Source organism: Athene noctua, chromosome 24, assembly GCF_965140245.1.
Source record: "Athene noctua chromosome 24, bAthNoc1.hap1.1, whole genome shotgun sequence".
NCBI lineage: Eukaryota > Metazoa > Chordata > Aves > Strigiformes > Strigidae > Athene > Athene noctua.
In genome coordinates, this window is record NC_134060.1 from 5,516,545 (window position 1) to 5,656,927 (window position 140,383).

The 140,383-nt window shown below is 52.5% G+C and overlaps 1 protein-coding gene and 1 long non-coding RNA gene across 4 annotated transcripts; both read left to right on the forward strand.

Annotated features, from left to right (window-relative positions):
• The first annotated feature begins 521 nt into the window (after positions 1–521).
• Positions 522–75,135, forward strand: PTPRU (protein tyrosine phosphatase receptor type U). 3 transcript variants are annotated; one of them, XM_074926385.1, is made up of 32 exons: positions 522–676; positions 18,289–18,417; positions 26,008–26,279; positions 26,383–26,464; positions 27,146–27,261; positions 27,465–27,639; positions 28,224–28,517; positions 31,604–31,912; positions 35,622–35,731; positions 36,399–36,600; positions 37,941–38,043; positions 38,174–38,447; positions 40,105–40,141; positions 40,637–40,775; positions 43,208–43,237; positions 44,665–44,822; positions 46,958–47,148; positions 48,342–48,414; positions 49,387–49,463; positions 50,215–50,232; positions 51,095–51,131; positions 51,445–51,542; positions 51,635–51,751; positions 52,434–52,588; positions 54,009–54,144; positions 54,240–54,389; positions 54,528–54,701; positions 56,815–56,955; positions 65,180–65,305; positions 67,576–67,733; positions 68,836–68,971; positions 71,537–75,135. In XM_074926385.1, the coding sequence occupies exons 1-32, from the start codon at positions 604–606 to the stop codon at positions 71,597–71,599; spliced, it is 4,353 nt and encodes a 1,450-aa protein (XP_074782486.1). In that variant the 5' UTR covers positions 522–603; the 3' UTR covers positions 71,600–75,135. The 3 variants fall into 3 exon arrangements, with proteins under 3 accessions (XP_074782486.1, XP_074782487.1, XP_074782488.1); XM_074926386.1 differs by lacking the exon at positions 50,215–50,232; XM_074926387.1 differs by lacking the exons at positions 43,208–43,237; positions 50,215–50,232.
• Positions 75,136–112,785: 37,650 nt separating this feature from the next.
• Positions 112,786–114,827, forward strand: LOC141969932 (uncharacterized). Its single transcript, XR_012635117.1, has 3 exons — positions 112,786–112,975; positions 113,703–113,770; positions 114,618–114,827. It is a non-coding gene; the product is annotated as an uncharacterized LOC141969932 (long non-coding RNA).
• The last annotated feature ends 25,556 nt before the right edge of the window (positions 114,828–140,383 follow it).

Here is a 140,383-nt window from a genome sequence, read left to right on the forward strand (position 1 = left end):
CCCCCTCAGCTGGGCACCGGCCCCACACCCCGCACCCCGGCAACCAGGGACCCCCCCAAAGCCTCGCACCCCCTTGCCCCCACGGAGACCTCCCCGCACCACAGGACACCCCCCCCGCGCCGCTGTACACCGGGGGACCCTCCTGAGACAGGGGACACCCCACAACCGGGCCGCCGCCGCCCGACGCACCCGGGGTCCCCCCTTACACACTCCCCCCCCCTCCCCGTTCACCCGGCGCCAACTCCGCACCCGCGCCCCCCCAAGCAGCCGCCGCTCCCGGACACCCCGCGGTATCGGGACTCCCCCCCCCTCCGGTGGCGGCGGGGCGGGGGCGGGGCTCGCTCTGCGCGTGCGCGCGGCGGCCGGCAGGGGGCGCCCTCGGCCTGCCCGCGGCGGCGGCGGCGGGGCCCGCGCGGCGGTGACGTCACGGGCGGGGGGAGCCGCCGCCGCCGCGCGGGCGCCGCTATTTGAGGCGCGGGGCGGGCGCGCGTGCCCCGCTGCGCCGCCGCGCAGGATCCGCGGGCCCGCAGGCGGCGGCGGCGGCGGGTGGTGGCGGCCACAGCCCCTCCGCCCCGCCGCCCCCCCCACCCCCCTTCCCGCACCATGCGAAGCGCCCGGGCGCTGCTGCTAGCCCTCGCCCTGCGGGTCTGCGCGCTGGACACCGAGACTCCCGCCGGTAGGAGCGGAGCGGGGTACGGGGCGGGGGGGGGGTGTGTGCGGGTCCTGTTTGCTCCGTGGGCGCTTCCCGGCGCTGGGACACGGAGGCGGCTCCGCCAGTCCCGTCCCGCCGCCCGGGCTTCCTCGGGGCGAGCGAGTTCGGGACGGCGGTGGCCGGGGCTCGCCGGAGGGGCTCGGCTGCGCTTTCCGCCCCGCGTCTGCACGGTCGGGGCGGAGGAGTCCACCGGCCTCCGCTGGCTCGCCGGTACCGGCGCCACGTCCATTCCTCGTCCGTCCTCCCCACCGGTGTACCTCGCGAAGGAAAACTTCACCCCGGTGGCAGCGGAGGTTCCCTTGCGAGGGGAGCCCTGCCGGGGGTTCGGGGCTGCGGCGAGCAGCCGCCGGGGCCGGTACGGCGGGCACCGCCGTCGGGAGCGCGGCTGGGGCGGGAGCCGCGGAAGCCCCGGGCGAGCGGCGACGGGATCCGTTAGTTGTTCGCCGGCGCCGCTCGGCCCGGGGGGTCCCGGGGGCTTTGGGGACCCCGCGGGAGGAACAGGTGGCGGCCGAGGCCGCTCTCCGGTTGCAGCCTCTTTATGTCGCGGGGCTATAATTAGAGTTTTACCAACGCGCCATCGATTTTTAAAAATTAATTTATTTTTTAAACTTATATTTAAATTTTTTTTTTCTCCTTTCCTCTGAGCGCTTTAGCGTTGAGATCTGCTCCCCCCGGGGAAGGAGCATGGCCGGACCCTGCGAGCCGGGGCTGGCGGCAGGAACGAGGGGGACACACACCCCCCCCAGCCCCTTCCCAGCCCCTTTGGGTGGCAGGATGGGGGCTGGGGCTTGGGTGCTTCTGGGTGGTGGAATTTGCAGTTTCCGAGGTGCTGTCGGGGGCTGTGGGTGCTTTTTGTAGGGAAAACTGAGGCACGGGGGAGAAGGGAGCTGGTGCCGTGCTCCAAGGGGGCCCCAGTGCTGCAGCCTCCGGCTCTTGCGCGATGCTCTGTGCATTAAGGTCTATTTTTGCTCGTTTTAAAAAATTTTTTTACCGTTAAAATGAAACGGCTCACCTGCCTGCAGTCCCCACGTTGGTGCATTGATTTGGTTGTTGGGGTTTTTTTTGGGTAGTGGCCTTTCTCCAAAAATTATGAATAGTGGCACCCATCAGCAGAAAACAAAATCAGGCTGACCCGTGCGGAGGGGGGATGATGGATGGGAGAAATACAAAGCAGCCGAGGCTCTTCACAGCTCACGTGAGGTGGAGGAGATGGGGAGGGAAAGGGCTTATATTTTGTTGGGGCAGCTGGAGGGGCGAGAGGTGTCTGCTGGGGTGGGGGGAGATGCTGGTCTGGGCACGGAGCAGCCCCGTGCTTCAGGGCACAGCAAGGAGGCAATAGGGAAACTGAGGCACGCAGCTGGTGAGGGGCTTAGAGTCAGAGGAAGGGGCTTCTTCACCCCACCCCCCCCGGCTGTCAGAGGGGGGGTCCTGAGCTGTGCTGCTCCCCAGTTCTGGGCTGTGTGTCTGTGGCTGTCACAGCTGCAGCCCGCGAGGGGCTGGGGGGACAGTAGTGGGGGCCCAGCGCTGCTGGGGGGGCTTAGTGGGGGGACTCCCCCTCCCAAGCAAACCCCTTCCCCAATGTGGGTTTCCTTCCCGGCAAGACAGCATTTGCAAAGAGCAGGATTGAGCCTGTTCGGGTGTAAATCAGGAGCGTGTTTACTCCAGCGTTTCCCCGGGTGGATTCAGAGCGGGCTCAGCTCCATGGAGGGGCTGTGGCTGGCTGGCGGCGAGGGGTCTGCTTCCAGCCCCTACCTCTTTCCCAGGCTGTTTTTTGCATGAATCCTGGCATTCGCTCCTGCCGATGCGGTTTTGCCAGCTGCGGGGACATCACTAGGCTCGTCCCTGTGGAGCTCGGGGCTGCACGGCAGGGCTGCTAAAAAATATTTCAGCCATCTGTGTGTGTTCTGGGGTCACCAGAGACCCCAAAGCCTGTTATGGGGAGGACCAGCAGCTTGACTCTGTAGGTATTTGAAAGATAGGTGGCTTTCTTGCTGCTCCTTTGCAAGGAAGGAGCACAGTATGATCCCTCTTATGAATGGGGAAACTGAGGCACGGCGTGCCTGTGACTGCCTGACCGCGCTGAGAGAGTGGCTGAGCTGGGAGGGAAACTGGGTGCCCTGATCGCAGCCTCCCCACTGGCTTGAGGTGCTCTTTGCTCCGTCGGGGAGCGTGCAAACTTTTGGAGTTCATTAAGATTTCACAGTGACTGAGCTGTCGGTGCCCGTCTGCCTTGTGCTTGTCACGGAGGGGCCTGGGGTGGTGCCCAGAGGCGTTTGCTGACCCTCCGAACCCTGTCCCTTGTGCTCTTGTGCTGTCAGCTGGCTGTGACGGGGACCTGTGAGTTGGCACCTGTGTGATTTGCTGGTCCCACCTTTCCTCTCTGGGCTCTTTGCAATAACAGCTGGAGCCCCTCCCCTTGCTAAAACCCTCTGCCTGGGAGCGGGCCGGCGCGCAGGGCTCCAGCCTGGGCCATGGGGCAGCGGGTTTTGCAGGCTCTGCGCTTCCCTCCTCCTCCTGCCTTCCCCCTGCTCTGGAAGGGTGCAGTTCCCCTTCTCTGTATGGCACTCACGCACCCCAAAACTTCAGCAGTAAGGTACTCTCCAGGTGTACACCAGCATGTGCCCCCCCCGCTGTTTTTTGGCAGCAGGGACAGCCGGGGGGGACCCCTGTCCGCAGCCACCAGCGCTTCGCGGCACTCCTGCCATAACTATGCGGAAGCTGTTTGCACTTGGGTTTGACTGCATTAGCAGCAATTAAGCAAATAAAATATTTGGGTTTGCAGCTTTCACTGAAGAGGTTGGTGTTGCCGGGGAGCCCCAGGCTGGGGTTGGTGGCGCGAGGACTGGTTTAGGGGGAGCTGGGGTGGGGGGGGGTGGGGTGTTGGTTGTGTTGGATGAACCCCTTGTTGGGGGCCAGGCAGGAGCATTGGGATCACCCGAGGGACCTGTCACCCCCCCGGACAGCCCTCGCAGGGTGGCAGGAGGTGGCACAGGTGACCCCAATCCTGCTGTGGTTGTGTTGTCTCGGCTGAGTGAATGGGAACTGCTGAGCAGACGCTGTCCCCAGGGCTGGGATTGGGGTCGGGGAGCGGAACAAATCTGCCCGGCGTCCCCCCGGCCGTTAACCGTTAACCGCAGCATCTTCATCAGGGGGGCACGGGGGCATGCTCGGAGAAGGCGGGGGAGGGATGCTGTGTTTGTGCGTATCAGTGCAGGGTGGGTGGGGGGTTATCCCAGGGTGCTACTGTCAGCCCCCTCTGCCAGCCGCGGGGTGCTGGGGCAGGATCAGTGTTTTGTGCTCCCTGGTTGCCTGATCCTGCTCTTCCCAGCGTTTTGCCCGGGGTTTATTTCCCTCCACCTGGCTGCCGATGGGCTCTCCCATGCCAGGGCATTTTTTTCTCCACACCCCGCCTTCACCACGCACATAAAATGTGCAAGAGCATTACATTTTCCTTGTCGGATTGTTTCGGGCTTGGATTTTTTTTTCCCCCCTGCCTGTTGTGCCGTGCTGGCAAAGAGCCTCTTGCTTGCTCCTACGTGTGTGTTTTTAATGCCCGGGGAGTGCCAGGGCCTTTCCCAGAGCACCCAGACAGTGCAAACAGCCCCCAGGCTCCTGCGCCGGGATGCGCTGGAAAATCCTGTTGATGTGCCCAAGTGTGCCCAGAGCTGAAGTTTCCTGCTCCCCAGCCCTTGGCTCTCCAGTGTCCCTTCTCCACGCACTGGAGCGTGGTGGATCTCCCCCATCTGCGGGGGTGAAGCAGCGTTTAGGGATGCTCTGAGTGATGCTGATGCTCCTGGATGGACCTGTCCCTCTGGCTCCAGATCTGCAGCTCTGTGGTGGAGGGAGCAATACCTGTTTTTCACCAAGACTTTCACTTGCTTCATTTTTGCCCTTTTCTCCTTGTTCCAAAACTCCCATTTCATGATTTTCCTATGAGTGCTCGGACCTGCCCAGGCCTTGGGAACAGGGATCCTGGTGAGTCACCTCCTGGCCTGAACTGCACATTTTTCCCTTTGTTATCCAAATCCAAACCAAGACAAACCAGCCCCATTCCAGCTTCCTTGGGAGCTTTCCCAGAGCAAAGCCCAGCAGGATCAGGGTCCTTGGAGGAGCAGGGACACCCCCTGGGAGACAAAAGTAGATGCTTGTTGGTGGCTTTGACCCCTGCCCTAGCTGTGACAACCTCCCTGCTGCCTGTTGATGTTGGTTTTTCCCCTGACTGCACCTGGGATAGAGCGTTTCCATCGCAAGCAACCCATCACCCCATCCTTGCTCTGCAGAGGGGCTGAGAGCCCTAAGCACCCCATAAAAATCCTTGCTTGGCTACAACCCCCTCCAGGGATTTGCTGCTTTGCTCTTGGCGGTCATGCAAGGGTTAAGCACGAGGGACTGATGAGGCAGAGACAGGTAAATCCTGCTGCATGCTCAGAACTGGGAGGTGGCACAGGCTCTGGAGAGCCTTATCGACACAGCCTTGCCATCTGCCTGCTTAAACCTCCATAAATAAGCTTTTTAATAATCTATTATTAACATGCACTATAATTGTCTTATTAGACATGTCTGGGAACCTTTAGTTACTGCGTGATTAAATGTCAAGATTCCCAAACCTCCTCTTCTCCCTGACAGCAGCTTGGGATTTGCTTTGCAGCTTTCCTGCTCTCCCATTCCAGGCTGGAGCACCCCCCTTGGACTTGGGGAAACTGAGGCTTTCCTCTCCGGACAAGCAGAATTCCCAGCAATTAGTCCTCCAGATCTAATTGCCTCCTTGTTGGCAGCCTTAAAATAAATAAGTCCTGGAGATGGAGCTTTTTCTTTCCGCTGCAGGTGGCCTGGCAGAAGCTGCTGCTGATTTTTCTCTGTGCTGGGATGGATGTGGGTGGGTGATGGGGTGAGGGAGAGGGGGGTGCCAGCCTGTGGTGCCTCGGCCCTTCCTGGCTGGAGAGGGGGTCCTGGGGACACAGGAGCTGCTCTTAATTGCTGGGTGAAGGGCATCTCTGAGGAGGAAGAGGGCTGTGGGGCTGGTGGGTGCTGGAGGGACTTCCCTGAGTGTTCCCTGAGCTGTTTTCCTTCTTGGCCCTGGGAACGGCTTCTACACCCTCTGCCTGGATTGAAAACCAAAGTCCAGCTCTGCTCCAGCTTCTGAAAGTGAGGGCAGAGCCCCTGCCCGGCTCCTGCCTGCGGGGTCAGCCGTGTCCCCTGCTAGCACAGAGGGGCTCACAAGGGCTGCCCTCCTGGGCTGTTGTTTTTTGGTTTTGTTTAAAAAAAAAAAAAAAGTTCCTGCTTGCTGGGCTGTTGTGAGCTGCAGCTCATCCCTTGGCTGTTTTTGTACCCCTCTGGGTCCTGGCTGGTGTGTCGCACCCCGGGTTTGCAGCACCCCCCTGTGCCTGGGTGGGGGTGGGACAGATGTCCTGGGGTAGCCCATGGCTTTCCTACAGGCTTAAGGGGCTCAGGGTTTGCACCCCAATTTCTGCCTCCCAGAGAGTGAATCCGAGCATGGATCGTGGCAGCTGTGTGCTCTGTGAGCCAGGATGGGGCTGTCCCTGTCTTCTGTCCCCGTGTACCTCTGCCAGACCCCAAATCTGGGTGCTGGTGCTCTGCTCACTGCATGAGGAGGACCCCAAAGCTGCCCTGCTTGTGGGGTGGGGGTGTGGTGTGGGGGGCCCTTCCCGTGGGGTGACCAGCCATCAGGGGGTCCCAGAGCAGCTGTCACTCATGAGTGTAAGCAGTGGGAGTGCAGGAGGGTGATGCTCCTGCAGTTTGGGGTTCAGTGGGGCTGTGGGGCCCTGGTGTGACACCACCACCCCCCCCACCCCCCCATGCCTGGCAGACTCACAGCATGAAGGAGCCTCCTGACTGTCTTTGGCTATAAATTTGTTGTTTCCTGACCCTTCTGCACCCCAAAGTGCTCCAGATGTTGAGGAAATAGGAGCTGTGTGAGGGTTGGTGGGTGCTTGGCACCCCTCCTGCACCCGGTTCCCTGTCCCCCCCAAGCATCCTGCACTGGCTCTGGTGGTCCCAGCTCGGTGTTGGGGTCAGTCCTGTTGCTGATGGGGGGAGCAGGGATATGCTCTCTGCCTGCACACCCAGGGGTGGGCTCTGACTGTAGGTGGGCAGGGGGCTGGGAAGGCCCCCCCATCCCGGGTGGGGATGCAGTGGGGAGCGGCGCATTGCACCCTCACTGCAGCTGGGGGGTGTAAATGTGTTGCAGCCAGAGCAACTCTCTGAATATTTGTCATACACTGTTTTTTTTGTTGTTGCATTTTTTTTTGATTTGGCTTGAAAAGTATTGGAGAATTGCCCACAATGGAGTTGTTGTGCTGGTGCAGACCTCGCTGGCTCCCTGCGGCTGCAGCTTTCCTGGGCTGCACAGGGCTGGCAGAGGGTCTATCCCTCCCTGCTCTGGGGCTGGGCTCTGCCCCAGGGTGGCACCCACCGGGTGCTGGGGCCCCCCTTGCTCTGGGGAGCCCACCATAAGCCGGTAAACTGCTTTGATTTCCTGGACCCGCCATGTGGATCAGACCTTTATTGATGTTTAGTTAATGAGGGTTGTGGCCGGCATGCAGTGGCTGGCTGGCTTGAGATGCTCTGAGCTCTCCCAGGGCAGGATGAGGGGATGGGGACCCCGATGACCTGATGTGTCTTAATGAGGCCACTGTCCCCGCTGCTGCTGTCGGTGCCTGCAGATGACGGTGTGTGGAGAGGAGCCGTGGCAGCCCCTGGGCATTTGAGCCTGGCGTGGCGCTTCATGCCAGAGACCTTCAGCCTAATTAGCCCAGTTGAGGAGCAAGGGCTGCTCTGGTCCAGTGTGTTTCACCCTGCAGTCAGGCTGTCAGCTGCTGGATGGGACATTGGGAGGAGAATGTCACCAGAGGCGAGTGGTGGCCAGCATGGAAGAGGAGATGAAACACTTGCTGCAGCCCAGCTGCTCCCTCACTGGGGGGGCTCATCTTTGGGGTGCTGCCTGGGGGTTCTCTTGCTGTTCTGACAGAAGATGGTGAAAATGGCTTTTTCTCTAGTGGGCCAAAGTGGATGGAGCATCGTGGCCACTTGTTTAGAGGCAAAGGCAGGTGAAGGGACAGACTATGGACAAGCTGCATTTCCTTGCTTGGATGGATTTAGAGGTGTCTGTGGAGCTGCTGTAGTTTTGGGGGTGCTCTGCAGGGCTCTTCGGGGTGCAGCCCCCCTCCCTGTCCTGAGCTGCATGGCCCCTGTGCTTCAGTTCCTCCCCTTACATCTTGAACTGTGATGGTGGAGGGTCCAACAGCAGGGATTTTAAAACCTGGGTAGCAAGTCCAGTCAGATCCATCCAAGGATGGTGTCTCCCCTGAAGCCCTTGTCCTGCTGCTGGCAGCCCACCTGTGGGGACAAGGACCTGTCATGGTGCAGGGCAGCCCCACACACCCTCGAGTGCTAGGTCCCAGGTCATGCAAATCTCCTCACCCCTTGACAGTGCATCCCTGCCTGCCTGTTAGCAGAGGTAATACCTTGTGTAAATAGAAGAATAAATGTTCTTCACATAATCACTAGGTGCTGCAATTTGGCTAATTGAATTAGCAGAGGTGGATGATCCCTGGTCACCCTCCTGGCATCTCAGAGTCCCTGCTGGGATGTCTGGTTCTGTGGTTTTTGGGTGTCAAGGGGACATCTGCCTCTGCACCTGATGGAGATGGGTGCTGGAGTTTTTCCGTGTGTTTTTGGGGAAGGAGCAGCTCGGGAGTCACTTTTGAAGCCCCCCCCCCCCCCCCAGTGCCAGGTCAGGCTCTGGCGTCTCCCTGTGGGGATGTGGCACAGGTTTGGCCACTGCCCAGCTGGGTCTTTTCCCAAGGACGCTCCTATTTCTGCTTATTTTTAACTGTATTTTCAGCTGTCTGCTGAGTGATAACATCCCATTGATTTTCTGCAGCCAGCAATCAGCCTGCTTTCCTTGGATTATAGCAGAATCAACCAAAGCAGAGCATCTCTGTGTTGGGCTATTTCTTTTTTTATTAGTGGAACTTTTTTAGTATCTCACCCGGTTTCCAGTCTGGGGAGCTGCTGCTCTCTGTGCCTGACTCTGAGCAGCATTTCTCAGGGTAAGGGGCCTGTCTCTTGCCTTTCTTCCCACAGGGTGGCTGGGCTGTCCTGCTTGGGCTGGGTTTGGTGGCTGCAGCCAGTTGAGGATGGGAGCTGGGACCTTGCCGGGGCAGGATGCATGCGGGGAGGGGGTGCAAGGTGCTCCCAGGGCATTGCAAGTTGCTGTGTGCACTTTCAGCCTTGCTGCAGGGTCTTTTCTCTGACCATCCATGTCCACCAAATCTTTCAGTTATTGCTGCATAATTAGTGTAATGCCAGAGTTTCTAGTGCATAACCAGTGCATGGGCTGAGGATGCAGGGCCAGCCCTGCCATGGGGATGGGGGCAGCCCTGGGACCCAGCAGCCGGGCAGGGTGGGAGCACAGTGCCTTGGTCAAACTGTCTGCCCAGAGCCAGGGCTGCAAGCAGGGTCCTGACGGGGTCGTGCCTGGGCCCAGGGGGAGCGGTGGGACACCCTGTTGTGGGGGCATGGGGGATGCTGAGGTGGGACAGAGGTTGAATCCTGGTCTGCAGGAGCAAGAATAAAAAAACTTGGGGAAGGAAATAGCAGGAATGAGCCTTTGGGTGTCTGAAATTGTGGTGTGGTGGCAGCAGGGGGGGTTAGAGGAATGGAGTCTTGTGTGATGAGAGCTGCTGGGGGTTGGTGATTTTGGGGGGACTGAATGGGGTGCTGCAGGTGAGGCCCGTGCCCAACGTGCTTGCTGCTTAGCAGCAGTTTTCCCTTTTCTGGAGCTGGACAGAGGGTCCTGAGCCTTCCTGTGGGGGACATGCCAAAAATCCAGCCCTGGAGGGTGATACCTTTCCCTGCTGGGCTGGGGAGGGGCACCCGGGCAGGGGTTCTGGGGTGCTGCCATGAGCTGGGGAAGTGGGTCCCCGCGTGGGAGCAATCAAAGAGAAGGAAGGGAAGGAGGTGGGATGTGTGATGGGCAGAGGTACCATGCACCCTCTCAGCTGCCAGTGCCATCTGTGAACCCATCCTGTGCCCCAGCTATTGGCCATGAATTAATCTTGTGTGACCAAACTCAGGGTTTTGCTGTTGGGGATGCAGATTCAAACCCAGTGGTTCTGTGCGCTGAGTCTGCCAGGTCTCAGCAGTGCAGCAGCACCACGGTGTCCCTGCCAGGGCGCTGCTCCTGCCTGCTCCCATCAGGGCTGGAGAGGGCAGGGGGTGGGCTCCTGCCTGCATCTCAGCTGAGTTTTGATAGGACCTCTGAGAATAAAGAGAATGGGATGGACTTTGAGCAGCTTTCCAGAAAAAAGGGAAATTTGATTTTTTTTTTGACCATTTGCAAAGCAAACCCAGCTTTGCAGCTGGTGCTGCCAGTGACGGAGTGGGAGGTATTAAAAGCAATAAATAAGCTGTTGAGGAAAGGCATCTGCAGGCTTCTGCAGCTCTGGATTTACAATGTGCTGTCCCTAAGTGCCAGCTGCTTTTATACCTAATGCCTGTACCCAGGGGACCTGAGGAAATTAGCTGCCTGGTTAAGAGGTATTAACCTCTGGGAGCACTGGGTGGCACTGGGATGCTGGTGGAAACCCTCAGATGAGTTTGTCGGAGCTGCTGGTTTTTACCCTGGCCTGGGGGAGGGATGGGTGCTTGAGCTGGGACTGACCATGGGTGGCTGAGCCCAACTTGGGGACTGGTAAAAAAGCACTTGCTAATAGGAGGTTTGGGCTTGATTGGCCACGTCCTCACCTTTACCTGGCTGAAAGACACCCAGCATGCTCCTCAAAGCCATGACATGGACTCCCTGGGCATGGAGCACCTTTTAATTCCCCCCATGGGGCCTTCTGCTGGTGGCTGTAACTTCGCAGCAGATCCTGTCTGTGGCCCCTGTTTAATAGCAAAGGGTTTAGCTGAGCACGTGCCTCCACAGCGCTGGCAGCTGGGCCCGTGTGTGATTGATGTGCCCACATCAGCTGCATCACCACCTTTAAACCCCGGTGTCAATCTTCCCACGTTGCTTTTCCCAGCTCTCCCGGAGCAATGGGAGGAGGATGTCGACCTGGATTTTGCATTGCACCGAGATGTGCTCCTGCTCTGCCCCAACCTTCCTCCCTGCTCCTCTTCCTCCCATTCTGACTTTTCCTGAGGGTTGTGGAGCAGATGCTGGGCACGATGGGGACCGTGCAGCCCTGTCACCGGCTGGTTTTGCCACGCGAGGGCTCTTCGGCAACGCAAGCGGCTCCCTTCTCTGCCTTGAAAGGCCATAAATAACCCGGCTGAGCTGAGCTGCCTCCCTGCTGACACTGGCACACGCTCCATCACAGGAGGATTAGCCCACTGGCGTGCTTCGCTCCCATATCCATCACCACGGAGAGGTGCTGCTTGGAGGGCGAGAGGCTGTGGTGGGGCACACTGGGGGTTTTCCCCACCTTCATCCCCTGCAAAATGGGGTTGGTTTGGAAAACTGGGTCTTTCCTGTGATTTCTGCAGCCGGAGCTGGTGTCGGAGCTCCCTGGTGATGCTGCTGTTGTGTCCTGGGGCAGCTGCTTTTCCTGCCTGAACTTGTGCCCAGGGAATATCTCCGTGGCCTCGGGGGTTCCCCAAGAGCAGCACTTCACTGTCAGAGCTCATGGCCCTGGTCTCTCTGGGTCTGTGGGCATGTGGGGTGCATAGGCTTCAGCAGGGCCAGGGGGACCTGATGGTAATAAAGGAGCCAGGAGGAGAAAGAGGCTTTTCCCCCCTCTTTTTTCCAATTTACTTTCCGATTTTTTTGCCCCCTTTTTACCCCCCAAGGTTTCAGGTGGCTCCATAGCACAGGAGCTGTAATTGCATAGTAAGCAATCGATAATGACAGGACAGAGGTTTCCAAAGACCTGCCTTGTTTTTCTTCCTATGAAGCTGAAGAGGCAGCCCTGACTATGTTAATTAAGTGATGGTTCATTATTAAAGCACTTGTGTTGCAGGTTAGTGGCCTCCTGGCTGGGGAGCTTGAGGGTGTTTCTGTGCTGCAGGACCTCTCTGACCTGGGTATAAATAATGGAGAGATGATGCTGGTCCTTCCCTGGGGAGCAGTGCTGGCTGGATCTAGGTGCTGTGCAGGGACAGCACTTGGATGGGGTGTTAAATACACACATCTGCTCCAGTTGTGGGGCCAAAACCTCCCAGCTTGTGCCCCACAGCTTTGCTGCAAAACAGCTGGGGAGTTGCAGTGCCTGGTTGTACCCACACCAGGGTGATGCAGCACCCTGGTCCCAGCAGTGCTGCCCCCCCCCGGGAGCTGCTGTGGGGGGTGGGAGGGAAGTGGAGCTGCATTTTGCAGCTGGATGTGCCCCAAGGAAGGACTCCGACTGGCAAGGTTAGTTATTCCCCTGTTGCTTTTAAATGCGTTTTCATGATAAGGTGATGCATGGCACAGCCGGTACTTGCCCAAGCACAGGCTGCCCCGTGGCATTGCAAACCCTTCCGAGTTGTATTTTTCCCAGTTGCATTTGCTCTCCCCAGGCTTGGGGATGCCTGTAACAAATCCACATCTCCCAGTTGCCCCCTGTCCCTGGGGTCCCTTGGAGGCTCCTGAGGCCAGAGCTGGGGCTGGGCACTTGCTGTGGGAGGTTTAACACCTCCATGGTAAAAATCAGAGTCTTTAACAGGCAAAAAAAGAGATTTATGTCTTACGTAGTTGCTAGTAGACGGATATTGTTCTCCTAGTCCTGCACTTTCCAAACACTGAGGTTATCAGGCATAAGTGACTTATTATGCAAATCCTCTGTCTTAATATCTGGCTGCTCTCTCCCTGGAATTGCATTGGCTAAACCCCATGCGTTATTTGAGCTGCTAATGTTTACACATTAGCTTCTTTGGCTAATATACAAGGCTTCAAGTTGCAAATTGATGTTTCTTACAGCTGAGCAAATTCTTTTTCTATTAAATGCAATATTTAAAATGATTTGGAGAAGCAAAACAAACTACTGGTGAGAATTTTAATGGAGCTGCTTTCCATATTCTTCTAATCAGCTTTTATCGGAGCCAGGAAATCGGTAATATTTTTTTTAAATGTTTCTATTTTGCAGAAGTAGGGAACAGAGAGGAACAGGGAGGGTGTTTATTGTAATCTCCAGTGTGTGTAGTGCACAAAAACATTTGCAGGTGCCTGTTGTGTTTGTGCCCCTTTGAGTGTGCAAAGTGCAGCTAAGGGGGGGGGTTTAGCTCCCCTTTTCCTGGGCTAGAGGAGGTTTTCCCACTGCTGAGACCAAAACCCCAGGGTGTTTGTGCTTGGCTGGGGTTGTTATGGAGCTGAGGAGGTGCCCTGGATGGTGGGGGGTCTCCATCAGCATGAGGTGCTGGGATGCTGCAGCACAGGACACGCTCTTGGTTTTCTTGCCGAGCTGGATTCCTCGGTGCATCACCCCCTGAGCAGGTCCTGAACCCCTGTAGCATCATCCCCCCAGGGAGTCTGAGCTTCCCGCAGATAGAAGTGGGGTTTCCAATCCCACATCCGTTAATAACCTCGACCGGGAGCCTGCGGTATGTCATGTGCAAGATCTTGCTGGGTAAGAAGTTTATCTAATTTTAGATGAATTGCGGTAAGTATTCCCTATCCCCCGTGTCTGCTGGCGCCCGGAGGAAAGCGGCTCCTGGCGTTTCCTTCCCAGGGCATGTTCCCATAGGAGCATGCAGAGGAAATTGCCTTTAAATAGCAGCCGGGATCTGGGTGGTGGGAGGCTGGCTTGGCTCCTCGGGTGTGCTGAGGAAGGATGGCATCTTGTCAGCATCTGCTGGAGCAGGGTTCTGCATCCCAGCAAACCCCAGCTCCCTGGGCTTTCTGCCGGGCTGCTGGTGTTATGTATGGGACTTTGCCAAATCACCGGCGTGCCTCAGTTTCCCCATTTGCAGTAGTGGTATTAACTGTTTATCCTGTGTAATGAGCTTGATCCTTTGATGCTCCAGGAGCTGCTGGAAAAGGCGAGGGGTGAAAAAAATCCTGACCCCAAAAGGTCACTTGCATTAGCTTTCCTGGCTGGTGCCTGCACTGTGTGGCATGGGGTGCTGGCATGTGGCTTGGTGTGCCCCCAAGATGCTGCACCCCAGAGGCAACCACGGGGCCAAGACAATCCTGGCTAAGCCAAGGTGGGAGCAAAATGGGCTTTTTCCCATTGATTGGCTTTGCTTTGTCCTAGACCGGGAGTCCTGGATGTCCACCCCAAATTTCATTGTTCTGGGGAGCCTGTACTTGCTGAAGCTCGAGTATAAACCCTTCTTTTATAAAGCCTTTCCACTTTTTGGCAGTTATTTGTGTAGCATCCCCATCAGATGATGCCCTGAAGGATCTGGGTGGTGTCGTTGCCCCCCTGCGGGTACTGGAGTGTTCGATCCCATCAGGGATGGTACTGTGCCACCCTTCAGCACCGGAGCCTTTTCAAGGCTGCTTCGTAAAAGGAGAGAAGCCTGTGGAGCATGTCCCATGGTGCAGGAGGTTAAACAGAAAAGGTTTAAGTGTGTAATTAGCTTTGAAGTGAGAGGAGCGTAGACTAGGCAGATGAAAGAGCCGGGCAGGCTGGTGGGCTGGCGGCCACGTTCCTTGGTGGCCACGGGGATTTAATTAGGAGTCATCTGTTGTACTTGGTGGTTCGGTCTTTCTTTTCCTTCTTTGCGAATCCTTCGTTCTCCCTCTCCCCAGCTTTTCTCCTCTCCATCCCTGGGAGGGGGATGCTGGGTGGCAGCAGTACCCAGGCAATGCTGTGCAGCACTGGTACCCGTCTCCCTGGTGAATCTGTTAAGCCATGCCTTTTTATTTCTTTTTAAAAAAATTTGGTCCATCTGGTGTTTAACACCCGTATTAATACTCACCCTTCTGCTTCCCTCCTCCTGTGCATGCCCTGGTGGTACCTGGGAGGGGTGCTGGCTGGCACCAGTACCCAGGGGGGTTGTTGAGCAGCATGGATACTAGTTTCCCTGGCAAAACCCTCCAGCCACCTGTTTTTACTTTCTTTTTAAAAAATTTTGGTCCATCTGCTGTTTAACCCCCATGTTAGCACTTGCTCTTCTGCTTGGGCATGCTGTGGTGCCATGGACGTGGCAGCGGTACCCAGAGTGGGGATACAGGGTGGCAGCAGTACCCATCTCTCTGGCAAATCTCTCAAGCCACCTTTTTTTCTTCCTTTTTTCAAAATTTTGGTCCATCTGGTGTTTAATCCCCATGTTAGCGCTCATCCCTGTGGTACCACGGGGGTTTTGTGTGGGATGTTTAACAAGGTACGTGTTGTCCTTGACACGGGGTTGCCTGTCATGTTTGGGGCAGGCTCTGGGGTTGGGGGGGGGGGGGGTTAGGCGACTCTGGGGTGCTCAGGCATGGTCTTGGAAGCGTCGTGCCCCTGGGGAGCAGACCGTTACACCCCCAGCAGTATTTTTAGCCGCTCTCGTGTTGGAATCGCACCTCCTGCGCTCGCTGCCTTCATCTCACCGCCGGGAGCTGCTGTTATCCTGGCCTCGAGCCAGCACAGGGGCTGGGAACTGGGGGCTCCTTGTTTCCCCCGGTGATTTTTTTTTTTAGGGCGCATCTGGACCTGAAGTGGTCCTCTCTGGCTTCCACAGACCCTGCCCTGCTGCCATTACCCCTCGGGATGGGTATAACCATCCCCGTTGCTGCAGATGGGTATTTCATGTTGCAGTCTCCTTGCAAACATTTTGAAACCTTTGGTTTTGGAAAGCTGCTCTGGGTTTGCTCCCTCTGACTTTCCATGGCTGCTGGGGCACCCACAGCCACCCCCTTTGGAGCTGGGATGTTGACATTTAATTGCTCAGGTCTTAATTTTTATGCCCCTCTTAATCTTGTGATGGGGAGGGAGAAAGGGCTGGAGGTCAAGCTTCTCCCCAGCCCTACCCTTGGATGGGGAGAGATGGTGCCAGAAGCACCCTGTAGCTCATGAAAACCAAGGCTCTGCGAAACCCTTTTTATTTTTTCCTGTGTATACAAATCATAGACAAATTTGCTGGTGAGAAGGAGCAGCTGGTTGAGCCACCTTCATTTCACACCATGGGTGGGGGGAACGATGGGAGGGAGGTCTTGTGTGGGGAAAAGCCATAACAATAAACCTGTCCGAGGAGGGAGATGGATTGGTTTGGTCACCTGTGCCTCTGCCAGCAAAATACCTACTCGGTGTAATTGCATTTTAAGCTTCTGGAGCCTGGGCATCGTCTTGCAGGTGGCTGAGGATCTGGCCTTGGGGTGATGGAGCAGTGGGGAAACTGAGGCACAGGACCAGTTGGTACCAGTGGCTGTGCTTGGGGTGGCAGCAGGATGGGGGCGGTGGGGATGCAGCCCAGGAGGAGGAGGAGGTTACACCTCCCCGACGTTGTTAGCGGCTGGGAGTAGTTTACTGGGGGTGACGGAATTGCTTTTCCCTGGGAAATGGGGCTCTGCCAGCCTGAAACACTGTTTGTCTCTGCTCCGGTTTCTCAGATTAAAAAAAAAAAATCACTGAGAACAAATTTCTCCCTCCCAGAATATCCCATTTCAGCAGATCTTGGAAAGAAACACTTGGGCTTTCTTTTTTTTTTTTTCCTCTTAAATCACTTGGCACTTAGTTTCTGACACTGTTTTATTTTGAAATTTTCTTTCCTTCCTGGAAAATTTTGACAGATTTGTGCTTTTTCTCCTATTAGGAAGCACAGCCAAGTTTCAGACTCTTTAAAATCCGGTGTCTCGTGGCGAGAGCCGAAGGAGCCGAAGACTGGGGTCTGTGGTGCGGGGGCACATCCGCACGTGGGCTGGGCAGACGCTCTGTTTCGGGAAGGATTTTAAGAAAGCTGTGAGGTCTCAGTGCCTCCAGGCATGTGAATAGGAGAGAATTTGCTTTTAGTTTTTAAAAAAAGAAGTTTCTTATGGTTCTGAGAAGAAAAAAAAAAAACACACAACCTTGGTGATGGAGCTGGAGTGCACCCTTGTGCTTTAAAAAAATGAGTGTAAAGAGGGTAGAAGCCCCAGATATGTATTTGCCTGTGAAAAAGTTGGGAATCGTAGTGTTCTGGCCATTTAATGAGCTTTTTTCCTAGTGTTTGAACTCGTGTTTGCACAAGCGACGTGTCTGAGCATCTCCCCAGCATGGGGAAGCACAACCCATGCGGACAGCAGCGAGGCCATTAGCCGGCAAATCCCTGGGTGGCAGGGGGAATTACTGATGTAATTTGGGGATAAAATGGGAAAAAAAGCAGAAGAAATAATCCCCTGGCCGGGCTCTGCTTTCATGCTGACCCATTAGGGGATATTTGCCTTTGTTCATTCTGCTTGCTCAGGGCTTTCTTAACGTGCCTGCCCTTGTCAGCCCAGGGGCTCGTATTAATTAGCGCTGGCACCCTGGTCCTCGGTAATCTGTGGGTTTAATGGAACAATAGGTCAGTGTTAACGGAGCGCCCCAGAGCTCCGGGGTTTGGCGGGATGCAGGATGGGGCGGGTGGTGGGATGCAGGATGGGGGGCTGGATGTGGGGTGGGAGGGGTGGTGGGATGCAGGATGGGGGGCTGGATGTGGGGTGGGAGGGGTGGTGGGATGCAGGATGGGGGGCTGGATGTGGGGTGGGAGGGGTGGTGGGATGCAGGATGGGGGGCTGGATGTGGGGTGGGAGGGGTGGTGGGATGCAGGATGGGGGGCTGGATGTGGGGTGGGAGGGGTGGTGGGATGCAGGATGGGGGGCTGGATGTGGGGTGGGAGGGGTGGTGGGATGCAGGATGGGGGGCTGGATGTGGGGTGGGGGGGTGGTGGGATGCAGGATGGGGGGCTGGATGTGGGGTGGGAAGGGTGGTGGGATGCAGGATGGGGGGTGGGCTGGTGTCTGTGCTGTGTCTGTGTCACCACAGTACATGTGGGGACAAGTGGCCTCTTGGGGTTTATTCCAGTTCTCTGTGCTCAGCTGAGCACCTTGCGGACTGGTGTGTGGTGTTCACTTTTGCAAAGGATGAAAACCAACCCCTAACCCCCACCAGATAAACAAAAGTGCTCAGGAGTTCCAGCCGGCAGCTGGGGGGGGGGGGGGGGGGTGTGGGGGTGTCAGTGGTGCATTTTTAGGGGTGTGATGGCTGTGGGTTGTTGGAGGTCCTGGCTGAGACCCGCTGCTGGCGTGTCAGGCAGTACAGACCCCCAAGAGCTCAAGGTCAAACCACGTGCAAGCGGGTGGAGGGCTGAGGTCAAAGCAGGAATTTTGCAGGAGCCCCTGGGATCTTGTGAATCCTTGTGCGACAGCCACGGTCAGGTGCCTGTTTCTTGGGGGAAACCCCTCGTTTGGTGACCAGCCCTCGGGAAGCAAAGCTGGGAGCTGCATCCTGCTCCTGTGGCTGAGACCTCCCTGGGAGCTGAGACCTGCCAGCTCACTTCACTGGTGGGGAACCGAATGAGATGGGGAGGTTAGCAGCAGGCAGGGCTATACCCTTGCTCGTGGGTGCAAATGAGGGGATGCCTGGGGTCCCCCCACGTTTTGGGGGCAGCACCCCATCCTGGCAGGGCTTCTGGAGAGGGACCAGCCGCTCCGCGGGGTCTCAGCGGGGGCTGACGGGTCTTTCTCTCCGCAGCTGGCTGCACCTTCGAGGAGGACAGTGACCCGAACCAGTGCGAGTACAGCCAGGGCGAGGATGATGACTTCGGGTGGGAGCTCATCCGCAGTTATATGATGCCACACCTGACGGCTGACCTGCCTCACGGTGAGTCCCGGTCCCCAGCGGGGCCACGCTTGTCCCCTGCATCCCCGGGGACCTCTGCCCCCAGCCCACCCCTCGGTCCTGTACCTAAACCTCCTGGTTTAATTTCTGCAGCGTTTTGGTCTTGACTTGCCCTCAGTTGTGTGGGCAGGGTGCTGCTGTGCCTGCTGGCAAGGTGTGATGAGCTGTGTCGGTTCTCAGCACGGTGAGGCAGGGTGCTGTGTGACCCCGGGGAGGATGTGGCTTAGGGACAGGGGACATAGGACCCTGCTGCTGCTGGGGGGAGGTGTTTTTTTAACAGGGACATCAAATGGCTCTAGGTGCCTCTGAGTCATATGTTGCTGCCTTGGCAGGGTGTAACCCCATGCCACCCTAACCCGCCCTTGGGCAGGGGGCTGGGGAAGCCTGCAAACAGTCTAGGTGTGTATTTTTGGGGGTGGAGAGCCAAGATTTCTAGCTTTGCTCCTTCTGCATGTGACCTCTACGCTTGCTGCCCACAGCCTGGGCACCCCCAGCGCTGGCTGGGGGCTGTGTGGGGGATGTCCCCTCCACCACGGCATCTCCCTGCCTGCAGCAGCAGGATTGCAGCAGCTCGGGCAGCTTTCCAGGCTTCCCGCGGGTCTCGGCAGCATCTCTGGCAATGCCAAATTCCCCATCTGGCACTGAGTGCTGCTGCTGCCAGCCGGGATGCGCCCAGATCCCGTCATCAAGGGGCACCTCCAGAGCTTCTCTCCCTGACTGGGATCTGTAGCCACTGTCTGATCTTTCCTTGCTGGTGTGTCAGCTCGTGCTGCTTTTGCAGGCTCATGAGAAATTCCCATCTCTGTGAGATGTGGAAAAGGGGGGAGAAAAAAAAGCATTTCTGGCTCTTGTAAGTGTGGGGAAGGGCTTGTGGCTGTGAGTTGGAGGCATCTCCAGTGTCTCGGGGAACTGTGGGGAAGAAAATGCAAATGGACTTTTTAAAAAAAATCACATTGCTTTTAAACCTTTTTTTATTATTTTCTGGGTCCAGCTCCTCTATGATGGGCCAGGCTGAGGGAGCAGAGCCAGCTGGGCAGTTGTGGGGAGCTCCCCCTCTCCCATGAAGATGGTGTCAGCACCGTGTCTGGGTGGCATTTGGGGGCTTTGCTTGCTCCCAGCTCCAGACTGTGACCCCCTCGAATTATCCCTGTACCCATTTGCTCTGTGAGATGCTCTGGGCTCAGGATGCTCCTTGTTTTCAGGACTGCTGGCTCCTGCCTGGTCCCTGCCCTCCAGCTCCTCCTGCCCGGCCTGGAAGTCAGGTCCCACGTTGGAGATGGGCAGGAAGAGAGAAGAGCTGGTTTAGAGCTCAACAATAAAAATGACTTTTTGTTATTAAAACATTAACTGCTCCATAGAAAACTCTTTACTGCTCCTTCAATCTGCCTCCAGCTGTTTATCTTGTGCCTTGTTTGTGCTAGGGCTCAATTTGGCTTTTCCCCTCCACTAACCCTCCTCTTCCTTTACCTTGTTCTCTCTTCCCATTGCCTTTTAATTCCTTTCCTGTCCCTGCTGGCATGTCCTGGGCACCGAGTGAGGCCTGAACAACCCTTAGCTTGCCTGTAGGACTGCTGACATCCCCCTGGATTTTTCAAATAATTGCTTTAAACTGAACTAGCCTAATTTGTGTGTGTCCTGGGGGTGTGTGTGTGTGTGTGTTTCCAGGGCAGCAAGGAGGGAAATAGAGCTGGGGATTGAGGTGGCTCATCATGGAGGGTCTTAAACCTGTAATTAGTTGGGTTTTCTACTCTGTTTTCAGCTGCAATTTAAAATTGGCAGCAAACTGCCTGAGTTTAAAGCCTGGAGGCTTGCAGGGGGCTGAGGGGGTCCAGTGGAATGGGGCTGCTCTCTCTGCTAGAGGAAATAACTATGGATTAGCAAGAGATGGGGGCTTAAATGCAAAGAGTATAAGAAATAAACTCCAGAGTTGATGTGGAAGTGGATGCAGCCATCCCGGGTGGATGCGGTGGGGCTGAGCTGTGAGCATGGAGCATGGCAGGACCTGTCCTGATGCTGATCCACAGTGACACCGAGGGATGCTCATCCCCATAACCAGGGGCTCCCCTCATACCGGGTAGATACTGTTTACTCATGGTCTTGGGGCACCCAGTGGGTGCAGGGACCCTACTTTTGTGTAGCTTTACCCCCAGTGTGTGTGGGGAGCAGTGCACGAGGCTCCTGCAGCCTTATCACCCCTCTTGGTCTCTGCCAGCAGCTTGGTGGATGAGTATTTCACAGCACCGGCGCCTCTCCAGGGAGCACTTTCCAAAGGAGTCTCGTGGTCTTAGATTAAAATGAGTTTTTATTGGAGATCAGCCAGTTTCAAGGAGCGTAGGATTTATTGGAGCGGATGCTGGCTGCTGGCCACCCGCCTCTACCTTTCCATTCCTCTTTCTTTTTGCTTTCTTGTTTGGTTTGGGTTTTTTTTCCCCTCTCTTCCCTTCTTGATTTGTCTCTTTCACCTAAAGACGATGGATGGGTGTCTCCCATGTTGCAATCATGACTTTTTTTTTTTCAACTCTTTGTTGTTTTTTCTAACGGGAGCCAGGTAAGGCAGGCATGAGGCTGCACCATCACCGTGTCTGCACCAAAATAACTCCCTGGATGCTGTGGGTGCACTTTCCTGCTCTCACCTGAGCATCCCCTCTGTGTGCCAGGCTGATCTGTACTTGCTGATGTGTGGGGCTCTGTGATATTTAGTCTTGCAGAAGCCCTGCTCTTTGAGGCTGGGGAGAGGAGGGGCAGCATGTGCCTTACTCTGCAGCACCTGGCTTGGGGCACCCATGGGGCTCGCAGCATCCCAAAGCCCTGTGAGGAGCAGAGGACCAGGCGATAGAGTGGGCCAGTAGTCAGGGATGAGGCAGGGGAGTGGAATCAGACTGTTTGGGGTTTTTTGAGCTGGGGTGAAACACAAATTGGGATCACTTAACATCAGAATAAAACAGGGTGTTTAGGTTAAGCTCTGCATGAATTTGGATGGGGCAGGTCCAGGCAGAGCAGAGGTTGGGTCCTGGTCCTCACCCCTGCAGAGACGTTAGGGAACAAGGATGCTCTGTGGAGCTCCAGGGTCTCCCTGGGAGAGGTGCAGGCACCTTTTTTTGTTGCTGCTTGAATTTGCATGTGGGAATTCAAAGATGAGTTAGGCTGGGAGAAACTGTGGCCAAAACTCCCCGTGGAGGCTGCGTGTGCTCCTGCCCCTTTGCAGCCCCATCCTGGGGGCCAGAGCACTCGGGTTTCTCCACTCTGCACAGTTGTGCTCAAAAATACTGAAATACCATATCTGTGGGTGTTTTCTCTTGAATGGCTTTTTTCCTAGGTTTTCCTTCCAAACTCAGTGACATTAGAAAACCCTCCATGAATCGGAGTTTCTGTTCCCTGCGTGGTGCTTCCCTCTCCCTGTGCACGGAGCTGCCGTCGTGCTCCCCACGCAGCCGCATCGCCACGCTCTGTCACAGCCGTGCTGGGGGGTGACCCAGCTGCTGCCCCCACCCTGAGGAGCTCTGATGTCCCTCCATCCCCTCCAAGGAGTTGCTGCTTCAGTCGGTAGCTCCAGCACTGCTTCCTGACCAGCTCCCTCTGCATAGCCATAAAAACCTTGAAAACTTAAGCTTGATTTTTGGCTCCTGGGGGAATGATGTCTGTCCAAGGACCCTGTGGTGGTGGCAGAGAGGCCCTTGGTGATGGGGCTCCCCTGGGAGATGCCCAGTGCAGAAGTGGGGAGTGGGTGCTCAGTTCCTGTGCCAGCTCTGATACGTTGAGAAGATCCAGTGCAGGAGGAGGCACTGTTGGGCTCCATCTTCCAAAGCGATTTCTTGGAGGCAGACGCTGCAGTGCTCAGACCCGGTCCCCTGGCACCTCTTGGCTGGCGGTGCCGCCTGCTGCCTGCCATTCTGCCTGCCTTTTCCTGGCTTTTAATAGCTCTTTGATTTATTTTTTTTTTAATTTTATTTTTATCTCTGTGGTTTTGTAGGAGGAAAAACTCGACAAGGCGGGAGAGCGGGTTCTTCCCTCCTCTTTTTGCTGGGTTGTTTTGGGTTGTTCCCGGAGGGGTGCAGGCAGGATCCTTGGGAGAGGCAGCATGAGGGGGAGAGCTGCTCCTTCCCTGCGGGCGAGCAGGGCTTCAGCCTGAAGCTGGGGAGAGAACCCTTGGGAGCTTATTGCCCTCAGATTCACAGCCAAGGTTATCAGAGGTGCTGAGTTATCCTCTCGGACCGATCTGAATCCCAAAGAGTTGCTGATGATCCCACAAGTTAGGAAAATTTGGCTTGAGACCTTGCATAAGGACTTTCTGGGAGGGGTACAAGGCTTTGTGTGCACAGGCCCTCCAGGCTGGTTTTGCAGCTTAAAAACATCATCGTCAACTTTTGCTTAACAAGTTTATATGTTTTCCCCAGGGAACATTGCTGGAAACTTGTTTCTCTTTTTTCATGTGTTTGAAATATTATTTAGCACTTTTTGAGTCTTTTCTCTTTCTCCACAGAGTGCTTGGGCTTTTCTATAAAAGCCCACCTGAAAACTAAATTAAATGATATTGCTGCAGCTGAGCTGGGGGGTTGGCATAGAGAGGGGCTCCCTTGTTATTTACTGTGACAAAGCAGGGTGACAGCTTGCCTGGACCAGCATCTCAATTCAAACTGACCTTAAACTGAGGATCAGAGGAAGGATTTAACAAGCGAAGCACAGTACTGATATGTGCCTGCCTGAATCCCATCCTCTGGTTTGAAGTCTCAACTGGAAGATGCCCTGGGGCTGTTTCTACAGCTCCCATTTCGTGGGCGGTTCGGAAATTATTTTCCCTGTCATGATTTTTGGAGCAGATTTTTGCTGTGTAATGCCAACATATGGACAGAGGTCAAAAATAACCCCAGCTGTGCTGATAATCTGTGATATTGCATCAACCCTCTGGCTGCTGGGAGCAGTCCTGCCTGTCCCCCCCCTCCAGCTCTGGGACACAGCAGAGCTGGGATGCCCCTTCCTCTGACTTTGACAGAAATTAAGCTAAGCTTTACAAACTGGAATTTGGCAGTTTGCACAGCTCTTGCTGCAGCTCTGCTCTTGCCCTGGCTGGGAAAGGTGCTGGATCCTGGTGGAAGTTGAGTACCCAGTGGGGTGGGGGCTCAGGGGGACTCTGGCAGTGGTGGTGGATTAACAGCCCACAGGACTTGGGGACCCCCAAGTCCTTGCTCCATCTCCCTGGGAGGAGCTGTGCAGCCCCTTTCCCCCTGGATGCCTGGGAGAACCCCAGATGGATTGAGAGACCAGGGAGGTTGGTGATGTGTGGTGTGACTGTGTCCTGTGGGGTGGGTGGTGGCAGTGTGTGTGCAAGCTGTCACCCCCTTGTCACCGTTTTGTCACTAGCTGGCTGTCCTGCTGGCTTCTTGAGCTCCCTGTGGGCCAGTGCTGCTGGTGGGAGCACCCAGGCAGGGCTGTGCTGCCATTTTACTGGGGTGCATTAAAAAAAAAGACCAAAAAGCCTCACTGAAAACCAAAAACATCCCCTGCAAAAAAACCTGTAACCCTCAGCCACCTCTCTGTGAGGAGCAGCCTGCTCTTGTCCAGGCTGGGGGATGCTCTGGTGCAGGATGCAGCACCCCAACACAGGGACAAGTATCTCTTCTCCTGCATTAAAAAAACCCTAACCCGTACTGTGGTCTTGAAGCTGAAGCTGGGACCAGTCATTTATGGGGGAGGATTATATAATTAGCACAAAAGGGAGCAGTGGGAGCCTGCTTTTTCTGAGGCAGCAACACTTGGAAGAAAATTAAGGGGGGGGAAATATTGCATGGGGGAAACCCTGTCAGATGAGTGATGCACGGGTGGATTGCCACCCATTCATGCCTGTGGTTCCAAATGACCTTAATGGACATTCTCAGTCTTTCAAAGGAACTTGTCAGTGGTTTAATTTTAGTCTTGATCTCTTTATTTTGATCCTCTGGCTGCTTGTTTTTAAAGGCTGGGGAGGAAGAAGGGTCTGTGTTGGTTAATGAGAGCCTGGCAGAGGTGGCTCTAGGGAGATGTCCTCAGGTGTGGGGCAGGTCATGCTGCCATTGCCTGGACCAAATGGAGCTGATCTTGTTAGTGCAGAAATAATTTTGCTAGGGGAAATAAGAGAGAAGAAAAAAACAAAAAGGAATGAGGCCTTCTCCTCTGTCAGTGAAACGCATCTGTGATTGATTCCAAGAAAATAAATTGTTATAGTTTTATTTCATTCTGAATATCTCCCTGAGGGACCAGGAGGGCCAGGCGGCCATGCGTATCGGCGACACGGTGGAAATTTTGCTTTTTGATGATCTCTTTCCCCTGTCCTGGCTCCCATCCCTGCAGGATGCACTGGAGGATGCGCTGTGGTACCCAGCACTCTGTCTTCTCAGCTGATGCTGTGATCCCCTGGGTGTTTTGGGGTCACTCCAGGCACAGCTTGCAAATGCTCAGGGCGATGAATGGGTGCCCCCCACGATTCCCCGCTGCCTTCGTTAGGCTTTTCTTGGTGCTGCTTGCTGGGAGCTGATGGGTGGGGAAAAAAGCGTGTGAATTCGTTTAAATTAACCGGCGGTGAAAGCTATTAATAATTAAGCGCATACTGTCAGGAAAACAATGGTAGACTTGAATAAATGGCCTAGCTTTGTTACTTACAGCTTCTGTCCTTATTAAAATGAAAGGGATATTAATAATCGCCTTGCCTTTGGTGATGGGGAGGGTTTACCAAGGCAGCTTCCCATCCCCTCCATATCCTGGCCCCGCTGCTGTGTCGCATGGCTCTGGGAGCTGCCACAAAGAGTCAGGGCTCCTGTGTCCCCCTCCTGCCCACCTGGGACGGAGCATGTGGGGCAGGGAAGGGTGCTGCCTTTGGGATCCCCTTTGGGATTTTTCATCCTGCCTTCCCCGTAAGTACGGCTTCGGGGTTGCACTGTCACAAGCGCCGGGACTCCTGATTTTGTTGGTGGTGATTTTGGGTGATGGGCGGTGGGGTACCAGCAGCTGCTGATGGTGGGGAGCTGGCTCTGGGGCTGACATCCCAGAGAGCCATGGTGCTGCTGCTGCTCGTTAAGCCGACGAGCGCTTTTTTTTCCCCCTGCGAACGCCTGCTGAGCACAGTTTAAACTCGGCGACAACTGCGTGGTAAATGATACGAGGCGATGGGAATGGAAATTAAACGGCTGGGGCCCGGCTGGGGAGGGGAGTATTGACACAGCCGAAGCTGTGAGCATTAAAGGAAAGCAGGCAGAGAGTCTCTGGTGGCATTGAAGCCATTACCGACCCTGGCATCCTGGGGGGGACCAGCTTATCCTGGAGACAGTGGGTCTGATCCTTCCTGCCTTGCCCAGCAGTCAGGTCCCATTTTCATGTCCTGCTGCTGCCTAAATAGACATCCAACACTGACTCCATCCCGTGCCCCTCGTTCCTGTCCTGCATGTCCCCGTGGGCCGGCAGGGACTGGCACCACTAGGGCTGGGTTATGCGCATCTTTGCAGTCCCATATACTCCACTTACTCCACCCCTGCCGGCAAAGCTCAGGAAATTTGGAACAGGGGGATTACTCCTCGCTCTCCCCCATTCTCCCTCCCGCCGCAGGCTCCTACCTGATGGTGAACTCCTCGCAGCACACCCCGGGCCAGAAAGCTCACCTGCTTTTCCAGGCGCTGAGCGAGAATGACACCCACTGCCTCCAGTTCAGCTACTTCATGTACAGCCGGGACGGCCACAGCCCCGGCACCCTCAGCGCCTACGTCCGGGTGACGGGGGGCCCGGTGGGCAGCGCTGTCTGGAACGCCTCTGGCTCCCACGGCCGGCAGTGGCACCAGGCAGAGCTGGCTGTCAGCTTGTTCTGGCCCAGCGAGTACCAGGTGAGCCCCGGCAGACCCCCTCCTGCCCTTTGCATGGTGTGGACCCCCTGTTGTGTCCCCCAAACCCCCCAGCAATGGGTGACCCCTCTGTTTGGTGCCGCAGGTCCTCTTCGAGGCAGTGGTCTCCAGCGAGCGCAGGGGTTATCTTGGCTTGGATGACATTTTGCTCTTGAACTATCCGTGCTGTGAGTGTCAGGGGATGGGACACGAGGGTGGGTGGCAGTGGGGGTGGGTGGGTGCAGCAGGGTTTGGAGCTGTTGGGATGGTCCTGGTGACAGCTGATGGACTAATTCCAGGGTGCAGCCCAGTGGCATCTTGGTGCCCTGTTGTCACCTGGGCTGGTGGAGCTCCAGCTCCTGGGTACCCCTGGGGCTCCTTTTTCCATCCCCATCACCACCAGCTCCAACACTGCTTCAGTTTCTATAAAACCTTGGAGAAGCACAGACTGAACATATGGCCTGAGTGTCACCATCAAGAGGGGCCACCCGGTCTGGTGGGGACCTGAATTCCCAGGCTGTCCCAACACATTGGCTGTTGGAGTTCACCCATTATTTCTTCCAGGCTGGGACAGGAGATCTGCCCTCCTCTGTCAAGCCCGTAACCTGTATGTGGCACCAGCACTGTGGGATGCTGGAGGGGGAAGGCTGCATCCCCCCCCAGGACACTGGCTGGTGTGCTGGGACAAATCCCTGGGCTTGGGATCCTGCCCAGGATCTTTGCTGTGGGCTTGCTGGGGAGGGATCCTGGCTGAGCCTTGAGGATGGGGACTGAGCCCATCTGGAGCTGGGCTCCAGCATCCCAGGTGGGTTTTGGGGCTGCAGTAGGGATTTTTTTGCAGCAGTACCAATGCTTGTGTCCTTCGGCAGCAAAAGCACCTCATTTCTCCCGCCTGGGTGACGTGGAGGTCAACGCCGGGCAGAACGCCACCTTCCAGTGCGTGGCTGCTGGCAAGGCCGCCGAGGCCGAGCGGTTCCTCATGCAGGTGAGCAACGGCGGTGGTGAAACCATCAACCCCCAGCACTGCCTCTGCAATGCCTCCCCTTTGGGAGAAAACCCTCCTGGGCCCGGGGGGAGAAGGGCAGTCCTCCCCGCCCTGTTCAGCAGACATCATTTGGGGACGCGTTTGGTGGCTCTGGGTGTCACCCTGTGCCTCCTGGTGACATCTCATCTCTCCCCGTGGGGCAGAGGCAGAGCGGCGAGGTGGTCCCTGCTGCCTCCGTGAAGCACATCAGCCACCGGCGCTTCCTGGCCACCTTCCAGCTGGACGAGGTGTCCAAGGAGGAGCAGGATCTCTACCGCTGCGTCACCCAGTCCGGCCGCGGCTCGGGTGTCTCCAACTTTGCCGAGCTCATCGTGAAAGGTGGGTGACTTGCTGTTGCTTGCCAGGTTTCTGGGTCATGGACAGGCTATTTCTGCTGCAGTGTTTGAAGACAGGGATGCTTGGGGCAGTGGGATCACAGTTCTCACTGTGAATGAGTTGCTACACACAGACAGTTCAGTATAAAACCAGGAAACTACCTTTCCTGGTGGCCTTAGATCATTTATTTTTGATTGCAGTAGGTTGGAATTAATTATGGTGATACTGCAGCACCATGCTGGGCAGTGTATCTTATAAAGATAATTAAGGTTTGATCAGATGAAACCCTATTGCAGCTGTTAAAACCTTACTAAAAGTGATGGAGGGCATATGCACAGGCTGAATTTTAAAGACTGGATGGTGCTCTCCCATACTTTGGTGTTGACCTGAGTTTGTCCTGTGCCCTGCAGCACAAAGGTGGTGGGTTTGTGTGGGGAGAGGTGTTGTGAATGTCTCGACTGTAACTAGTAAAAAATAAAATAAAATTGTGGTACCTGTGGCTGTGCCAGTGCTGGCCTGTCTGGGGATGCTGTGAAGCTGCTTCTGGAGGGGGATGCTCCACCTGCCCCTTCCTCACTCCCTTTCAGAGCCCCCCACGCCCATCGCACCCCCCCAGCTGCTCCGGGCCGGTTCCACCTACCTCATCATCCAGCTCAACACCAACTCCATCATCGGCGACGGCCCCATCGTGCGCAAGGAGATCGAGTACCGCATGACCTCGGGGCCCTGGTCGGAGGTTCACGCCGTCAACATGCAGACCTACAAGCTCTGGCACTTGGATCCGGACACAGAGTACGAGATCAGCGTCCTGCTCACCCGGCCCGGCGAGGGGGGCACTGGCAAACCAGGGCCCCCCCTCATCAGCCGCACCAAGTGTGCAGGTGGGTCCCACAGTGTGCCCTGGGCAGGGACCCTGACACCCCAGGTGGCCCTGGGCAGGGAGTGCTGCCAGGGCTGGATGGGTGCTGAGGGCATTTGCAGGTGCAGTCCAGGAGCCTGAAGCATCACTACTCGGATGGATTCACCTTTAATTGACTTTTTAGCAGGTGTACACAGGATCTCAGGACGGAATGCTGATTAACGCCCATCGTGATCATGGCTGAGGGTAGCAGGGTGTAGGGGTGAGGCCAGATCCTGAACCAGCCCAATCAGCTGGCGCAGAGGGGCTCGATATCCATCCAGCCTGAAAATACTCTGATGGACGGTGGGTTTTTGCTGTCAGCAGCAGCTGGGCACGAGCTCAGTGCAGGAAAGCGCAGGAAGGGGATGCGTAGGGATAGCAGCTGCCTCGTGGCCGGTTTCCATCCCTGGAGCTGGGCAAACGCCGGCAGGAGACAGCTGCGCCTCATCTGCTGGGACTGCAGGCTCAGGGCCAGACCCAGCTCAGGGCATCCCTAAATCTCAGGCCTAGTGTCCCTGAGGATGAGCCCCCTTGGCTGTCCCTGGCAAAGTTCCCATCTCGTTCCCTCCTCAGAGGGAGCTGTAGATTATTCTCCAGTGCCTGGTTTTGAGCAGTTGGTGCCTCTAAAAATACTTATTCTATAACTGTTAATCCTCTGCCACACCGAGGGGGTGATGGCTTTGGCTGAGGGGTCGGGCTGCCTTCTTGTGCATGGTGATGACCTCAGGGTAATTCATGGTAACCCCATCCCTGCCAGAGGCCCCTCGGGGTGTCCCCAGGGAAGGGGGGAGCTGGAGTTTCTCTCTGCCAAAATATGCCAACAGAGCCCAGGGTACAGCTGTGCTGCTGGTCTTGGCGTGGGGGGAGGAATTCTGCAGCACCGTGGGGCTGCAGGGGAGCCTGGCCTGTTTCCCTCAGGGGAGTCTGACCTCGCATCCCTGTGGGGAGGTGACCCAGGTTGGGGGACATCCCCAGCTGTGGGGGGCTGGGACTGGGGGTGCTGGCGGCGTTTCAGACACTCCATGGCAACCACCTTCCTGCTGCCGCCGTTAACTGCCGGTAATTGAGCAAAGTGAAGGCAGCGAGACAGCACAGGATTGTCAAGTCGTGTTCACCCTGAGACCCGGCACCACGACGCTGGGCTGGGACCCTGCACAAAAAAAACCCAAACAAAAAACAACACCTAACCCAACAAAAGTGGAGGTCTGAGTGGGGAGCATCGCCTCACAGACAGGGATCGCTGGGGTCATCCTCCTGACACAGGGCAGGAGTGGAGCAGGACATGGGGTGTCCCTCGTGGCTGTGGGACCCCCGCAAGCAGGGTCGGCTTCAGAGATGGGTGTGCTCAGGCACGGGATGACCCTGGTACCACAGCGAGGGGCTGGCAGTTGCTTTTCATCCCAGATTAATTTTCAGAGGCGCTGTGAGAAAGCCCAGGTTTTGTATTACCTTGAAGATGACGACAGCTGCTGTTTGACACTCAGCGCCCTGTATTTAATATCCTGTGGTTACCCCGTTCAGGCTTCCCCAGCTCTTCCATGTGCTGTAACGATGTATTTTTCTCCCTGCTTTCCCCTGGGTCACAGTGGGTTTGCAGGTGATGACACAGCTGCCTTTTCTCCATCTGAAAGGCACCTCAGCAGCTTGTCTGCCCAGCGCCACGTCTCCAGTGTTTTGCAGGATCCAACTTGTGAAGGGACCCTGGGAAAAGCTGCTGTGTAGATGCATCCTGCAGCCCCTGGGTCAAGGGGAGATTCCCCATGTGGCTACATGCCACTGGCCATCACTGGACCTGGCTGCTGTACTGGTGGCTCCCCCCAGGGCATCTAAATACACTAAAGTAAAAAGGAGAGGGAAGGTTGGAGCCTGGCAGTCCTGCGCGGGGAGGTGTTGGGGGGCTCTGGAGGCTACAGGGAGAGGTCCCTGTGCCCTTGGCCACCTGATACGGCTGAGGTTTGGCAGGTTTTAGCAGCTGGACGCAGCAGCAGGGTAGAGCTGGTGTCCCTGCAGCGTGGGGCCCTGTGCCTGCGGCTGTGCTCGCCCCCTCCAGAACCAGATGGGGTTTTACACAGTCCCAGGAGGGAGCATCCGCTCGGGTTGTGGAAGCCTCTTGCAACCCTGAGTTGGCCTGGCTACTCTGTGGTGCAAATCCCAAGGGAATTGCCTGGGGGATCAGCTCTGGGACAGGGAAGACAAAGACCCTCTTTCCCCCTTGGTGTCCTTCCCACCACCTTTGGCTTTGGAAGGGAGTTTACTGCCATTAACCCAAACCACCCCTGCACGTGTGCTGCTGGCAGAGTTGCTTGGCTCCTTGTTAAATCTGACTTCTCCTGTTCACGCCAATTAGAGCTAATTAAACTCCTTCCTGCCGGTGGCACTTGGTCTCTGTCCTTTCAAGTGCCTGATGTGAGCTCAATGAAAGTGTGAGGGTGGCCATCATGCAGACACAGTTATTTGGTTATTTGGGGCCTCTCGTGGTGTGGATGCTCCTGATACCCGCAGTGGCTCTGCGCTGGCCGGGGGAGCGGGGCTGGTACCGGCTTCACCTCTGTAGGGGAGGATGAGCCGAAGGGAGCTGCTGTCCCTATGGTGTTGGTGGCTTTGAGACCCAGTGATGTCCCCAGCCCTGTCTGCAGGGCAGCAGCGTCCTGTGCTGGGGCTGGTCCCAGTTTTGGGGTCAGGGTTTTGGGGTCGCTCATCTTGTTCCTGTGCTGTAAAAGGGCTTTTCCTGGGATACACATAAACCTGTGAGATGTTTTCACAGAATCATTCAGGTTGGAAAAGCCCCTTGGGATCAGCGAGTCCAACCATCAGCCCAATGTTCTCTCCTACCCCACATCCCCCCACAGCTCACCCAAACGACCCTTAAACACCCCCAGGGATGGGGACTCCACCCCTCCCTGGGCAGCCTGTTCCACTCTCGGACCACTCTTGCTGGGAAACATTTTTTCCTCATGTCCAGTCTGACCCTCCCCTGTTGCAGTTTGAAGCCGTCTCCCCTTGTTCTATTGCTAATTACCTAATTTCCGTTATTACTTGTCTCTCCCCATCCCTCTTCTCCCACAGAGCCCATGCGGGCCCCCAAAGGCCTGGCTTTCTCTGAAATCCAGTCCAGGCAGCTGACACTGCAGTGGGAGCCGCTGGGCTACAACCTGACCCGCTGTCACACCTACACCGTCTCGCTCTGCTACCGCTATTTCGTGGGCACTGGCCACAACCAAACCTTCCGGGAGTGTGTGAAGATGGAGCATAACGCCAACCGCTACACCATCAAAAACCTGCTGCCCTACAAGAACATCCACGTCAAGCTCATCCTCTCCAACCCCGAGGGTCGCAAGGAGGGCAAGGAGGTGATATTCCAGACAGATGAAGATGGTGAGTCTGCTCGGGGAGGTGCATCATCCCCAAAAATAGGACTCTGTGGCTGGTGAGCTGTTGGGGTGTCTCTTGTGGCACGGTGCACATCCGTGGCTCTCAGCCAGGGGCGCGATGGGAATATCCCCTGCAGGGATCGCGCTAACTGGGGGGTGAAGAGGCTGTTGCAGGCTGAGGGAAGGCGAGGGAAAGGGGCAGTGATTCTGGCTGGGGAAGAGAAGTGCTGGGGGCAGCTTGTGGGGATGAGGGGACTGGATGGGGATGCCGCTGCTCATCCTCTGAGCATTTGAGCTGTACCCGGTCTGGTGGAGGGCGTGAGAGATGGATCCTCCCAGCACTAGTTGTCCTTAGTGTGGAACTAAAGCCTAGCAGCAATAATTATAACAATTAAAGCTTTGCACATAGGTAACATCTTTTATCTGCTTGGTTGCTGAGTAATTCGGCATTGCTACATTTCTGGGTGAGCGCTGTTAACCAGAGCCTGGTGCAGCTTTGCTCAGCTTCCCCAGTGCTCTCCCCCAGTTAAGTTTGCTCTTGGGTTGGTTTGGGTTGTGCAAATGAGCTCTGCGGATGAGGGCGTGTTGATAAGGTGTGTCTGGCCCTGATTATTTGCCAGCAACATCGCTCCTGGACAGCTGAGTTGTTTCTCTTCTCCCTGTCCTGGCTGTGTCCCGGGGTTGGGTCCCCGCTGCTGGCACCTGAGTGGGGCTGATGTCTTCACTGGAGGCTCCAGTGCTGCTCCAGGACTCCTGGGTTTCGCATCTCTTGCTCCTGCCCAGCCCTTCCCTGAGGATGTCCTGAAGCTGGGGCTACTGGGGAGGTCTCCCAGGTCTGGCTTTACCCTGCACCGTGGTCCCCAGCTGTGACTCTCCATCACCAGAGTTCTCAGGTTGTTTTGGGCTCCAGAGATCCAGCAAATGTGACCGGAGGTACAAGGCAGAGCTGGCTCCGTGTCTCTGGTGCCACCCATCAGTGATGGGCCACATCCAGGGCTGGCAGCTCCTGCTAACGACTCCTCCTGCTTGTCACATCTTCTTTGCTGCCCCATCAGCATCTCCTCTGCCTGCTGTGATGACTCGGCTGCTTTCAAGGGCAGCTGAAAGCTGCTGCTCTGATGCTGCTCCTGCAGCTGGTGGGGTGAGGGGGGCTCATCCTGGTCCATGGAGGGCAGCAGCAGTTGGGGCTTGTGTGGGGTGCAAGGAGCCGCTGCACCCTGGGCTGGGTGCTGAGTGCTGAGTGTGACTGGAGCATCCCTGGCTTTTGCAGAGTCACCAGTGCTTACTGTTAACCAGGAACGTAATTAATCTCCGAAGCACTTTTTAGCATCGATAATCAGCAGTTAAGGTGGATGAATTGATAATTTCAAGGGATCCAGCTGGCTCCAGACCCCCTGGATGGCCCCAGAGGAGAAGCCTGCCATGAAATCCCCCTGCGTGGGACTCGCCTTGATTTGGGACCCACTGAAACGTGCAGCTTTGTGTGTGTGTTGCTCATTGCTCCCATCTCCTAGGCTGGAAAACAAAAGTCTGCAAAACTGGAGCAGAGATGAGAGGCTCTTTGGGTCCCCTTTTTATCTCTAAAGTCTAAATTCAGCACCTTTCTCTGCACCTCAGTACTTTCACTGTCCCCAACCCTCAGCCTGCCCGGCCGGGGGCACCCAGCTTCATGCTCCTGATGGTTTATTTTCCGGCTATAATTGCTTCAGCTGTTCTCACTGTGCTGTGACTGCTCCAGCTGTTTTCTTATTGAATATTAATACAGGAGCTCCAGATGTCTTTTTGCTATACTGTAATCATTCCAGCTGCTCTCCCCTATGTCTTGATTAACCGGGGCTTGTGGCTTCCCCCTTGGATTGAACTTGGGGCCACATATCTGTCTGGGCTCAGGTGAGATCGACTGATGGATGTCACCTATGGATATATTGCAGGTACAACACACGGGCTTGGCCCGGCATCTCCCTGCCTGCCCAGGAGGGCAGTGAGGATTTGAGCTCCTAGAACTGGGTGGTGAGCAGCTGCCTGTGCAATTAAGCCGAGGTAGCGAAGGCTTGTTAATAACAGGACCCTTGACTGGGGTTTGTTTCAGCAGGAGGCCAGCTTTGGTTGCAGCATCCACTGGTGCAGCACTGGGGCTTGTGTCGGGGGGGGGGGGGGGGGGGGCCTGGTGTGGGCTGCACAGATGCACACCCCCATCTCAAGTGGTAAACCCTAGTTTTGGGCTGGAAAACCCATTTCTGAGGCATTCATAACGGCCAAATCAAGGTGTTTTCAGCATCCCCTTTAGAGCCCAGGCATAGTCCTGCTGGCTCCTGGGGGTGTGGGCAGGACACCGAGAGGAAGGGGTGCTGGATCCATAGGTGGCCCAGCTGGTGTTTAAGTGCCCCTATAGATCCAGGGAAGGTCAGTGACCCACGGCTGGAGATTTTGGTCTTATGTCTGCATGAAACAATGAGACTTAATCCCAGACACGTGTGGAAATATCACTGCAGAGTGTTGGTGCTGCAGGGAGGTGTGTGTCAGGAGCCAGTTCTCTCCTTTGCAGTCAGGGTGCATGTGGTGCCAGCCAGAATAAATATATATAAATGCATAAATAAATAGAAATTATGTACATGGATGACAGAAGAGTATATGCACACCTGGGAGCTACCGTACACCTCTCCCAGTCTCAACCTGGTGCACACACAAGTGTGTGGTGCCTGTACTTATATATAAATATGTAAATATATAGGCTCTATATGTATATATAAAAATATCTATAGAGGTACACACATTCTTGCCCTAAAGGTTTCCGTAATTCTCCATGAATTTAATAAGTGCCTTGTGTACATGTGTAAGACACGGTGCCTCTGATTAAATTAACTTGTAAATCAAGTGGAAATTGTGTATTTGCATGGCGGGATGCGTGCGGAAGGTGATCCCTCTCTCTCGGCCCCGTAATTAGATCTGAACAAAAAAGAAAAATAGAGGGGAAGAGCTGATGTCCCTCTGTAACAAGAGGGTGCATGTTTTGGGTCCTCAAGCCCGCAGTGGAGGATGCTGCTGGTGAATTGTGGTGTTGCCAAGCCATCGCCTCTCCTGTCCTCCTTGCTGATCCCCCTGAGTCAATAAGTCCATGGTAAAGAAGTGACTATTGATCCCAGTGTTGTCGATTGCTGTTATTATTTGCAGTTATTGGTGTTGGTGTTAATTAGAGGGGAAGGCTGGAGCATGTCAAGCCCATCTGCAGATGAGGCAGTTGTTGCTTGCCGGAGGGAGTGCTGGCAATGTCTTCTGAAGATGCTGGGGCTCTGGGGGGGGGGGGGGGGGAATTTGGTTTCTAGGGGAAAAGGAACTTTTTTTTTCCTTTCCTCACACTGGTGAGCTCGGCACATGGGGGCTTGCTGCTGTGCTGTTGGAAACTGGGTACAATGCCAGAAATGGTACCTGTAGGCTTTGTGCTGTGGTGTGGGAACATCCCCACCATGGTAAAGTGTCACCAGTGGGCCCAGGAGTACAGTGGGAGTATCATGCATTGCCTTGGGGAGCATCTCCCTGGGGAGCCACCACCCCTGTCTGGTGTCACATGCTGGAGCTGGGTGATGTGGCAGAGAGGACGGGGGGCCTCGGTCGTGGGGGAGCTGCTGCAGCCACCTGGAGGGGTTTTCCTAGAGGATTTCTTCTTCCAACCCAGTTTTTTGCTGCATCCGAGCACGTCCTCTTTCCTTCCCCAGTGCCTGGCGGCATCGCCTCGGAGTCCCTCACCTTCACCCCGCTGGAGGATATGATCTTTCTCAAGTGGGAGGAACCGGTGGAGCCCAACGGCCTCATCACGCAGTACGAGGTACGGCCTGGCCAGCTGCGGCACCCCCGGGAGACCCACGGGGACGTGGGGGGATCTGGGGCAACTGCTGCTTTCAGTTGTGGGGATTAAAGGTGGCTGCAGCATTACTGCTGCCCATGGGCCCCTTGTTTGGGGATCACAGAATCATTTCTGTTGGAAAAGCTCCTCCAGCCCAACCATGACCCTCCCCCTGACCATTCCCAACTCCACCAGATCCCTCAGCGCTGGCTCAGCCCGACTCTTCAACCCCCCCAGGGATCCCGGGGACTCCCCCCTGCCCTGGGCAGCCCATTCCAACGCCCAACAGCCCCTTCTGCACAGAAATCCTTCCTCAGAGCCAGCCTGACCCTGCCCTGGGCAGCTTGAGGCCATTCCCTCGGGGCCTGGCACTTGTTACTTCGTTAAACAGACTCATCCCCAGATCCAGGCTGTGTTCATCCTCCTGCTAGCAGCGTCTGTCCCTGCTGGGAAGTCCTGCTTTTGGCTTCACCAATGGCTTTTCTTATGAATGTCTGATTTCGATTTACATCAAAAAGTGTCTGTGTGTGTCCCACCCGCCCTGACCATCCCCTCCTCTGAATTCATCCCTTTAACCCTTTCTCTTCCTGGATTCGGGGTCTCTCCCCTCTCTCGTGGCTGCTGGTGATGCTCTGCCCCGTCCCTGCAGATCAGCTACCAGAGCATCGAGTCCTCCGACCCCGCCGTCAACGTGCCCGGCCCGCGGCGTACCGTCTCCAAACTGCGCAATGAGACCTACCACGTCTTCTCCAACCTCCACCCTGGCACCACCTACCTCTTCTCAGTCCGGGCCCGCACCGGCAAGGGTTTTGGCCAGACAGCGCTCACCGAGATCACCACCAACATCTCTGGTAGGTTCCCTTGGGCTCCATGCCTGATGCTGGGGCTTCTCCTCTGTGCAGGTACGTGATGGCAGGGCCTGAGTCTCTGGTGTCCTGTGGCTTCTGGTGACTGGATGTTGCTATTGGAGGATGCTGTCGGTGGTGGCAGCCATGGCTTGAGCCCCCCAGCAGCCCCCCAAACCCATCAGCTGGACTGAGTGTGTCTCTGGCTGGGGAGTCTGACCAGCCTGGTGCACTGATCCTGTCTGAGCTATCAGCGTACAACCAAGTGATTAATTGGGTTTTGTTAATAAGCCTCACAGTACTTTGGGCTGTTTGCTCACGTCTGTGGCATTGTGATTAGCTGCAGCAAATGGGCCGAGATGAGCCCTCATGGAGACACTGAAATTGCAAAGTGATGCAAGCTGGACCCTGATGGCTGCTAGTGATGGCTTGGGGACCGTGGGGACGTGCTGGGCACGACAGGTATCCCTCACTTTTGTCTGGGGGTGCTGCTGGGCTGGCTTAGGCGTGCTTCTGCCCTGGCTGGGATGCTCACTCTGTGCCAGCAATGCAGAGCAGTGCTGTCCCCAGGGTGCATCCTGAGGCTGGAGTGTTGGGGTCCTGCTGAGGCTTGATCCTGTTCCCATCTCCTCCCTTCTGCAGACCAGTGTTGATAACCCCCTCAGTGCACACGCACAGGTCCTCTCCCAACTATATTGCTTGTTCTAGACCTTGAGGAATGTTCTGTATTTGGAGTAATTCACAGAATCATCTGGGTTGGAAAACCCCTTGAAGCTCCTCCAGTTCAACCATGAACCTCACCCTGACCATTCCAACTCCCCCAGATCCCTCAGCGCTGGCTCAGCCCGACTCTTCAACCCCTCCAGGGATCCCGGGGACTCCCCCCCTGCCCTGGGCAGCCCATTCCAACGCCCAACAGCCCCTTCTGCACAGAAATCCTTCCTCAGAGCCAGCCTGACCCTGCCCTGGGCAGCTTGAGGCCATTCCCTCGGGGCCTGGCGCTGGCTCCTTGGCTCCAGAGACTCATCCCCCCTCTCTGCCCCCTCCTGGCAGGGAGTTGCAGAGGGCCAGGAGGTCTCCCCTCAGCCTCCTCTTCTCCAGACTGAACCCCCCCAGTTCCCCCAGCCGCTCCCCAGCAGACCTGTGCTCCAGACCCTGCCCCAGCTCCGTTGCCCTTCTCTGGCACGCTCGAGTCATTCAATGTCCATGTTATACTGTTTGGTGATGCCTTGCTGTGGGCAAGGCTTGCTCATGCCTCAGTTTCCCCCTTGAGCAGGGGCCAGTCCCGGGCACATCCCTGGGGACTAAGACTTATCCCTGCCTGCTCTCCCCTGCTCCCTTTGCAGCTCCCACCTTCGACTACGGGGACATGCCATCGCCGCTGAGCGAGTCGGAGAGCACCATCACGGTGCTGCTGCGGCCGGCGCAGGGCAGAGGGGCTCCCATCAGGTAGGTTGGGGCTGCGCGAGGGTGAGACCCCCACAAACGGGGTGGCACAGCATAGATGGCGGGCTCAAGCACCGAGGGAAGGGCAGGACCATCCTTTTTACAAAACTAACCTATGCCTGGCCCTCACCAGCGCCTACCAGGTCATTGTAGAAGAAGACCGTCCCAAGAAGCTGAAGCGGGAGCTGGGTGGGCAGGAGTGCTTCCCAGTGCCCCTCACCTTTGATGACGCCGTGTCCCGTGGCTCTGTACACTACTTTGGGGCCGAGCTGCCTGCCAGCAGCCTCACTGAAGCCAAACCCTTCACCGTGGGGGACAACCAGACCTACAGTGGCTACTGGAACCCACCGCTGGAGCCCAAGAAGGCTTATCTCATCTATTTCCAAGCCATGAGCAACCTCAAAGGGGTGAGTAGCTGTGGGACTCTGCCTCATCCCCTGTCTGGGGTCTTGCTTGGACCAGGCAGGAGCCAAACTGGGGTCTGGGGAGGAGGGGGTCAGAAAAAATGGGGCTTATTTTAGATTCCCCTGCCTTGGGCTGCCCCTCTGGGCTCATCCCCAGTGTCTTCCCTGGGGGGAGCTGGTGCTCTGGGTCACCCTTACGCCACACTGGGATCACGGATGGGTGATCCCCTTCCTCCTGGCACCCCTGGGCTGTGCCTGTCCCCTTTCCAGTGCTGATGTCGAGTACCACTGTGGTACCTGCTGGGACCCCAACCAGCACTGGTGTGGGGAGACCACCTTCCCGGGGCTAATCCTGGCATGGAAAAGGACCATTTGGGCAGCAAGAGCTGTGTGTGTATTACTGGGACCCACTGCTGATACAGTGGCTGCTGCAGAGAGCTCCTGGGAAGCTGCCGAGTTCTTGGGCTGCCCTCTCCCTGCCTGCAGCTGCCTGTTCTCTCAGCAAAGCTGTAACAGCTCCACTCCAGCAGCAACCGTCACATCCCCCTGATTTCCTTCAAGTCACTGGTGGGACCACCCGGACCCCCTGGCAATGCTTCTCAGCTTCACCTGCTCCAGCAACTCCCACCCCACCCCAGGGAGCATGAGCTGTGAAAGTGAAGCAGTAGGACTGCGGCAGCATCCTCATTCTGCACGGCTCCATCTTGCCGGAAAGGTGTTGGTTTTTGAATCCTTTCCTCTGCTCTGGGATTGTTCACAGCTCGCTGGGCTGTAATTAGAGCCAAGGCGGACAGGGAAGATCTCGGCTCTGGCTTGCTCGGGCACTGCTGGATAATAACTGGTGGCTGACACTGTTTTATAGCCTTCCTGCTGGGAGGCAATGGATTTGTCCCGGCTGCAGTCAGATGTCACAAAAAAGCTGGATCCCAGCTTGGGTGTTTTGTGATTTTCATGCCAGATGGAGTAAGAAGCAGGAGAAGGAAGAGCTGGCGACCTCGGGGAGAGTGATGCCAGAGCTGGCCCTGCCCCGGGCAGGTTTCGGTCTGAGGGCAGATGGAGCAGCATTGCCAGCACTCATGTCTGGAGGGGCTGGAGGATGCTCGGGGAAGAAGGCAATCCTGCCAAGATGGTGCTTTCTGTATTGCAGTGGAAGTTGGATGCGTGGAAAGACGGGATATTTTAGCTGAACCCATGCAAATACTAAAGCTGTTGGAGACCTGAACTGGAAGACCTCATGGCAACCTTGGCAGCGTGCACAGAGCGCTGGGGCTTGAAAACTTTGAAAAAAACATCCATGAAGCTCTGAATGATGACCTAGGAGTGTTTTAGGTGTAGTTGGTGACGTGCTGGTGACCTGTGGTTCGACTGGGTCTGCTGGGTCCCTCCATGGATGGTCTTGAGCTTTGCTGTCACCTCTGTGCCAGGAACGATGGTCTCAGCCAAACCTGGTGTCACTGGGGACACATCATTCACCAGCATGTCTTGGGGTGTGTGTCCCCAGGAACTCCTTCGGCTCAGTAGCGGGTGCTGCAGCACAAGTCACCTGCAAACTCCCTCATTTTGGGGGTCGAAGCACCAACGGACCAGCCTTGCTCAGAGCGAGGAGCAGAGCTGCTGGGATGCTCATCAGATACTGACCCCCTCTTTTTTTCCTCTGTAGGAAACTCGGCTGAACTGTGTCCGGATTGCTCGCAAAGGTGAGTCCTTCCCTTTCCCAGCCGGTGTGATCCTGCCGAGGCTGCGGAGCTGAACCCCCGGCAGTTGGGGCTGAGCAGTGGGTGGCGGGGGTCAGGGTGCACATGATGGCTTATTACAGCCCCATCCCGTGCTCTTGTTTCCCACTTTCTTTGGTCTCTGGGTTTTTCCCTTGGTTGAGTGTTTCCTCTTAATGCTGTTACCGTGGTGGCGGTGGGAGGCCGGAGTCAGTGTTGGATGCTGAATCCAGGGGTGGATTCAAGCTTACGTTGGGCGGGACAAAAGGTGGCACAAAAGGACCGTCTCACCCCATGGGAAGCGAGAGGGGGCTCACCCACAGTCATAGTGTAGCACTGCAGAGCCCTGAAATGTCTGGGTGGAATAAAATGTGTTCAAAGAGCATCCTGCAGGACAAATCCCTCTGTCTTCCTTTCTGATGTTGCCAACTTGCCTGGAGCTGAGCGTTGACCCTCCTGCCTGTCCTTGTCCCCTGGCAGCTGCCTGCAAAGAGAGCAAACGTCCCCTCGAGGTGTCACAGCACTCGGAGGAGATGGGCCTGATCCTGGGGATCTGTGCTGGAGGGCTCATCGTCCTGATTATCCTTCTGGGAGCCATCATCGTCGTCATTCGGAAGGGGTAAGGAGACCCGGTGTCGCAGCTGGTGCCTCCCATCTGCCCTCTCCTCCTATTCCAGCCCTTTGCCACCACCCCAGCATTAACTGGGAGTTACTGGTGGTGATACTGCTGCCCTGGGCAGACTCCAAACCTTTCCTTGAGCTGTGTCTCCGTGTGCTCGTGCATCCCACTGGGCACAGTGCTCTCCTTGCTCTGTAACTCCAGGCACGTCAGAAGGCACTGGGGATACTGGGGACCTTCCTTCACCCTTTGGGCTCTGGAGCTTTGTTCCACTGTCTGTCATCCCTGTATTTTTCAGTCTTTTGCCTCTTTTTTTCTGCTGCTTTTTGGCTTTGTTGACTTGCATCAATGGAAATGCTTCTGGCCAGGATTGGGCTCATAGGGGCCCTGGACTGGTGCTGAGCCCAGCTGTCCCCAGCCTGCCTGCTCTCCCCCTGCTAACAGAATCTGGGGGACCCTGGGGCATGCAACTCTGCACCCCTCCAGCCCATAATTACAAAAATCAGCTTAATCTGCACTAAGATACTGTCTCTGGGCTTCCCGGCTGTCTTGGCCAGCTTGGGGCTGGATCCGTCCATGTTGCTGTGTGTGGCCATGCTGGTGCCCTCCCGTGGGGGTGGGTTAGGGATGGGGCTCTGAACTGTTCCCTTGCATTGAACTGGGGACAGGGAGGAGGGAAAGACATTTTCATTCTTGCCCCTTCACCGAGCCCCCCTGAGATGACAGGTGAGAGAGCAGAGAGCAGAGCCCTGGGGTGCTCAGTTCTGGGATTATGGATGGAAAAAACCCTCCAACTGTGGCTCTCACCTAGAAAGCGGCGCAGTGTGTCCTGCTGAAATAGTTGGGCAGGCTCCGACTCTTCTCCAGGGCTCTGGTTCCTTGAGAGCACTGGGAGGAACAGTGTCCCCCCTTCCTCTGGGGGCGGGCAGGGGGCTGCCCCCAGCTCTGGGTGCCCCGCAGTGTGGGTGCTCAAACCATCCTGCATCCTCCTGGGCTTGTTTGAATGGGGAACCACCAGGCTTCCAGTGAAACACGAGCAATCCCTGGCTGAGAGCCCTCAGCTGGCTCCAGATGAGTTGTTAACATCTGGGTGCACGCTGCAGGGGAGGTTTTCCCAGGGCTCACGGTCCTTGGGGACCCCCAAACTGCTCTCCCACCCCCATTGGAGTCCCCACACTCCCCTGGCTGGGGAGCTGAGTGTGGCTGGTGTGGCCATGGCTGTGGCCGTCGTGGTGGGCTTTCACTTGGGAAACTCAGTGGGGTGGGAGGGAGGAGGGCGAGGGCTTTTCAGGACGCTCATCCCCGGGAGCGCTGGGGATGGGGCTGATGATTTTTGGTCGGATGCAGCGCTCTGGAAAGTAGCTTCTTACTGGTGGGGCTTGAGGCAGCACCGAGCCAGGGGGGCTCTTAAAGCAGGGGAGAAAGGGCAGTAATTAAATGCCTTCCCTGTGCAGGGCTTGGGATGATGGGAGGAAAGTACGTTAACAGCCAGGGGGGAGAGAAAAATAGTAGGGCACAACCTCAGCCCGTGTAAATCTGCAAAGCTCTTTATGGCTTTGTTCACCCTGAAAGGATTCTTGCTGATTTACGCCAGCTGGAAAAGCAAGGCTATAGCATCCCTGTGTGCTGTGAGGGGTGCAGGGCTGGCTGGTGGCTCCCTGCTTGCTGTTGCTTTGGGCTGATGCCCTTGTGTACAGCATGGATCTGTCCCTGATGGAGCAAATGCCAGCAGTGCTGATGTGGTTTTGGGAGGGATGCTGTGGGTGGAAGCCACGAGCACAGCTGCTGCATTCCCACTGCCAGTGCTGCGGGGCAGGAGGAGGAGGAGGAGGAGCAGGTTTGCTTCAGCATCCCGGGTGAACCTGTTGAAGGACAAACCAGAGCTGCAAATCAGACCCGCTGCTGAGGGCCCTGAATTCAGGGCTGTTGGGAAGCTGCGATGAGCTCATAAATCTCCTCCGGAGTGTTTTGCTATTGGAAAAACACTGACGGTGGAATGGAAATGCACCCCCAGAATATTCTCACTGTTAGTATTCTCACTGTTAGAGCACTGGAAACGATGTTGTGACCCCATCTCTCCCACTGGGGTTGCCTGGCCCCTAACCTGCTTATATGGGACTGCCCTACATTTTGGACATGTTTGCTGTTTGGTCTTAAAAATTGTGGAATAACCTCTCAGACAAGGGTACTATGGGCATCCCGCTGCTGGTGTGGCGGTTGTGGCCACCCTGTGAACCAGTGCTTGGGCTCTGCTGCTGGGATACTGGCTCCTGCCCGGAGTAAATAACCCACGGATGCAAAAGGGGAGCCGGGTTTCTTTACGGTGCATTTAATTTTCCAGCAGCTGAGTTGCCCCATAACCCCCCTTCCTTATACTGGAGAAAAGCTGCTTATGCAATTTCTGCTGTTCTCTTTGTTTGCACGCTTGCCAGGAGGAACTACTATTCTTATTCCTATTACCCGTAAGTAATTGTCATTCTTTTTCTCCTTCGCCCTTCCTCCTGGCCGCCCCCCTTGCCCTGCTACTCCAGCAAGTCCTTTTCTCTGCCGAGTACATTTTAAGGGTCTCTTTTGCTTGGGGAAAATAATGCCACTGAGCTCGTTAAGAGACTGAAGGCAGTGTAAAGGGGGAAGGGTCAGCGACTCCAGGTTAATTCTGGATTTTGGCAGTGTCTTGAAGTGTCCTGGCCCCACCAAGATGCCAACATGGGCTGAGATCCCTGCTCTGGCTTCTTGGGAGCCTGATGCTGCCGCTCAAAAACACTCAATCAGGGATTTTTTGCCTAAATGTCTGGAATTTGCGGTGTGAAGTTCTGTTCCAGTGATGGTTCCTGGGCTTTCCCAGCATCTTTGTTAGCTGCCTGATGGGGGCCTTGCACAGAGGTAAAAAGCCTCCCCAGTGGTGCTGAGCATGTGCACAGTCAGGGGGGCCAGCCCATTCCTTGGGATGGAATTGGCCCCTGGTCACGGGTTTAGAATTAAAGAATGGTTTGAGTCAGAAGGGACATTTAAATCTCATCTGGTCCAACCCCCCTGCCATGGGCAGTGACATGTTCAACTAGATCAGGTTGCTCAGAGCCCCATCCAACCTGACACTGAATACTTCCAGGGAGGAGCATCTGCCACCTCTCTGGGCAGCCCGTGCCAGTGTCTCACCACCCTCATCATAAATTTCTTCCTTACATCTAGGCTGAATCTCTCCTCTTTTAGTTTAAAACCATCACCCTTGTCCTATCACTACATGCCTATTAAAGAGTCTGTCTGCATCTTATAAACCCCTTTAAGATTGAAAGGCAGCAATAATGTCTCCCCAGAGCCTTCTTTTCTCCTGGCTGAACAACCCCAACTCTCTCAGCCTTTCCTCACAGGAGAGGGGTTCCATCACTCTTGTAATTTTTGTGGCTGTCCTCTGGACCTTCTCCAAGAGGTCCACGTCTGTCTTCTGCTTGCACTTGGACTGCGTAGCACAGGGATGCGCTTGGCATCTGGGATGGTCCGTGTTGCAGTGAGGTGGTGTGGGGCAATGGGTGGGAAACGGGGCTGGGCGAGAGCTGGAGCTGCCCTGTGCAGCCAGCCAGGGAGAGCTTTGCTTGCAAAAGGAGTGCTCCTGGCAGTTCCAGACATTTTGAGGCATTTTGGGAAGGGGACAGGAGGGGACATGGAGGATGAGCAGCTGGAGTTGCTGCAGCCGGCAAGGGATGGTCCATGTGGTCTGTGACCAGCTTGGGGCACTGGAAGACTAAAGCGTGGTGACTGCTGGGGGAAATAATCCTTCCTGCTCCCCGAAATAATCCAAGTCCTGTATCTTTCAGGGGATTTGGCAGCACTGTCAGGTCAGTCCTGCTTACGAGTGCTTCTTCCCTCTCATCCCCATTGCATCCCCCTGCAGAAAACCCGTCAACATGACCAAAGCAACCATTAACTACCGCCACGAGAAGACACACATGATGAGTGCCATCGACAGGAGCTTCACCGACCAGAGCACGCTGCAGGAGGACGAGCGCCTGGGGCTCTCCTTCATGGACACCCACAACTACGGCAACCGGGGTAAGGACGGGGCATCCCTGCCCCCATCCGGCCGCAGCAAGTGTCCCCGATAATCCCTAAATATCCCAGAAACGGCTGAAATATTTATCCAAGCCTTAGTGGCAGGTATTGCATCTATTTGAGCCTGATGTGTGTGGCATGTTGCGGGCTTTTCCCTGCCCTGCATAAACCTCCAAGGGCATCGATCTAATCGGTGTCTGTAGTGGCTTTTATTATCGTGGGTCGCTCAAGCTGGGGCTCTGCATCTTGGCGTCTCGAAGCGGAGATCTGAGCTTGTGGTTGGGAGGGTTGAGGCCATTTGTGGGCTCAAATGCTGGCTGGAGCTCTCTGAAGCTGAGTGAACTCCAACGCTTTGCTTACACTGAGTTTGAGAGCTTTGCACAAGCCTTCACCCAGCACACCCGGCGTGGCTCTGCTCTGTGGTGCTCTACACAGCCCTCGGCTTCAGAGGGTTGAAGAGCCACTGTGTTCACATCTGAGGGAGACTGATAATTTAACACCCACTGGAGTATGCATTGCTGTGCTGATTTAGTTGTAAAATATCTCGTTGGATGCCCCAGTTTCAACCATATGCTAATAACATCTGTTACAGTAACTTCAAGATGCTGCTTACACACGGCTCTCCTCCACCGGCTGCGGGATTAATACGCTTCCCAGCATTGTCTCGTGGATAATAGAAGCCCAGAGGGCAAACTTTCCTCCTCTTAATACATCTAGCTAGGTGTATTATTTTTTGGTTACTGTCCTTGAAATGCTCAAAGGCTGGGGGGTCTCTGAGTGGGCTGAGCTGGTGCTGCTGGTCTCCAGTTTCTTTAGGGAAGGGGGCTGTGAGGCTGGATTCTGCTCCCACCTGCTTGTTTGCTCTGCTGCCGGCTGCTGCTCTTCCCTCTGTTTGGTAGAAGGAGATGTGAGGAGCTGGGGCTCTCTGTCACAGCTGGGGACAGCCTCTGCTGTGACCGCCCCCTGCCTATAATCATCATTAATTAATGAACGTGAATGAATGGGCTGCTCCATGACGGGCTGGGGGCTGTTCCCCTCCATGCCTCAGTTTCTTTGCATTTAAAAAAAGTCACTAATCTTCCTCATGGAAACTTGAGCAGGTCCTTGGCATGTGGCTGCATGGAGCTGTCAGCACCTTGCAAACGCCTGCAATTAATTTCTCATTAAAGCCAGCAGCTGGTTTGCTGTGACACGGGGCGCAGCGTGGCCCTCCTGCACTGTCCCCTTGGCTCAGCCACGTCTTGTGAGGGAGATGTTTCTGGATACAAAGGTTGGAGCAGCGTCTCCTCGGGGGCTGCAATGCCTGATGGAGACCTGCTCTGTCCACCCATATTGCACCCCCACCGTGCCCATGTTGTGCGGGCAGCCAGGAGGTGCAGGCGGGGGCTGAGGGGCTGCTCCTTGCATTTGAGCAGACTATAAAAAAAAAAAAAAAAAAATCCTGGGAGCTTTGCAAGCGAAATGGTATAGGCGTTTTTTTAAAAATGTTGTTAGGGGAAACCACATCCAGTATGCATTGTCTTGTAAAACTGCTTCCAGGCGGCATGTGGAGGGTGTTCCAGGGTGGGTGCTGCAGGATCTGCCCCTGCCACATCTCCTGGCAGCAGCAGAGATCGTCGGGTTGGTCCAAACCCAATTTTCAGGATCTGGTGTGGGACCTTGCCCTGACAAACGCAGGTGAGGTCTTGGTCTGGCTCTGGCAATTACACAGGAAAGGCATAAACCAGGTAAATGCTGCATAAACTCCCCCATTAAACAGCAGTGAGCTCCATTTGTGTCGGTGCTGGGAATAGGCGCCGGTATCTACCAGTGAAGAAAATTAACTGTTAAGCTGGGCTGGAGACTTTGTCAACTCAATTTTTTCAAGTTGGGACTATGTGTGAATATTTGGGCACATAGTTCTTACTTGTCTGCATGGGAGTTAATTGCTCCCATTGATGGGAAATAAAGCTTATTAACCCCCTTAAGATCTTGCCCCCTGATTTCGAAGAGATCTGCTGTGGTCCTAAAAGGCTGTAATGGGCATTTTCAGCTTTGTGGTGCAGGAAGAGCTGCAGAGAGCACAGAGAAGGGTCTGGACTGTGGTCCAAGGCTTTGCTTCCCAGACAGCCCTGGTTCTCCCTCCTCCTCTGCAGGTGACCAGCGCAGCAGCGTGGTCAACGAGTCCAGCAGCCTGCTGGGGGGCTCCCCCCGCCGCCAGTGCGGCCGCAAAGGGTCCCCGTATCACACTGGGCAGCTCCACCCTGCCGTGCGGGTGGCAGATCTCCTCCAGCATATCAACCAGATGAAGACGGCAGAAGGCTACGGCTTCAAGCAGGAGTATGAGGTGAGAGCATCTTGTGCCGGTGTCTTGGGGAGGGCAGGAGGGAGGATGGACAAGGTGGCACAGGTAGGCCCCGTGTGCAAGGAGAGGATGCTCCAGCCCTGGAGCTGCAGTGCTCTGGGCAGCAGGAGCTGGAGCTCACAGCAATGTAGGCAGGGCTTAACAGTACGTGGGGTGTCCCTGGGTCTGGATCAGATCTCTAGTCCTGGCAGCTCAGGATTTAATCGTCAGCTTGAACAGGTCCCTGTGATGAGCCAAACCAGCTCTGCCAGCCAGCCTGCACCTCTCCCATCCGCAGTGCGTCATCCCGCCTCTCCCCAGGGGCTGGGGATGCTTCTCCCTTCCTCAGGTCCTCCTGGGCACCACCACGCCACGTTCTGCTCTCCAACACATCTGTCCTGTGATAAGCATGGACATAGCCTAAATCCTCTGCAGTTTGTCAGCTCCCAAGACTGTGGAGAGACCCCAGGGAGAGGATGTGAGAGTGATCCCAGGGGGGAGGGAAGTCCCCACCAAGGGTTGTTGGCTGCATCATGCCCATCCCTCCTCACTGGGCCGGAGCACTTGTAACGGAGCACACTATTCCCTGTGCCTCTGCCACAGCGCACTCAGCAGGGTTGATTTCTCGACTCCTCGGTGTCCCACAGGTCTGGCGATTGAAATTTCCCAGTGAAATTACTGTTTAATGCTTAGTTGTTTCAAGTGCAGGAGCTTTTTTTCCCCCCCTTTCATGTATTGGACAAACCAGGGCTTGCTATAATCATTAGTGCTCCTTGAAAAGCTGCTGTATGTTCTTGCAACTAGTCATTTGAAAGCACTCAGATATTATGGGAGGGGAGAAAACATGTAATTTCCTTCCACTTTCCTCCTCTTATGCCAATCTATGAATGTTACTGTTATTACACACAAACCTATTCTGTGCTGGGGAGAGAAAGGGACTGGGGAGGTTTAGAAAAAAACTACAACCAACCCAAGGAAAAAAACAGGCGGTCTATAATTTGCTGGAAAATGGGGTATTTTGTGGATGCAACAGAAGTGTATGCGGAGCATGCTATGGAGCTGGAGCTGGGGCTGCAGGACCCGGGTGTTGGGCTGGAGGGATCACCCTGTCTGCTCTGCTCCCCGGGGAGGTTGTGGGGCTGGGGGGGACCCCACAGTCCTGCCCTCGGGTCGTGATGGCCATCCTCTCCTTACAGAGTTTCTTTGAAGGCTGGGATGCTTCCAAGAAGAAAGACAAGACCAAAGGGAGACAGGATCATGTGTCGACATGTGAGTGTCTTTAGCAAAGGCTTAGGACAACCTGAACAGCTTGAAATACCTTCTAGAGGGCTTTGGGGCTTTTTTTGGTAGTTGTGTGGTCCCTGGAAAGGAATAAACTGTTGGGGGTTGGTTGGTCAAAGGCAGCAGAAAAGTCCTTGCTCAGCGCAGGGGTCCCAGCCTGAGAGCTCCTGTTGGGCATCAGACACTGGAGCAAACGGGAGGGCTGGAGCTGGGCAACTCTTGAGGATGGGACATCTCGGGGTGGTGATGATGTCACTGTGATATTCTGGGTGGTGCTGCAAGGCCCCAGAGAACCTGGAGTTGTTTTCTAGTATGGACTTAGGAGAAAATGCAGCCCTGCCCTAGGGAGCTTCTGGTGTGGATGTGCAGGATGAAACAAAGGGATTAAATGATGAGATTTTGGGGCAGAAGACTGGGGAAGGGCTTGACCCCACAGGAGAGAGGGATGCTCCTCACCAGCTCTCTCCAGTCAGCATGGCACGGCCACCTCACTCCCTGCTGCATCTCTGGTGACGTTCCTGCAGGGATGGAGGCACCAGGCCTGATGCTCTCCACCTCCCACACGCTTTGCTCTGCTGCCTTGTCCCTTCCACTCCAGCCCTGTCCAGGGCCCCAGGCGACACTGAAAGTGGGGCAGAGCACCCCACTGTCTGGGCTCTGGCCATCCTGGTGCCATGATGGGTTGGACAGCAGGGTGCTGGAAGGTGGAACAGGGCTGGGCAGAGCTCAGGGAGATAACTGGGCTGGAAACTGCTCCCCCGTGGCCCTGCTTGTCCAACACACCATCTTCAGAAAGACCTCCACCAGCTTATTGCTCCTGAATACATCCCACCTGCCTGCGTTTTGCGGATTCCTGGTGCAGACCGGTTGCAAATGGTGTCCCGGGACCTGGCAGGGTGACGTGCTGCCCTGTGCTTCTCCCCCCGGGTGCTGACAGTTCCTTCTCCCCTTGCTCTCCAGATGACCGTCACCGAGTGAAGCTGCACCCGCTGCTGGGCGACCCCAACTCTGATTACATCAACGCCAACTACATCGATGTAAGTGGGGATGGTGCCTCTCTCTGTGAGGGCTCTGGGCTGGGACAGGAGCTTCCTGTGGACCCAGTGGGCTGTTGGGGTCTGTCCTCGAAGAACCAGCAGCATTTGGAGGAGCTGAGATGGGCCAGGGCGGGCTGAACCGTGTGGCCCAGAGACACACCATGATGATCCTGCCTGGTTTATTTATGTTCATCAGCAATTTCTGCTTGCTGTGTCTCTCCCTTCTCTGCTCTGCTCTATCTCCTTTCTTCTCCCCTTTTCCATCCTCTCTTCTCCCCTTGTCTGCTCTCATGGCCATGGATCTCCCTCTTCCCTGGGTGCAGAGGTTGAGGGGGCTGAAGGAGCAGCTGGGGCCTCACGCTGGGTTACCCCCTGATCCTGTCAGTGCAGAGCTTGGCCCGGGTGTCCCCTGAGAGCGATGTCCCCTGTCCCTCCAGCGATGCCAAGAGCAGGGGAGGTGCAGGGAGGCTCTGTTGGGCACAGGGCTCGAGCATCTCCTGGCAGCAGCAGCAGGTCCCACTCATTCCTCCTTTCCAGAGGATGTCATCTGACAGTGGTCTGATGCCACCGTGAGGGTTCCCTGTGCCCAAGCAGCATCCCTGTGCCTGTCCCCATGTGTCCTTTCTCCCCTGTGGCTCTCCATGACCTGCTCTGGGGCTGGTACTCTAACCTGTCTCTTCAGCTGTGCCTCACTAATGTCTCTGTCTCTGATCTTTTTCTCTCAAATTTGTGTCCTAACGGGATCGTTAAGATTCGGATTAACCGAGAAGTAAGTAGATGGTTTCCCTCTCTCTCTTCTCTCTGCTCCTGTCCCCTCCCAGGTGTTGTACTGGTCAGTGTGGCATTAAATAGCATCTGGGAGAGGCAGGCTGGGAAAATGTGTGGATAAACTTGGGGTACAGTCCAGGGAAGGGGAGGGCAAGATCTCTGCAGCGTGTTGTCCCCGGGGTGATGGGGAGCAGGGCTCGTGTGCTCAGAGGAGAGGTTGAATTCAGCCCACAGAAATCCCCCATAAAATGACCTGTGGTGGATGGAGAAGCTGCCATCGCCTCCATGTGTGTGACGTGGTTGAACTCTGCTGGACTCATGGCTGAGGAGTGGGACACTGGGTCCTTGGTCCTTTTGGCAGTGGCCTTGCTGGGACCTGCTCTTTGGGCTGGCATGTCCTGGTTAAGACTTGGGAATGTCCTCAGTAAGCGGCTGGGATGAAGGAGGGGAGCGGGGCCATTGCTCAGCACCGTGTGGCTGCGGTGGGATGGGCTGTCATCCATGGAGCTCCCGTGGTGGTGTTGCCGCACTCCGTGGGGATGCTGGTGGCAGCAGGAGCTGAGATCGAGCTGCTGGACCCTGGGATGCCCACGGGGTGCTGCTGGGGATTTTGGTGCAGACAGAGATAAGGGTTGCGGGTTACACGAGCTTTTTGTGGGATGTGGCACACGTGCCCTCCCAGGACAGGGTGTGCTGGGTGCAGGGTGGCTGCTGAACCTCCTCCTCCTCCTGCACACCAGTGACCTGAGCGTGGCCTGGCAGCTGTGGGCAGTTGCCACCACTTGGGTGACTGAGAAATGTTTTACAGGGCTGTGCCCCAGTGCGTCCCCCTCACTTGGGACTGATGTCTGCTTCCTTTGCAGGGCTACCACAGGTCCAACCACTTCATAGCCACACAAGGTGAGTTGCCTCCTCCCCCCATCCCCTCAGCCTGTGGTTTGGCAGCTCCTGATTTAGTGGGCAAGTTTTGTCTCCAGGATTTAACTTTGCATGGGCAAGAAAGGGAGGGAGTGGGCCAGTTTGGGGCCAAATGGGGTGGTAGTAGTGTGGAGCAGCTCCCACTCCTCCTGCTGTCCCATGGCACTCCACAGCCCTGGGCCAAAGGGAGCTTAAAATGCTGTAGGGGGGTTAGTGCTGCAGAGGCAGGAGGGGAAACACGGTGGTGTCGCAGCACTGCCCATCCATCCCCCATGGCCTTTCCTCTGTCCCGCAGGGCCCAAGCAGGAGATGGTGTATGACTTCTGGCGCATGGTGTGGCAGGAGCACTGCTCCAGCATTGTGATGATAACCAAGCTGGTGGAGGTGGGCCGGGTAAGGACTCCATCCCATCCCTCTCCCTCGGGGCTCCAGCTCTGCCAGGAGCCTTCGCAGAGCAAAAACTCCGTCCCATCCTCTCCTTGCAGGTGAAATGCTCCAAATACTGGCCGGATGACTCCGAAATGTACGGGGACATCAAGATCACCCTGGTGAAGTCGGAGACGTTGGCCGAGTACGCCGTCCGCACCTTCGCTCTCGAGAGGGTACGGGTCTGCTCCTGCCAGCCACAACCTGCCCAACCCTGCCCTCGCAGGCAGAGAACTGACCGCCTTGGGCATCTCTAACCATCGCTAGATTGGTGTTTAACAACACTCGATGTATTTACCCCACCGCGGAGCTTTCACCCCCAGTTGAAGTGCAACTTCTGAACCCCAGGGATGCTGGTAGCTTCTTCCTTTGCCTTTTCCCTGGCTCTGTGCCCTCCGCAGGGGTGAGCAGCTCAGCCCTGCTTTGGTTTCAGCAGTGAGTATTTAATTTCTCTGTGAGCACCGTGTAATTGCGATGAGGGCGAAGGATGATTTTTCTCCTCTGGACAGCAGCACAGGTTTTGTGGCCACTGCTTTCCAGTGTGGTACCTGGGGATGGAGCTGGTGTGATTTACACCTTAATCTACAGAAATGTAAAAGTATTGTCTAGTTATAGGGCAAATAGCAAAGATGCTCATGGAATGAGGCCTGTGGCTGCTGCTGCTTCCTCCTTGCCTGGTTTTTAACCCTCTTGCAGCTGAGGAGGAGGGAGCTGTGGGGCTGCTGAAGCAGCGGACTGCTGTGTGGTCGGTCTGGCTGTCTGCTAATATGGCAAGATCATGGATTCCCAAGAAAATCCGGTGTTTGGGTGGCTTTGCCCTCGCCATGCACTCTCACTCCATTTCCCCTTCCCTTGCAGCGGGGCTACTCAGCCCGACATGAGGTGAAGCAGTTCCACTTCATGTCGTGGCCCGAGCACGGTGTCCCCTACCACGCCACGGGGCTGCTGGCCTTCATCCGCAGGGTGAAGGCGTCCACGCCGCCCGACGCCGGCCCCATCGTCATCCACTGCAGGTGTGTGCGTGGCCGTGGGGCAGAGCTGGTTGGGGAAGGCGGAGGGGAGAACATCCCCCTCTGGGATGAGGTTTAGGGAGCCTGTGGATGGCCCTGGGGGGAGCATGCTGTGTCTTAAGTGGGTGCTCAGAGTGATGCTAAAACATTCAGCATAAATTGGGTTTGTAACAAGGCTGAGGCAGGGAAGGTGCTGGGGCTGATGGTGTGGGGTCGGATGTCCCTCCACAACAGCATCCAACTGTAAAATGTCATCACTGAGCTGGTGGCAGCCCGGATTGGGGGGGCTGCCGGTGTTCCAGGGGGACAAGGAGGGAGCAGCACATTTTGGGGGCTGCCCCAGCACCTGTTACTGACAACACAGCTCTGTCCCTGTGAGTGAGGGTGGCCCAGGGGAACAAGTGGCTCAGCCACTGCTGGTGGCAACATCAGGATGTTGGTGGGGGCAGCAGGACAGCCCCATTCCCGGGGTACTGGCAGCGTTGCCCCACAGGGCTTAGCCACTGGGACGCTGGAGCTGGGAGGAGACCAGTGGCACCTCTGAGCCGGAGCTTTCTGTCCCCTGAGCAGGCGTCCCCATGCCACGGGTTAATGGCTCTTCCTCTGCTGGGCAAACAAGGAGGAGCTGATGAGTGGGAGGGATTTTTTTATTTGATTTCTCACTGTCAATTGCCTCATCAGTATTCATTCACCGGCAACAGCAAGTGTGATTAGTGCCCGTAGCCTGTAATCACTGATAATCACGACGAGTGATTCATCAGCCCAAGAAATTAGTATTTCACTGGAAAAGACTTTGTAGGAAGGGAGCCGGAGGGATCAGTTCTTTTCCTGATGAGTCGGGGCCGGGGGGGGGTCGCAGCATCGGAGGAGGTCTTTAGCCGTGAGTCCAGCCATGCCAGGATTTGGGATATCTCTGGGGCTGCGTCATCTGGCTTCAGACATATTGCTGGGCTCGGCCTTGACCCAAGGGTCTCCCCTGGGGACATTCAGGCCCCCTCTGTGCTGGGGTCTCAGGTCTTGGTGCTGCACCTCCTCCTCTACCCTTTTGGGATGGGATCTTGCAGGACTGTTGGCACTCAGATGGCTTGGCTGCTGGTTTTGTTGAAAAAACATGTGTTTTGCTGTCTTAAAGCAAAAATGAACCTAGACTGTGCCCACTGTCCCACCCCCCCAGCCTCTGGGCTGCTGCAGCGGTGTGTTTGGGCGGGTGGTTTAAGGCAAGACTGGGCTGTGGTTACAGAGGTGTACGAGGTCCTGGCAGCCCTGCCTGGACCCCCACTGCCCCCCCTGTTTCTGGGCAGGGACTGTATGTCAATCCCTCACCCACACAGACCTTGCTCTGTGCCCACCAGCATCTCAGGCTGCATGTGGATGCCGTGCAGACTGGTAATGTGTTTATTGTGTTTTCTTCCTCCATCCCCAGTGCCGGCACGGGGAGAACTGGCTGCTACATCGTCCTGGATGTTATGTTGGACATGGCTGAGTGCGAGGGCGTCGTGGACATCTACAACTGCGTGAAGACCCTGTGCTCACGGAGGATCAACATGATACAGACGGAGGTGAGTGGGTGTCGGGAAGAGCCGGGGGCACGCGGGGCCGCTGTCACCGGCGGGTTGCGGAGGCTCAGCGCTCTCCCCTTTCCTCCCCCTGAAAGGAGCAGTATGTCTTCATTCACGATGCCATCCTGGAAGCCTGCCTCTGTGGGGAGACCAGCATCCCTGCCAGCGAGTTCAAGCCCACCTACAAGGAGATGGTGAGGATAGAGCCGCAGAGCAACTCCTCACAGCTGCGGGAGGAGTTTCAGGTGAGCAGCCTCAAAAAATCTGCTCCCTCCCATGCACCACCCCCGTGCTCTTCACCCTCCCACTGCCCACCACCGCTGGGACCAGCGTGCTCTGGTGAGCAGCAGGAAGGGAGCTAAGGGGAGCATGTGTACCTACAGACCCTCAACTCGGTGACTCCCCACCTGGACGTGGAGGAGTGCAGCATCGCCCTCCTGCCCCGCAACCGGGAGAGGAACCGCAGCATGGACGTCCTGCCGCCCGACCGATGCCTTCCCTTCCTCATCTCCGTGGACGGAGACAGCAACAACTACATCAACGCGGCCTTAACTGATGTGAGCGTGCTGCGGGGAGGGAAGGGGGGGCCGCTTTGGGTGGTGGTGGGCAACTTTTCACAGCAAAATCTAGCTTGGTTTGAATTTACGGCCTCGTTTCGCACAAGGGCAGGAAGGCACGTGGCAGCTGCGTGTGTGGGGAGGCAGGGCTGGGACTGGCGTAGCGGGGTCCTTCACCCCTTCTTTTGTGTAGCGGTATTTGGTTCGTCCTGAAAGAGCTTTTTGCCTGCTCTCGCAGGCTGCACACAAAGGATCTTCATTTATTTTGTAGAGAAAATGGAGCATAGGCGGGAGAGGAAGCTCTGGGAGGGGTTGGTAGCACTGACCCCCTCCGTGTGCCGCCAGCACCCTGCTGTGCGCCCTCCTGCCCGTCCTCCTGCTGCGATTCAGGAGGCTCTGAACTACTCCCAAAGCCACCGTGCATCCCCCAGTGCAGTCAGAAAGGACACCCGTGGTGGCAAGCTATTTCCTACCTGCTGACGACTGCAAAGTGGAGCAGAGAGGATGCTGCAGGCTCCATGCCCGCACTGAGCAATGGGTCATTTATCACCAAAACCACTTTGCTCTCCTTGAAACAAGCCGGGCTGCTTTGCACGGGCAGCGCTGAGCCCTGCCACACCCGGGGCACCTTCCCCAAACCCTCCTGGTGGCAGCTGAGCCCTGGTACCAGGCTGAGCCCTGTGTTCTCTACCCCACGGGTGATTTATCATGCTGCATCTTTGTGCAGATCTCATTGCCCTGGTACTTGCTCTCTCAGCAAAAAGCAGTTTGTAAAGCGGAGGTGGCTGCTGGCGGCTGGGGAGCAGCACCCATTGGGCTGCAGGCTTTGGCTACCATGGGACGGGAGCTTTGTTTTCAGCTTGCTTGGTGTTTGCATATCCATTTTAATTTTATACATCACTGAGCCTCCCTTAATCTCTGCTACAGGGTCAGAGAATGAAAATTTTTTTTATAGACAGAAAAAGCCCTTTGGATGAAATTCTCGCTGAAGGGATAAAACCCATTTTCCTCTTTTTGGGGGAAAAAAAAAAAAAGGTCTCATTTTCTTTAAGTGCCAAAGTGGTTTGCTCAATCAGTCTGTCCATCTGTCAGATCAGATTGGTCTGTGCTGTCCATCACCGGTGCTGAGCGCAGTGCCGGCGGCGGGCTGGGGGAGCCGCTCTGTGCTCCGTGCCGGCTGCTGTTGTTCACACCGGTGCCAAAGGACTGCGGGTACCAAGGCAAGCCTGGTCAACACCTGATGAAACCTCCCTCGCCCTCCTCGAGGGCCAACAGCTCTCTCCGAGAGCTGGGGGACTCGCTGCTGCCCCGTGGGCATGACAGGGAGAAAGGTTCAATAAAGGCATTTCCATGAGCTAAATGAGGAGGTTTTGCAGCAGCCAGAGGACTCCCCTTTAGTGGGAAGCTGTGCTAATTTGCGGGCACAGAACATTTTCTGCTCTGTTCCTGTATTTGAAGAGGCTTGAGCTAAAGTGTGTTAATTTAAAAGTCTGATGCAGTGTTGAGCTTGGCTGTGGGCTCCCAGTCCCTTGGCAAGCCGGTGTCAGAATGACCGTGAGGACAAATCTTGTTCAAAGCATGAACGAGAAGTAATTTCCCCTCTCCCCCCGCCCCTTCCTTCTTGCAGTCTTTAAGGGTCTTTCACTGGGGGGTTTCCTTTCCTCCCCCAAAAAGCCCAGGTTGGTGGTTGTCTCTGCTGCTCTCACGCCCGGCAGGGTTGGGGCACTGTGGGTGGGGGGAAGCTGTGGGTGATTTGGAGCCAGGGTGCAGAGCTGGGGGCTGAGGCCACCTGGCAGCCATGGCTTTTGCTTGTTCTTGGCTCCAAGGTGACATCTTCTCCCTAGTGACTTGTGCAAAATACACTTTCCTGTGAGAGCAGAAAGCAGGTGCTTTCATCCTGACCAAGGGCAGGGATCACTTAGACCTGTTTTTATAGCATCTCCCAGCACCAGGACATGGAGGATTGAGGCCATGCCAGGGAGACTCTGCTCAAGCATGGAGATGGCTTTGGTGCCACTTATCATCTGATTGCATTGGGTTTTTTGGGGTGTGACAGCAGTGGCTTCAGCACCACCGCCATGTCCTTAACAGTGCTCATCTTCCCTCTCCGCAGAGCTACACCAAGAGTGCTGCCTTCATCGTCACCCTGCACCCGCTGCAGAACACCACCACCGACTTCTGGCGGTTGGTGTACGACTACGGCTGCACCTCCATCGTCATGCTCAACCAGCTCAACCAGTCCAACTCCGCCTGGGTGAGTGCTGCCGGCCCCGTGGGTGACCCTGTCCTGCTCCGTCCCCACTGCCTTGGCAGTGCTGCAGCCCCTGCCCTGCTCACTCAGCTCCTTCTCCTCTGCAAAGGGAGATGGGACTGGCTGCAGCACCCAGGATTTGTCCCCTGTAAGCACAGTGCTGGCCAGCTGGGGCCAAAGATGCTTTCAGCAGCAAACCAGCCTGGTGCCGCTGCGTTGGCCGCTGCGTTGGCCGCTGCGTTGGCCGCTGCGTTGGCCGCTGCGTTGGCCGCTGCGTTGGCCGCTGCGTTGGCCGCTGCGTTGGCCGCTGCGTTGGCCGCTGCGTTGGCCGCTGCTTTACTGCACCATAATCCTTGTGGATGCCTCAGGGAGATACAAGGTTAACGACACGTATAACCTTGTTGTTATAAATAACTTACTTTTGTCCTCCTTTTACAAAGGGGAAACTGAGGCACAGGAGATTTCCCGCTTTCATCTTCCAAGGGTGCTGGTGGCTTGTGAATGCTGCTTTATAAGTCAACCTGCTGCAAAGCTGCTGTCCCCTGGGTTTTATGGTGTGAGGGGATGTGCAGATCTGCCAAACTGGAGGGGAGGGTCCCCTGTCACCCGGGGGAGAGAGGACAGAAGCTGGGGAGCGGGGGGCCATGCTCAGCCTCACCTTGCTTTACTCTCCTCACGCACTGCTCCCCAGGGGGATGCCTGGAGCACTCTTGCCACCACCAGAGCAGGTGTAAAAGTCTGCTGCAGGTCTGTAATGTTAATTCAGTGAGGAAACATTGGATTTTTACATAAAATTAACATTATAGACTCTTAATGGATGTCTGGAGAAGACTTCATTATAAAATAATTCATTATTTTGAGTTGAGACCAGATACTCAATGTAAATGACCCAAACTGAGAGTTGTACCATTTGTGGGAAGGGTGCAGATGGTTACAGCACCAGTACTGACTGGTGTGTGAATACACTGGTGTGTATTTACAGATATAAACATGCTGGATGTGTGCAGAGCTCTGGAGCGCATCCATGCGTCCCTCCGTGCTGAGCTAAGGCCACATGCTCCAAAGGGCCTTTGTGGGGGGTGACATTAAGCAGACCCTGAGCAGAGGGATGTCCTGGGAGGGTCTCTTGCCTTGCTGGGAGAGGAGGCAGAGCTGGCTCCAGAGAGCTTCCCAGCTCCTGTGCTCACTCAGAGGAGTTGCTTTTAGATCAGGTTCATGTTTAACGAAGCAATCTGCCCATGGACATGCTGAAATCAGCAGGTTTGTGTGAGTGGGGTCGTTGGAGAGGCCCCGTCCAGCACTAGCAGCTGGGACTGTTTGTCTAGAGCTTGACAATGGTGATGGAAGGGTCAAGTGTTTATGGTTAGGAATCAGGGGAAAGGCCAACAGGGCAGATATTGTGGTGGGAGTCTGTTACAGACCACCCAACCAGGATAAAGGGACAAATGAAATATTCTATAAGCACCTGGGATAAGTCTCATGGTTGTTAGCCCTTGTTCTCATGAGGGACTCCAACTTACGAGATGTCTGCTGGAAGTACAATACAGCAGAGGAAATAACCCGGGAGGTTCCTGGAGTGTGGGGAAGAGACCTTCCTGACAGAGCTGGTGAGGGAGCCAACCAGCGAGGGTGGCCCACTGGACCTGTTGTCTGTGAACAGAGAAGGACTTGTGGGTGATGTGATGGTTGGAGGCCGTCTTGGGCACAGCAATCAGAAAATGAGTTTTCAGTTCTCAGAGAAGTAAGGAAGGGGGTCAGCAGAACTGCTCCCTTGGGCTTCCAGAGGTCTGACTTTGGCCTGTTTAGGAGCCTCATTGACAGAGTCCCTTGGGAGGCAGTCCTGAAGGGCAGAGGAATCCAGGAAAGCTGGGCATTCTTCAAGAAGGAAATCTTCAGGGTGCAGGAGCAGGCTGTCCCCATGTGTTGAAAGACAAGCTGGCAGGGAAGATTCCCGGCCTGGCTGAACAGAGAGCTTTGGCCAGAACTCAGGAAAGAAAAAGAGAGTTTATGACCTTTGGAAGAAGAGGCAGGCAACTCAGGAGAACTACAAGGATGTCATGAGGTTATGCAGGGAGAAAATTAGAAGAGCCAAAGCCCAACTAGAACTTAATCTTGCTATTGCAGTAAAAGACAAGAAAAAGTGTTTCTTTATGTTACATTAACAACAAAAGGTGGGGTAAGGAGAATCGCTATCCTTTATAGGATGTGTGGGGAAATATAGTGACCAAGGATGAGAAAAAGGCTGAGGTACTTAATGCCTTCTTTGCCTCAGTCTTTAGAAGTAAGAGCACCCAACCCCCTGAGCTGGAAGACGGGGACAGGGAGCAGAATGAAGCTCCTATAATCTAAGGGGAACTGGTTAGCAACCTGCTACAGCACTTAGACACACACCAGTCTATGGGGCCAGATGAGATGCACCCAAGGGCACTGAGGGAGCTGGCGGAGGTGCTCACCAAGCCACTTCCCATCATTTATCATCAGCTGTGGCTAAGTGGGGAGGTCCCATTGGCTGGAGGATAGCAGGTGTGATGCCCAGCTACAAGAAGGGCTGGAAAGAGGAGCGAGGGAACTACAGACCTGTCAGTCTGACTCAGTGATAGGGAAGATTATGGAGCAGATCATCTTGAGTGCCATCACATGGCACATGCAGGATAAGCAGGTATAAGACCCAGACAGCATGGTTTTATGAAAGTCAGGTCCTGCTTGACTAACCTGACCTTCTTCTATGACAAAGTGACCTGCTTAGTGGATGAGGGGAAAGCTGTGGATGTTGTTTACCTGGATGTTGTTTAATAAAAACTTTGATGCCATTTCCCACAGCTAGTTTCTCCAAGAGAATGCTATTTATGGCTTGCACAGGTGTACTCTTCAGTGGGTAAAAAAACTGGCTGATGGCTGGGCCCAAAGAGTTGTGGTGGTTGGAGTTAAATGCAGCTGGGGACTGGTCACACGTGGTGTTCCCCAGGGCTCAGGACTGGGGCCAGTTCTGTTTAATATCTTTATCAGTGATCTGGATGAGAGGATTGAGTGCACCCACAGTGACTTTGCAGATGACACCAAGTTGGGCCGGAGTGTTGATCTGCAGGAGGGTAGGAAGGCTCTACAGAGCTGGATCGTGCTTGGAGAAGAGCAACAAACGTGGTGAAGGGTCTAGAGAAGAAGTCCTGTGAGGGAACTTGTGTTCTTTAGTCTGGAGAAAAGGAGGCCAAGGGGAGAATTTATCACTCTCGACAACTACCTGAGGTTGTAGTGAAGTGGGTGTTGGTTTCTTCTCCCAACAAACAAGTGATAGGATGAAAGGAAATGGCCTCAAGTTGTGCCAGGGGAGGTTTAGATTGGATATTAGGAAAAATTTCTTCACTGAAAGGGTTGTCAAGGCTTGGAACAGGCTGCCCAGGGAAGTGGTTGACTCACCATCCCTGGAAGTATTCAAAAGACTGTTGTTAATAATAATATTTTATGGTGAGGGCTCTGTGATTGCCTATGCTTCATTAGTTTTGAAAATCTTGGTTTAGCACTTTGTGATAGAGCCATCCAACGGGCTGGCTCTAAGTCCAGTTTATTTTGAAACTTGATTTTAATGACTCACTGCTGAGCAAAAATTCCTCACACAGATGTGTAGGTGCAAATGGAAGAACTTCATTGTCGGCTGTGCTTATTAAACCCTGACACTTGTTTTTCAAGCCCTCCACTGCTTAGGCAAAGGGTTTTCTTGGCTGATAAATGTCCATCGTTCCCGGTGTCAGCCAACTGCGCTTGCAAACTAACTGTTCGATTTTTTGGGGGTTTAGCAAATGCTCTCTCCACAGCACAAGTTTCTTCCAAAAGCAGTTACTTTCTCACTCATCGATCAAACGGCACCTTACACGTATTTTTTGGACAAGATCTGCTCAGTAGCATACTACTGACAGCAGCTGGTCATCAGCAAGTTTACAAGGCTTGTCTTTCTGTGAAAGGAAACACCTTGAAGTTCGACAGCTCTTTTAAGCCCTTGGGTGTGAGATAAGCAGCAAATCTCCTTGTGGTTCGAGGGATGTTCATCGTAGCTCCCCGTCTCATTCCAGCCTATTGTGAAGAAGTCATTTACTGCTGAGAATAGACCATTTCTGTATGAGAATGTATAAATGAGATGACAATAAATAGAAGTTCAACTGTTTCCTTCCCGCATCCCTATGGATTGTCTTGCACACCCCACTCTGGAGACCACTGGCTAAGCAAACCCAAGTGAGGACTGATCTGGGTGTCCTCCACTGGAGACCGTGTTACAAACCCAGAAGTCTTCAACACCTGGTTCAGTACAAGTGACATCCCCCTCTCTGGATTAGTGATTTCAACATTCTTGACTTCATCGGGTGTGTCTCCGTCTGTGAACCTTCCTCGAACTAGTGCTCTGACTTTGACCTGCTTCTCCGTGACTTTGTGCAGACCTGGCAAGCTCCGCGACGTTATTGAAGGTCTCTGGTTTCTGTGAGCCAAGCCACCAATACAGCAAGATCGATTTTAAAGTCATTGGGACAGGGCACGAGCAGCATTTGCCTGCTGCTTCCCGGTGCCAGTTGAACTGGCTGTGGGCCTCTTCATCTGGCGGATGGATGCTCCACCTGGGAGGTGCAATCACGTACTCAGCTCTTACCTGGGACCTACTTTAGGGAATCTTTCCATGAGTGACTGTGCCAGGTAGCGCTGCATGTTTACTGTGAACCTATGAACTCGTGATCTAATTTCTCCTGAGCACTGTAATGTTTTTGCATCAGTGGGTGTGAAGTGTGGAGCACCCCGCAGAGCCGGTGTTCCAGGTCTGCCCTCCCCAAAAAGCGCAATTCACTGTTGTGTGGAAAGGGAGGGGCTCACGAGGTAGCATCTTGTGTAAAGGCTTCAGTAAAAGGCTCTTCTCGAGAGGAAGCCTGAGAAAATGCTGCTGGGAGGGAGAGGTTCTTCCTGCAGTAAGGCTGAGCTGTGGCTCCCGTAGGACAGAGGTGTGGCTGTGCTGGTGACAGTGCTGTAGCTCTCCCCAGCTGGGCTGTGGGATGGGCAAGAGAAGCCAAGTGTGCTCCCTGCAGCCCCGCTGCCCCTGGCCTGAGCTGGGGGAGGAAGGGGCATGGCCCCCCCAAGGCCTGGGAGGGGCTGCTTTGGTTGGAGTGGCCCTGGGTGCTGGTGCAGCTCCTGGATTAGCCCCAGGGTGGCCTTTTGCTGGGTTTTGCTGAGTGCAGCGCTTGGGCTTGGGGCCTTTGGCTCTCCTGGGCTGGAGCCAAAGCCTTCGTGTCCTGGAAGGCAGCACCCCCCCGCCCCCCCAGCCCTGGGTGTGAGGCTGTAGAGATGGGTCAAGGCAGCTCGAAAGGTTTATTAGGGAGAAGTGAATCCCCTGGCTGGGGTGCGGGGGCTGTTTGCAGGGGCAGGAGCTGTGACCGGCTGTGGTGAAGCCATGGCTGGAGCAGGAGCTGGCACCTGGGTGCCAGTGGGGCTGTGGCTGCAGGGCCCTTTGTGGGGGACACTGGCACTGCCCCTTGGGGCGCTTATGCCAGCTCATGGCTCGGTGGGTGTCGAGCTGGTGGTTGCCGATGGCTGGGGGTCGTTGTCCTCCTCCGCAGCTCCGGCTGAGCCTCAGGGCGTCTTCTCGGGTGCTCTTCTTCCATCTCAGGGCTAGTGGGGGTGCAGCTGGGGCTCTCTTTCTGCCACCAGCACGGTGCATGAACATCCTGAGGAGGTTGGGGTCATCTCTGCTGAAGAGGTGGTTGTAGTAGAAGAGCAGCTACGGAATGCAAAGGAGGAGTTAGTTGCCATCACTGCGGGAAGGAGAAAGACAGAGGTCCCATAACTAAGCATCTACACCAGAAAAGACAAACGTGGGTGGATATGAAAAAGGGCTCTTCAGGGCATTTTAAACACCAAGTTTTGGCTGAATCAAATGTTAGGATTGGATTTCGTTAAGTAATAACCACCCTTGTGTTTGGGGCATTTGGGAGCAGAGAAGTGTAGGGTTTTCACAGGCCTAAAAAATGATGGAGAAACCCAAGCACCACTAGTTTTCAGGCTCCTTCAGCGTGGAATGGACACGTTGGGAATAATGTGAGGCTGGCGTGTATCCCCCCGGTGCAGAACTGCCCATCCTCTCTTCTTTGGAATAACCCCCACTGTGTGATTTCGGTAGCGCTGCTTCTGTCGGGGTGTGCGTGTCCCCAGAGGATGCTCTGAGCTTTCAGCAGGCTCTGTGTGCTGCTCCCGGGAATGAACTGCACACGAGGGAGCGTTTCTTTTCCGAGAGGGTGGTCAAACCCTGAAAGAGGCTTCCTAGAGAGGTGGTTGATGCCCCACGCCTGTCAGTGTTGAAGAGGCATTTGGACCCTGTCCATAAGAACAGGCTTTCACTCTTGGTCAGCCCTGAAGTGTTCAGGCGGTTGGACCAGATTGGGAGTTGTAGGACCCTTCTAATGCAGCTCTTCTGTTCTATTCGCTGTAGGATGGTGTAACTGAAGAGGTGAGAAGGGGGCTGTGTGGTGGCTGTTGCCTCTGTGTGCCTCTGCGAGTCCAGGGCAGAGGGTGTGGGTGCAGAGCCAGCAGCCCGGGGAGGCTCTGGCCGGGCGGGCTGCGCGGTCCCGGCGCGAGGACGGTGCTCGGCACGTGGCTGCATGGAGCCCCGGCTGGCAGGGCCGGTTGCCCTGAGCCTGGTGGGCTTTGCTCCCGATGGGCTGGAGCTGCCTGGCTTCCCTCTGGGCACAGCGCCGTGGGAGCCGGGCGGATGAAGAGCTTTGCCTGCAAGTGTGGCTGTGAGCGAGAGCAGCTGTGCTGCCAGAGCAGCGGAGGGTCGGCCTAGGTGAGGGTGACGCTCCTGCACCCATCATTCACCTTTATACACATTTACCCTCACTTGTGCTTAGATACCCACTGGGCACCAAGTGCCCCTTTAAAAACCCAGCCCTGGAGCAGGGCCACTGTATTACTGTCCCTCCACTGTGTCCATCCAGCACCTCCCTTCTGCAGCACGGACATCAGCTGTCAGCTGAGCCCAGCTGCAGTGGACCACAGCAGGGAAGGAGGCAGCAAAACCAATTTCTCACTCTCAACCTGTTCTTTCATTCCATGATCCAGAAACATCCTTCAGCCTCACAGGAGCTGCCCACTCCTGTGCCATCCTCCCACAGGGTGCCAGGTCCCATGCAGCAACCAGTGTCCCCTGGCACTGTCCAACAGGGACTCTGCTATTTTTCTTCATTATACAGCCCTGCCTTTCTCTCTGGATCTCTATTCTTCAGGGATGTCTGTGTTACAATATTTAGCTGGATCTTAAATGTTTACCAGTTTAGGACCAACAAGTAATAAATCAACCTTTACAGCAGGCAGCTCTGAAAGGTGACTTAGAGGGTATATCCCTCACTTGAACTACGTCTTGCCGAAGGAAGTTTTAATATCTAAATTATTGCTCCAAGTCTAGAAGGCTTAAAGATCTTGGAGATTTATAGCCCCTATTAATAACCAATTATTTCTCAAACACATTTGCCATGCAGTTAGGCCCAAGCCGTTAGATGACCTGAAATGCTAAATGCCCTGTTAAAGTGCGGTGACAAATGTCATATATTTTGTGTCGATGCTGGTTTCCCAGCTGTCACGGTGTGAAAACAATTGCATCTGTGACCCTTGAACTGAGCCATCCATCAGCGCTGTGCTGGACACGTGGAGAAGGAGCAGGAGTTGCTCCCCAGCAAGGGGAAAGGTCCTGGGCTGCAGGTCGGGATTGATTTGACTTGGCGGGATGTCCTGGCCACAGGACGAGGGGGACTGTCATCCCATATGGCTGTTGCTGCTGATGGCAGAGCAGCATCTAAAGGCGATGGGGTTTGAGAGCAGACTTGGAGCAGCCAGGCCCTGCTCCATCACAGTGCGGGCTCAGGCCTCTGCTTGGTGGGGCTGAGGCAGGGTCCATCCTGGACCAGCAAAGTCCATCTCCAGGAGCACCAGCTGTGGCGTTTGTGCAGCAGGGGTTGGACCTGACCTTTCAGCTTCGATCCTCCCAGAAGCTGAGGGACCTTCCATCCATCAGTGCGCTGTGGGTCCTGCGTGAGTAACGGCGCTGTGGGTCCAGCACCCCATCTTGGGGCCACCCCCTCTGCCTGCAGCCCCTCTCCAGCACCAACCACTCTGTTCCACTCAGTGTCACCTGTGGTGCATGGTGCCCCTTCCCCATGTCCCAGTACATGTTCCTGGTCATGGTGAGCTGTCCTTCTCTCCGCAGCCCTGTTTGCAGTACTGGCCTGAGCCGGGGCTCCAGCAGTACGGCCCCATGGAGGTGGAGTACGTGTCCGGAGCGGCGGATGAGGACATCGTGTCCCGTCTATTCCGAGTCCAGAACATCACACGGGTGAGGGTCTCTCCTCTGGCTCCGTGCCAGTGCAGGGGGGGTCAGGGGGGATTCACGTGTGTCTCTGTGTGTGTCCAGGGGCCCACCAGGCATCTCCCAGTGCAGAGGTCAGGCTGGGTGAGCTCGTGTGCAGGGGGGACATTGCTTTTGTTAACCTCTGCACTGAGGAAGGTCTGGAGCATTTCCAAGAGCTTCTTTGTGTGAGTGAAGACCTTTTTTTTGGAGAGCAGGATGATGCATCTAGTGATACTACGTGTGCCAAGAGCTTGTCATAGCCCAGCCACATAATTCTCCATATAAACTAATGGAATGGTGCTGTAGATGCTGGTGTTTTCTTCAGCCTCATCCAGCTCCTCCAGAGGATGCAGCCCCAGCTCTTCACCTGGCACAGAGGAGCCTGTAAAATCGCCATTGGCTCCATCCAACCTTTTTGGAGTTCACAGCACCTTGCAAGATGTTAGGTAACTCTGTAGGAAGACCTTTCTCATCCTGCTCAGAGGTCCATCTCTGCCCTGCCACGGATGTATCGCAGGATGGAGACTCCCTGCATGGGCACAGCAGCTCCCCTGGGACCAGCAGAGCCCTTTTCCTGCAGGATGAGAAGATCCACACAGGTTTTCACCTGTTGTTGCATTGATGCTTGGCTGGTTCAACTTGCCTTTAAATGAAGAGAAACGCAGTGGGATTGGGAAGGGACAGGGACTGCGATGAACAGCCCCCCTGAGTGCACAAGTGTACGTGGAAAGAAAAGCGGAGTTAACTACAAAAGGCAGACATGAAGAGGTGGTGTCCCTGCGGCCTTTAAATCTTTCAGAGGTGGACAAGAAGCTGAGGCTGATGCCTCAGTGGAGGTCATCGGGCAAATGGGAATTATGGAGCTTGGCAGGATGTGTGTGGCTTGGCTGATGGCATGGCTGGGAAGGGTGCTTCAGTGAGGGAGCTGGGGTTGGAGGAGATAAATCCTGATTATCTGGACTCTTAACACAAAGAGGGGTTTGGTTCACGCTCTCTGTGGGGGAATCTGGCATTTTTTGGGTGTAAGCACAAAATCCTTCACCAAATGTGCTTTGCTCTCATGGTACAGTACACCCCATGCTGATTTAAAATGCAGCATGACTGAAATCTCTGGATCTAAGAAGAGAGTTCCTCAGGGAGCGACTTCTTGCCCTTGGCTGGAGGGGAGCTGGGCACTGGGGTGTCACAAGTCCTCCAGAGCCAGACGGAGCTTTCACCTGAGCTTCAAAACAGATCCCAAAGCTTTCCTTCCTGGACTGTCAGAGGAGTCTTATCCTGTTTTAACTCCACTTATTTGTTTCATCTTCCCCCTCTGCTTTCCTGCCTTCCAGCTAGAAGCAAAGACTCAAGCCCAGGGAGGTCAGCCCGTCCCAGCCATGTCACCAACCCACATCGGAGCTCCTGAAAAGTCCAGAAAAGCCCCTGTACATTTGGGATGTGCTGGTTGGAGTGGGCACCGAATGCCCCCAACACCCATTCCCCAGGCTGAGGCTCCCTGCAGAGCCACAGGAATGCCTGGTCCTGCTGCCTGGAGATGTTCTGGTGCTCGCCCTGCTCATCAAGCATCTGAAATTGGGTGGATGGAGCCCTCCAGAGCTGGAGATCCCCCATCTGCATTTGATCCCCCCTTTCTCCTCCAGTGTGTGCTCTCACACGTGTGCCACTGAGCCCCGAAATACAGCTGGAGTGTGTGACCCGTGGTTTCATCCCATCAGGCACTCCTGATGCCCCGAGTACTTCTGAGCAAGAGCTCTGCATCTGCCTGGCTAAAGCCTGGCCTCGTTTAGCTTTGTGGCTGTAATCCTCCTCCTGGAGCCTGCTAACCAGATTAGGTTTCAAGACTAACCAGATTACCAGGGTATTAGGGCGCATTTCCACTGTTCCCCTCCTCTGTGGGTGGCAGCTTCTCGTCAGCCTCCTGGTCTACAGCAAACACAACAAAAACACATCTTCTACACGCAAGACAAAGATGGGATGGAGAAGCCTTGGGGAAGCTCAGGGCTCTGGTAACAGGTTTTGGGAGATACAGAGACAGCCTGAGATGCTGCGAGTTAGGATAAACCATGTCAGCGGAGCTTCCCCCGGGTGGAATGGGGTGGTGGAAGCAGTGTGAGCTGCGCAGGAGAGGGCTCGAGTTTTCCTCTCTTCCTCTACTACTCATGCATGGCAAAGCCCTCTTGCCCTCTGTCAGACCTGCACTGGAGGCAAATGAGGGCAGCCCATGGGTTCAAGCTGATGAGGTTTGCTTTTTCTAGTTGCAGGAGGGGCACCTGATGGTCCGGCATTTCCAGTACCTGCGGTGGTCAGCGTATCGAGACACCCCGGACTCCAAGAAGTCCTTCTTGCACCTCCTGGCCCAAGTGGAGAGGTGGCAGAAGGAAAGCGGCGATGGCCGGACCGTGGTGCACTGCCTGTGAGTGTCATCTAGTGAGGAGCAGGCTCTGGCGTGGGGGGAGATGCCACCAGCACATGTGTACCCAGTTCTGCTTGAAAATCCTCTAAAAAGTCCTCACGGGTGTGACTTTGTCCCCAGTGGCGCTCTCTCTCCCACAACATGAGTTTTGCTTGAGGCACTTTGTGGTCACCACGTCAAACCTCCTCCATGAGATGGATGTTTGGTGGGAGTGACACCTGCCAGCAGCAGCCCTGCTGTTCGTGCCCGTACCCTGCCTTGCAGCGAGGTTCAGCAGAGGTCCCCGCCCTGTCACCACGTCCCATGTATGTCACAGGCTCCAAAGGAATGTGGCAGGAGCTGTGCAACTCCCACTACTTGCTTCTCATTGAGGTGGACATGCTCTCCATCCCCCTCCTGCCAGCTGGGTTTGGCTCACACAAACACCCGTGTGTGCTCTCCTCGATGGGACCTAGCACGTTCACAGATTGGTAGAGACAGCAGGCGAGCCTTTAATCAAAAATTAATTACAGCCTCGTCCGTCTTCATTAGCCGAAGGATAATTTGAGAACATGCTTTATAAAACACTGGCATCGTATTCTCTCTTTCTTTCCCTGGTCCCCTTTGCTGCCAGGGATCAGACGTGGTGGTGTGGGATGATTTCAGCCCAGTGTGGGGGGAGGTACCCGGTGAGCTCTGTGCTGGGGAAAATGTGGGATGGTTCCTCCAGCCACCACCACTCAACAGGTCATCAGCCCAGGGTCACCCTGTGGAGGGGAATGGTGTGGTAGAGGGACACAGTGGCTTCCGCAAGGCCCCATGAGGAATTGCTCTGTGGCAGGGCTGGAAACTGGGCCCAGATGTCCAAGGTCCGGCTGTGATGGTCCAAAAAGGTGTTTTCATGCTCTGTTGTGGCTCTTGTGAGGACCAGAGAGCAGGATCACAGCTCTTGCCACTGCGTGGGTCTGGTTCAGGTCCCCCAGTTTGGGAGGACTGTGGGGTATGGGCTCCTGTTGTGGGACATCTGGGATACAGGGATGGATAGAGAAAGGGGGAATAGAGGGAGAAGGAAGATGCTCTAATGCCATGTTCTCACCACTAACACGTGTGTTTCTTCCACCAGGAACGGAGGTGGCCGGAGCGGCACCTTCTGTGCCTCCACCATGATCCTGGAGATGATCAAGTGTCACAACATGGCAGATGTTTTCTATGCTGCAAAGACCCTTCGCAACTACAAGCCAAATATGGTAGAGACCTTGGTAAGCACGAGACACCGCCAGCGGCCACCCTGGCTGCTGGTCCCCAAAACACCTCCTTTCCCACCCCAAATCCTGATGAGGACTGTGGGCATCCTCATGCAGAGCACGTCTGGGCGAGCGTGGCAGCGCCGTGCCGCGGGCTGGGGCGGGCAGGGGGGTGAGGCAGCTCTTGAAAGCAGCCTTGGACTTGCCTTCATCTCGCCGTGCCGACATGCCCTTGGCGTCGGCTCTGGGCTTGTCAAAAATCCTTCCCAGGAGTAATAAGGCAGGTTTGCATTAATTCATGGGATGTAATTGCAGCTCTTCAGAGGGTTTGTGGCGCCGGGAGCAGCTCCGAAGTGGAATCAGACAAATTCCTGTTGGAAATATAAAAAGGGAACTGCATTTTGAGTGAAATTAATTGGTGGACAAGCTGCTGGGGGCAGCCATGCAGCCACATCTCATGATGGAGAGGCTGGAGGTGGCAGCGGGTCAGGGTGCAAAGCCTGTGCCCTATTTCAGGCCCTGGATAACAGGACAGGGAATGGAGCAGCGCGTGTCTATCCCCGTGGTGGAGGAATCCAGGTGCTTTGTGATGTTTTAAAAGCAAGCCAGCCGGAAATGTTTACCCTGTTTAGATTATAAAATCCCTAAGTTGCAAAATGAAATGGTTTTGAGGAGGGGATGTGATTTGCATTAGGAATTAAAGTGGAGGAGAAGGTGAGGGAGGGGAGAGGGGAGCAGAGGGAGGAATGCAGATAATGGAAAGATGATGTGACAAGCATGAAGCCACCAGACCCATTGGGCTAAATTGCAAAGGCATTAAAAAAAAGGCAACATTTCACATCAGGACACAAGCATCCTCCAGCCTCAAATGAACCTGAACCATCTATTCTGGGAATCCCAATCTACCGGAGTCACTGGGAGGCCGGATCCTCACACGATTTAAAGAGCCACAGCCCAGCAGAGAGCAGCCAGCACGTAGGAGCTTCCCACTGCCCATGCATCTTCCCCCTCTGTTTGCCTGTGGGGTTTATTTTATATGATGATAAATGGAAACAATCCCTTTTCTTAATCCAAAAAGCATTATGTGCTTTTAATCTAAGCTGTCACAGCCTCCTCGCTTTGCAGCCCTTTTCCCCCGCTGCCCGTTCCCACCTGGGGTCCCCGAGCAGTCGCCCACCCGCTTGGGGGATAACAGGATTTTCGTGCTGGTGCTCAAGCTGCCGATGAGGATTTCAGGAGATGAGCTCTCCCCTTTCCCTCTCTGCTGTTGCACCCAGGATGCTTCCACAATATCCCAGTGCTCACAGCGGTGTCAGAAACCTGATTTTTGGTGGGTTTTTCTTCCCCACTCTGGCTGATTTTGCTTCTTGGATGCTTGAAGGAGATGCATCTCATGGAGATGGGCACTGCCAAGGTCCAGGCTCCCCTTGTAGTCTTCTGTGCTGTGCATTGTATGAGGATGGGGGGGCACAAAAACAGGTCACGTAAAGGAGGACAAGGATGGATGAGACTGCCTTCGCAAGCCCAACTTCAGTGAGTTTTGCTATAAAACCAGGAGCCAGCCATGCTGGGCTTTCCCCTCGTGCAGCTGGGGAGCCAGCTATGGGGGGAGCAAAGGGTGGGAAGGTGCTGACACTGCCCGTAGCTGTCTCAGGGAAAGGAAGGGGTGGGACAGTGAGCCTTTCCCACTCGCACCCCTTGGCTCCAGCCTGGCTGTCACAGGTGGGTCAGACTTTGACCTGAGCACCAAAATGCTTATTTGTTTGCCATTTCCCTTGGAAAATTTGGATTTTTGGAAGCGAAAGCTCCTGGGACTTCCCTTCACGCCTCTTCCCGCACCCAAAGAAAACGCCCAGACCAAATCCCTGCCAGGAATGGAAAACGGCATTTTTTTTATCTGCAGCAAGAGAATTTGTGATGAGAAACGCCCTGGCAGCCCTGGCAGGGTGTCTACAGACAACGGATGCAGTGAGCACGGTCCTTATTTGCAGCCTCACTGAACTCAAAAATAGAGAAACTTCTTGATTTCAGGGACAAGATTCTACTTCAGACGCCAGGTCCCATCCCTCCCATGGCTCTGCCACTATCTGATTGATGGATGTCAATCACTGCAGGGGTGGGGCGGTTCCTGTGGGTGAGGCTGGTTGGTGGAGCCCTGCACTGGTGCTGCCTGGTTTGCACCCTGATGTGGTAAATAAACCGTATTTTTGTGGTAAGGGGACATCACAGTCCTTGTCCATCCTTTGGGGGAGGTGAAGGTGCTGTGTGGCCCCAAGTTGCAGGAAATTCAGCACGTGTGGTGGTGCCTTTGGATCCGGGGGTTGATTCGTCCCCCTTTCCCAGGAATGGGTGTTGTTTCCCAGAAGTGGAGTTTCTCCTGGCTGTTTCTTCAGCAGAACTGTCACAGGGGCAGGAGAGGGACACAGCCCCCAGTGAGGGGTGTGACGTGTCTTTGTCCCATAGAGCCCCTTCCCAGGCTTTTTCTTAGGGCTACCAAAACTTATTTTGCCCCGAAAAGGGATATCTTTGAGAAATTACTTGCTTGGGATCATAATAACCCTCTTTTTCCTCTCCAAACAGGAGCAGTATCATTTCTGCTACGACATAGCACTGGAATATCTGGAGTCCCTGGAGACCAGATAGCACCTCGCCAGAAGAGAGGCGGCAAGGGCTTGCGCAGGGGTGGTGCCAACCGTGCGTTTTGCACTTGGACGTTGCGTTAGCGCTGAAAGCGAGGAGGGAAACAGCAAAGGGCCCAACGAGAAAACCCATCAGATCAAGAAAAATGAAAGGACGTGGAGACGTGTCAGCCGCTCCTCATCTTCATCCTCCGCTCTCCATATTTTCTTCCCACCCCAAGTGCATCGGAGCGGCCGCGGGTTGGATGCCACGACTCGTCCTGTCCCTGCTCTGAGTCGCGGTGGTGGGGTCGGAGTGTGCAGGATGTGGCCCCTCAGTGCTGCCTGGGCATCAATAAAGCAGCTGGAGAGGAGGCCAGGGCGGGGAGGAGGAGGACAGAAGGAGCCGAGGCCATTTCCCAGCAGGGAAGGATGGATGTTTGGAGAAGAGATGTTGCTTTTTCAATTGTGCGTGGAATTGAAGCAGCTCTTCCGAGGAGCCCAGATGGCTGCTGGCAGGTTTTGCCCTTGGTGGGGACATGCTCTGAGCCAGAGCAAAGACCCTGAGAGGAGCTCTTGAGTTTTTGCCCGTTTGCATCATGAGTTTGATCTTCGCTTTTTTTAGTTCTGTGAGTTGCAACCTTTTGTGTATCCAGCCCTGGAAAGAACAGGGGCAAGGGATGGGAGGTGGAGGGTCGGGGCTCGACAGCTGCCTGGGCTCATGCTGTGGCGCGGGGGACACTTGGCCATGCGATGTCCCTCTGGAGGGACCAACCCAGACCCTTCCTGGCACCCTTGCAGAGCTTTTCAAGTGATGGTTCCCCTAGCTCTCCACACCATCTTCTCCATCTGTAGCAATTCATTCCTCCTGGTCTGACCCAAAGACCATGGGTCTGTTTTTAACCTGTTCTTTGTGAATCGCTGCACACGAGACACCTCCAGTGCCCAGAAACAAAGCCCTCAAAATTCAGGTCCATCCCATATGCCTCCTGGGTGCCGCCCCAGGCAGCTGCCCATCAGTGCTGCTTGGCTTTTACTGGGGTGGATGAAGCAGGACAGGGGGGTTTGATGATGGCATTGGTGTGGGGTGGGCTGTGCTCGAGGCTGGGTGTGGGGAGGTCCCCACGACGCCAGTGCCACCCAGGGACAAGCATACAGGGCCGGTGATTGAAGGTAGCTGATAGTTTTTGGCTTCATTCTGCTGCAGGCGGGTGTGAGATGTCACTTTTTCTGTCTGATAGTGTGATAATTACAGGGGTTTCTGCTTACAGCCTGGTTGTAATAAAGCTGTGGTGAGGGTTTTCTCTCCCTGCAAATGGCCTCAACAAGGTGCAACCAGAGGGATGCAGGTCTGGGGTCTGCCTCAGAGACTCAAGGAACTGAGGGGAGGTTGCTTCTGTCTTGAGGGCTGTGCAGAACCCTTCATGGTCATTTTGGGGGGGGGATGAAGCAGAAGAGTTGAGAAACTGTCCTCCATATGTTGAAGGTTGCACATGGACAACCCCATCCTTCATCCCCCTCCATGGTTTCCCCGTCAACTCAAGGCAGGGGAAGCTTCCCGGCCCTGCCTCCTAGAGGCTGGGGATCCCTCTCGCCAGGGAGCTTCTGTCAGATCCATACCACAGCTGGAAGCTTTGGAGAACGCTGGCTAGACTGAACTGCAGCATGAAGGCTGCAGAGCCAAAACAGCTGCGCCCTGGATGAGCAAACCCAGGAGATACTTCCATCCGCCTTCCAAGGGTGGAGGAGAGCAACAAGATAAATCTTTGCCCTCTCCCCACTTGGAGAATGTCCCACCTGCTGCCTTGCAAACACCCAGGGGTGGTGAGCAGGATTTCAGCAGCATCGAGACGTTTTGCCCAAACATTTGGCTTTCCCGCCTGCTCACTGAACAATTCACACGGCCTGACAATAACTTATTCCAAGGGCTATGCAACATTATTCCCCTTCTTTCCATCCCTGCTTTCTAACACTGTTCTGTGCCCATTGCTGTCTTGTGACCAAATAGCCTTTTTACCCCACCAGAGCCTGCAAAATGGTCCAGTTACACCAGTACCTGGTAACACCGGTACTCGCATCGCGAGCTGTGACTTGGAATAAATTAGTGTCCTTTACCCAGTCCCCGTCTCTCTGTAGACGTGTCCGTGCTGTCCTAGGGCGCAGCGGGGAAGGCACCGTGTGGTGGGTGCAGAGTTTGTTTGGTTTTGTATGAAAATGGCTGAGCTGAGCCTCTGAAATTCCTGGGAATAGGCTGATGTTGGCACTGTTCAGCCCTGGAGCCTTGGGGGCTGGAGGGATGCTGCTGCTTCATCCCAGACCTTCCCAGAGCCTGGGCCACCTGCGTCCTCCCTCCGGTCCAGAGGGAAGGAGCATCCCACAGTCCTTCGCAGGTAAAGTGTTGCCAGAAAGAAGCAAAAAGGAAAATTGAAACCACATTTAGTCCTAAAGAGACAACAGAGACTGAAGGTGTTGTACATATGTTTTAAAAGTGAGATTTTTTTTTTTGATATCTCCTTGCTGGATGTCTCTGGGTTTTTAGGGCATCTCTTGTGAAGGGCAAACTTTGAAATCAAAGTGCTATAAAAACCAACCAATCTCCAACTCCTACTGAGATGCTCGTATGACATGAGGCAAGGACATCCTGTACATAGAAATATATATATAGAAATATATATATAAAAATATAAATACTGTTCTTAAGATGGATAATGTTTATTGGTATTACAGATTGGAGTGGTGCTTTTTTTTTTTAATAAAAATAAAATAACAACAAAAAAAAAAAAAGAAAAAATTAAAACCCAAGAAAAACACCAAAGTGGAACAGTTTTGTCTATATGCAGAAAAAGTGACCCTGAAAGTTGGCAGCATCCAGGAGCTGCTGCGGAAGGGACTGGTACCATGAGGCGGCCCCACTGCGGAGGAGGACGGTGCCGTGGGACCGAGGGAGGGACATGTCTGATGTGGATTGTACCACGCACATCCAGCTGTTGTTAACTGTTTTTTTATTATTATTTTTGGCTTTCTTTCCTTTTAAGAAAATCAGTTGCATAAATAAATGTTCCAAATTTGTGATGGCCTCTGGCGTTCTTTCCCTGGCTCCGGTCGGGGAGCTGTGGTATGCGGAGCCCTGATGCAGGTGCTCACCAAGCAGCTTCTAGAAAAGACCTGTCTTGCTTTTCAATGGTATTTTGGGGGAGCGCATTGGCAGGGCCAAACTCCAGGCCTGCAAAACCTTCATGGCACAGAAGAGCTGTGTTCACCCATCGCCGTGCAGAGGAGGCAGGGTTGCCTTGTGCTCGCAGGGCTTTGCTGTGGGTTTTCTCCTGGTAACAGCAGGGTGAGGCCTTGGACCGGGCAAGACTTGCCAGCCAACCTGCGGGGTTGGATGTCCAGAACTTCATGCAGCACTTCTGATGGAAGTTTTTCATTTCTGGAAAAGGTGTTGCGGAGGAAGAAGAAACCGTCAGAGCATTTCCCAGCTGGAAAATGAAATCCTATTGTAAGAAAACCCTTCAGGAGAAGAAAGCTCCTGCATTGTCTACAGTGATTTATTTTTTGCAAAGCAGCATTCAGTTAAATGTGTTGTGATATTAAACGCTTCCAGTAACACTTGAGTCTTAATTTAATGGAGACCAAGGAAAAAAACATTCAAATTGACTTGTCAGGACTGTTTTTCATCTTTAATTAAGGTTCGTGAAGGATGCAGTAATTACATTTTACCAATAAATAATAAAAAGAGGGATAACGCAAATTAAAACCAAGAACTGCACTTGTGAAAGGCTCTGGGTGTGCATGTTGCCCGTGGGCTGTGGGTCAGCCTTTGCCAGGGGTGTCCCTGGGGCTGAGCTCGTTGTCCCCAAGCCCGGCAGTGCTGTGCTGCAGGGCAGGGTCACCTCGAGCAGTGGCTGTGCCCTGGGTGCCAGGGGCCACGAGCTGGGCCACCTCCAAGTGGCCTGTTCCCCGGTGTGGGGGGTTTGGGGCTGTTTGGGGACATCGTCCCCTGCCTGGGGAGGGGTCCACACTGGAGCAGCTTCCCAGCAAAGCTGTAGACCCCATGCCATCAGCAATGTCCCACTACTGCTTGTTCCTTCCCTGTCCCACTTGCTAGCCATGGTGGTGACTGTGCAAAAGCCAACCTTGAAAGCAAACCAAACTGGAAAGCATCTGATAAATTTGCATCTCTGAAGAATAAGAGAAAGGGAGCCTTCTGCAAGGTTATTGCTGTGCAGGCTTCGCCTGCTCCCCTGCAGCAAACAGCCTGGCCCCAGGGCACGCAGCTGGGCTGGCCACTGCCTTGGTGGCTCAACCATCCAGAGCCACTTCTGATTTCTTCGGTGCCCGGTCACCCTCCTCCTTGCAGTCCCCTCCCTGTTGGAGCTGGAGCCTCGCTCTTCCCAAACTGTATTTCAGCCACAGCTCGTTGGGCACTCGCTGTCACTGGCTGCTAATGATGAAAAAACCCTTCCCCTGGTTTTATGAAAGCCATCATTCCATCGGCTGGGCTGTGATGAAGAGAGAAACAGCAGCTGCTCCCTGGGACCCTGCTCCCACCAGGGATGATGAATTGCCTCTTCTCTGCTATGCCCTATTAAGGTAAAAAAAGGAGCTGTTTCTGTGGGGACAAGGGTGGTGGTGATCAGGTTTGGTGGCTCTCTGAGGCCCCGGGAGCTTGGGGCGGTGGGTGGCACCTCTTTCCTTCCTTGTTTTATCCCTGCAACATCTCGAAGAGGCATGGACAGCTCAGGAGAGCCCTGTGGAGCGGGGGCAGGACCACAAGTCCAGGTCCCTGTCCCGTGCAGAAGTCCCATAGAGATGTCCTTCCTGTCCCCACTCTGGCTCATCAGCATGTCCTGGTGAGTGATGCATTGGGGGGTGGCTGAGGGATGGGGTCGGGATGGAGCGAAATGCTCCTTTCCCCAGTCCACAGAGCCAAGAGTGCGTTGGCACGGCTGCAGGTCTCCCCGCCGCTCTCTGCCAGGCACGGATGGATTAGAGCCGTTTAAAAGGAGCACTTTGCATTTCAATAACTAATCCAAATGTGCTGTCCAATGCCCAACTTTTGGCCCTTGGGAATTACTCGCCAACTCAATGCCTCCTTTGTGCTGTTATCTGCAGCACACACGCCCTGGTAGAGCTGGTAATTTCCCTAAACCAATGTCATGGTATTGTTGGAGGTGACTTGGATATTCTTGTTCTGTTCACAGGCTCATTCCCTAATCCGGGCTGGCAGACGGTGCTGGATCTGCGGGGGGAGCCCGGCTCTGGCCCCCGGCTGGTGTTCAGCAGTAGCTGAAGAGATGGCAGGCGGAGCCCCCTGTCCCCATCAACCCCTGTCCTCCCTCCCGGAGGGGCCAATATTCCCTGTGGATGCTCAGCTCTGTCCTCGCCAGTGACCATTCTGTCCTGCTGGTGTTCCCTGTGCCGTATTTCTGGATATCATCCTGTTTCTCACAGCAGCGACATGGGATGGAGAAATGTGCTGTTCTTCCTGGGACAGGAGCAACCCACGTTTGCCTCCTTCCTCCTCTCTGGTGCAGCAAGTACCGGGGCGTGCAGGGAGGTTGTTCCTTGCACCAGCACCCCTGTCCTGGGGGCTGCTCGAGGTGGTGGCAGCACCACTGGTGGTGGGGGTTGCGGGAAAAATTAATTTAAGACATCCCCCAGGAGTCTTTGGCTCATGAGATCTGCAGGCAGAGCTCCTGGAGAGCATGTTGCCCCAAGCACATTTTTAGGACATGGGAAGTGTTGTCAGGCTGGTGCCCAGGTCTCATCCACCCATCTCAGTGGGTGGGGGTCAGCCAGTGCTCAAGGGATGTGACCAAGGTAGCCAAAGGAATTATGGGGAGAGTAATTCCCACAATTCCTTTGAGAAATTCCTTTTCCCACTTCTCCTCCAGTGCTTCAGGCAAAATGGGTCCCTTCCTGGCATGGGGGACCTACCTGAGGTCCCCCCCCTGTCCCTCTCAGCAGCTCATGGCAGTTTGCCTTCTCAGGTTTTGTCTTGTTCCTTTTATACGTGGCATTTGAAAAGTTGTCTTGAGTCAAGGGTGAGGGCAAAAGCAGGTCTGGGGGAAAGGTGTGTCAAAACTCCAGATTAACTTTGGCAGATTAATTCATTAAAGCAAACCCCAAATTCCGTTAGTTACAGGTGGCCCGTTTACCGCCTGTGATGTATCTGCAAGGCCCAGTGCTGGGCAGATCATCTCCATCCCCTCTCTGCTCCTCAGCCCCCAAAGTCCCTGCTGAGCATCAACACTCCCCAAGCCTCTCTGAGGAGGCCAGAATGAGGACAAGCATGTCACACTCCTTCCCCAGGGCAGAGCCACTAGGACAGCCGTCCCTCCTTGCTTTGCAAATGAGCCTGACCACCTGGATGGGTCGTGAGCACTTGGTCCCTTGATGGTACCGAAATGTGGCCCTGGGGGACCAGTGGGTGGATGGGGGGCGCTCTCTGCATGCGGGGCTCTGGGGTACTCCTCAAGCTCCGTGTTGGCTCCTGCTGACATAAGGCCCATGTCTAAAAAGTTTTAAACCCAGTTTGTTTCTTCTGTGCTCCCAGCAGCAGCAGCACCAGAGCTCACCTCTGAAACTGGGAGCTGGGGCAGTGTGGACGGGTGAGCTGGGACGCTGCACTAACCCCCCCATCCAACACGGACCATGTTTCAGCTCCATAACTCAATCTGTCCCGTCAAGATACCACTGGGTTTCACTGACGACATTCTCAGCCTTCAGCCCTGTGGGGGTGTGTGGAGATGGAGAGCTCCCACATCCAGTCAGAGCATCATCCCAAAATCCAGGAAAGCCCCAAACTAGCCAGTGTTTCACCTGGGGTGCTCATAATCTCTTGCTGTGATGGTGACCTCCCCAGGAGAAGCAGAAGGAAAGATCCCTTCTGCTAACATTATTAAAAGAAAAAATAGCCCCCACACGCTATCATTTCTGTTTTAAGCCCAGGGTGGTGCCTGGTGTCCCGTGGGAGCAGGGTGTGATTCTGGCAGCAGCTGGGTCCAGGCTGGGGGTTTCTGTCTTCCCAAACAGCGGCTGTGGGAGCCAGAGCTTGGAGGAGGAGAAGAGTGAGACATTTTGCCTTGATGTTTCCCCCCACCCGCTGCTTTGGTTGTTAACACAGGGCTGCCTTAACCCCACACAGCAGCAAGCTGGGATTTCCCACTGGAAAAGTGCTTTGCTGGAAATGCTTTGTATCTTCTTGGGCGGCTGAGAGCAGAGGGAGCTTGAAACACAAGCAAAAAGCAGGAGCAATTTGTGGTCATGACTGGTTTTATAGCATGAACTGCTGATAAGGATCCTGCGAGTTCTCCTCCTGCTGAAATTTCCCTAAGTTTTTGACTTTCAGGTGAAAAAAAAAAAAAGGAAACCAGGTCTAAAACTGATCAATTTCTATAAAAAACAAATCCCCTGGGGAGAAAATATGTATTAGTACCAATGTTGCTTGGTTTGTTTTTTTGGAAAGAAGTGTGTGGAGGGACCCCAGGTGGGATGACCTTGTGGGATGACCTTGTTCCCACTGACAGCCCGGCTCTGCAGGGATGCCCACAGCATTTATTCCTTGATGGGCACAGGGAGTGGCAGCTGAAAAGCCCCCTCCAGGGCTGTGCCCAGCTCCCCATGCCCATACAGCAAACAGGCAGCACAGACACCACACTTTGCCAGAGACTTCCCCATCTCTCCAGTGCTGCAAATGCAGTAGGGTAATTTATTTAAGTAGCCTTAATGGTACTGTAATCCGTATGCTGATAGTGTCACCTCTAAATGTTCCATCAAAAGGCTCAATAGGAAGAATTTGTATTTCGAAATAAATATTTCCTCATGGTGTGCAAAATATCTAATCATGTATTTATCCTTAAGTACTTCCAAAAGTCAACATAATTATTCCAGTCCCATTAAGTTTAATTTGCAGTAAATTATGCATTTAGCTTTAAGTTGAGGTTGCTGGTTAGAGTCAAGATAAAGCTCCTGCTATTTATAAAGCAGTATTTCAACAGAGATATAAAATACAAATGATTGGACAAGAAGATCCTGCTAGGAAAGTTTGGGGAGAATTTCAAATAGGGAGGCTAACAAAATATATGTAGAATAAGTGTCTAATCACAGTTGTGCAAGCATACTCAGTCAACTAAAATGAATTTCCAAACAGCTTACAGGGGCTTGGGCTGCCAAAAGAATTTTCCTCCAGCTAGAAAATTTGGGCTTTTTCTCAGGACGTGGTTTTGAAAAACAAATTAATCATTTAACTTTCCTCTTAGTGTCGTGTCTTTGAGGTTTACAGGACAGGGAAGCTGTTCCCGCTGGAAGAGGTAGAACAGCTTTTACTTCTGATTTATCTGTAGTCTCGGATGTCCCTGCAGATTAACAGCACTGGATAATTGTTCGGCCCCTCTCTGAGCAGCCCAAAGCCCTTTGGGTCAATAGGAAATCTCTGCTGGCCAAGATGGGTGCTCAGTCTGCCCTTCCATGTTAATGGTTGCTGGAGTCACATCTCCATGTGCTGGACCCACGCCTCCATGCTCCAGACCCTCTGCACTTCAGGGTCAATGGCCAAGTGACATTTTTCTATCCAGTCCCAGGAGGTAAAGAAGGTCATGGGAGGACTTTTAATCCCAAAGAGACTGCGTTGGTGGTGCCAGTGGCTTGAAAAATCACCTGTTTACTGGCAGGCTGGAGGGTGGTCCCTCAGGTAAGGCAAGAGCGGAGGGATCTGGGTTCACCGCTTGGTTTTATCGGTGGTTCTTTGGGGTGACCCTCAGGACAAGACTCAGCACTTCACCTCTCCCTTCCTAAACCCGGGATGACCTTGTCTGAGCTGGAGTCGATGGGCTGCTCCCCCCCGCATCGCTAGGGAAGGGCTCAGGGCAGTTCCCTGTACTGGGCAGAGCATCTCCCATTGCCCACTGTCACCCTGGGGACAATGATCCTGCTGTCCTCCTGCCTACCCTGCTGTGACAGAGCTCTTGGCCAAGGACAGCACAGTGCTTACCGAAGCAGGACTTGCTCAGGGCGCCTGGGATGCTGTTGCTGCTCATTAAAAAGGGCTCAGCTGGTTGGTAAAGTTGCCAGATTTCTAAAGAGGAGGCACTCAGCCGTGTCTGAACTTCAGGCCTCTCTTGGGGGCAGTCAGAGATGAATGAACCCAAAATTACTAAGGATTTAGGAAAATGAGGGCCTGAAGCATCCCCACAGGGATGCATGAAGGCTGCAGCCAGGTCAGCAGCAGGGTGAAACCATCCCTGGGACTCAGGGAAATGGTCTGCTGGGAGCCTGGAGTTCGAAGCTGAAAAATCAATGCAGCCCAAAGGAGCAGTGCCCATGGCAGTTGCGTATTCAGGTGGTTCTGGGGTGGTTTTGCCGCTGCAGTGGGATTTTGGCTGAGCACCGGGAGGGCTCAGGCACGTTTCTCCCCCACAGCAGGGTGGGAGGTGCAGAATAACACCCTGTCTCTCTGTCAGCCGAGCCCACGTCCCCATCCCCGCGCCAGCCCCCCGCCGCCATCCCCCCACCGCTCAGCTGCCATTCCCACCGATTTTTCTCTTCCTCACGCTGAGCCCTGAAACTTTTTCACTGCCGTTTGAGTGGAAGCTTCCTGCTGCTTCCCCGGGGTGCCAGTGCTGTTTTGTTTTCTAATCTGGGACATGAAAGGCAGCACCATCTCCCTGGCACCCGATGCGCCATGTGCTTTACTCCACACACCTCGAAATCCCCCCGCCTCCAGCCCCGCTGTGGCGCAGCAGCGGGGGGGTTTCTCGGGATAGCTTTGAACTTGGCTGTTCGTCCCCGCTGGTCGCAGTGTGGGCTCGTGGTACCAGGCTGTCGTCAGAGCAACCATCCCCTAATGAAACAGCACGCCAGCACCTCGGGCAGCCCGCGCCGGTGCTGCCTATTGATCAAGCTTTCACCATTCTTAAATGGATGGTGTTTAAAAAAAAAAAAAAAAAGAATATGGAGCGACTTGTCTCTCCCTGCTCTGTGGGTCACTTAATGCGGTTTGAAGAGGGATTGGCTGACTTGGCATCTCCGGGATTTTTCTTTTTAGAAAATCAAAATTAACTAAAAATGTCATGTCTGTCTGGGAACTAGTTCTCATAACCTTTTTTTTTTTCCTTTTTTTTTTTTTTTTTTGCCAGGACTAGCTTTACAGTGAGAAGTGTCTAGATCATGGTGGGGAGGCTGCGTGAAGGGGGTGCAGGGGGGGAAAGGCTGTCCCCAAGTTCAGCCCCAAAGATGCCAGTGGTTCTGCAGGTCCCTGGGAAGTCACCGGGGTCCTGGCAAGCGTGTGGATGGCGGGCTGTTGGGGTGGGATTCAGAAAGTTGTTGCTTCAGTGGAGGATTAGAAAGTTGAAAGAGATTTTTGTCTACGTGAACCTGTACCGTCACCCAGGGGTGCGTCAGTCCCTGCCTCCTCCAGGCTCCCTTTCTGCCTCTGTCCCGTGCAGCCGTCCCTGGTGCGAGCACGCCTGGCACAGGGAGGGACCAGAGCTGGGTGCAGACCCCCACGGCCGGTGCGAAGAGGACTGGAGGTGACTCCTTTGCAAACAAAGTTTCCTCGGGTGCCACTTGCCGAGGGGAGGGAGAGGAGGGCTGGCGTGGCAGGAGCCGGCAGCACCGCGCCCCCAGCTGCTCTCCTCTCCGACTGCTTTCCCCCGGCCTAGACTCAAGGGGTTTTCAGGCCCGTGTGCCACATCTGGGCTTGACCCCAGTCTGCCAGTCTCGGCAGGCCGCACGCCCGCCAGTCTCATCCGCCCTGCGGAGCTGGGCCTGGTGTCAGCCCCCGCCGCCGGCAGCGGTGCGGCCGCAGCCCCGCACGGCAGCGTGAGGCCTGGGCGCTCTCGGCTCCGGGGAGATGTTTTAACTTGTAGGACACGCGCTGCCGCGAAGCTTTTTGCCCCCGCATAGCACCGGCTGTCAAACTCCTTTTGTCAGATCTGTGGGGTCTGGTGAGACCCGGGGAGCGCTCCCGGGATCCCGGCTCCGGGCCCCATCCTGCGGGCAGGGCGGGGGGCTGCGGGCAGGGGCAGGGGGGCTGGCTCCTGGGGCAGGAGAGCAGCGCTTCCCCCGGGGCTGCAGCCGCATCCCCACACCCTGCCCGGAGGCAGGAGCTTTGCTGATTCACAGGGCCCGGGGCAGCTCACCCTGGGGAGGGGGGACAGCAGGGGCTGGGCTGGGGCTTCAGCACTGACATACGGAAACTTTTCCAGAGCAGTAATAATGTCACAGCAAAGCTAACACTTAGGTGGTTTGGAGGTTTGTATTTGTGGGTTTTCTTTGTTTTCTTTTTTCTTTTTTTTTTTTTTTTTAAGGACAACATACTTCACCAAGTCAGAAAAATTCTGCTGAATAGACACTAGAGACCGAATCCCCTCTGGGTATTTCCTCATCCACTCTTTCGGAGCTAACCCAGAATCTTCTAATCAAATCCTTGAGATGCTGCCTGATGCCCAGGTGCAGCCCCTGTCACAGCAACTGGGGCAACACTCCATCCTGGGGGAAGGACGTGTGTTTCTGTTGAGAGCAGAGCCCTCAGCTCCCTGCAGCCCTGTTCGCAGGGTCAGGACCATCCTCAGTCCCGAGAGGCTGCGGAGAAGCAGGGACGGATGAAGGGTTGGGCGAAGCAGAAACGAAATGCTGCCTCCAAGGTCATGAAGCTGGTGAATGAAACAGCCAAGAGTCACACACTGAGCTCGTGTGTTTTAGGTGATCTTCAGATCGAGGCACACTGTTGTGCAATGCCAAGGTATGTGCTTACTATCAAATCATATTCTCTTTTTTTGCTTTCTCTTTCCTGAGAGCTTTTGGAGACCATTAAGAGAAACAAGAGGTGTTTGCAAGGTTAAGAGACTCAGTGTCTAAACTTACCATAAAGGTTTGCAGTAATTTACAGCTGCAGGCAGCAAGCCTTCTTCATGGGGGGAAGGGAAATGCAATTTAAGAGAACAGAAATAAATAAGAAGCCGCAGCAGCTAACACTCTCTGATTTAATCCCCAGCCCACGAGAAAGATTTATTCCGTTATCTGACAGTTTGATCACTTCAGGAATCCCATAGGTCAACGCATATCTGCTGTTATTATCTCTGGGCTGTTTCCACCAAGGTGCACAGGGAAGATTTTTTAAAGAAATGAACCAAAGAGGGGTGCTGATAGGAGAGTAATAGATGGGACCCCCTGAGACACTTGTCGTGGAGATAACCCTGGTGATGCTTCTGCACAGTGGCCTGTGTTGGTTGCTCTGTGCTGTGGATGGGAGGGAAACCTCGTGGGGTGCAAGGAAAGCTTGAACCTAAATGTCTGCTTGGAAATAGAGAGGATGAAGAGCTGGGGCAGCGGGGGAAATCTGTGCAGATGGAGCAGCCTCTGCCCAGCACCCCCACTGTGCCAAGGGCTGGTCTCCATGCAAGGGGTGCAGATCGGTGGGCAGAGCTGGAAGACCCTGGGAGCTGACATTGCCCAGTGTCTGCAAACTGCTCTGGGGGCTTGTTTCCACCCGCAGCCCATGGTCCTCCACGGGCAGCTTCCTCTCACACTGATCTCTGTTACCCCGCTGAATTTGGAAGGTAAAAGTCTGGCCACTGGGGAACTTCTGGGATCAGAAGGGCCAAATCCTTTTGTGAAAGGGGAATCTGCTCTCTGCTATGGGGCTGAGCCCCCACACAGTGGATGCTGATGCCTCCTACTGCCTTTGGTTGGGGTGAGCAGGCAAGTAGGACTCATTTGCAAAGAGGCACCCAGAAAAGGGAAATTTGGTCATGAGTGGTTGACAAGCCCAGAACATAGCATGGAGGAGGCACATGAGACCAACGTTAGGTACCCAATCTAACCAGAAATCCTCTGGCAGGTCCATTAGAGCTGCCCAGTCTGTCAGCACAGGGAGAAGGAAGCTCCTGAGGAGTTTGAAGGATGGATGAATCATTAGTGAGTGCAGACACATCTCAGGTGTTTCAGAGGTGGTGGCAATGAAGGAGGGCAGGACCTCAGGGCCAGGGAATGTTCACAGACAGGCCCATGGGAAGTGAGGAGCTTTTTTGGGTTGGTGGAGCCTTGTGGCTGTCATCCCAAGGTGCTTGAGCAACTGGTGAGATGGTGTGAGGTGCCTGCAGGATGGTGGTGCTGGGCCTGCTGTTAGACCAGGAGGAATTGGTTCCTGCAACACAGATATACCAAGGACTCCACTCCTGGAGTTGTCACAGCTCGGTGTACGATGTGTCCTTGCCCTGTTTCAGTGTCTGAACTGCGGAGCAGGCTATTCAAGTTGGTTATCTTGGAAGCTGCTGTGTTTGGAGTTGTTGTGGGAGGAATTGGAGGACCCTTCCATCGGGAAGATCCCTGTGCTGTGGGGTGGGACACCAATGTCATGGGCACGGCTTGCTTGGGAGCCATGCAGATGTTGGCAGACAGGTTTACTGCTCCAGATGTTTCTTGGTTTAGATGCCAGAAAAGGGTGAGTGGGAAACAGCCCTTTAAAACCCTGAAGGAATGGAGATTGAAAACCATCCAGCGGGGTACCTGCAAAGTGTTTCCCTTCCCCATGGCTTTCCCTTTCACACTGCTAGGCCATGGGTGCCCCTTGTGCAACCCCAGCACCCCTTCCCAAACACCCCCTCTGCTCCCATCTCCCAAAGAGACCCTCTGGGGCACTTGTTTCCCCATTTGCCTTTTCTCTGGAAATTAACCATTTCTCAGTGCTTCCCCTCTTCTTCCCTTGCTGTTGAATTTCCCATTGCAGAGTGTGTCTTTTGCTGTCAGAGCTGCCTGGGAATGGCACCAAAAAGCCACGGGAAACTCTCCTACGCAATCAGGCATGTAGCCACAGAGACATATGCGGAGGGAAATGCAGCCTGTACCAACAAACAGCCAGAATGCAGATACATAAACAGACACAAATAAACAGGCTCACACCCCCCAGTAAGCCTGAAACACATCCACAAAGGCAGATGCTTTAGCAAGCCTATATGGAGACGCTCAGATGCAGAAAAATGCACGTGCACGTAAAGGTTTTTCCCCTTCCGTGCAGCTACAGCAAGAGCGAACGCAAAGATGGGCCACAGATGCCTTAAACACCCATACACATGCTGCCCTACAGATAGACCATTTGGCAAAGGCCTCTCTTGGTTTGAGTTTCTCTGGCTGAAATTATACGCGTTGCCAAGATCCCGAAGCTGAAGTTGCTTGCAAGCCTGCCCTTGCCCAATTTCATGCCTTTCACCGGCTTTTTCATTTAGCGAAAGGCTGGCTAAGGACTGCACAAGGGTGGGCAGAAAACTGCTGGCCAAGGAAAGGGTATGAGATGGGTAGATGGAAGTCTAGCTAGCAGCACTGCCTTAATTGACCAGAGGAAGGAGTTGAGGGCGGCATTTTTCTGTGGGAGAATGTTATTTTCCTCCTGATCCATGTTTTTTCCAGCATTAACTAAATAACTATTGACAGTCTGGCTGGCTTTGGCACGCCATGCCAAGACGGGAAGGTGTTTGGCTTGGCTCCAGGAGGAATGATTTTACACGGAAATGGTCTGCCAGGGTCTTCTCCCTGGGATGATGGTAATCTGAAGTGGGAGCAGAGAGGGTTTGGGCACTGCCGTGCTGCTTGGGAGCTGGGTTCAAGTTTAAGCTTAAGCTGTGAGTGGTGTGGCAGGAAGATTGAGACCTGCAAATGTGGCTTTGATTCATAAGGAAAATGAACAAAAAAAATGCTGAAGGTCCCTGGGAAGGAAAAGGCGAAGCTAGGAAAAGAGAAGGCTGCTTCTTTTTATTTTTTGTTTCATTCTGTAATTCTACATGTTTCCCTTTGAGCAGCTCACAGAACTTCATGTTGACATTGGCTCTTCAGGCAAGAGTGAGGTTTGTGTCAGACCTCAAAATATTTTTCAATCAAAATAAAAAGTAGCATCAAACGGGGAATAACATAACACTGTGAGTGTCGAAACCTGATATTTTCTAGTGCTTTTTCCCTGGCCTTCCTCTATCCCAGTTCCCCTCTCAAAAACCCATGCAGATTTTGCCAAGCTTGGAGTGCCTTGCCAAGGCAGTTGCAATGACGGGTTTCTGTGCTGCCTGGTACCCAGTCCCACTGTGCACACTCCTCCTCATGAAGCCCCTTCTCTGGCTTCTGTTGGCAGCCTGAGCTGAGCCCAAGCCCACCCGGGCTGCGCAGAGCTGTTGTGCCCCAGCCAAGGCTGCGGGTGAGACCCCGTCGGCCCAGCGTGGGCTGGGGCAGTGCGAGGGAGAGAGCAGGGGTGGGGGAGAAACCCCTCACTCTGCAGCACCGAGAGCCTGCTAGTTGCCTTTATCGTATTCTTTGTCGATATTTATTCTGATCTGGAGCCAGCACTGCCAGCTACACCCGTTACAGCTGCGCTTGCTGTTTGGTGGCTGTTTTATCAGCACGTGCCTCTTTGTGCAGATGCCGCACGACACGGCCGCAGCCGGGCTGCTGGCTCGCGGCCAGCAAAAGGGCACGAACCTCCCAAATGGACCAAGGCTGTACCTTGCCTCGAGCTGCACCCCCTGCCCCTGCTCCCCAAATTGCCAACAGCCACCTCGCCCCGCGCTTTCCCGGCGGGTGCTGGAGCTCAGGCGCTCACCCCGCGGCGTCCGGCAGCGCTGGCCAGACGCGTTGGCTTGGGATGGGCAGGAGCCTTGCTGGAGGGGAGAAAACCTCAGCACGAGCAAATGCCTTGGGGGTTTGCCCAGCAGGTTTTTCAAGCTGTGGCTCTACTTCACCACCTACTTTTTCCCCAGCTGCTTGTTTTTACCCTAACCCAATGTCTGTGCTCTCCTGCAATGAATTCTGCTGTAGCTGCTCTGAGGGAGAGTACGGGTATGCTGTGTGGGTATGCCCCGACACTTTGTAAGTAGTGAGCAGTGGGGGGAGGCCAGGAATAGTCCCAAACTGAACTGTAACTCACTCTCTGCTGTTTTATCATCTGTTAATTGCAAGCGATGGAGGTGGGCAGCTACAGAGCCTCTACAAAGTCCAGGCCCAGGGCAATACTTGCAGGGATGCCCCACTGGGCAGGAAAGTGCTTGTGTGATCCAGACAACAAAGTGAAAATCAGGCAGTGCTCTGAGAGGAGGAGGACTTGAGTGTTGTGTGTAGGGAGAGCTGGTTTTCTTCATGGCTGGGGACTTGGGGTGAGTTGCTCCATCTTATTTTCCCCCTTGATGTCTGCCCCTTTGCCTCTCAGGGTCTCTGCGGGGCATCTTGCTGCCTATAAACTGCACTTAACACATTCATGAGCACAGCAAAAGGAAAATAAAAGGACTAATTGTTCAAAAATGCTGAATAAATATTGATGGAGTGCTCCCACTATCCCACTTCCCAGTGCAGTGCTGGCTGGGCTTCTCTGTGCTGCCTCTGCATGGCAAGAGCCATGTGGCATGACCCAGCTCACTGCTCTCAGGCTGGCTGTGCCAAGGGGATGCTATCCCCCTAGCACAAAGTTTGTGGTCCCCCACTCCTGTTTATGTGCACCCAGGTCCTTGTGATGAAGGGTAGGTATGCGACTTGGGAGGGGAAGCTGTTTGCAGAGTGTGGGGCTTTGCAGTTTGGCATTTTCCTTGGTGCTATGGCCCAACACCTGAGGCACCGCCTGGTGAACAGACAGTTTGGGGCTGTGCAATTAGCAGCGAAGCAGCAGGCCAGGCTGCTGTAATGCCAGAAAGTGCCTGGGCAAACACCCAGAGTTAGGACTTGCTGCCTAATTAGAATCCAAGGAAATTAACTTATTTTTAAAAGTTATGTTCAGGGTGTGGGCCATTCCCATTTGAGACCCCTCTGCTGATGCCAAGGAACAGCTTGGCAGGGATGTATTTGCATGCCCTGCCTGTGTCCCTGCCTGCTTTGCCCTGGGATGTGTGTGTGGGGGAGCAGCTCAGCTGTGGTTCAGACTGTCCTGCCACCGCTCGGTGCTGCGCTGACCAGGAATGGCCTCAAGTTGCACCAGGGAAGGTTTCGACTAGATATTAGGAAGTATTTCTTTGCAGAAGGGGCTGTTGGGCGTTGGAATGGGCTGCCCAGGGCAGGGGGGGAGTCCCCATCCCTGGAGGGGTTGAAGAGTCGGGCTGACCCAGCGCTGAGGGATCTGGGGGAGTTGGGAAAGGTCAGGGTCAGGTTCATGGTTGGCCTAGATGATCTTCAAGGTCCTTTCCAACCTAGTTGATTCTGTGATTCTGTGGAAATAAATACCTGTGGCGTGTAGAAGCTGTGAGCCCATCATCCCAGGTCTCTAACGACTGCAGAAAAGCAAGTCAAGAGGAGCAGGGTAAGCATGAAACATCCTCCATGGTGAGGGACTTGCTGAGCCCACTGTGTCGCAGTTCGCTGCCTACCCATCCCATCCCCACAGATCCACCTGCATCCATCCTCGGGGACTGGCCTCCTCCCTGTGGAACCCTTCCCTTCTATCACTTGTCTCACCGTGCGTCGTGGTGAGATGTCTGACATGTCCATCACATGTCTTAATTTCTCTCCCTGCCATCCCTATTTAGGATTTCCCAACCTTTTGCTACAAGCTGGGTCCTTCACCCATCTGAAGCAGATGTGCCTCCTGCTGTACCTGTCCCAGCTGGAGATGCATTGCATCTTGGGGATACCATTCTGCCTGCATTCTGGAGTCTTGGCCGTCCAGATTGGGTTTAAACACGGGTTCGCATGTTTACAGCTTCAGGGGAAGCTGCCCTCCTGCCTGAAACTCTCAAAGCACTTCAGAAACGCTGTCCTGTGTCCTGCTGCAGAGGCAGCTGTGTCTGGGGATGACCCAGAAAGAGGAAAAGTCCAATCCCTCAGGTTTCCTGGGCCCTTCCATGCCACCCGTGCAAATGTACTGACATCCACGTCCCCAGCAGCAGCAGGAGAGAGCGGGAGCGGGGCTGGAGCAGTGGCTGCATGCAATGGCATCTCGGCCTTGACACGGGGGCCGGGCGGTGCAGGGGGGACGACAGAAGGGCTTAATGAGGGTTTGAAAGAAACATCTTGTAAACTTTGGAGCAAAGAAGCTGCGGTTTGATTTGAACATGTTTGCTTGGCAGGGGCTGCCGGGGCCCCTGCTGTTGCTGCTGCTTTTAGTGGCGCTAATTAGGCAGATTTCCATCCTGCCAGTCTCGGGCACTTCTCCTGGAGGGGACTCCACTGGCGAGCCCTGGCCGGGCGGGCATCCCGCTGCGGGTGGCCGAAGGGGTCAGCGTGTCCCCCACACCAGTCCTGGCTGGAGATGACTCATGTCCTGGGGGTGGCCCAGGCACCAGCCGAGCCTCCTGGGATGGGACATGGCCCAAGGCCAGTTCAGGGAGCGTGTGTCCTGTCTTAGCGCAGAGCACTGACGATGCTGATGGAGGATGCTCCCAAACCCCCGGGACCCCTCGCTGGACCTGATGACTGGTCAGACACCAGCACCCGGGTTAGTACGGAGCACCCTGGGGTTTTGGTAGTGATGGAGCGGCCTGGAGCAGGGAGCACTTAAATCCCTTTACAAGATCGGGATTAATTCTGCTCCCACTAGAGTCATCCTGCGGGCACTTTCCCTTCCACTGGAACCATGTGCTGCTTTTGAAGCTTGATAAGTATTTCCTTTCCTTCACTGTCTCTCCACTTCGCTCCTCCTCCCAGGCAATATCTTGCAAAACCCAAAACATCTGCAATAACACCTCCTCCCACCCCAAAAGCACTTTCTGTTTTCTTGTTTTTCTGGCCCAGCTTCAGTTCCGCGGTGGCTGTTTGGAGACACGAAGGGGCAGTGAAGGAAACCCGTGCTGACCTGCCTGCTGTCCCAGTGTCTCTGAGCACAAGCTGTGCACAGATCAACTCCCTCCGGTCGCCAGGGTAATCCTTCTCCTTTGGTTTATGTTTGTTGGGAGACAGGTCCCTCTTAATCTATTATGGTGTCATTAAAAGGGAAAATGTTTGCTCCATAGGGCCTCAAATGGCCTTTTAAAACTACAGTAAAAATGTAATTACCGGCTCACTTAGGAATTTAACCCTTTCTTGATGTTAACATGCACAGCTCTGTTTCCACGGAAGTAGCAGCAGATCTGTAGAGATGGGCCTGATTCAGACACTGGGCAGGAATAACCCAAATTTGTCTGCTGGGTTGGTCCTCCGATGTCTCTCTGACTGCTGGTGATGTGCTGCAGCTGTGATGGAGCAGGTGAGTGGTTTTTTACAAGCTCCTTTGCGATCTGCAGGTGAGAATGTTGGTATTTAAGACAACGTTCATCTTGCCCAAAGCTCAGAGATGTCATGGCTTCCTGAGCTTGGATCCTACCCCCTTTGAGATGCTCAGGCTTTCCAGGCTTCATCTGGACTGGAAATAGCCCCCCCCCCCCCCCCTTCCATCCCTGTGTGGAGGGGCTCAGCCCACGCTGACAGATGGGATTTGGAGGCAGCCTCCAACACAACAGCCCTTATACCTCGCGGGTGCCAGCAGCCCCTGCCATATGGAGCCTCCCAGAGCTCTGTGGGGGCATGGAGACAGGCCTGAGGATGCATCAGTCTTTCCCAGCCAAGGGATCCCTGGGGCACTGTCATCGCTGCTGTTGTGCCTCCGTTTGTCACCATGGTACGGTGTGGGCGACAGCAGGGCCAGCTCCTGGGGGTGTTTATTCCCATGGGTATGTCAAACACGCTCCAGGAACAGAAACAGCATGAGGATGTCATCCAGTAATTCTCTGTTTTCACATCAGCTAATGCTCCTAAACGCAGATTTCTCTGCTGTGGTTGTTTTGTTGTCTGTTTAGACCATGAAGTCCTCCGTGTGCATCCCACTGGTGCTGCAGAGGGTGCAGCACATCCATGGGGTCCTGCGTGAGAAAGGCTGGCCCTGGCTTCAGCGCTGGGCAGGCTCAGCTCGCCACAGCAATGCTGCTGAAAAGGCGAGAAGAAACACCCTCAACTGGTAAAAGCCAATTATTTTTATTAGGGGGGAAAAAAAAAAACCCACCTCACAATCCTTTATTCATTCTGTGCGTGTGCTTTAAATCGTAGCAGTCGCACCGTTGAGTGGAACTTAATTATCTTACCAGGAAGCTGGGATTACTTAGTGTGTCTCACAAAGAGAAGCACTTCACACGGTGGGCTGAATGCGGCCGAGGTGAACGGGTTTGCATTAAAACCAGCATGACCCCCGCTGCCTGCTGCTGCCCACAGCTGTCCCGGGGAGCAGTCCGGCCAGCCAGGGCAATTGGTGCCCAGCTTCAATAGCGGCTCCGCAGCCTGGAGAAAGGCTTCTGCCTCTGATGATTTTAAAGGAGTTTTAATGTTCCTTGTCAATGAGTTTTTTGCCCTTTGTTAAGGCAGCAGGGAAGAGGCTCTCATTTAAAGCGCTGCCTTAAAAACCTTTGCATGGCAGGAGATGCTTGAAGATCCTGGTGGCCCAGCCGTGTGGAGGACCGGAGAGGTCACCTTGCCTGCTTATAGATGAAGCATCTCGTTGATGCCACAGGCCTGGTGAGGAAATTAAACATTTGTGTAATTTTAAATGTCATTAATTTCCTTGAAGAGTCTTTCCACAGGAGAATTTACCCAGAGGAAGAATTTGGCCCCTGCACCCAAATCCTCACTAGTGGGTGCAGGTGCCGCTGTCCTGCTTGTGACTTTGGGTTTGCTGGGCACCTCGGAGAGGCTGGGTGTGAGCAGAGAGAGAGTGAATTCTCAGTCCTAGCTGGGGCCTTGGCGAATGTCCCCAGCCCAAGATAGGGGGACTTGGAATAGAGGGCTTCAGGCAGACTTGTTCTGGCTGAGGGAAACTCTTGTCCTTCCCAAGTTATCACCCTGCTGCTCTGCTTTCAGAGCAGATGAGAAACCAATTTTACAACCACCATCTCCTGCAAAGAGCTCTTGCCATAAAGTGGGTAGTTTTGTGTCTTAACAGAACAGCTCCAATATCAGTCATTTTAATCAAAGCAGTTGGTTTGCAACTCTTTTTTATTTTTTCTGCATGGCCAAGTGCAATTAAGAACCATCTTCATGGCAACAGCTCGGGCCTGTCTTGAGTGCAAACTGGGATGTTTGAGACCTTGCCCTTTGTCCAGTCAACAAGCTGCAGGGTCCAGTTTGGGCTGTAGTTTTTGACCATTTATAATGAAGTGTTGAAGAGAGACTAATTTTGTAGCATGACCCGAAGAGGAAAGCCTCAAAGGCCCAGCACGTGTGCTGGAGCCAGAAGCAACCTCAGCTGCTCCTGAGCAGGGACGGGAGTTGTGGGCCCTGAGGCTGCTGCTCTGCCCTACCTCACTCCCAGCCACCCCTCCATAGGATGCCTTTAGGTTTCAGAGTGTGAGGTGATCCACAGCTCTTATTGTTGTCTCAGGTTTCTTTCAAGGATTTCCAGCTTGCATTTGCATCTATGAAGTAGAAAAATATAATTTAATGACAGGTTAGCTTTCGCTCTCACCAGTGCCTGCAGGAGTGCGGGAAGCTCAGGCAGCCCTGAGTTCAGCTCTGCCTTTCAGTGCTGCTGCTTTGCAGCTAAACCAGTGACAATCACCTGGGGAAAGCAAATCCTTCTCTGCTTTTCCTCCAGCCCCATGAGATGGTCGACGGTGATATCTGGGGTCCTGCGATACTGGGGGAGCAGCTGGTCCAGCCCCCACAGAGGAGCAGCAGCACAAAGGAGGAGAGGGGAAAGGTATGCTCCTGCCCTTGCCATTTCTTGGACTATTCCATGCTGTTTCTTTATTTCTTCAGGGTTTGTTTCCTTATCTGTATTTCTGGCTCTTTGTCCAGTGTAATTTAGCACAGGTTAAAGAGGATGTCTCAGTGTTTCAGCTGCTGTTGCTGTGAGTCAGCCCAGAGGTGGTTGCATTTTGTGGCTGGGAGAAGCGCTTTGTGCGCTGATAGCGTTTTGCAGATGATTTTGTCCACCCTTCCCTCTTTCTGCCTTGGAGGTGGAGGGGAAGGGCTGTCTGGGCAGTGTGGGAAACCCAGAGGCAGAAACCAGCTGCCCTCCTGAGCATGGTCAGGCACTTAGAGATGTTGTAGGAACAATCAGGGGGTGCAAGAAGTGGGGAAATGCCTTCCCCCCTCCCTTGGCTTGGCCCGGCTCAGCAGAGGTTGGTACAGCCATGGTGAGGGGTCTGGGGGAGCAGGGTCCGTGCCCAGCTGATAACTGATGCCTGCAAGCAGGCAGGACTGCTGCTGTGCCCCTTGGAGAGCGGGGCCGAGCGTCCTCCTCCTCCTCCCACCCTTCAGGAGCTGCTCCCTTCACCTTCAGCTTCTGGAGGAGCAGGAGGGGGTTGTAATTCCCTTCGGCTTTCAGCTACAGGGTTTGGGCTAGTTCCTTCTCGCAAGAGATGTCCCAGGGAAGCCTGTCAGCCCTGCCTGCTCCTGGAGTCTGCTCTGGCCTGGTGTTGAAGCAGGGGAGGGCATCCCGACCAGCTGTCCCTCTGGGGCTGCTGCGAGCCTACCCCGTCCCCCTCACTCCTCCTTCCAGTACGAGATTGTTTTTTTTCACTTCAAACTTCTCTCTCTATCCCAGGGGAAGGCAGGAGCGGCAGTTTGGATTTATGCTAAACAGCTAATTAGCTGTCACCCAGGTTTGAGCGGAGGTAGCACAGCAGCCCTGCTTGGGCGAAGCTCTGAAGGCAGTTTGGGTGGGTGAGGAGTGGCACCGCTGTGCCTCGGCAGGGCCAGCCTGGCTCCTGCCGCAGTCTGAAGGGGCTTGGCCAGCACCTTGCTGCTGCACGAACGCTGCGATGCCACACTGCACGTGCTCAGCATCCCTTCAGCCAGCTCTTGCTCCATGGGAAAGGGGGAAAAACATGTTGGAGCAGGGAATATATAAGGCATGGCAGGTCCTTTACATCCTGCCTTACCAAAGCTACAGGGATTTTTGTGCTGTTGGAAATACTGTTCTCAGCTCTCCCTCCTGAGCACTGTCCAGGGTTGTTTTCACTCCTTGGCAATTTTCTTGATTTGGATCTGACCGTGTGTGAGGGTCTGGCTGAATGAAGCATCCCCTGGTAACTTCTATACAGGCAGCGTAATCCACCCCAAAGACCCCAAAAGGCCTTGGGGCAGGGTGTGCACCTCTAGTTCGATTTAAACTGGAATGACAAAGCTGGAGGTCTGGCCCTCCTGGAGCAATGGGCCAGCGGCCAAGTCTGGAGTCCTGGCTCCGCAGTGCTGGCTGCGCGGGCACAGCCAGGCACAAAATCTGTAGCGAGAGCCGTGACTTCATCCTGCCACGTTAATGACAGCGTCCTTCCCAAAGCAGAAGTCATCCCCATGTTTCAGCAGTCCTGCTCTGCCTGCCACGAGCGTGGAGGACGGCTGTGCTCAGGCTGGGCTGGCAGACACCAGCGTGGGGCATGTCCCACGCAGGCGGGACTCCGGCTGTGGCCCGGCTTTAACACACGGCTTGGCTCTTGTTCCTGTGAGCTGGCGGTAGTGCTAGCTCCACCTGTTGTTACAGTCAGACGCGGTTGAAACTCATAAAACTGTAAGCAGCTCTTAATGAAAATCCTTGCATCCAGGAATGCTGCATAAATCCATAGTTATTAGCCCACCCCTATAACCCAGGGAAGACGAACGCTGCTGGGGAGTGCCTGGGGACTTTTCAGGAAAGCTCCTGCTCTTCAGGCTGAACTCTCATTTAGGGTCAGTAGTTTTCCAGTCCCACCAGTCACTTCATTCCCCTCCTGGACCCTGTTTGTGCCTGCTGAGCTGTCACAGGTGACGTGGTCTCCTCCTGCTGCATTTCAGGGACAGGGCTCTTAGGCTACACCGGACTGTAGCTCCCCCCCATCCCAGCCCAGCTCTCACTGAGCTTCTTCAGAAACCTCTCCCTGCCTTTTACAGTGGGAAAGATGTCCCGTATGAGGAAAAACCAAAGGCCTGAGCCTGCCTGGCCTCAAGGGTTGGCTCTCATACGGTTTGTGGGACCCTGATCCCTGGTGCAGAGCTGGGGGTGCAGTTCCTACACCCCACCCTGGGCTCACTCATAACCTTCCTGGAGGGCAGACGTGCTGCGCGGGAGCCAGCTCTCTGCCTGTCAGCTGTGCAGCGTCCCGCAAGCATCTCACTCCCCACTGAGAGCATTTAATTACCTTTAATTACCCCTGACTTGGTTTTAATTGTTCCCCAATAACACATCCTGATTAGGCAGGGAGGGGCGTCTCCTGTTACAGCTGCAACACCCTGAACTTTTCTCTCCTGAGTTCAGACGAAATTAATTTTTCAGGCCAAATTATGTGGGTTTCTGTCTGTCCTAGCCAGCCAGTGGTTGCTGGGAGCATCTCTGCAGTGCAGTCACAGCCTCAGCCTCAGGTTGGTGTTTGTTATTCCAGTTATGGTCAAAAGAGAGACTGGGGAGATGGACTGTCCAACATGCTACACTGGGCTGGGGAAAGCACTGGGGCTATAACAGGATCTGTTACTCCTTAGCTCCACTCTGCTCAGACCCTTCTGTGTCCTCAGTCTAGGTCCTTTTGCCCTCTCAGGCACTCTCCTCTACAGTTGTGGTTTTTCTCATTTCTCTCCATACCTTGACATAACAGCATGAAACTAAACTGCATCAGATTTCAGCTGTCAGGAAGGGAAAAAAAAATAATGGCAAAGTCTGTTAGACCATGGAATAATCTTCCAGGGGAAATGTTGGGAGCTTCTTCAGATGTTTACATCTGAGCTGGACAGAAACCCTAGGAAAAAGAAATACTGGGAGAAATGCTATGAATATGTATGCACCCGGGGCATAAGGAGACTCTTGCAGTGGAAGATGCCTGTCCTTGACTTGCTTCTTGTATATCCTGAGATGTAAGAGCACACTTGAAAGTTGGAAATCTACTTCTAATGAGGGTCTGTTCTGTAACGAGATTTCTTCAATGCTCAGGTACCACAGTGTTTAAAGACAGCCAAGCTGATCGGGTCTGTCAGCTTGCCTGCAAGTTAACTAGGCTTGGTAGTATTCAGCCTTTATTTTTATTGAAAATCAACAGTTAGAAATTGAAGCTTGTTTTCAGTTGCTGACATTTATTGCTGACATAATGTATAGTCGCTCTCTTCTCTTCCAGCCATGCAAACAGAGCTTTTGCATTGCTCCCTATGGAGCCTCTCCCCTGGATGTCAGAGGTGGATTTAGCAGAGGTTGGAGGAGCGTTACCCTGGTACAAGGCGCATCCCACCCCCTCCTGTGTTTTCCCTGGGGGCTTTTTCCTGGGTGTCCCTGCCCATGATGTGAGACCAACCTGCTGACCCAGCCCCTCTGTGGGGGGAAGGCTGAGTGTTGTGTTAGCCTGGGGCCCACGGTCTGATCCCCAGGGACTGAGCTGGAGATGCTCCAGCATGCTGAGTGTTGCTGCTTTTGCTCTCCTTTCTCAGCAGGTTGTCTTCTCTTGGAAGGCGCATGGTGGCTGAATGTCTCTCGCCCAGCTCACACTGCTGGCTCTCTGCAGTCACTGAGTTTTCTGGGAAGGAAACTCTTGGGGTGTCCCTCTGCAGCACGCTGGCATGCTCCCACCTCCTGGTGCTTCATGGCAGGAATCTTGGAGCTGGGTCCATGGGAGCTGTCAGGAGCATTTCAACCAGGCTAGTGAGATATTCTGCAGAGCCTGGGTAGCTGCATCTCCTTCAGACACTGCTCTCCACAGAATAGATATCTTTAGAAATATCTAGACTCATATCTGTGTGTATGTGGACACAATGTGCTACTCTTACACCAGGCGCTATGCTTCTACTATATTTTTTTTTCTCCTCTTCATGAAAGTTTGGTGGTTGTGAGCCCATTGCTAGCAAGAGAGAAATGGTTTCTCAAGCTTTGGTCCCGGCCATACTGGACCCATATCTGGGCTGGATGCTTGACCCTGCGGATTGTGCCTGTGAGCTGAAGGTTCACATCTGGTGCAGCACCTTGTAGCTAAGGATTTTCATGTGAAAAGGGCCAGAAGCAGACCACCTGCAGGTTCACATATTTTCTCAGAGGAACATTTTGTATGTAAAGGAGTGTCTTGTTTGTCTCTGGTGAGACAGGCACAAGCCTGTGGTGTGCAGGGTGCTGTGCAGTACAAGTGGATGCTGTGCAGGGAGAGGGGCTTCTTTTCACTGAGACAGGGTGCATAGTCCCCAGGAGGGAGGGATCCTCTAAGGGATGGAGGTGTTGGTGGCTTTTTTAGAAAGGTAGAGTCCAGTTCTTTGGATTAGAGGCGCATAGTAAGGAGTGGGAAGAAGATGCTCAAGTGCATGTTCACAGGGCAGAAAAGGGCTTGTGGCACAGGCAAACTCCCTGATGGCAGCTCTTCTTTCTATCCAGGCTGGGCGTGATTCAGACCTAACTAAACACATCTGCAGAACAGGCCAACAAATTTTGCTGCAGTTAAGCCCCCTACTGCACTAATAATCCCATTAGTTTCCCAGATCTAATGTTTTGCATCTGGGTGTTTATCAGGATTTAATGGCTATAGACTCGTTAACATTTAAACATCAGCACATGTTGCCATTTCAGTTGTTTTGTCTCCAGAGTGGAGAGGCTTTGGGTCTTGCTGTTGTTTTGACTCCAGGACCTTAAAACACCAGGGCGATTCCTGAGACATCTAAGCAGCCAGCCATAGGGATCTGTGCAGAGCTGCTGGGTTTAATCCTGGCTCTGATCCTCTGCCTAAGGATCGATGTGGGGTCTCTAGGCTCATTCTGCCCTTGTGAGCACCTCCCCAGTGGTCCCTGGACTGCCCACAGCCCAGGCCATGGCATTTGGAAGAAGGTCCCCTTGGATCCCCAGGTTTCCTATTGCTCTCCCTCTCTGCTCCAGACTCATCCCCCTGGTGCTGCTGCTGTTGTAGCAGAGCTGCAGAGAAAAGGATTTCAGGCTTCAGTGCCTGTTGAGCTGGGATGCTTCAGAGATGAGAAGGCAGGAAGAAAACTCTCCTTGTAAGATTACACTGTTTCCTGACCAAGAAAGTTCGGAGGAAAGCAAACACCGGGTGTTTATTGGAGGTGCTGGTCTCACTCTCTTGTCCTGCACCTCCATCTCCTTCTGTGCAGACGTGTGCAGCGTCACTCCCAGTTTACACCAGTGCTAACCTGTGCACAGACCTACCGCACCTCCAGCATTGCTCCTGAACACAAAACTGCTTAAACTGCATGGACGTTCAGATGGGAGAGAGACTCCCTGCCAGCCCCCAGCTGGCCAGTGCGGAGGGAGGGGAACAAGTATTCAGCAAAACCAGTGTGAAATCCACTTACAGGAAGGGCGATTAGTGTTAATAGCACCTGAAATCAATAGAAGCACCAGCAGATCCATTTTTAACAAGCTGCCCAGAGAAGGTGAATGCAACATCCAGAGATTAATAAAGCAGGTAAGTGTACTCTTCAGAGAGGTGGTAGTGGAAGTTGCATTAGCAAAAGAGCTGGTTCAAGGACAATTTGGGCAGGAGAGAGAGTTTTCCAGCTGAAAAAAGGTGGTGAAGCAGGAGACAGCAAACTTTCCAGAGATACCTAGGCTTAGGATTGGAAAAAACCCCCCATCAATATTCTTAGGGGAAAGTTTGTGAGAACTTCAGCTATGAGGTATAGCTAAAATTTTTAGCAATTTAGAGGTGTTGGGAATTAAGAGAATACATCTTATACCACAGGTGAATAATGTGTCTTTATCCAGCTTGAGCAAGGCATGGAGCAGGTGGATGCTGAGATGTTTGCTGACGCCTGACCAGCAGGAACACCTCAGCTCTGAGATGCGTTGTTTTTCCCAGGGCAGGCAGCCACCCGCCCCTAGATTTTAGGATGTTCTGGAGCCACATCGCTGCATCCAAAGTCCTGCTTCTCAGAGTGAAGGACCTCAGTGTGTAGCAGATGATGCAGATGAGAGCAGAACATGGAGACAAAAGCCAGGAGGCACAAACCTCTCTGAGGAAATGGTTGTTGATTAGTGCGGTTTCAAGACATCAAGGAAATTCTGCTGTCAGCTCTGTGCCCTTGGGAGCCCTCTGTTATCTCCATGGTTTTCATGTGGTGGTGTCATCAGGCTGTAGGAGAGACAGTGCTGATTTGATTAAGAGGCAGCTCATCTCTTAGTCTCCTCTTGGCAGGCTCTGAACAAATCAGGAGCTCAGTCAGGTTTATCTGGCAGTGTGGGCACAGAAAGTGTTCTCCATCACAGGAGTCTTTGTTTGATCTTTTAGCCTTTCCTTCTCTTTTTCCAATTTCTTTTCCTTTCTTAGTACTGATTATCTAACTTTTCTTGGGACTGATATTAAACATGTCACTTACCCCCACCAAGGGAGAGTCAATTTTCCTTCCAACTCCATTAAAAACCTTGTAATAAAACCTGAAAAGGATGGACGATAGGTCTAGTTAGTAGCATTAAATTAATTAGATACGGGAAGATGAGTCTAGGGGGTTTCTTAATGCGGTTTGGTTTTATGGATTGTTATTGCTGGGCTCTTCTCATTGATCAGAAGAGATGTCCTTCAGCGTGTGCTCCAGAGGGACGGACACGCCAGGCAGTGCCCTGTGCTGACACTGGGATACTCACCTGGGTGGTTGTTGGCACTGCCTCATAAATACATGAAGGGGCAGAGCTAGCGGGTCTATGAATGAACAATTGCTTTACATCTTCTGTTGTATGTGAAGACAGCGAGTGATTAAAATTAAATTCCTGGTACTGGAAACCCAAATAGAGACATTTGTAGGTGTGGGAACACTAGGCTTGAGAGGAAGCAAGACAGCAAATAAAGCAACAAATCCTAACAGCTTAGAAGGACCCTAAACCCATGAATAAGCTGATAATATGTCCTAGAAAGCTACCAGAAATGGGTTAAGCAAAAGACCGACACAAACGACAGTGGTTCAAGAGCCCTTTGCCTGATCTTTGCGTGGCTGAGCGTGGGGCCAGCAGAGCTGCAGCGCTGCAGCCATTCACACGGGCCGGGGGTGGATCTGGCCCGCAGACATCTGCTGTGCAAGCTGGTGGCTCCAGCTTCCTAGTCTTACTGGGAAAAAACAAAGCTGGTGCATCACCCATAATCAGAAATCTGTGGATGTGCATAATATGGGCAAAATTCCTTCTGAGCTGGTTCTGCTCCTCTGATGCTGAGCAGTGCCTTACTCTCCCAGCAGCTCCACGGGCTGCTTCTGATTCATGCACTGAGGGAATGTGATCCCCCTGCCCAGGACCTTCCTGGCATCTTCCCTCGAGCTGATCCACTCACTGCTCCCAAAGATCCACTCACTGCTCCCAAAGACCTGTTGCAGGCGGTAGCAGCTGATGGAGAGACGAGGCAGAGCGGCCGTGTCCAGTGCTGCTGAGGCAGGTGTGCAGGAACTAGGACACCCCTCCCTTTCTCGAACACAGACAGAACCTTTTGTTCTGCACCGTTGTTACGGGAGATCACAGAAGCTGGGAGACAAGCTCTTGTGCTGATTCCTGCTCTCAGAATAACTCCAGTGCTGGCTGCTTTCATCTTGCAGAAATACATCCAGCTAAGGTCTCTTTCCACCCTCCTGTGCAAGCACACAGGTTGCCAAAAGGCTTCCTCCTACCTACAAATGTTTTATAATTATTCAAGGTGTATATGCACAGAGAAGCACAGGCTCCAGCATACAAAACCTGTAGCAGCCCGTATGCAAAACCTTTCCCTCCGTTTTGTTGACTCAAGACAGTCAAAGGGTGGATTCAGAGCACTTGAGCAGTCTCGTACTGGGCCCCAGTGGAGATATTACTGTATTGTAAAAACCTGCTGGGAAGCTTTTCTCAGCAGCCTTGATGTAATGGCCAAGGGAGGACAAACATCTCCTTCAGCCTTTCAAATGGTCCCTCTAGGTTAGGGCAGAACCACGGTTGAGCTCAGAGCTCTTGTCATTCCTCTGCCTGTCTTGCTGCTCTGTTGAGGATTCAGGCTTTCTTGTTCAGCAGCTTTAACCAAATTTGCTCAAAAAAAAATTAGAAAATTGCTATGTATATATCCAACCCACTTCTCTTGTCAATTCTTATTTGGTGGCAGAGATCAGAGGGGTATTCTGGTAAGAGCCTGTGGTAATTATCCTCGAGACACCTGGGTCCCAAGTGCAACCTTTAGAGGAACTGGTCTGTGCCGTGGGGAAGGGGGGTTGGCGGTGGATGCAAGTGCACGGGGGTCAGAGTGAACAACGGGGAAAGGAACAGCAGAGAGAGGAGCCAGGGCCACTTTGGTGTAAGCTGCCCAAGGCAGAGGAGACGATGCTCGTTGCAAATCATCTGCCTGTTTTCTCCAGGTTGGTTGTACAATTGGCGAGTGCTTGTTCTACGAGTGTGAGAGTGTCAAAGTACCATACACTTCTGATAGTCAACAGCTCTGGGGCACAGTGTTTAAATGTTGCCTGATGCCTTTTTGGCATCTGCCACAGCCTGGACCCCCAAACTGGGGATTAAAGTCTCCCAGGTCACCCCCTTGATGCACATGCCATGGGAGCCCCACCTGTTCCTGCCCGAACCCCTCCAGGGTAACCTGGCAGCAAAGAGAGGAGCTGGTTGTGGCAAAGGAATCTGATCAGCTTTATTATTTTATATTCAGGGCACCTAAGAATTACAAATGCCTAAAGGCAGCAGGAGTCCTGAGCTCGCCCAGCCCCTGCTCTCCGTGGGTCTCTGGCAGTGTGGCCGATGGGGGAGGCGAGCGTGCCAGGGCAGAGCTGTCCCTGCATCTGCACGTGTGACTTCTGCAGGAGTTTTGTACGGGTGAAACTTCAGGGACACACGGCTTCTGCTCACAGGAGTAAATGCAGCCACAGATGTGTCTGGCCCAGGGAAACAAAAGTTTGTTCAAATTCTTCTTTTTGCTTTTTTTTGGGTTGATCCTGTATAGGGCAGCCCCAAGAAGCCCCATTTCCCCCCGTGGCCTGGCTGGGCTAATGCTCCGTGCAGTGTTCAGGGATGGGACTGACTCCTCTCGGCTGCTCCCAGGAGTGGCTGGAAAAGCAATTGCTGCTCCTGAGTGGAGGAAACTAGAGAAAATAATTTGAAATATCCTTGTGCCACATATGCTTTATTTTGAGGAGCAGGCAATAACCCTGCATCCCCAAATGAAATATTGAATTTTAAGGGAGATGCAAACAAGTACAAATGAAAAATGTCTCTGATCATAAAGAAAGCATTTGCTAAAATTAAAATGGAATGCATTACTGTCCGGGCTGGAGACAGAAATGTCAGCAGAGCTATGAAAGGGGAGGCTGACTACTTAGGTGACCAGATACATTTATTGTTTTCTTTCCATTAATGGCAGTGGCAGTATTAGAGAAAAAAAATCAAATTGCCTGACAACACTTTAGAAGCGAATTAAGTCCACTCCTTGCAGAGGTCTCCTTAGCTTCTGTCTCAACAGGAGTAGAGACTTGAACAGACTTGCATCCAGAGGGACAGGGGTGGGGAAAGAGGAATTAATTTTGCTGAGCAGAAATAATATAGATAATGTCATAATAATCATTAAAAGGACAAGTGAAACTGGTCCGGCCCTTGAAGCAATCAATATGGCCCATTATCCAGTTGAATTGGCATTTGATGGGAATGGCTCATTATTGTATTGGATGGGTCTGTTTCACATCATCAACTAATGCAGAGCCAGGAGTGTATTAATATCAGGCCACGTGCATTTGCAAGGAATTTGTGGCAGGTCTGTGTTTAGGGAAGTGTTTACGTGGCTGATCTGAATGCAAATGTGCTTGGGTATCCTGTAGGATTCACTGACATGCCTCTGTCTGCGCCGGTGGAGACTCTGACCAAACCAACCTCGTCCAGAGCCTGTTGAAGTTAATGAAAAGCATCCGATGACTCTAATGGGCTTTGGGCCAGGGCTGGTGTGTAGGCAAACACACTGCTCGGTGATGTAAGCACCATCTGTAGGGATGTAAATGCTCCATGTGCTGTTGCTGGCCGGGGCAGATGCTCTTGTGAAAGTTCAGGCCAGGCCAGAATGCAGAAAACTTGTTGTGGGGGAATTGCCAGCCTTGTTTTATACTGCCATGGGGCTCAGGTAGTGGGAGGAGTGTGGAGCAGGCTCTGGAGATGGGGTATTTCGTGCATGGGATCGTTAGGGCACTGGTGCTGCAGCTCTCCATCACACTATGCCTGGGAGGTTGGAAAAGTGACACCAGCGTGCTTCTGTTTTTGTAAAGCTCCATGACAGATTTCTAGGTTGCAGCACCTAAGGCCGGGCTGTAAGCCCTGGAACACCCGTCTCCCACATGGTTTACCTGAGTAAGGACTTGCATCTTTCTGCAGGATCGTGTCTTCTTTCTCCCAATGGGGCACCCCAGCCAGAGCTGCAGAAGGACTCGGGGATGAGAAAATAGATGCTGAAACATCTGGCCTTGCTGGTAAACGCTTCTCCCTGCTGAGAGCATCCCATGCCTTGGTGTGTGTCTCCCATCTGTGGGAGGCATTAACTCTGCTGTCCTGCCTCACCACGCTGGAGGTCTGTGATGTGCTGAGCACTGAGGGAGCTCAGCCCAGCCGCGGCGGCAGCTGAGGTCGCCGCTCTGTTTGGAGGCACCAACCTTCCCCTGAACCGCAGGCCTGGGTTTCAGGTGCCGCCTTGTTTGGAGGTAGGCTGCGGGTTGCACTTTGCCACGATCAGATGTGCTGTTGGGAGCGTGGCTGCAGGAAACGCTCACCTCCCGCTGCCCTTTCTGCTGCCAGGGTGCAGTGTCCTGCCCCGGAATGGCCGGGGGGTGGGTGGGTTTGTGGTGGGGCTGGTGCGGGTGGAGGAGGCTCGTGAGTTGGGTGCAGCACCAAAGCTTACGGCATAGCCCCGGTCAGAAAGGCAGGAACGAACAGCTCGGGGAGGGATTTCTCCGCCTCTGGAGGAGCTGGATTTGCAATAGAGCCCTGACCATTGCCACAGCATGGCACTCGTCTGTTGGTCACGAGACAGTTAATTTCCATTTTTCTCCAAGCAGGAGAAAGCACAGAGGTAAAAAAAATCTCAGTGATTTCAGTCAATTAAACTAAAGCCTACTGGGTCTGTTGCTTTTGGATTTTTTTTTATTTATTTTATTTTATATTTTTGTAAATGAGTCTTCCAGGGTCTTTGAGCACTTACCATGGGGAGTGACAATCACAATCCGTTGCCTCGCCTCTCTCCATGCTGCCTCTCCACAGGAGCTCAAGAAATCTTAACATCCCATCAAAAGCTAATTACATTCTGACACACCAATTGGAGACATCGAGAGATGGGGGGAGAGAGCAGCTTACATAATGGTTTTAAAATTACATGGAGCATGCTGAATATTTGGTGCTACGAAGCGCCAATAGTTCAGAGCAGCAGAGAGAGAAAGGTAATGGGAAGGAGTTATAATGGGATTTGTACTTGAAAACCCACTCCAGGCTGCAGGTGCAAGACCTGATCCTGCACCTTGTCTTTGCTTTCAAACACTGCAGCTTTGTTTGAAGGGAAGGATGCCCCCAGCCTTCCACCTCTTGGGTCTCTTTCTACCCATGGGATCAGGGTATCGCTAGAGCAAAGGGAGTGGTGGCTGCCTTCTTGTCCTTTGGGAACTCCCCCAGGTCCCAGTAAACAGAGACAACCCCAGAAGGAGAGAGGGGAGAGCTGTGGGAAAGGTGAGTTGAGCAGTCTGAGAGTAACTGGGCAGAAGGATCCATCCAAGGCTGTTCATGGCGAAGCTGCAAATGGGTAAGGGCTGGAAGAGATCTTCTGAGAGGTGCTCCTATGTAGTCATCCCCTTCTTGTGTCCTTCCCAAGGCGTGTGCTGTTGGCTGGTTCTGAGGGCTGGACACTGGTTGAGATGAAATGGGTACACTTGAGACTGGAGCTGAAGGTTATGGTAGTGAGTCGGAGGAATATTGAATTGTCTTGGATTTTTCTGGCCATTTTCTGGTCTGCAGCACTATGACCCCAGCCCGTTTCACCCCTAAAACCTGCTGAGAGGTAACAGACTCCCACTGGCTAGAGACCACGTGTCAGCAGCTCTCTAGAGCCCCTGGGAAAGTGAGACTTACCAAGCAAGCCTCTGAAAAAAAAATATTTGGCTCCTTGTCCTCAAACTAGTGGCAAATCCTGTCTTTTGGCTCTTGAGGACACGTACAGTGGCCACGGTTGCCCATCGTGCCTTGGGAGAATGGTGTTGGGTGACCCAGCAGAGAGGGCTGTGGGGCTGCAGCACCCACCCTGCCCCGTCCTGGAGAAGGTGCTGCTTTCGGAATCAAGTTGACCAGCTGCCCTTTACCAATGTAATTCTTTCTTAATGTCATTGGCTGGGTTCGGGAGCATGGCAGGAGGGCTGTGGCTGACCAGGCAGCAAATTAACTGGAATTTCATTATCTAATAATTTATATGATGCCTGTGTGTTTTGGCAAGGCACCTTCATTAATAGAAGATGCCCTCTGTCCACTGACTATTTACATTACTGGTTTCCCAGGGACCCCACATGATGCTTCCCTTTTTAGTGACCTTCATAAAAGAGGAAAAAAAAAATGCTCCTTGTTTCCCTTGATTTTTATAATTAATTTTGTTCCCTTCTGCTTTGCAAGGATTTATTCCTCTGGATTTAAAACACTATAGGCTTAAATTTCCCTCTATACCGGTGTAAATCAGGACTCACTTCCCGGGTGTGACTTGCATTACAAAAGCTGCTGGGCAGCCCAAGGAAGATGCCGGCGTCTCGTTTGGTGGCCCCAGACTGCAGGGCAGGAGCGTGGTGTTGGTGGGTAAGTGCCAGCACACATGTGTGAACGCCAGCCAGGTCAACATCTCAGCTTCTCGTGCCGAAGCCTTCGGAGCTGCTGCCGGCTCCCCTGGCTGCAGACACGGTGCCCCTGTCACTTTGCAGCCCCTCCCTCGCTCCAGCGTGGGGCTTCGCTCAGGGCAGGGTAAGGCACAGCAGGATGTCACCTGCCATGTCCTGTGAGGAGGGGGCATGTGGCAGGCTCTGCTGAGGACAAAGGCATTCTTGTGTGACTTTGGCATGTTGTTCCCCAGATCTCTGATGCTCTGCTTTTGCTGTCAGCCAGCCTGCTGGACCCTTTTCCAGTTAAATCTGATCTCCTGTGGGGACAGTGGCAGTAGCAGAGACCTGCTGGCTCCTCAGGATGCTTGAGACTGAGCTTCTTTGAGGTTTTTCTTAGCTGAAGAAAACAAAGGCTCATTAAATCCATCTCTGAGCCCCGGTGACGCGGAGAGGTGACATCAGCGATGTGACTCACAAAACACCAGCAGAAAAGCAGCATCCAGGAGGGCAGGTTGGTGCTTTGTGCTGCAGGGAGGGGAGAGGAGGGAAGAAGCCCCCTGCAGCCCTGCGTGGGTGTCTGGAGGCACGAGCTGTGCCAGGGTGCAGACACCTCTTCCCTGCTCCTTGGTGCCTGCTCCCACCTGAGCAGCCTGGGGAAAAGCTCTGCCAGAGGTGTGGGAGCTGGTGGGTGCCCACCTGGAGCCTCTTGCCACGGGGCTGGCAGCCCATCTTGCCACCATGTTTTCATTGCGCTGTGGCCACAGCAAGCTTGGGTCCATCTCCAGGTGCCAAAACTTCCGAGATCTGCTGCCATTCCTCCTCCTGAGTGCAGTGGGGATGGCACTGCCAGCTCTGGGCATTGGCAGTGGCCCCTTCTCTGACCTGAAGGAAGTGGCCAGCCCCACCTGGAAAGAGCTTCCTGGAAAAGAAAGTTGGTGGGTTTACAACCCGTATGGCATGGATCGTACCTCAGGCAACCATGGATAGTGTGATCCAAGCTCTCTGTGCCCTGGGGACCCCCATGCTGCCTGGTGGTTGCTGCCTCCCTAGTGGGTCATTTGTAGGCAGGGGATAAACTTCTTGGTGGTTTCCCTGTCGTGCATCAGACGGGGGCACCAATTTTGCCCAAGCTTGGTTGGGAATTAATCAGTTGTCGCTGGTGAAGGGCAAAGCCTCCATGGAGCGACAGGCAGGAACAAGCTGTTCCCCTTCCCATCCTCCTCCTCTGATGGATCTGCAGAGCAGTATCAGCGAGTCGAGTATCTCCATTTCCTAGTGCTTGAGGGTGCAATGAAAACCTCTCCGGAGAGATAAGGGTGCTCCAGAGCACCACAGCATCAGCTGTCCCAGCCGGCGCAGGCCGTGGTATCAAGGGTTGGAGAGCCGCCGGGCTCCGCTGCCGAGGCCCTTCGCACCCTGTGCAGCCAGAAGGACCCTCCTGGGCCCAGGGGGACCATGCCTGTGAGGGACAAGGTATCTCGGCGCTGCTGCACCATAGGATACATCTCCCTGCTTTGAGCACGCGCTTCCCTTCCTTTGAATTAGAGCTGAGAGGAGCGAGGGTATTGTAAGGTGGAGAGGGGGAAGCAGCAAAGTTTGACTCATGGTCTCTCTTTCAGAGGATGGTTGTGGGGAGTGTGGGCTGGGAAGGTAATCACCCAGGTCCTGTCTGATCTCCCTTGTTTTGGCCTCTTTGAAGGACACAATATAGAGTTTCAGTCAAAAGATGTTGTGATGACTGGTCGTGTCACCTGGGCACTGCCTGTGCCACCATCTCTACTTCAGCCCAGGGCTTGGGGTAATGCCCAGACTGTGCTGCTCTGCCCCGTGCCTCAGGGGTGCCCAGCACTGGTGCCTGGATGGTATTTGCTGGGTAAATAAAACGTAAATTATGACTCAGCCTGCCCTTTTGGAGTACTATGAATTGCACCTAGTAAAAGGAGGATAGGAACTTTGTCTTGGGTCAGTAATAATTAGGATCTATGTTTATTAGACTCATGTGCTTGATGGGTCACTGGCTCTGTTCTGGTGCACTCTGCTCTTGGGCAGCACCCGTCGCTTTTAATTATTTAACACCAACAAAATAGAGGAGTAAACTGAAGCTGAAACCCAGCAACGCATAAAGCTTCCTTGAGCAGCAGGAGAACCCTTTGATGCCTCTGAAAGGACCCTTATAGGCATCTGGTTGCCCTGAGTCCCCCCTAATAAAGCCCCATTTGCCCCCACCATTCTCTGCCACGCAGTGGGAGCTGGTGGGTGCTTCCCAGGTACGGGGTGGGTGAGTTCATTTGGTTCTGTTCTTACAGGATGCTTGTCTGCATCCTCCTCTATCCCCTTGTAGACAGTGGGACTCCTGCAGAGTGGATGAGAAGACAAATGCTGACTTTCTAATCTTAAACACGTAGAGACAGACTGAAAAGGAGCTAAAGGAATGGATAGAAAAGCACATAGGGGGAAAGACAGATGGGTGGTTGGGGTTGGGTGGTGGGATCAGTGGCCAGGAATGCATGGGCATGGATGGGAAGGAGATGGTGGTGGTGCCAGGACCCTGCTCTTGGTCCTGGGGAACGTTCCCTCCATGGTCCCTGATCTGGGTGCATGCAGGGCCCAGGGATTTCAGTGCCGGGGAGCTGTCTGGTCTCGCTTGCTGGGGAGTGCTCGCTGCTCGTGCTGCCCCATGGAGCCTGCCTGTGAGCCTGCTGCCGGCAGCCTGGGTGCCAAATGGCTTTTCCCTCTACTGACGGTGACCCCAGAAGCGTGCAGCACTCTCCTGGGCTCTGCAGGAGGGGTTTGCGCACACGCCGTGCTCATTTACATTCTCTGGCTAATTAAAAGAACCAGGGCTGCTTTGTAGTGTGCAAAGCCCTGGAATGGTTCCAGGGCCCCTGGTCAGGATCCGCGGGCCTGGGCTGGGACACGATGCCCGGGCAGGGTGGTTGTGGACAGGGATGAAAGGACTGTAAGAGCAGAGCTTGGTTAGCGCCTGCGGCAGAACACAGACCCTGCAAACAACCCCCCTCCTGCGCTGCCTCTGAGCAAGATCCATTCATCTGGCTGTGGCAGAGTCTCTCCCTACCTGTCTCCTCTCTCTCTGCATCTGTGTGCCTTGAATATTGATGGACACCATCTTTTCCTGCTGCAGGATGCCTAGAGCTAGCTGGCAGGAGGATTTGCAAACACATCGAGTGAGGCCAGGAGGCACAGGAGTATCTCTTGCCCTGAGCTGGGAAGATTCATCCTCTGAGGCCCATCGAAGAGGGTGAGAGATGTGTTTTTCCTGCTTTCCCATGGCAAAAGGGCTGTGTTGTTGCACACATCAGACCTACGGCTCTGGTGGGGATGTTGCATGTAGATGTTGCTGGCGCTGGATGAACAGAGGTCGGGGAACGAGTGGGGAGCTGCGTGCCTGGGGGCTGCTCTGGGTTCGGCTCCCAGTGTCACTGTGAGCATCGATTTAGGGTCTGTGTGCATCATGGGCTGCAGCCTCATGTTGAGATACTGGCTTTTGGCAGCAGCGTGACCACACTGGCACTGTGGCCGGGTTAGGAGACCTGTGTGTCTGACAGGCCCACAGCACCCTGCCGGTGATGGTGGTGGCTTCTCTTTCTGGCTCTAGCCCTGGTGACCCCACAGAGCAGCGCAGTGTGGGTCCTGCTGGTCTGACAGGGCTTTACCCATCCTCAGTGCCAGCAGGCATTAGATGTCAAAAAAAATGGGCTTTATCTCTTTGTGACTAAACTTTCCTGTCAGTCCCTAAGCTTCTCACCCTCAGCCATCACATCACTTGCCCAAATGGGGAAACTGAGACATCAGGTCCTATCTGCTATTTTTATTGAAAAAAATCCCAACACCACAACCCCCCACAAAAACAAACCAACCAACCCAGCTAAGGGGTAATCACCTTTGCGTCAGCCAACTGCATATTTCCAGGCAGCAGTCTGACCCCAGATGATGTCCCAACTCTGCTGCGCTCCAGGCACCTGGGGGTAGCGTGTGCTAATGAGAGAAGAGCACGGCTGTGCTGTCTGGGACTAACTATGGTGGCTTGGGTTTCATTTCTATCTCTTTCTGTCCTTGAGGTTTTTATTTGTTTTTCTTAAGCATAAAGGGGTAGATGGTGTTTGATGGTCAACAGCATGGCAGGGGGACTTGAACCTGAGTTGGGATTTTCCAAGACGCCAGGATGGGAGGGTGATGGGCAGGAAGAGCTGCTCTGTACCAGGAATGAGTCATTCGGAAGCACAGGGACACATCTCTTAAAGAGAGTGAGAACTACAAACACCGATGTGTCCTGATCCTTTTCTAAAGTATGGGATGATCAGATTTATATGTTGGCTGCGGGGTCTGCCTGCCTCCGCAGCACCGCTGCCGGGGCTGGAGGCACAGCATCCCTTGTGGGGTGTTTTCTCCTGCTATGGAAGCGTACGAGGAACTCTCGCATCTAAGGGGAACAGGTTACTAATTGCTAGCAACGCTCACACAGACCTGCTGCAAGGCGGTGGAGTGGGTGGAAGCGACGCACCAGAGGAGGGATTTAAAGAGAAAAGCGTCTGAAGATTTCGGCTGTACAGGAAGCTCTTTCCAGCTCGCTTGGCAATTATCTGAGGCACTGCAGAAGTAAAGCTTGCTGGTCTGCAATTGTGTTTCCTCGGTGTGAAATTCGCCTTTCTGTGGTGAGAGAACTTTTAAGTAGAGGGTTTTAGCAGCAAGGGAAGATGCCAGTTTTTTCAGAAACCAGGTCTGTGTTTGTGAAACATTGTCACTTGTTGGGAAATTATTTTGTCAACTCTGTAAACAGGTCTAGGGATGGTGACAGGAATTAACCTAAATCCAAATGCAGGGACATGATGCGGGGAAAGTGGATGCTGAATCAGAGAAATGACCAAAAATGTTCATATCCTCCCCAGGGTAGGATTGGAAATAGGGATATGACATTTACACTTTGCCACTGACCTAAAACATTTCAAAGAACAGAAAGTCAGATCCCCAGATTTGTAGGGTTTTTATGGTCATGACACTCTGGTTGGCCTGCCCAGCACGGGCTGATTTTCCTGAGAAGATGAAGGGGAGAACTGCAAGCAATTCTCTCCCTCCTAGTCATGTGTTGCAAATTACTGACAATCAGCACAGAAAGTTTTGCAGCAGAAATGATGATGATATGAGGCTTGGAACTGGAACCCTACTGGTGATTTGGAGAAAGCTGGAAATCACTTATGATCTCTTGGTGTCAGATGTCTCATTTACAATAAATAAATACAGACAATACACCCCAGACAATTGCTGTCAGATACCGGGAGTCATCAGCCAGAGTGCACCCTCGGAATTCGGTATTTTAGGTCAGCTGGCTTTAACTTATTGGAAACTGCAGGCAGATAAATATCAAGGACTTTCTGAGTCAGAATTCTGGTATACTGAAGACATTCAGTGGTTCATTTGGGGGTTGGGTCAGTTTGTAAATGAATAAATGAAGTGCAGAACCAAGCAAAAGCCACTTCCAAAATTTCCCATGAAATTAGAAAGCAAACCTTCAGTTGTTTTCTTTCACTTCCCATGAATATCAAAGGCAGTGAGCTGCTCTGGTGGAGCCTGGCGGTGGGTTCAGAGAGCCTGTATGGCACTGTGCAGAGTGTTCCTGGAAAGGGCAGGGCTCATTTGCAGCAGTTGAAATGGAAATGTAGAAATCCCACTTTGTTCCCCTTGGTCCTGCAGGGCTGGAGATGAAACCTGCTGGCAGAAGTGCTGCTGGAAGCGCCAATGCGATATATCATTGCATCTCGGCAATTTCAACCTCCATTAATTTGTAAACATAAGTATTCACGGTGGAAAACCTGATTTGCAGAACTCTGCTCGTCTAATGGAAGAGAAAACGGGACCGTCCAGCCTCTCTGCTCTGCCACAGCTAATCAGCATGGCTCAAAATCTAGAGACCAAATCCTGGTGATGAAAGGCTTGTGGACGGCCCGTCGCCTCTGAACCAAAGCTCCTGCTGGCACTAATTCCCCTGACGTCAGTGCTGACATCCCCAGCAGAGAATTTGCTCCCCAGAATTATTCCAAGCAATTGTTTAGCGAATAATTCTGGATAATGAAAATGCAGAGGGGAGGAATTGGAAAGTTGTTCGCTGTCAATTCACAAAAGAGGAGAAATGGAGGAATTTATCATGTCAATGGTTTGTCTATGAATTATTCACTCACTTCACAAAAAAAAAAAAAAAAAAAATCCCTTTCTTCCCAAACCCCCACCCCATCCAGGATGAGGTTCGCTGGCTTTGTTGTAATGTGTTTTTGATGTGCTGGTTGCTGGTGATGCCCCCCACCAGTTCCCGCGTGTTGGATTACGCATCGCACACCCGACACGTGAGTCCTGCTGCTTGAGGGGAGGCCGTCCCCAGAGCAGTGAGGGGAAGTAAAACAGCAGTGCTAAATCCAGGAATGATGCCAGCGAAGCTATAAACAAGTGGAAAGGCTATTAACAGCGTATAACCTGATGCTGCTCTACCAATAATGGGAGGAGACTTTGCATCAGCAAGGGACATTAGAGCGATGTTTTACTGTCTCCATGCGCCCGAGCATCCATTTGGCAGCAGGAAGGGAAATGCCATTGAAATCCCTGTCAGAGGGAGGGAGAAGAAATATGTTGTCGTGGAAGATGGAAGGTGAAGGAGGGTGGGATGGGAAAGGGGGAATGGTTGTTTTCAGCTGCTGTCCCTACGGTGTGCGTGCTCAAACAGAAAACCTGAGTCGGAGAGTGGGCAGAGGTGAGTTGAGCCTATGGAGCAGGGTCTGAGAGGGGAAAAGGGCAGCACCAGCCCTGATGCACCCCAGTGCGGAACCTGCAGTTAATCGCAGGCATCTGGTCTTGCTTGGAGATGGCTGAGCTGAGAGCCTGGAGCACTTTGCTCCCAAACTTGGCTGGGAAAATAATTTAGGGAGTGTCTAAATGGTCAGGAGGACCATGTGTTTATTTTTCTTACGCTACCGTTTAAACTTGCATTGATTTAGCTAAAGATGCTATTTAATACCCCATTTAAGTTACCATAGTAAGAAATGTCTACACAAGGGCTTTCAGGGTGTTCACTGAATTGGTTTGAAACCTCAACTAGAAAGTGGTATAATTTACTGGAAGAGGCGAGATCTTACTCTCATTTTCATAAAATAATAGTGCTAAAATTGAGCCAATTTCTTAAGAAGCTAAGATTATCATGCTAAGCTGAGTTTTCACTGAAGACACACATTTTAGACTAAGAAATGAGACTAGAGAACACCCACAACAAGAGCGGGTTATCATCTATCACCTGCATTACATCTGTACTCTCACACCTGCCTGAAGATCTGCTCAGGGCTGGTCTCTGTACAAGCACGGAGTGAGATGTTGCTGCTGCCTCACAGTCCATATAGAGGAAAATTAAACAAGTGCAAAGGGACAGGACCAAGGAATGGCTCTGATGATGTTTTTACAGCCTTCGCATTTTTTCTCATGCCCAGGCTGTGGAGGAGGTGCTTCCCTGCATAAAGAACAGAGGTGGCTCCAGTGCTGGGATTCCTCCTGCTGAGTAAGTAAAGAGAAACACAATCGCACCCATCATTAATTCAGAGAGCAGGGGAGTGCTGCGTGTTGTTTTTACAAATACAGCAGACTCTCCTACGTGGCAACAAATTGGGGGAGAGGTGTTCTATTGCTCCTCAGTGACTCTGGCTGTCGCTGGATGGATAAGCTGGTTCACGGTGGGGGAAAATGTTTCCAGGGAAATGTGGCTTGTAAAGTGGCTATTGATCTTATGAGATGCTGCAGAAAACATGTGTCTGAGGTATCACATACACTTCTGATTTCTCTTTTGATGTTGCCCTGCATGCTCATGGTTCAGTGGAATTATCCTCTGTGTGTGGGAAATATTGTGAAATAAGGTTTCATTAGGGTTCTCGTCCCTGGGGAGACAACTGAGGAGGCTCAGTTTAATGGTCTCTGGGATGGAAAATTCCATCCTTTCTAGTAAAGACCAAAGGTGAAAGGATTCATTCCAGCTGAGTGTGTGAGCAGGGCCAGGATGGGAAGATGCTGACAGGCAGGTCCGTGGACCAGTTTTACAGTCACAACCTGGGGTTAAATGGGCTGAAATCAGCCTGCAGGCTCTGCCCAGGCAAGAGGAAAGGCTGTTGATGCTCCCATTGGCTCTGTCCTATTTAACAACACCCAGCTGTGAAATCCAGAATTACCAATCTGGAAAGAAAAACAAATGGTTCCTGGTTTCCAGGAATCTTTTGCTGTGCTACTTTAGTCAGTGGGTTAGCCTCAGGGTTGGGTAGGAGCTGCTGGGGTCAAGCCTGGGTGGTCTGTCCCACTACCTGGGACTGTGGCTCAGGGCAGGAACAGCAAAACGTGTGTTTCCCTCTGCAAAGCAGCAGCTGGACCTGTAAAGGGAAGGCTGGCCTTCTTGAGGACTGAACGGGGACAAAGCACAGCAACAGCCGACACTGCCTTGTACTGCGCTTCCATGGTACGTCTGCTCTCCTGGGTGAGGAAAGGTCACTGCTCTTCAATTATATCTGGATTCTGAAGACAGCACAGTTTCCTACCATTCCTCTTGATTCAGCTTTGACAACACAACAGAAAATGAGCAATAACAGGTTCTCAGGTCAGTTTGCTTGACACAGGTTTGGTGCACTGCCCTTCAGGGGAACTTTGACCTCCAAGAGCAGCCCGTTCCAAACCAGTTCTCTTCTGGGTGCTGCCCCACTCTGTCCTTACAGCAGAGGGTCACCTTCTCCTCCCAGCATCAACAGGAAGTACGTCCTTTGCCAGGGGAGTGTCTCTGGATTTGCTTTAGACACAACCAGGTGATGAACAAAGAGGGTCACTGTTGTACATCAGAATTTACCCATCCCTGGGAAGGCTGTGGGAATTTTGTCCCTGGGACAGGATTTCAGGACATATCTTCATATAGGGCTTGCCTGTCTTTCATGAAGACGCTGTAGAACAGCCAGAGAAAGCTTTCTTTCCTCAGGAGAGTCAGAAAAGGGTTGTGGAAGGAAAACAACTTTTTTATTTTTTTCCCCCAAATTGAGCTGTCCAGTTTGAAGGATGAGCCAAGAGGAGAATGGATGAGATGGCACAGTGTGCAAGTGGCAGCAGAAAGCTGTGTGTGGGGCTGCATTCACACCTCCATATGTCAGGGAGGCCTTTGGGGGTGTCACTGCTGTGTGTTGTAGAGCTGCATCTCCGGACAGCTGCGTGTGATGGGGCGTTTGGGTTTTGTACGTGAGGAAAGGGGGAGTTAGAGCTCCGCCAGCAAAAGGTGCGTGGAGACGGTGTGCTTTGATGTCCCTGTGCTGGAAGGAGCTGAGCAGGGGAGGCTGGGCTTTGTGCAGGCAGATGTGTTAAAAAGAAAGTGAATTCTGTTGTGTAAAGATAAAAGTAATCAAGTGTATGGGGTGCTTGTGTGTATGCGTGCACGTGCATGGCTGGAGAGACCTTACAAGGTGAAAAATAACACCGTGTGTCGTTAATTTGGGAATATGTTGGGCATTTGGGGTGAATGTGTGTCATGGATTCGTTTGTTTGGATCACACGGGGGAAGGGTGTTGTGCCCTGGCGTGGCGAACACAGTTAAATGGAGAGAAGTGCACGATCGGGGATGAAAGTCTGAAGGATGAGCCGATTTCCCCGGAGTCCCGGCTTTCTCCCACTGTTCCGTCATGGCAGCCTGTGCAGTCTTTTATTGGTCCCATTCAAGCCAGTTGTCTGTGCAGGGATTGATTTCAGAGGAGCACAAAGTTAATTCCTTTCCAAAATGAAAGACCCCGTATACATAAAAGAGTCTCTGTCTCCCTGCACCCCTCTGGACAGGTGAGCCTGCGTATTTCGTGCCATTTCCTTACAGCTCTGGAAACCCTCACTGAGATTACAGGGAGGGTAGAAATTATACTTTGCCTGCATGTAGATTCAAGGATAAAACGACAGATGTCTTTCATTAAACATCTCCAGAACGAGCTGTTCAGGAGGCAATATGTATTCAGACGCTATCAATATTTCATAAAGCCGTAATAGATGTTATCATAGATCCTCCATCCAATATTTATTGCACCATAATCACTGACACATTGCACCGGGGCTCTCCATCCACCCCCCTGCCCGTTCCCCCATAAGACATGCACCCAGGTACACAGGATTTAAATGAAGTGCAAACCTAGTGCCGCAATAAATTTGAAGGAGTTTGAAGTTGTTTGTTACTTCAGGCACTTTCAGGCCCAACGATAATGAAACAAATCTGTTTGCAGAAGGCGTTTTTATGGAAGGGTTTCAAAGTGAGTTGGCTCAGTGTAAATCTCTGGGTTGAGGCCATTAGAAAGCATTTAAGCTGCAGCGAGGCAGTGGGCTGTGTCTCCAAGTCTGTGGGTGTTGGAAAGCAAAGGACTAAAATTAGCAGCATGGAAAATATGAATCCTTTCAGGAGTCTGCTGCTGGGTCTACACAGGTAGGAGAGACCCGAGTATGGCTGGACCCTTCTCTCCCTGGCCCCACCAGCATCCTACTGAGCTTTTTGAGTTAACTGTGGTGCTTCCAGGGGAGCTGTGTAGGGAAAGGATTGGACCTGAAAGATTTATAGTTGGGATTTTCAAAGGAGCCTAATGGATGAAATTTTATAGCTGGTATTGCTCAGGAGGTCAGACCCTGGTTGTGATAATCCTTTCTGCCCTCAGAGCCCATCAGTCTAAGGGAGGCCAGCTGCCACCCTCCACACTTAATCTTAAATTGGTCAAACTCCTCAAAAGCATTTGGCATCCTCATGAATAAAGTGGAGCCATCCAAAATCAACACGGTGCACATTAAATAAATGGGGTTTGTAATTGTTTTCCAAATGGAGTCCTAAAAGGAGATTCCACATCAAACAGCTTTGTTTCTCATGGAGACCCGAAATGCCTGGTCTTGACTCCATCCCATTTAATGTCCCCAGCAACAAGCCAGGGTAAAAAAGAGAAGAATCTGTTAAATCCTCATTGATAAATATTGAAAGTGACACAAAGACTGCGGATAAAAAGCAGCCCTCACAGAGCCCCAGTTAATGATATGGATTCTCGGGTTTGCTTGACAGCCCTGGGTCAAGTAAACATGGTATTTTGGTGCGGTCAAATGTCAGACCACTCATCTCACTTAACTGGGGACATCTAAATGTTAGGTATGTGGGGTCCATGTCTAGTCCTAGGAAGGGTGGAGGCACCTCCAGAGCATGAGCTATTCATTGTACCGTAGATATTCCTTAGAGTGGGATGAATTGCCTCTGGACAACACCTATTTCTCTCTACTGATGGGGGGGGAAACTTAGATGAGTAGCTTACTTAAAACATGTAATTCCTAAATGGCTGAATTTGGGGGATGAAGACCAGCTGTGGAGCCAGGGAGTGCAGAGAATAATTGCAGGATCCGGTAACTGATGACTCAGGAAAGCCCTGGGGAGACAGGAGGTCACTGATGAGGAACTTGTGATCCTCCGACAAGTTTTGCATAGGAAAATTATTTGGCACAGTACCCACAGTTCAAAAGAGATGTGGAAATATCGGAGGAGATTCAAAGAAGAGCCAGAAAAGGATTAATGAATAGGAAATCACACCTTTTGGAGAGCAAATCAAGGAGTGTGTCCTGCTTAATTTAGCAAAGAGAGGGTAATAGCTGGCTGATGGCACCGTTACACCTGCAGGGGAATGTTCATCCTGGAGAGCTTCACAACATGGCAGGGAAAAGCTGCGCAAGCACCAGCGTGTGGACAGCTTTGCCAGGACAGCCCAGCCCAGGAGCAGGGTGGGTTTTTTTAACAGCGAAGGAAATGATTTGGTTATATTGCTGGATTTCTCATCACTGGATGTTTTGGAAGCAATTAACTCAAACCCGTCCTTTTTCAGGGTTGTGTGATGTATCCTACTGTGTTTCTCACAGGCCTTTAAACAGGGTCATGAACTGTAGAAAATGCCTAAGAAACACCTACTTGACTGAAATTTTATCATCTCTTCAGGCCCATGGGGCCCTGAGGGGAAGCAGACCACAAGGAATGTGTGCACGTGTGTGCAGGGGAAGGGATGATTTTTTAGAATGTGTGAAAAATGTTAGCCTAAAGGCTCACAGCAGTCTTGAAAGTTGGAGCAGAAGTGAGATAAGATTCTTTCCCTCAAAATAAGGTGCCCATGAAGACGCTGGGTGCCAAATGGGTTGGTGGACGTGGGGGAGGATGGAAGTGCTGGAGAAGGGGAGGTCTGGGCTGGAGTCTGATTGGAACTGGCATCCCAGGCAGGGTGGGACTGAGGAGCACTCCTCTCCATGTCTCTCTCTATTGCATCCCTTTAAAACAACACCCTAAAGCCAAGCACCATGTCTGTAAACAAATAGGATTTTAGTTTTGATTCTCCATAAATCACTGGAGCCATTTTCACTTTGGAGAGCAGTGTGAGGGCTGGAGTGTAATGAGCTGGTTCATGGGGCAGGCAGGGAACGTTTTTATTTGACTCTTTAGGGCCCTGTGAGCCCTCAGGTTTGACTTTGAGTTTCTGTGAAAGAAAACATTTGCTGATGTAAGTGAGCCTGAAATAACTAGGAAAGCTTGGGGGCTGCTGACACTTGAATAAATCCAAATGTCCTGGTATTTGGTTAAACTTGAATCTGAATATTTGTGTATGTTTTTTACAGCATTTACTTGCCCCAGGGAGCAATTTGTGGAGCTGAAATAATCCAAGAGCTTTTTTTCCCCCCCTTTTTTTTTCCCCCCTGTCTAGTATTTCCACCCTCTAGGAAGCGAAAAGCCTTGAGCAGATTGGATCATGCATTATTTTTACCCTTGCAAATAGTTCCCAGACACACGGAGCTCAAGCTGTGGAAAATGCACAATGTAAGACCTCAGCATGTACCCGCTTTTGAAATGCCAACTGGGGAGCTGAGACTGGACCATTCATCTCATGAATAAAGCCTCAATGGGGCCCCAGCTGGGACCACGTCACCTCGAGGTGTCTTGGCAGAAGCATGACCCCACTTCTCCGAAGCATCACCCTCTCTGGGTCGCTTGAGTGGGAAGATGCATGCACCTTGGTTCCTTTGAGTTGAATTTCAGATTTCTGAGGAAACCTGGCTTCCTGACAACTTGGCTTCATCTGCTTATTATATGTAACACATAACCTCCTTAATATTACACATGGTATGTTTAACTGCTTAATTTACTTTGGGAAGTATTGCCAAGTACAGCTATTCTGTTGACATATCATTTGCATGATAAACTAGTATATTTTAAGCCACAAATAGGATGCTTCTGCGAGGTATCTGTCTACACTTTTACAGGCTACTAACAGTGTAGTATCTTGACTCCCTGAGTTAGAGAATGTAGCCCCACATCATGCCCGGGGAGGGAATGAATGATCTGTTATTCCAGGAGGAGAGCAGAGACTCACAGCTTGTCTGCATCAGGGAGGCAGATTGTGTAGCTCTCCTGAGATATATTCTTGGGTAGATATTATCTTTGGATGAAAAATGATTTTTTTTTTCTTTTTTTTTTTTTTTTTCTCTCAGAACAACTATTCTTGTTTGGGTAAGATTGGAAATTATGCTTTTTCTTTAGACAAGGGTGTTTCCCCTGCTGTGGGTCCAAGCCCCCACAGAGGCTCACTGAAGGACCCTGTGGCTGGTGGCCCTGACTTGGGCAGTTCTTCACATCTGCAAGTGCATTGCTGCACAGGACAGACCCACCCTGCCTCTCACGGGTCCCAAATCCACCCCTTGACTCCCCTCAACTCCTCCTTCTGGCATCACCCATCAGCGTGTCTGTCTGTACCCTCTAGTCCCTTTTGGAGGTGGCAGACACCGCTCCAGTGTTTGTCAGCCACTAACAAGCACATCTCACTCCTCTGTGCCCTGCTCCATGGGGCAGCGTCACCTTCCAGCTCTTCGTCACATCAGGCTTGTAGTCACACAGCGCCCCGTAAAGCTTCGAGGCCTTTGAAAACTGAAGGCTGACATCTTGAAGTCTAATTTGACACATTTCCAACAGGGGAAGCATTTATTACATTAGACAAGTTGATGCAGCTCTCGGGTTGGGAATTGCACTTATTTGCCATAATAATGGTGTAAAGTCCTCTTCCTTTTATTGTGTTATCTCTCTTTAATCATGCAGAGACGCTCCCCAGTAATTTTAATCAAAGGCTCAAGCATCACTTATCTGAAGACTAATGACTCAACTCAATGAGAGGAGAAACTTTGAAGAGGGAGCAGTTGAGCTGGGAGGAGCGAAAAAAGGAGAGTTTATTTGAAACTTTTTTCCTTTCTTTACATGTGTCATTATTTCACCTGATTTTAGATGGAAAACCTTTGTGTGTCTGGTGAGCGGGGACGAGCTGTGACTTGCTGCTTTTCCTGAACATGCTGCGTTTAGGAACATGGCTGAGAGAACGAGACATACTTTCACAAGAAAGATATTCCCATTGGAATAAGATGATGTAGTCAAAACTGTTCTTTTCTGTAGAGTAAAATGCCAGATTGCCCGGATCTTTTTCCTTGTTCGATGAGAATATTGGAAAGATATTTGTCTTTGAATGGACTCTTTCACCTTCAAATGCCATTTCTAACAAGAAAAGGTCTTTTGGACAGAAATTCTTGTGAAGCCCCAAAATGTTGTAAAAAAACCTCAAAAAGGTGATAAAAGGAATCCATGTGAGGTTTGTAAATAGGAGCTTTCTGGTGCTGATTCCTGTTATTTTCCTGAAGTAGCTCATTGTCTATGTTGGAACGGAACTGTTCTGCTTTAGATTTCTTCATAGGCAAATCCCATGGAGCTCCTGATGCAGAGACCGTCTCTTTCCACCTGGCACAAAGGCTCTGCTTGGGATTTGCTGTGATAGAGCTCTCTGTAGGTCAAGATTATCAAAAGCGGGTGCCCAGCTTGCCATGAAGTGTGTCTCCAGCTGCCAGGGGCTGGGAGTTTTCCAGAAATTCGGCCTTTTTAGGTTGTCTTGGCTAGAGCAAGTAAAAGGGAGTCTTCCAAAATTGCAAATGTTGATTGAATGACTTGCCTGGGTAGAGTAGAGGGTTTCTTAAAGACAGGTAAACAGCATCATTCCTGCTTTCTAGTTAGGGGAATTAGTGCATGGAATCCGTGTATTGTTTCAGGATCTCAACACTGAAAGGAAAATGGAGATTTCTAAGGCTCCATACAAAGCAAATATGGAGATCCTGAGCCTTCGGGGGAGGGTGGGGGGGGAACGACACACACGACGACCGACACTGGTTTTGCTGCCACATTTTTTGTCCCTGCAGGACCTCCTGCCTGAAGAGCCCAAATCTGCCCATGAATTTTTTCCGCAAGTTATTTTCACGCAGCTCTGCACAGCCATGACAGGAACAGAAGTGCTGAATTCTCCTCCGGGGGTGTTCAGGGGTTGATGAGAAGCAGGAGTGAACATTAATCTTTTGACATACTGTTCCCAAGAGCTGTGTTTTTCAGACTTGCTCTGTTGGGGAACCTCCTGAGAAAGACTTGGATTGAAATCCTGCTCATGACACGGCGGTCAAGACCAAAATTCCCCAGCCAGGAAGTTACTGCTACAGCTTCAGTGGCTTCTTCCAACAGTTTCTTCCTGTGGATTTCCTTTGATGGGAGAACATGGACTAACCATTTTTCCTTTCACCTTCAAGCTCTTGCTTTGGTCACAGGGCTGAAGAAAAAAGGGAAACACTGAACAAGATCCAGTTTTTGAGTGGTTTTAGCCATTTCCACCAGGCACTTGGCATACTCATGGGTGTGCACCCACAGACAGCCATGCTTGTGGCCAATTCAGCACCTTCATGTTTTGTGCGTGTGGATTCCTTGTAGGGATCTGGTATTTGTTGTCAAACCTGCACCCCCTGCCCCTGCCGGAGCTGGCTGGGGTAGGAACGAAGCCCCCTTGCCCTGCTCTTTTTTTTCTACATTGAGACTGATAAAGTGATGGGGGGGACCTGCACAGAGGCAGGTGGCATGTCTACATTAGAGAATGTTTTCCAGGTATTAAATACAGCCTGGATAATGGCACCCAGTGGGGTGCTGTGTTTGCTGTGCGAGGGCCTCATTAGCGCAGCACCCACTGGCCCAGGAATAGAGGGATTCCTTTCAAAGCCCAAACCATGCAAGTGCTACTTTTAAAAGCAATTGAACCTAAAACGATAACTGCTCTGAAAGTGGCTGTGTTTTTGCAGTGATGTCTCTCCTTACTTCAGGGTGGTTTTGCAGATTCCCCTCTCCGGGCCTCTTTGCGCGCTGCAGTAAGAAGCTCTCCTGATTTTACATCTTGGTGCTCCCAACTCTTGCCTGTGGGTTCCCGTCTTCCTCTCCAGGAGTAGCTGCAGTTTAGAGGTGATTTATTTACGGCTGCTGGCGAGTCAGAACCAGTGGGAGCTCCCGGGATGGAGACGGCTGCCTGATTTGCCATACTGATAAGTATGAGCCAAATGCACCCAGCGATGCCAGATGGTTGTAACGTTATCTGTCACAGTGGATCTCTGAGCAGATGGATCCTATATAAACATTTCACAACTGTGGTATTATTATTGATGCAATTACTATTAATACTATTTATAAGTATTATATTAACACAAACATAGCACTGTAATAAAGAGCACAAAGCATGCTCAGCATGATTGCTGGTCTAATAATTAATGACGACTATCAGTAATACTATCTGCTATTACAACTAGTGATGCAATGGCAACACATCTTGATTTTCAAAGGAAGGAGGGTTTGGAGAAAGGTTAATGTGATGAGTCAGAGCCCAGGGAAAGCTGTGGGAGTTGGAGAGTATTCCCAGCTTCAGAGAAAATTGTCATGGGAGACTGAAAACCAGGGACATTAATGAATTGTGGGTCTTGCGAGAAGCAGTTTGGGGCTGTAGCTGTTTTCAGGCATGATGGCTCTGTACTGGCCATCTCTGAAACAGCCTTTGCAGATTTCTGGGCTCTGAATACAAGGTGGCCAGAGCATCTGGGCTAGAGCAATGTGAAGTGTATGGTTTGAGCCTTAGTGCCAAAGAAAAAGCATGAATTGAGGGATCTCGGACCTGTTACTTGCCTGTGCTCTTATTTCAACTCTGCTTCTGACCTGCTGTGTGACTTTCCATAAATCTGTGCCTCCATCTGTCTTGTCTATTTTTATTGCAGTTTTTTTTGGGCCAGGACTTGGTTATGTGTCTGTCTGCGGCTCCTAGCACAACAGGGTGCTGAGTCTAATCAGGACCTCTAGATCCTGTAACAACGCTGGGAATGAGATGACTGGTGATCCTGGTCGGAGCTTGGGGCTTGATGGTGCTCCAGGGGCAGGATTTGTCTGGCCTAACTTGAAACACTGAAATGTGTTCAAGTCTGTGCTAGTTTCCACAGCCCAATGTTTACCTTAGAGCTGACTGCAGTATGAGATAATGTGTAGGTTTTGGTTTTTTTTTTTTTTTTTCCTCCATAAGGATTATGGAGAGAGCTGAAGGTGTTTAAGGGCTTAACTTTCCTGTGCCCAAGTTAGGGTGAATGAAACTCACCCAAAGTCTGGGTTTGAGAGAAGGACCTGTTTTCTCCTTATGGTAAAAAACTAATACAATGAATTTAGAAGTGGCTACATTTGCTGACATACAGAGAAAAAAAACCCCAAGGTCTTTTAAGTACTTTCTTGTCCAGCGTGTCATGCAGTGACATATCCTCTGTGTGTCTGACTCCAGGAGTTGGAGAGGACTAAGCACAAGCTCTCAGTGGGGTAGTGAGTACCCTTTGAACTCCATTGCATATCATGAAGTCCCTGAAGTCTCCTAGTAGCAAGGCCCCTTCCCTGGAGGGTGGTGCGGCTGTGGGACAGGTCCCTCCCTGAGAGAGGTGCTGGAGCTGCCATCCCCAGAGATATTCAGAAGTTGGCTGGACAAGGCTTTGAGCTAACGTTGAAGCTAGCTGAAGTCATCTGAGAAGGAGATCAGACTAGAGATGTCCAGAGGTCCCTTCAAGCCAAAATTCTCAGACTTTTGTAAAAATCCCTTTTTATATGCATCTGAATCTTAAGGCATTTTTATACCTTAAAAAAATCAAACCTAGACCTTTCTGCTCCAGTAGACTTTTCTGAAAAACACAGGGTAGCCTATGGATGGCTTTAGAAAATATTTCCTATCTATAGATGTCAAATGCAATAAGGGAGTTGGAGGTTCCTGCCCAATACAACAACACGGGAAAGATTCATGGTATGTGCTTTACCCCCCAAAGAACTTCTTGGCTTCCCAGTGCTTTGTTAATGTGCATTGATTATGTTCTGAGGAGTTTACTGCACCGTTAGAAAGTCATTTAGGGATTTATTGGGCTGGCTTTAAATACTGAAAGTGAGTCATTACCCTGACACACTTGTGACGTGCCTGAGCCTAATGCTGAAGTTCAGGAGGGGGAGACTGCAGTCCAGTGGTGAAAGCCCTCCCAGGGAACTTTATTCTGAAGGTAACAAATGAGTTAAACAGAGCTTGGTAAGGCACATCATTGCAAGCCTAAGAGTACACAGGACTCGCTTAATTTCCTCTTCCACCCTGCTTAATCAGAAATAATAACAGGATAGCAATAGAAATTCAGACACGATGATGATGAGTGCTGTAGAACACAACAGGCTGCGCAGGCAAAGCCCAGCTCTTCACACCAGTGACAGGGAATGAGAGATTTTTCACTGAAGGATTTTCATTGAAGATCAATGGGACTTGGCTGTCTGCCTCCCATCATAAATTTGAATGTCTCTCCTTAGATTTAGACGATTATTGGTGAGACATGTTGGCAGTTTCACTTCAAACAGAAGGGGGATGCCAGAGATTGTCTTAGAATTTAGGATTTGGCTCAACCCGAATCATGGGATGGGCCATTAGCCAAGAAAAATGTAAACCCTTTCTGGAAGAATCATTGATATTTTTGTGGGGATTCTTTGTGGTTTGGTTGGTGGGGTTTTTTTGTTTTGTTTTGTTTTATTTTTTTCTTTTTTACAGTGCACTGCTGCAGGGGCATGTTTGGGGATTCCAGCTGATATAGTAATAGTAATAATAATAATTATGGTAAGACACTGAGGTGCACACTGGCAGTTTGGTTCCTCCCAGCGCACAGGCCAAGCTGTGTTTTGCTCCCAGTCCGATGGCTCCCAGGGGTCTGGGGAGCCCAGCTCTGTGGTTGTCCTCAGAGCACACACCAACCTTAGCATTTCTATTTGCTTTTGCATTCAGACTTTTACTGTGTTTGGAGCGTGTGGAGTCCCCATTTCCTACTGGTGGTCCTCTCCACCAAAATGTGCAATGAAATCATGCAAACCTGGAAAGACTGAGTCGAGTTCAGGTGAGTCCAACACTGCCGGAGATCATTTGGATGGCTCCTCATCCCCACACCAGCACTGTTTTTGGTGGCAGGTCTGCTGTAATCAGGCCAGCTTAGGGTCTGCTCTAATTTACATCACTTGGCTACAGCCCCCTTTATCCACACAGTGAGCTTGGAAGTGCTCCTGCTTTGCCAGTCCAAAATGCATATTTATGCCAAGTAAAAACATCTCCAAAAGGACTCAATGATGTCCTGCAAGCACCATCGCTCTCTGATGTAGGGATTTCCTTTAATGCAGATACCTCAGCTGTGAGTCCCCAGCTGGGGAGGTGAGCCCCCTTCCCTCCGCCCCACAGAGACCTGGGCTACATCCAGAAATGAGATGAACCAAAACAGACTTGCAGACAAAGGACAAGGCAAGCATAATCTAGCTTTTCCAATGTAAAGGAGAAAAATTTTGGCAGCAGAAAAAGAAAAAAAGAATTTAAACCTTGTAAGGAGTTAAAATAAGTCGAGTAAAGCCAGCAGTGTGAGAGGAAGCCCTGAGCCACCCAACTTTAAGAGTTTTGGGTCCCTCAGGTATCATCATCTCGAGGTCTCTGCAGCACAGGATGGGTTTTGGGTGCTGTTGAAGCAGGTCTGACCAGCTGAGGTTGGAAGGCAACGGCCCGCCTCACCAGCTTGGAAGAATTCAAGGAGAAAAATGAGTTTATTGGTCTAGAGGGATGAGTTCAGGATGGCTCTTCTGGAAAGAGGGGTTGGTGGCCATAAATCAGCTCTCGGCCTTCTCAGCTGCAGTGCTGCTGCATAGATGGGAGATGGTCCTCTGCTGCAAAAGCTGTGGCTGTGCACGGTGGTCTCTCCTTCCATCCCGCCTGAGCAAATAACCTCTCTCAGAGAGGGAGAGGGACCCATGGAGGGGACAGCACAGGATTTACCCAGGGCCAGTGCTCTGCATGGTGTAGAGCATGGGCGAGGGCTCTGGGCCAGGCTCTCAGCTGCTATAAATTAACGTCACTCCATCACTGTCAGGAAACACATGCTGGATTATACCAGCCCTTTGGTTTTCAGCTCCTGAGGCCCCTCTTGGGTACCAGCAGCTGAACGCTGCCTCCAGACTTCTAGAGCTGGGGAGGCTGCAAATGGTTTCGTGCACTCACCTCAGTGGCTGCGTTTGGAAATGCTGGTCCAACACTTTAAAACAGATGCTGCAGTCCGGGGAGGGTGAGCTTTAGGTGAGATCATGAGAAACATCGAATTTAACCGAGGTTTTTCCATGAAAATATCTTTGTCTATTGGGTTTCTGTAAAAATTCAGAATATCTCAGAAATATCTCCCCCTTTAAATGTCAGTTTTGTTGGAAGTGTTAATTTCTTTTCTTTGGGAAAATAAGAATTAAATACTTCTAGGCTGATGTTGAACTGTTTTGTCTGAGTTGCCACAAGTGGAGCTTTCTGGGTAAAAATTGTCACCCGGAATGTTTCTGACAGAAAAATCAGAATGGATTTAGTCAAAGTATTTTGCAAATTCAGGCTGAATTGTGACAATGAACAAAGAAACTTCTGCACAACACCTGGCGTTCTGCCTTTCAACATTTTTAAAATGAAATGAGCCTTAATTGAGAAGGACTCATTTTTTTAGACACTTAATTCCTTTTCACTAAAACACACACATGCATATATATAAAAAAAAGGTGAATATTTTCTGTCTAAGGAATAGATTTTATTTCTATAAAAATGGTTTTCTTTTCACTATTTGTATAGTTTGCAGCCAAATGAGAACAGAGGCATTTATATGCCATAACTCTCAAGATTCTCAAGACCATGACCTCCTCTTTGGCTCAAGCAGCGTGATGGATTATTTTTCCTATGTGGCCCAGGTTCCCAGGGCCCCTTGGTGTCGGTCCCACAGCTTTCCTGGTCTGAATGGCAGCGTGGGCAGAGACAGGTTGGTGTCTTGCTGTGCCAAAAAGAGCTGTTTTGACATCTCTGAAAGGAAATTGCATGGGATTCCAGTTCTGCGCTGCTTTTTTTTTTTTTTTTTTTTTTTTTCCCCCTGCATGTTTTGAATTTTCTGTCCTCATTTGGGACAAGCAAATGTCAAAACATTAGTTTTGAATTTTTATTGCCTTTTGTCTCTGAGTCACTCTGACGATGCACTGATTTGCTCCCTTGTATCACCCAAGCTTGACAGATCAGGTGCACTTTGCACTGCAGCAAGACAGACAGCATCGCTCCTGCCTCCCGACTGCTCCCAGGAGGGCTTTTTTCCACACCAGCCTCGAAATCGCCTGCTCTTTACTTATTTATTGAAGGCAGGTGCTCTGCATTCTTCCTCCCTGTCCGGGTCTGGCAGCACAGTCTTGCCTAGAGCTGCCTCATCCGTGCCTGGTCTAACCTCTGCTGCCTGCGCCTGGAAATGGTGGGGAAAAAGTACAAGCCCCAGGGCAAGCCCATCAGGAAGATGGGATGAGGAGCTGGGCAGGTCTTCCTTGGGGGGGTTCTGGCTTGAATTGGTCCACCCGCACGGCAGGGTGGGCACAAAAGCCCCCATCTCACCGCCAAGGACAGCCAACCCATTTCTTCCAAAGAATCTTTCTACACAGTTTACCTCTGTGCACCAGTTAAACGTGAGGACTTGAAAAGTCCATTGAATGGCATCAAATTCTCCAAATTCATTTATTTTCAAGCTGGGTGGAGGCAGCTGCGGGCAGAGAACTGCCTGACCTGGATTTCCACTCTCCCTTGGCTGGGGAGTTTTGCTCTGCTGATGCCTAATTACATCCAGGCAAATGTTATTCGCGGAGCTGGGCTCCAATCTCAGCTTCTAAATAAAGCTGTTTGCGTGGTGTGGGGAAAGAGGAATGAACGGCCACAGGACCATTAACGCTGGCATGGGAGTTAATGAGTCCTAAAGAAATCCTGCATTTCACTGGCTGCTTGGCAGAGTGGACCTGCTTGTAACAGCGGTCTATCGAACTGCATCCTTCCCCTCCTCTTTTTAAAGTTACTTAATATTTTATGAACATCTGTAGGGCAAAGCATTAGCTTTCTTCTCCACACCAGCCCTTGATAACTTACTTGCCATTTTTATTGCACATTAAATGCTTTATGGGAGTGATTGTGAAACCTTTATAGGTGATTCCAGTGCAATCTTTGTCGATGTCCCCTCTATATGGCAACAGCCAGCTGTGGGGTGTTGCTCAGTGGTGTGTCCCTCCCTTAATGGTGCAGGTGGCATCTAAATGTCTCCAATGTGGACCCTGCTCAGCTGCCCCCGTGAAAATGCAGTGAATTCCCTGCTCTGGGGTATTGCCAGAGCTGGATCTCACTGACATGCAGGAGAAGGTGTGGTGTTTGTTAGACGCGAGCCCGTGTTTGCTCAGGAAGGGTTTGCCATCCGAGTGGCAGCACTAACAGGGATGAAGGATACACACAGCAGTGCATCCCGACACATCCCATAGCCAGGGGGGGAGCTATGCTGGGGTACCTGTGGTGTCTCCGTTTCCTCCTAAATGAATCCTAAATTGGCAGTGATGTAAAAGGGAGGGAGACAGGGATTTCTGGTTGTCACCTCTGTGTCTGCGAGGTTTTTTTGGCACTCCACAGGGCGCCCTGGTTTTGCTACTGCTTCATCTTTGAGGTGTTTATGATCCACTAGGCTCACCCTACGGGTGGGGGAATAGGGTTGTGATGGAGGAATGGGCCAGGACAAATATAAATGCCAACATCTGCCTTTGACTCTGGAAAATAACTTGTTTGACTGTTCATGTCTCTCTGCCTTCACTTTCCAGCTTCAGGGATACGTGGCAGGCAGGAGCAGCTAGGGAAAGAGAACCTCCAAGAGAGTACTAAGAGAACATGGAAGAGTAGAGAAGGATTTTTAAAACATATAAGCACAAGTATTCACACTGGAAATGTCATCCTAAGAGTTACAGTGCTTCTGTTTAATGCTGAGAGTGACATGTACCAAAACTCATGTCTTGTTGCTTCCACATATCGCCTACAAGACCTTGCTGGGAAAGGGGAGTCCCAAAAGGACCTGAGCCTGCAGGGGTGGGTCCCAGTGCCCAACTTCTCGACTTCACATTCTTGTGGATGCTGTACCCCAAATTTGGCACTGAGAATTTGGTGCTAAAGGGTATGTGAGAGCTAGGATCCTATGAAAAGCCAATTTGCTGAGAGGGACCCCGGCTGCTTATTGTATCTGGCAAAACCTTCCGCAGTACCTCAGGGGAGACACAAGCTTGAAATCTTAATTAAAAAGCAGAAACCAGGGTTTCACGCTAGGCTGATATTGTGACTCTCTTCCCTTTATGGACAATTCTTATGCAAGCTCCTACTGTGTCTGTGGAATTGCTAATTTAAAGGAAGCTACAGATTTGTGCAGTGCAGGGCCTGTGTCAGCAGTGTTTAACATCAGGAGAATGAGGTGTGTGCTGATCCCTTTCGTTGTTAGGAACTTTCTTTTTATTTCTCCCAATACTTCCTGTCTTGTCATCTGCTTCAGAAACCGCTCGGAGGAACATTGTCACCATCTGGGGTGTGTGGAGAAAGCACCGGTAAAACAAAACACTGACATTCAGCACTAAAACTGTGTTTATGGCCAAATAGTGATAAAGTCTGTATCAGCAAAAGATATCTTATGTAGGCTTCCCAGGTCTGAAGTCTCCTTTGGAAGTTTTCAGGGGGAAGGGGACAGAGTTGTCTGGGCACAAGCATGTCTGACTGAGAAGGCTGAGAACAGGATTTGAGAGACCTCTGATTTATTTTTTGCTTTGACACAACCCTAGTGGAAGCATTGGAAAGCCAGGCTGGCCCCATCTGTAACTGGCCTGATGTGACAGAGCTCTCCAATCTCCAGCTGAAAATGGACTGAGGATACCAGTCTCCAGAGAGGGTTGGCTTTCTTTTCTTATTAGGGACATACAAGCTCCTCTTTTGATGCATGACTTTGAAAAGCGTAACTTAATTGCTTTAGTTTATCTGTAGGAAAAAAAATAAAATCTTCTGTCCCATTAGATCAGTGATGGAAAGAGATTTAGAAGGAAACTGGTAGTGATGGGAAAGTTTAACAGGCCTGAAAGTGCAGTTCTTTGGGATGGTCCTAATAGGAACATACTTACCCAGAATTAGGGAGATTTTAGGGACAGGCTGCACCTTATGAAGAGAGATGGCCCAGGGGAGACCAGTACCTCCTTTATGGATCCCTTGGGCATCCGGACCCTGCCACGTACCAACCTTTGACCAGGCATGACTTGCACTTTCTCACAGAGATTCAAGAAAGATTTGAGTTCAGACTGATGCCAGCAACAGATGAAATTCAAGATAACTTTATCTCTCCCCTTATGGAGGAAGGACTTTTTCAGACAATGACTAATTCAATTGTGAAGCTCACTGCCAGGGCCAAGGAGACCAAAAGCAGAAATGGGTTTGAGAATTCATTAGACAAATATGTACAGAAAAGGGCCATAAAGGTCTTTTAAATACAAGTTACTTACAGATACATCTTCTGGCTCAGGAAGGCCCTGAGCTGCAGATTGTCAGACTTGGGAAGGGTTTATGGCTGCACGCCTGTCCTGTTCCCGTGCTGGCCGTGCAGGAGACTGGTCTAGATGGGCTTTTGATCTGATCCAGGAAGCTTTTCTTATACCCTTATCACAAATGGCCTCTGCTAAATGATTAGAGGTTGATCAAAATGGGAACTGGAAGGAAATTCAGATCTGACTTTGTTGCTAGTTCCTTGCAGGAAGGCACAGCTCAGCCCCAGGTCTGGGCACAATTTGTGTCTTTCCCTTTTTCCCAGAGATGTTCAAGCTTCATCCCTGTGATCCAGCTGTGAGGATGCAGCCCACATGTTTGCAAAAGCTGCAGATCAGTGCGTGGAAGAGAAACCCTCTCCCTTAAGCACAGCGGTGGGGCTCATGGGCACGGTGCTGCGTGGGTTTTCTCTGGGGACTGTCAGTCACAGGGGTCCAGGACTACTTAAGCATCTCCAGGCTGCAAAGAGAGTGAGAAGACAGAGGCGCAGGCTGGTGTGAGGTGCTTGTGCTCAGTAATGCCGCTCCCAGACAGAACAGGCCAGCAGTGAAGTAGGTTGATGGATTGGTCTATCATCTCAGTGAAGCGAGGTTTGTGTCTGCCTAAGGGCACGGCTGTAAATGAGCCCCTAATGGATTCTGCTCCTAAAACTTCCCTGTAATACAGAAATAGCTGCATCCCTTAGAAGTGGGAAAAGGGGGGCAGAGATAGGCTTTATGTTACATTGGAGAGAAGGGATGATGGAGACCCGAAGGGGGTAGAATGACAAGGAAACCTCTCCTGAAGCAGCCTGGGTCAGCTGGGGCAATGCTGAGACTGGTTAGAGATTGTTAAAAAGGAGATGTGCCCCCCCCCACTCCCTCGCTCCCACACTCTGCTTGCTAGTATTGTTGCTGCTACAATAAACCCCCCTAAGTTATTAATCCTTCTCAAATCCCACCCCAAAGGAACACTGTGCTTGGGATGATGAATGCACCTTCTCCTGCCCCTATCACCTGACCTGCTATCTACTCCTCCTTCCCACATCCCTGCACCCCAGCACCCCCAGTTTGGCTCAGATATGGGACGGGAACAGCGATGGCCTTGACACATGGGGGACCATGTCCTTTGCCAGCCAGGACACTGCACTCGCTGTGCTCCCTCCTGTGCAGCCACTTCCCCATCGCCTCCCTGTTAAAGCTGCCCTTGCTCCCCGCTGGGTTAAACAGAGGGAGACACAGTGCTGCTGTTTCCCTGCGGCTGGGCATGGTGAGGGCTTGAAATGCTGATAGTATCGCATCCTTTCTCAGTGTCTGCAAACAAACAAATAAACAAATAAATGGTGTCTGCTCTGTGATGACTTCAGCTTCTTAGAGTTTTCCTTGGTTTTGGAGCTCCTGGATGGACAGAGATGATCTGGACCGTGCAAAGGGCCCAGCCTGGGAACCCCCCCCACCCGGCACAGTGCAGGCTGACGGGTCCGTAACTGCAGGAACAGGTATGAGGTGCTGGGGGGCGGGAGGTCTCTGCAGTGGGGGAAGGCTCATGATGGGTCTTGTCTTGTGCCTTGTGTTATCTCTTCAGATGAATTTGATATACAGGTGGGTCTTTCTTGAAGCCCATTTTTCTGAAAATCTCAAAATATGTCCTTGGGAAAGTGCAAGAGCCTCCCCTGTGAGGGCAGAAAAAGGTTCAAACCCACACTGGGCAGAGCAGGGACCCAAACCACTGGACCTTGCCCGTCTCTTTGGTGAAGCTCAGAGTTTCTTGCCTTCCATATGAAGCAGCTAATGCCCATCGCTGGCAGAGCCCAGACCTGCTGGACAGACCCTGGGGCTGACCTCTGAGCCGTTCTGGCCACCTCGGGCTGAGGGCTGGCGTGGCTGCCCCAGAGCATCGCAGAAGTGACACAGCTCCTACACACACATCACCTCGACTTTTCTCAGCTCACAGCCTCGGTCCATCAAGCCCTAACATCTATGTAAAAGGAAAGCATAGGCCCCGGCGAGGTGCTGGCTGGGATTCAGGGTAGAGGCACATTAATGATGGGAATTCCAATGACAGCCTGTCGGGGTGACACTCCCATACTCACCGGTGCGTGCGGTGGCTGTCGCGGTGCCACGCCGCACACCCAACGCGCCTGTAGCCGCAGGGCACTTTGCAGCAATGCCACCAGAGTCTCTGCCAGCAGCTGGGAGCTGCCAGGAGGTGTCGGGCCCCTGCCTACGGTCTTGTTCCCACTGCCAGATAACTGAGAGCACAGAGAGGAAAGCAAGGGAAATGCCACTAGGCAACACCCCCTCACCTCAAAGCACGCGTGGTCTGTGCTGTCACTGAAATGCCGTTTGCTCCCACTCACACTCAGTCTGTCCTGCCTGAAATGAGAGTGGGGCAGCCTGAAAATTTGGGCTCTAGCCCAGCAGCTCCAGAGCTCGGGTTAAGATGAGCCTGTGTTAACGTCAGAGATGGGGAGAGGTGAAAGGGGTCCAGGCCAAACTGATGGGGGCAGAGGGCTGTGGCCCTGAAAAGCCCCAAGATACACGCGATGGGGGGAGAAAGGCTTCGCTATCTGCCATCTTCGCCTTGCAGAGGGGTTAACAGCAGCAGGGAAAGGCAGGGCCCTGCACAGAGCCTCTGCAGCGATGCCCTCTCGTGGGGACTCCTCAGCTGTTGAGCCCAATCCCCTCCTTCAACAAGCTGGAGCTTTAGGATGCCCCAACTAGAGTGAACTACATTTCTGCAGGACTGGTTGTTTTGTTGTTGTTGTTTTGGGGGGTTTTTTCCCTTTTCCCAACATGCCTGTCAGTCAGGGTTGTGATTTTGTTTTCTCCCCACAGTCCTTTTAGACTTACCAATGCCAGCAATCTTTTTCCAGGACAGAATAAAATCCCCCAAAGACGTGGAATTTTCCAGCCCTGGTGGGACTTGAATATAGATCACCTGAGTCCCCCACTGCCTGCCCTAAATGCAGCGCTGTGCTTTCCTCACACAGCTGAGCAGTGACGCCAGAACTCCCCTGCACAGTGACACCAGTGCAGAGAGGCAGGGATGAGCGGAGCTGGTTCTCGTCTCTTTACTTTTCAGCTGAGGTCCCGCTGGCCTGACAAATCTAAGAAATTCAGGCTGCAACCTGGGGCAAGGGGTAGTTCATTTGATATCTTCCCGGAGCTTATTAGTGGAGAAAGCAAGGGTAGCTTCAGGAGTGCGAGTGGTGTCTCCCTGACCCCAGGAATGGCATTGGGAAAATAAATAAAAAAAGTGTCAAGTCAAGCTGGAGACAAGTCATGGGGCTGACTGCAAATGTGGTTATGGGCAAGAGGATGGGACCTGCAAGGCCTGGCAGCCCCTCAGCAGCCCTGGAGCTGCTTTCCAGACCTGCTTCACTTTTTGCAGCCCTGCCTGTTTGCTGCTACTGAAGTTTGCCTTTCAAATGGGCAACCGCCTGCAGCGGCAGAAATTGCCCTTTGGCTGCTCAGCCAGTGCCAGGCTCAGTCCTGGTGCTCACTACAACCACGCCACCCTCTCTTGAGCCAAAAGTGTAGTTCAGCAGGGGAAAAACACTCCTGTCTCCGTTTGTAGGTCACAGGGATGATCTTGGGTCTTGTACAAAGTCTGGCAGACGTTACCTTGCAAAGAATCTTTTTAATCTGCCAGATGATTTCCTTCCCATTTTCTTCCATCATTTTTATGGCCTCGCAACTGCGTGCAGGTCTCGTTGCGTCTCAACGGGAGGTGGGAAATCCAGCTCGCACTTCGCAGTAAGCGCCTGATTCATCACCGTTAATTCCTTTTGCCATTTGCCATAATAACAATAATCAAAATGAATTAATTTGGTGTTAGTGGAGAAAGAACACTGAAACTGCATGGGAATGGTGCTGCAATCAAATAAGATACGTGTCAATTTAAAGTAAGATCTCTTTATCTCTTTAATAGCTGCCTACCTACAACTACATTTTATTCTCAAGGACGGACTATCATATTAATACAACTTATAGTTATTCTAAAATGTTTTCCATCTTTCACAGCTTGTTCTAAATATTTTAGTAAACATAAAGTGGATTTCTCCCTTGCATCATCCCTTAAAATGAGGCAGAAGATGATAAAAACTCTAGTTTTCCCCACAACGAACGTACCTTTTTATAGCTTATTTGGAATCGAGCAAAATCTATCAATTAGATGATAGTGTGGAGCGGCTTCTTGTTTATGGGGTGATAACTCTAGGCAGATAGAAACAAACTCTCTGGGTATATGGCCACAGTGTTTATTAGCCAAAGATGTATTTATATGAGGCTAATAGGAAACACTATCAATTTATTATTAACACTAGATAAAGGTCAGAGCTAATAAAGGACTTACACATTTAAAATGGGACTTGGGTGCCAGATTTAGGGTCTTGTCTAAAATAGATACTCAATGTCCCTGCAGAGGCTTCCCCAGCAGCACAGTGTCTTGTTGAGGTTCATCACCCCTGGCCAGCCTGGGCTGGGGGAAGGAGGGGGGACAGCAAGCACAGGGCGCAGGGACTGTCACCTCAGCTGAGATGGGACCCAGACCCTGAGTGATAATGGGGGGACAGGAGTGAGGATGGCGGGTCTGTCCTGGGCATGCTGCTGGTTCAAGCTCTGGTGACTTTTTCATGATGCTCCAGGGCATTTTTGACTAAGTCAGCTGCTGGCATTGCCCATCTCCTCGCAGCTTTGTGGGACATCTTTGGTTCTGACTCAGGAGGATGGTGGCCTGGTGATGCTGACCACCCAGGAGAGATTCCTCACTACGCAGAGGAGGTGTGAAGCTGTCCCTTGAGTGAAGGGCTTTATTTTCATCCTTGTGCTTTTTAGGGAGGAGACACTAGATGGGAAAAAGTGATCTGACTGTGGAGAGATCTCAAAGAAATACAACACACACAAGGACCAGCTGAGCCACCAGCCCTCCTTTGGGGGTGAGAAAAAACTCCTCTGTGGCAGGTGACAGACCTATCTGGGCTTCTGATTTGCACCAACACTGTGCAGGAGCCCTGCTATGACATTTGTATTAGGTCCCCATGAACTGGGCTGGAGTGTCTACCTGTTTGCAAAGGCCTCCCAGCCCCAGACAGCGAAGCAGGTGGCAGAAAATTATCCCACAGCTCTACATTTAGCCCCAAGCCATTCCAGGCTCTCGTCTCTTTTCTTCCCGTCATTCAGAGGCAAACTTCATGGGGGAAATATGAAAGAAACAAATTAGAATTACCTTGCTGGTGTGACAGCGAGGAGAGCTCCAAGTTGGAGAAGCTGAATGGAATGATAAATCCCATCACTTAAACCGCGTAATGAATTTTCCTGGAGATTTGTCTCAGTGTAAAGAGAGGGGGGTGGGGGAAAGTATGAAATTCTCCTCTGATTTTGCAGAAGGGTTGCAGGGAGCTCTGACTGAGAAGTGTAAATCTGAAGAGTTCCTGCCTGCAGCGCATCCAAATAAGTTCCCCTTCCTTAATAGTCCTGGGTGCAATTTTCAATGAAATGTCAAATCATCTTTGCTTCCACTGGCATTCGGTCTAATAACATCATTTTGTCCAAGGAGCCTGGAGAACTAACGTGTTCCAGGAGTAATTCTACAGCTAAATATAGAAAAGAGGATTTTTTTGCATTACAAGAAAACATTGTGATGTGAGGAACTTCTGTGGGGGATTGGAAAATCCTTTGCCATTGATTTGTTGGGTGACCTGGGATAAATCACTGTCCCTCTCAGTGCTTATTTCTCCTTCCCTCTCTGAACTTCTCATGTATTTAGGTTTCAAGGTCTTTGGGGCAGGGACCAGTTTTTGCTGTGTCCTTCACAGCACACAACACCAGGCTCATCCAGGAGCATTATAGACCAGACGAGGGACTTGGAAATACTTTATTTTTTTTCTTTTATAATTGCATGTAACATAGCTCTATATGGCCAGTTACAATGTAGGGGCAATGAATTAGCTCACAGCTGCTGCTATAGTGTTGGGATTTCCAAAAGAGCCCCTAAGAGTGAGATGCACATGTTAGTACATCTCCCCAGCCTTGGGAGAAGACACAGAGCCTTTCTTCGGAGGGTATGCAGTAAAACATCCAAGAAACATGAAAGTGTCAGAGTTTTCCTCCAAAGCAGAACTCAGGAACCCACTGAACATGCCTATTGCAAACTGCCATCCCAATGAACTCTAAAGAAACACATTTGATGAATGGCAATCCAAAATATTTATACTGTTTCTCTAAAATACGTATTCCAAGAAATGAGTGAATCTATCTATCTATCTATCTATCTATCTATCTATCTATCTATCTACCTATCTATCTATTTTGATGACTGCAAACAAGAAACTCCAGTTCATTTCCATGAAGGCTGTACGTGGAGTAGGAGACTAGGAAGTGAATCTGAGACCTCACCAACTCTGGGGAGCTCCTGGCAGGATGAAGACCTCAGTTCACAACTTTTGAACCCAGCAAAGTCAGGGTCTCCGTGTAATCCGGGCTGACCCATTATTGCCAGCAGCTCCTACTCTCCTTTCCACACCTGAATATTGAGCCACGCCATGTTTTCTTTTTAAAAAAATTCCTTTTTTTAAGAGAGCTCAAAGAAAAAAAATCCTGCAAGTTGCCTCCTGTGGGAATGGAGTGCCAGGCATGAGCAAACCTACAAATATGTGCTAGGAAAAATCCATTAAAAAAATTATACTCCCTCGGGTAAAGGATGAATGTTTCTCTGTGTTCAGACCATGTTGTCTCACTTCATTGCTGTTTTTATACAGAACCAGGGTGTTGGCTGTTCTGGCCATACCCAACCAGTGGGTCTGTGCAGAGATACAGCAGATTTTAAAGGATACCTGGGGATTCTCTTAAAAATGCACATTTTAATCTTAAAAAAAAAAAAAAAAAAAAGACCAATTCATTCAAATAGACCCCTCAGGCCACTGGTACAACATCACCTGGCCATGTCTCACCAAAGAAAGGAAAGTTTCTCAAGCAATCTTCTGAGCTTCAGGGGAAGCATCGCCTCCAGCTCCCACCGGCAGTAATCTCCCTCTCTGTCCCTGTTCTCAACAATACTCAGAGCCCATCCATCTAGTCCAACAACGGACAATTACGGATTTGTTGCACGAGGTACATTAGTTACATTGATTTGGCTTTGCAGCACCAGCCGAGCTACCTTTAGTTTCACGCAGCACATTAATGGGAGCAATAGGCATGACAACTCTTACACACAGAGGCATCGGGCTACTTACAGCTGGTAAATGAACCTTGGAACTTACATAAAGCAGAAAGTAATGAAGAGTAATAGAAGTTTTAAGCAATTCATTTTTCTCTCTCACTCTCCTTCCCACTGTCTCTTTTTCCTTCACCTCTTTCCTTCAAGGGCTAAGGTGAGTGGTCATGTCTTGCTCAGTGGGGAGTCCTAACTGGTATTACAGCCAGGGCTGGGGGAAATCAGTGTCACACGGAGGGAAAGCAACTGAGCAGCCACCCCACTCTCCCCAGCTCTGTTAAATAAAGATTTACACCCTAAAAATGCTTCAGAATATTGCTAAAAGAATGAAAGGAGAAGAAGTACTTATTTTAGTATAGACAATGTTAAAAATGTTCTGGAATTCATAAATTTGAGAATTTTAACAACAAAATAAATGTTTTCCCCCTATTTTTTTTCATATGTTGCCTTGGCTGGGTGATGGTAATGAGTCTTGGCGGGATATTTCTGCAACTAACGGGGTACTAACCCCGTCTTTACCTCCTAGCCTCACATCTTGGCTTAAGGAAAGTAGGAACTTCCCATGGGATGTATTAAAACTCATTGCCCCCATTAGCCTTTTAGGCTACACATGTGGGTATGAATGCATGCAGGTATCTGTCTGTCTGCATACTCCAGCACAAAAACTTTTCTGTGGCTTGTTTTTTGACTGGTGAACACAGGAACAAGGTTTCAAGGATGAAGCTAAGTAGTTCAGTGGAGATCTTGTCTAAGAAGCTGGCACAAACTCAGCAGAGATGTGATTTTGGGACTGAATGTTCCTGGAAGACAGTTACTTGAATCTTGGAAGGATGTTTCTTATCTAGCCAGTGGGGTAGGGCAGAGGGGCCTGATGCAAGATTTTGGGTGGGCCAGGTCTCTAAAGAGTAGATAGCTTTTGAGATCCAGGTGCCCGTAATGGCTTACAGCTGTCTAATGTGAAAGGCAGTTATTCTGGTCACCAGCTTCAGTGGGGTTTAATGCAGCCTAATACAACGTTTTTTGTCCTAGCTTTGCCGATGCACCGATGAGCTGAGAGTGGCGGTACACTTCCCACCCCCAACACCTTTCCCGGAGGGAGAGAAAAGCTGTGTCTGCAGTGAAATGTCTCAGCTGAGTGGATATGGGAAGGCTGAAAGCCAAAGGAATAATTTAGAAAATTACCAAAAAAATGCCATTTTAATTCTTTCCTATTTCCCGAACTATTTATGGCCCTGGAAACCTCCAGATGTGGTGAAAGCAAGTGTTCTGAAAATATTTCATTGCACAGATAAATTTGAGGTCTTTAATTTTTATTGTTGATTTGGAAAGAGAATGTAGGCAATAAGAAAATTCCCATGGGCTTTTCCTTGCTGCTGCAGAGTTTCACTTACTCTCACGTGGCTGCTACGGCAATGGTCACAGTTGTCACAGTTGGCAAAAGCATCCTGGTGCCGGCAACCCACCAGCATCTCTGGGCCACAGTCTAATGGGTTAAACACTAGACTGGAGCAGTAAAAACCCAGCTCTGCTCTCAACCATCCGTTGCCTGCTCTTGAGCAGAGTGTGTCTTCCCATTTCCTTCTGGAAAATGGAAACCGTTGTTTTTATGCGGATTGAGCTGTGAAACACAAGGGTGGTTTGTTGTGAATACAGCTGAAATTTGCTCTTCTACCCAGGAAACAGGCAGCATGGCACGAAATATTGCAGTGCAAATTACACTTTCCTTTATTTGGGCTTTAGATTATGGAACTAAAATTAAATTTAAACTCTTTGCGGAAAGGTAATTTTTCCTAATCACTCACACTGCTGCACAGATCTCTACAACTTGATTACATTCTAATTAGATTAATTGGATGGAGAATAATTTCTTTCTCCAAGAAGATCAACTACAAAAGACAAGCAATTCTATAGACTCTGCAGGGAAAAAAAAATACAACAAAAACCTCAACCCTCATTCAAACTTTAAAACTAAAACACAAAATGCACAGTAATTAACTTGTTAAAGAATTTATGAGCATATCTGGACGAGCTAGGTTTTGGATTTTTTTTTCCCTTTTCCTTTCTTTCATCATTTTCCCTTGTGCTCTCCCTCTCTTTCTCCTGAACATAAAATGAGATGTGGA

Coding starts and splice junctions, on each gene's coding strand:
- PTPRU (XM_074926385.1), top strand. CDS start 604: ATGCGAAGCGCCCGGGCGCTGCTGCTAGCCCTCGCCCTGCGGGTCTGC. Junction 43,238..44,664: donor TATTCTTATTCCTATTACCC/GTAAGTAATTGT, acceptor ATCCCCCTGCAG/AAAACCCGTCAACATGACCA. Junction 54,145..54,239: donor TCAACATGATACAGACGGAG/GTGAGTGGGTGT, acceptor TCCCCCTGAAAG/GAGCAGTATGTCTTCATTCA.